Source organism: Salvelinus namaycush, chromosome 5 (genome assembly GCF_016432855.1).
Source record: "Salvelinus namaycush isolate Seneca chromosome 5, SaNama_1.0, whole genome shotgun sequence".
Lineage (NCBI taxonomy): Eukaryota > Metazoa > Chordata > Actinopteri > Salmoniformes > Salmonidae > Salvelinus > Salvelinus namaycush.
Window position 1 is genome coordinate 57,266,949 of NC_052311.1, and position 144,179 is coordinate 57,411,127.

General features: G+C 43.3%; 2 protein-coding genes and 1 pseudogene across 2 annotated transcripts in view; 2 read left to right on the forward strand and 1 right to left on the reverse strand.

The window, feature by feature from the left end:
* si:ch211-198c19.1 (uncharacterized protein LOC100151013 homolog) overlaps positions 1-630 on the forward strand; it is a 1,671-nt gene extending 1,041 nt beyond the window's left edge. Inside the window, exon 2 of the mRNA XM_038993234.1 lies at positions 1-630. This exon is cut by the window's left edge and continues 374 nt beyond it. Coding sequence (XP_038849162.1) covers positions 1-180 — 180 coding nt within the window. The 3' untranslated portion in view covers positions 181-630.
* A 31,703-nt stretch (positions 631-32,333) lies between these two features.
* Positions 32,334-62,944, forward strand: LOC120047205 (annotated as a pseudogene).
* Positions 62,945-74,186: 11,242 nt separating this feature from the next.
* LOC120048527 (cytochrome b5 reductase 4-like) lies at positions 74,187-107,204 on the reverse strand. The gene is made up of 16 exons (XM_038994590.1): positions 107,108-107,204; positions 106,734-106,855; positions 106,288-106,441; positions 102,253-102,353; positions 101,989-102,073; positions 101,851-101,889; positions 101,592-101,718; positions 101,404-101,461; positions 101,143-101,236; positions 90,969-91,001; positions 90,714-90,836; positions 90,267-90,407; positions 87,632-87,787; positions 81,865-82,015; positions 77,101-77,262; positions 74,187-76,648 (listed from the first exon to the last, which is right to left on the reverse strand). Exons 2-16 carry the CDS (start codon positions 106,815-106,817, stop codon positions 76,594-76,596), a joined length of 1,563 nt encoding a protein of 520 aa, XP_038850518.1. The 5' UTR covers positions 106,818-106,855; positions 107,108-107,204; the 3' UTR covers positions 74,187-76,593.
* Positions 107,205-144,179: the final 36,975 nt, after the last annotated feature.

Consider the following 144,179-nt stretch of genomic DNA (forward strand, 5'->3'; position numbering starts at 1 on the left):
TACGACAAGGACAACCTCCTCAGCAACCAGGACAGGGTGTTGGTGAAGTACAACCAGAACAACAATCACATCGAGAAGATCTACATCTCAGAGCACTACAAGCAACGCAAGACGTACATGATCGGGCCCAATCTTCTCTCCTCTCTCAGACAGCCCAGCAGGCTTGCAATGATACGATAGTATGAATATCAAATCTGTACATTATGCTATTCACTGTTGTTTTTCTTGACACAAACCTGATGGCATTACTAAACCTGTAATATGTCAACCTGATTTTATTGCTGCTGTGTTTACTGTAACGTTCTGTTTCCTTTACAGACACGCTAGAGAAGAAAAAAAATTACAGACAGAACATTGCGATTCTGAGTGCACTGAAATCAAGTTTATTTGTGTCTGCTATAACGCAGTCCTTGTTCAATCATTCCTACTGATGTTGATTCAACTGATGACTTACATGACTATAGAATGTGAATGTAATGCAAAAAAGGGTATATTTTTGTTGCTGTTTCCGATTGTTTCATGCTACTTCTTATACAATTTTAGAAGTGTTGATCACAGAGTGACAGTGATCTCTATGCCAGTGGCGGTCGGTGCCTTTTAAAATGAGGGAGGACGATCATTTTTTTTATGAGCAAGGCCTTATTTCTATTACAGCATATTGAATGACTGTCATTCATATTCCATTCACCCAGCTCAATGTAACATCGATAGGTTTAGGCTACTTACTACATGATACTCAAATTTTCCCTGTATCCATCATGAGGTTGCTACAACCTAGCCTATGAATGAAAGTTTACAACCTAGATGCACAGGTTCGAGAGAAATTTGAATATTCAAGGTGACAGACATTGACACATTCAATACCACCTTGCACACTCTTGCCTGCATCTAGCTGATCTAGGGTGTAATTATTAGTCCAACAGTTGCAAACGAGAGTTTCTATTGGACAAATTCAGGTATGTTTATACCCGTTGTGTTTCGTTTGCTTCCGTTTAAGAAATGTTTTCTACAGAATCGGCAGAATGAATAAACCCCTGATCACACGCAAAAGCAGTTGACTTTCATAGCAGACAGATCGTTGTATAAAGATTGTTCAATAATTCCTTCTCACATCTACGCGCTCTCCTCCTCTCACCTTTTCCCTTCTCTTGCATACTTCAGTGCACAACACATCAGCTGTCTGTGACCAGGCGAAAAAAACTTTCCAAGCCAAACCTTCATATTGTAAAAGCTAACCACTACACACAGCCTACATCGTTGTCACCATATTTGCTAACATCAAGTCAACACCATAGCTACAAGAACTAACGCATTAGTAAACCCACTACAATCATGAAGTACAGTGTTGCAAGCAGTTTAGCAGTTACACTGGTGGCAATAAATTAATACAACCAAAAGCTTACCTTGACTTGGAAAAGTTCCATAGCCAGCTAGGTAACATAGCATCCTTCTCTGTTTGAGCCGAGTGTTTGAGTAGGCTAACTAGTGTCGTGTCTTTACTATCATTAAATGAAGACTTTTAGTTTTTATCAAAGATTCTCTGTAATTAGTATTACGCGATTAAACTGATTAATCATGTAACTGTAATTAACTAGGAAGTCGGGGCACCAAGGAAAATATTCAGATTACAAAGTTATAATTTCCCAATATAACTTTTCAGATATTTTATATCTGATCAATTAGTCTTCGAATTAATGAATTATTTACTTTACCTCACGTTAGTCTCATTCCAAACGCCGTAAATTGTTGGTTATCTGCATGAACCCAGTCTTCACTATGAGTCATCCATACATCAATTGTCTTAAATCATTTATTTACTAAGTAATTCACAGAAATGCATAAACAAACAGTAGATAGTTACAAGGAAATGATAACGGCGTTTCCCTAGTGGGATAAACCGGTATCGCGGCTTGGTGGACAAAAAGGGAAGTGGGGGTCAACTGAGATGAGACACTACAAAGTTGATAATTATAACAATTGAAATGCTAATCCTTTGCACATGAACGCTCACTCATTCGGGAACAATTGCAATCAATATATATATTTACGCTCAGTGCGTCGTCGGGAACTTTGTTGAAAAGTTTGTTTCTGTTGGAGAGTTTTCGTCCTCTCTCTCTCTCTCTCTCTCTCTCTCTGTCGTGGTTAGAGTGGATGGTTCAGAGTGACATTCATTCATGTCGTTATGGATAGATGTTCCGGCGGTCTTCGTTCTTCGCGTTCAATGATACCGAATTCCTAGCTGCAGACTAGTAATTACAGTTTTTTTCAATTGTTTAAGCACAATTTTGAAAACAGGGCCCGGTTTGTCAAAACACTACAATTAGCACAACCCTACACCAAAGTAGCACAACACTTCAGATCATTTGCAAAATGGAACACTTGTCAAAACTATACACGACTTCATAAAAATAATATTTTGTTACCATACGAAACACACACATTTCATATGACTTCAATCTTTTTGAACCAGTTACACACTGCTGTTGCTAACCTAAAACACTTTTAGCAAGTCTAATTGTCAGTGATTAGAGTACTGTAAATGAAGTACACAGAGAAAGTGCAACTATACAAACACTACACAAGACCATGCTGCAGACTGAGGAAAATATAATTTATTTCTCTCCATATACCCAAATCAGTCAACATGTCAACATGGAGAATCACAACAAAACATGTCCCAGTTTTCATGCTACTACAGTAGTGTGCATAACACTGTTAGCTCAGCAAACAACAGACAAATGTAAAATACTGTATCCAGTACAGGTTACAATTACAGTAAATAACAACAACAACAAACATAAAAAATAATCTGAAAAAAACTGACAATATTGTACAGAAAATACTACAGTAAACATACTATACATTATCTCTTCGCCTAGCTGGATCTGGCCAGAGAATTTCATCAACATCACAAGCAATATCGTCATTAGCAAGACAACGCGGAAGAACCGTCTTGAATGTCGAATCCATCCTTGCACAGCTGTGGCGTCGACTTGGTCACAGGCGTCCTTCGTGGCCTGAATGAGGGGTACCTGAGCCTGGGGCTGGAGATCGTAAACCTTCCACCACCATGCAGAGAAAAACTCTTCGATAGGGTTTAGAAATGGAGAGTATGGTGGAAGGTATAGTACTGTCAACTGTGGATGGTGTTGAAACCAGTTCTGGACCAAAGCAGAGCGGTGGAATGACACATTGTCCCAGATGACCGTGTATTGCTTCTGGTGCATTTCATTACCTGCTGTGACGATGTGGTGCAATCGGTCCAAAAATGTGAGAATGTGAGGTGTATTGTAAGGGCCCATTTTGGCATGACGGAGGACAACCCCATGCTGTGAAATGGCAGCGCAAAGGGTGATGTTACCCCCACGTTGCTCTGGGACATTGATTATAGCCCTGTGGCCAATGATATTTCTGCCTCTCCTTCTTCCTTTTGTGAGGTTGAACCCTGCCTCATCAATATATATGAATTCATGCAGGATTTCCTCAGCATCCATCTGCAAAACTCCCTGAAATACAGTGAAAGACAAGATTGTGTAGTTCAGGATAGGTCTAGTATACAGTCAATGTAAAGAAGTCATGTGTGCAGTATGCAACATCACAGTGCTAAAGTGAACAATACAAACCTCCACATACTCATGCCGCAGCCGTTTGACCCTCTCTGAATTCCGCTCAAAAGGCACTCGATAAAGTTGTTTCATTTAAACCTGATGTCTTTTCAGGATGTGTGCCAGTGTTGACTGAGACCCCTGATGGACATTATTGAAAATGGCATGGTCACCGATAATGTTGGCTTGTAGTTCTCTGAGCCTGATAGCATTATTGGCCAAAACCATGTCTATTATCTCTCTCTCTTGTTCTTGCGTGAATATGGGCCCCCTTCCTCCTTGTCGTTCCCGACCCTCAATCCTATGTAGAGAATAATACATGTAACTTACTGTACAATGTCACAGGAAGGGGTATCACAAGTGCTGATATGGTGCATACAATAAGCGGCTGATTACTGTAACTGTAGACAGGTCTTCTTTTACCTGTTTTCCTGTCGAAAAGTCCTTATGACAGATGCCACTGTATATCTGCTAAGATTTGGCTAAACTCTCAGTCCAGCCTCCCTCAGCGTCAATCCGTGGTTCACAACATGGTCCACTAGTGTTGCACGAATGTCATTTGATAAGTTTGGTCCTCTTCTTCTCTTCTTTTGTGCACGTTCTCCTCCTGCTTCAGGTCTTCCTCGACCTTTGACTCGGCCTCTGCCTCTTCCTCTACCTTCTTCTCCTCCTCTGTGTACTCCTCCTCTGACCCTCACTCTTCTTCTGACTCCTTCCATTTTGGTTGAAGGCAGGTGAACCTACCTGCTGCATTTTTATAGTGCTTAAACCTGATTGGTGTGTCTACAATTTAGCAATCATGTGTTTGTGCACCTGATGGCTGTGTTTAACAGATTGGCTCATAGGTGTGGTAATTTGACAGTCAGTGCTTTGGAATTGCAAGGAAGTGACATCATGATATACTTCTGTGTCTGATGTATACAAGTGTGTTTAGTGTTTTGCAAATCACTGTGTGTAATGTTTTGCAAATAGTGTGAAGCTGACAATGTGCTTACAGTTGTGCAAATCTAGCCTTGTGTTTTGCTCCTTGAGTGTAAGGTTTTGCTAATTGTGGGAAAAGTTTAATTTTAGTGTGTAAGCAATCGTAAAAAACTGTAATATCAAAGACTTGTTCTTATTCTGTCGGTATCGATAGTCTAAGAGTTTAACCACGTGGGATGGTTAAAAAATTCAGCAGTCTGGTCTCAAACCTTGGCCCTCTCGTTATCGAGGTAAGCTGGTCTGCAACCTTTGTCCTCTCGTGATTGAGAGAAACATGGTCTGTTGAGAATTTCTCAAAGTTGGGGTTTTATTCAGGAGTTGCAGAAAAGGGCCTGTCCCAGGATTCCTGACCCTAACTGGGCTCATGGGAGGTCCTCTGATTTTGTTCAACTCAAAAGGGAATTGGAGTTTCCTTCATTAAACAGTCCAAAATCACATGACACAATTTTACAAACAGTATCATCCTCACTCATTCATCTTATACAACAATTAGATGTAAACCTCATATCTGAGGCTATTATATACACAGCGTTATGGTAATGTGGCCACACCGTCTCCCATGAGTTTTACCAAGTTGTAACAAACAGACCAGTTCGTAGCTGGATTCTTCACCGATCTTTAATACCTTCTCCGGAACATAAATGTTGTTCGGACCTCAAGTTCTGTGAGGTGGAAGAAATTCCTTTGTTCTCTATGAAACTTCACTCTGTCTCTATACTGTGTGGCCATGAGACGGGGTCTTCCCTAGGAATTTACGACCTCTCTGACCACAGCAGCCTGGTTGTAGGAGCCGAGAGAGGCAGGGAGAGGGGGATGGGGCTTGCTGTACCCAAAGAGGGCAACGTAATGACACTAGCTAGCTAGCTGCATTTTCTAGCTAACTAAGTGAAAGTGAAAGTCAAAAAATACAAAACATAGCTATCTCTTGCTTCTCCTTTCTTTTTGAAGGAATTAATTTGTTAAAAACTGTTCAACTACTGTCTTTCTCTCTCTTTGAGGTCAACTACTCACCACATTTTAAGCAGTGCAGTGCTAGCTAGCTGTAGCTTATGCTTTCATTCTCTCTCATTTTCATTCATTCTCTGATCCTTTGATTGGGTGGACAACATGTCAGTTTATGCTGAAAAAGCTCTGATAGGTTGGAGGATATAGTCCGGAAGTTGTCATAATTACTCTGTAAGTCTATGGAAGGGGATGAGAACCATGAGCCTACTAGATTTTGCATTGAAGTCAATGTATCCAGAGGAGGACGGAAACTAGCTGTCCTCCGGCTACACCATGGTGATACCCTACAGAGTGCTGTTGAGGCTACTGTAGTGTTTTAATCAATTATTTGGTGACGTGAATATATTTAGTATAGTTTTATCTAAAAAAAAAAAAGGATTACTTTTTTAATGTTTCACTGTTTTTATTTTTATGAAATTCACTAAGGACGGCTGTCCTCCCCTTCTTCCTCTGAGGAGCCTCCACTGCTCTGTGCTCAACCAAGCCTGACACCACCCTGAAGGGGAAGTTTTGGTGGTTTTGTTTCTACTGGGGCTTTTGCAGTGTAATACCAGGTCCTTTGACATATACCACTTAAGTTTCTGTTCATCGTTTAAAATGAACACTTCTCTATTCACCACTTTCTCCACTCACCCTGAGAGTAATGGTCTTTCCTCAACATAGCTTAGAAAATCATCTTAGTGTGGCATTAGTTTACCTGTAGTGCAGAGAGAGAGAGAGAGAGAGAGAGAGAGAGAGAGAGAGAGAGAGAGAGAGAGAGAGAGAGAGAGAGAGAGAGAGAGAGAGAGAGAGAGAGAGAGAGAGAGAGATTACAATGGACAGAGAGAGCTAAAGATATAAAAATGACTCTATGAGCAGCTCATAGAGGATGAGAAATAGCATGTTTACTGAAATGAATAAGGTTAGCAGGAGATACAACCATGAGTAATGGTTTTATTGTGAGACCACATGTCCATATGACTGTTTTAATGTCCCAGTACACAATATGTAGTGTAATAGTCTACTCAGGTCTGTGGATTGCCATCATTATCTCAGTACAGACCTTTGTGTGTGTGTGTGTGTGTGTGTGTGTGTGTGTGTGTGTGTGTGTGTGTGTGTGTGTGTGTGTGTGTGTGTGTGTGTGTGTGTGTGTGTGTGTGTGTGTGTGTGTGTGTGTGTGTGTGTGTGTGTGTGTGTGTGCTCCTATAAATGCATTATGAATTACATTAATTTGTGAGATGTAAGTGTACACACCATGAACACACCCGACAGAATTAAACACACACACACACGAGACAGATCAGTGATGTCCTACATATTATACTCTTCTCTCATCGTCCTTGTGCCTCTGTCTCCCTTTTTGTTCTCTCTAAATGAGAATTAAATCAAGTCAGATTAAAGGCAGCGCTTGGAGGAGCACATGGCTCTGATGTGTCTGTCCATGCTTAACAGGAGACAGGTTATTCTCTTTCTGCACTAGCTGCCTGGGCGGATGGGGGGAGTCCGTCTGACTCCGAGCAGCTCTTTGACAGAATTCTAAAGCGGCAGAATGAACAGATGTCTCCCAATGATTAATGTGCCTCTCTTCTTCTCCTCTGAAGAGCTGCATGCCTGTGCATCTCTTACCCTTCTCTCTCTCTCTCTCTCTCTCTCTCTCTCTCTCTCTCTCTCTCTCTCTCTCTCTCTCTCTCTCTCTCTTTCTCTCTATCTCTCTCTCCTCCTTCTTGTAGTCACTCTGTAAAGCTACTTTGTTCACTTACTTCTCTCTCTTTCTCTGCCCCCCTCTTGCTCTCTGTCTTTCCCCAAGTTCATCCTTCATATAACTCTTATGCCTCTCTTTCTCTTAATCTTGTCTCACAGATATGAGGCCTATCAGAGGTGGGGTTATAGGGCCATGGAGTGATATAAACGTTTTTTTAATGGACTAAATAATGGGTTAGAGTCTTGGGGAGATGTGTGGTAGGATGATATGAGGTGAGAATATAATATGGGCTGAGATGGCTGTGGATAGTCATGTACGGTGGGACTGCTTTGTTGAATAGAAATACACTGGGATGATGGTATGTCAGTTCCACATACATTTCCATGGGAAGGTGCAAATGAGGAAGTTTGATAACATAATGGTGAGCAAGCTATCACAAAGCTTCCAGAGAGAACAGCACTGGACTGCTTCATTTCATAGATGTAGTTACATGCATGTAGCGTATTGGGGATATGGGAGTAGACAGGCTGTGAAGGACAGAGGATGGGTGAGGGCTCTTGGAATAAGACTGGTTAGTGTGTACTGATGTTTATACACTACCTCCAAGAAACAGAAACAAAAAGAGGTACGTCAGGCACTTCTCTCCTTGGAAAATAAAGGGCAGAATAGCAGTGCAGGTAGGTTTGATGAGAGTCATAGTGTAACCCTGACCCCTATTGTTTCTAGAGCAGACCTCCTAGTCATTGGATCGCCTTCTTTAAGACACTTCCCTTTTTCATCTCTGTTTTTCACAAACCACATGACAACTGGAGCATTACTCCAACATGTTCCTTTTTTTAAGGGTTTCAGCCCCATTCAAATATTGTTATAATTTATGAGTGAAAAACACACATAGAGAGACACACACAGAGAGATGCACACGTTGTAGCCTATTCTACACTTTACGTCTCTCTTTCTCCCCTCAGTCTCAATCTCTCTATCCATCTCTTTTGAGGCAGGCCTCTCGCAGCAGACCTTTGTCTCCCCCTGCAGGTCAGTCTGAGTATGAGAATGTCTACTACACCGTCTCCTGGGGAAAAGAACATTAAAACCCATACTACTTGGTAATGAACACCAGCCTATGGTAAAGGGCTTGCATGAAATATTTACACTGCGGTTAATATTTTATATGGCAATTTTGTATTTAAATTGGATTTAATATTTAATATGAATACAGCGTTAAGTGGGGATGACTATTTTCTAAACATCAGTCCAGACATCCTACATATGGTTGCAGGAGTAAATAGAGGTATGACGGGCATACTGCACATGGACACAGGGGTGGAACAACACACACATGGACATACACACACACTCACAATGTGTAGGTGAGTGAATGTTTAGTTGCACAGTCCAATCCCTTTGAATGAAATGTGCCTAGGGACACCGACAGATACATAGCACCATAAAACAAAGCTCAGCGGTTCCTGAAATATTAAATATTAAAACAGAGTTTTCTGCTCACAGCTTTCTTCTGGCCCTGTAACAAACAGCAGGAGACAATTGCTAAATCCTTTGATAAGATTCCAAAGACAGTTTTCTTGGAAAATGTACAAATGAGGGTGATTCTAGATATACAGCATAGACTGTAAAGATTAGTACAGATTTATCTGGAGGAAAATGTCAGGAATTCAGAGAATGTCCTGTATTTGTGTGTGTGGTGATGGGGAGATGTGATGGAGTGAGTAATGTGAGGATCTCTCATCATTAATATGTGGGTTGTAGAGAACCTGAACTAACTCACCTGATTCACCTAGTCAAGGGCTTGATGATTAGTTGACTATTTGTTTCAGCAGTGCTAGCTGTGGAACAGGTCAAATATATGGAACAGCTGGGGGTAGATGTTTGAGAACCCCTGCAGTACTGTGCAGGGGCAGGGGACGCCTGCCCTGTAGATATACAGTAGGTATGTGTGTGGGCCCGGCCGTGTCTCTCCTACGTTTTGACCCTCTGTCATTACAAGGCTGGAGGGAGATCTCCATCTACTTATCACACTGGATCATCAGCCAGTCCTTTGTAATTTCCTATAACCATCTTCTTCACAGTGATAGCAGTAGGCAGATATTATGCAGTGTGCCCAGAGAGAAAATGATGAAGAGAATCCGCCAGGCTTGAGTGTTCTCTGCCAAAGTGGATGGGCAGAGAGAGCTAATCAATCATGGCTCGTTCAGTTAAAACGAGGATAAAGGAGGTGACGTCTGGAGGGACCGTTAGCCTTCTCACTCTGACGAGGCTCATTCCTCTACAGCTCTATGTACATTACAATGTGGATACTAAAATGCTGGCTAAATGGCTGCCTTCATTTACATTTAACTAGATTCCTTGACATTCTGTATAAACCCATCCTGGAGAGTTTGGTTCTAGTATTTTGCTGATGTGTTCTCTCTCATACTATGATAGGAGAGCAGATACAGACCTCACATATAGACGTTGTAATCATGATTGCATAACAACAGTCATTAGACCATTTATCATTGCAACGATGATATGATGGCTGCTATCAATTTATGAGGATTTTGGTTTGTTAGAAAACACAAAGGTGTGCTTGCATACCTTTGTGGGAGCGGTAGAAAGGAAATCCAATCTGCATCCCTCTTTCTGGGATAACCCATGCAAAGTCTCTCCCTCTCACTCTTTGCTCATAGGCGATTCTCACACTATTATTGTCTGGCCAACCTGGGGAAGTAACCCAAAGCCATCTCATTAATCCAATGTGCTCTGACCAGGGACAATCATGCAGGATTGAGGCATTGCAGTCTCTCAAACAGCAAAGTTCTGGGGAGCCTAATAGATTCTCTGTGTATTTTAATTCCATAAGTCAAAAACAGGAAGTGGGGGTACAGAAAAAAGACACTAGTCCCTTACAACGCCTCACACCCTCCACTTCCCCTGCTCTAAAGAATCAACAGATTATGTATGGATATGAATCAGAATGAATATGGGTGGGGGGCATAGGGTGGCATGGGAGGACAGTAGAAACAGTTGTCCAGTTAGTAGTGTGAGTCAGAGATAGAGAGAGCGATCCCAATGTCACCCAGTGACAGGAGAGGACAGCGCCTTCATTAGTGCGGTGAGTTGTCCTCGCATTTACATCAGAACCGGGGCAGACAAGAAGAGAGGAGAGCATCCTCAGTAGCATGCTAACCAGCATTCCTCCCCTAATCACTCACTCAGTTATCATGGTCAGACAGGTCCGGCGATTGTACTGAAGGCACTTGGGATGTCTATGTCTCTGCATTAAACATTAATTTAACTGATCAGGGGGAGAGTGATGAGTGTCACACACTCGCTCGCATGTTTGCTTTCCCCTAATTTCTGGTCTGTTCTCTTCTTACCCATCCCTCTCTGTATTTATCAAGGCTGTAATGCAGCAGAGATGGCATGGCTGACGAGCGGGCTGAGAGGGAGGGACATGCCATGCGTCTCTGATTGCCTCCGGGGTTGCTAAGGTCATGTGTTATTGCATTGTTACCATAATATCATCTCTAATGTGACTCCCGGCCCCAGCTTCTATAGTGAGACTCATCATTCAGGGCCACTTGATATTTCCACTCACGTCTATAGCCAAAGAGCAATATTATGACCTGATTCAAGTGCTGAAGCTTGAGTACCGTCCTGTAAATCTGTCATTTGAACTTCACAGGGCGTTTTGCATGCAACCATGTCACTTAAGAATTAATATGTCCCTTTAATAGGGAGAAAAATAACATAGCTTACATGCTATATAACTCTATTATACTAAATAAACCACTCCTAAGACTCTTTAGTTCTCTCCTCCTCAGAGTCCTCATATCGAGCACTGAGTAATCTCATTTACATGCAGAGACAGTCTCCCCATCCCCAAAACCTTGCAATTCAAAGGCCCCAACTGCACTTAGCAATTTTAATTAAAAGTTATTTAATCCAATCGGGACGTAATCACCTCAAATTAAGCTCTGCTTTTCTTTGTCTGAAATTGTCTTTGTCTCTATTGGGTTGAGCAGTGAGAATACTTTGCCTCAGTAGAAGTATGTGTCAGTGAACCGTGGTGGGAGGGGAGGTGGTCCTGCCTTGCTCTCAGAAGACGTGTGTGTTAAGCATGGAAATGTCACTGAAACTAGAACAGGGAACGTGAAGGTTAGTATTTGCTATGGAATGACACATGTCATCCTGAAGCACAACACCTGGTATACTTGACAAAAGCTGATGAATATGATGTGTGTGTGTGTGTGTGTGTGTGTGTGTGTGTGTGTGTGTGTGTGTGTGTGTGTGTGTGTGTGTGTGTGTGTGTGTGTGTGTGTGTGTGTGTGTGTGTGTGTGTGTGTGTGTGTGAGTGTTTGTGTCTGTGTGTGTGTGTGTGTGTGTGTGTGTGTGTCTGTGTCTGTGTCTGTGTCTGTGTGTGTGTGTGTGTGTGTGTGTGTGTGTGTGTGTGTGTGTGTGTGTGTGTGTGTGTGTGTGTGTGTGTGTGTGTGTGTGTGTGTGCATATGCGTGTGTGTGTGTGTGTGTGTGTGCTCGTGCATGTGTATGAGGGTGTATGAGTGTGTGTGACTGAGAGAGAGTGTGTGTGAGAGAGAAAGGACAGTGAGGAGAGTAGGAAGGTGAGAACAGAGTTTAAATGGATCTGTCCTGACCTCAGAGAGAAAGGACAGTGAGGAGAGGAGGAAGATGAGAACAGAGTTTAAATGGATCTGTCCTGACCTCAGAGAGAAAGGACAGTGAGGAGAGGAGGAAGATGAGAACAGAGTTTAAATGGATCTGTCCTGACCTCAGAGAGAAAGGACAGTGAGGAGAGGAGGAAGATGAGAACAGAGTTTAAATGGATCTGTCCTGACCTCTGAGAGAAAGGACAGTGAGGAGAGGAGGAAGATGAGAACAGAGTTTAAATGGATCTGTCCTGACCTCAGAGAGAAAGGACAGTGAGGAGAGGAGGAAGGTGAGAACAGAGTTTAAATGGATCTGTCCTGACCTCAGAGAGAAAGGACAGTGAGGAGAGGAGGAAGATGAGAACAGAGTTTAAATGGATCTGTCCTGACCTCAGAGAGAAAGGACAGTGAGGAGAGGAGGAAGATGAGAACAGAGTTTAAATGGATCTGTCCTGACCTCAGAGAGAAAGGACAGTGAGGAGAGGAGGAAGATGAGAACAGAGTTTAAATGGATCTGTCCTGACCTCAGAGAGAAAGGACAGTGAGGAGAGGAGGAAGATGAGAACAGAGTTTAAATGGATCTGTCCTGACCTCAGAGAGAAAGGATAGTGAGGAGAGGAGGAAGATGAGAACAGAGTTTAAATGGATCTGTCCTGACCTCAGAGAGAAAGGACAGTGAGGAGAGGAGGAAGGTGAGAACAGAGTTTAAATGGATCTGTCCTGACCTCAGAGAGAAAGGACAGTGAGGAGAGGAGGAAGATGAGAACAGAGTTTAAATGGATCTGTCCTGACCTCAGAGAGAAAGGACAGTGAGGAGAGGAGGAAGATGAGAACAGAGTTTAAATGGATCTGTCCTGACCTCAGAGAGAAAGGACAGTGAGGAGAGGAGGAAGATGAGAACAGAGTTTAAATGGATCTGTCCTGACCTCAGAGAGAAAGGACAGTGAGGAGAGGAGGAAGATGAGAACAGAGTTTAAATGGATCTGTCCTGACCTCAGAGAGAAAGGACAGTGAGGAGAGGAGGAAGATGAGAACAGAGTTTAAATGGATCTGTCCTGACCTCAGAGAGAAAGGACAGTGAGGAGAGGAGGAAGATGAGAACAGAGTTTAAATGGATCTGTCCTGACCTCTGAGAGAAAGGACAGTGAGGAGAGTAGGAAGGTGAGAACAGAGTTTAAATGGATCTGTCCTGACCTCAGAGAGAAAGGACAGTGAGGAGAGGAGGAAGATGAGAACAGAGTTTAAATGGATCTGTCCTGACCTCTGAGAGAAAGGACAGTGAGGAGAGTAGGAAGGTGAGAACAGAGTTTAAATGGATCTGTCCTGACCTCTGAGAGAAAGGACAGTGAGGAGAGGAGGAAGATGAGAACAGAGTTTAAATGGATCTGTCCTGACCTCAGAGAGAAAGGACAGTGAGGAGAGGAGGAAGGTGAGAACAGAGTTTAAATGGATCTGTCCTGACCTTTAAGGGAGTCTATTAGATTACCACTGATCTCTCATGGCGACAGCCCACAGATTCACAACTTTGGAGGACACACAGAGAAGTGTTCATAGCTCAACACTGCCCTCCACTGGAGTGAACTAAGATCAAATACTTGGAAACATAGTAGGCCTTTTTTCCCCACTGACAATTAGGCTGGACTGCAATTTAGTCATCACTTTTAATGTATGATGCCAAGGCAGGCCTATGTATTTACTGTTACAATAGGCCTACCAGAGATTTGATTAAAGAAGTTAAACTCTATCCGTTAGTGCCTTGTTTCCAGGACAAATTTAATTCAGAATAGTCATCAAATCTAATGTTTGTTGCTCCAACATACCTGTATCGATGAGTTGCCTTTCGTTGCTTTGGTTAATTGTTTGGCCAGTGTCTGTTTCGCCTTTGGTTCTTAAAGATTCAGACATGTTCTTAAATGCCACTGTTGAAATGAATGCTGTTTGCCGTTCATATTGTAACGACCTTAACCCAACACCTAGCAACCTCTTCAACGAATCAGACCACTTGCTGTAATGTTTAAGTTGTTGGCTTGACAGTTGTTGGACTAGGGTTCAAGTCCCAGTTGGGGCTACCTCTACATTTGTTAGTGAGACCATCAGAGAGGTGTGTACACGTGACGTGAGAGACTTGGTATAGAGAAGTGTGGGGACACGCTCTCCCGAAAGAAAGGGGGTAATGTAGCAACCTTAACCCAACACCTAACAACCTCGTCAAGGGGTTTGGACCTCATGGTGTAACGGTTAAGGTGTTGCATTGACAGTCGCTGGACCTGGGTTTTAGTCCCGGTTCACTACATTGGTGTCAGAGGTGGGATGACGCCAGTGAGGTCATCATAGAGGTGTGTATACTTGACAGACTTGATATAGAGAGAAATAGTAATGGCGTCTTTTTGTAGGCACTAACTCTGCCGTGGTTTGTTGCATAGCCACGGGAAGTCGTTTGTGGGTGGGGGCGCTGCAATTTGCCTGCGCTGAAAATGTCTATATCTGTCCGCTAATACAGGACTAGTAAAGGCCCAGTGTAGTACTTTTGTGAATTGTTTTTAACTAAATGTATTTGAGTGTTTACCAGCATTTGTAACTTGAGTCTGATAATTATCTGTATAAAACAGTTCATCTGATAATACTTCTGGAATAGAAAAATACTTGCTTGATATGTTTTTCAGTTTCTTGAAATATTTCATTCTATGTGAGAACTTAAAGGACAGAGGGCGCTGTTTTCACTTTGGGGGAAAAACGTGCCCAATTTAAACGGCCTCGTACTCAATTCTTGCTCGTACAATATGCATATTATTATTACTATTGGATAGAAAACACTCTCTAGTTTCTAAAACCGTTTGAATTATATCTGTGAGTAAAACAGAACTCATTTGGCACAAACTTCCTGACCAGGAAGTGGAAAATCTGAAATCGATGCTCTCTTCTAGGTCCTGCCTATAAATGGGCATGATACGTATTAGTATACATGCACGTCATACACCTTCCCCTGGATGTCAAGAGGCGGTGAGAGAAGAAATGGAGTGTTTATCTTGGTCTGAGATGGAATAAGTCCTCTTGGAATGACGTGTCACCCATTTCCTGTTTTCAGGAAGGCGCGAGGTTGGACCTGGAATTGCCTTCTGAAAAGCTTTCGTTATGGACGACTAATATCTCCGGCTTTGATTTTATTTGATACATGTGACCATATCATCGTAAAGTATGTTTTTTCAATATAGTTTAATCAGATTATTGAATTTTTTCCGGGAGTTTTGCCGTGTTCCGTTCTCTTCCGTTTGTTGACATGGAGAGATTCGTGCCACTTGGCTAGTGTGCTTGCTAAATCGAGAGGGAAAGAGGCCGTTCTAATTCCAAACAACGATTGTTCTTGACAAAGGACCCCTTGTCCAACATTCTGATGAAAGATCAGCAAAAGTAGGAAACATTTTATGATGCTATTTCATATATCTGTCGTACATGTGAACTAGTCGTTGGCGCCCAGCTTTTGGGTACTCTCTAGCTATACCGAAGCTGTATGTCGTAATGAAGTTATTTTTAGAATTCTAACACGGCGATTTCATTAAGAACTAATGGATCTATCATTTCCTATACAACATGTATTTTTTAGTTATGTTTATGAATAGCTATTTGGTCAGAATATGTCTGTCAGAAAAAGTGTCAGAAAAAAATCCGGACGTTGTGGGAAAAAGTAGCTACGTTAGCACAATGTATAACCACTGATTTCAGCTCTAAATATGCACATTTTCGAACAAAACATAAGTGTATGCATAACCTGATGTTATAGGACTGTCATCTGATGAACCTTATCAAGGTTAGTCAAAGATGATATATATTTTACTGGTTTGTTACGATCGCTAACTTTTGCTGCTGGGAAATGGCTTGTGTTTCTGGCTATTGTGGTAAGCTAATATAACGCTATATTGTGTTTTCGCTGTAAAACACTTAATAAATCGGAAATATTGGCTGGAATCACAAGATGCCTGTCTTTCATTTGCTGTACACTATGTATTTTTCAGAAATGTTTTATGATGAGTATTTAGGTATTTGGCGTTGGTGTCTGTAATTATTCTGTCTGCTTTCGGTGCAATTTCTGATTGTAGCTGCAATGTAAACTATGATTTATACCTGAAATATGCAAATTTTTCGAACAAAACATAGATTTATTGAATAACATGTTATAAGACTGTCATCTGATGAAGTTGTTTGTTGGTTAGTTTGGTTGGTTCTTGGTTAGTTAGGTTGGCTTTGTGCATGCTACCTGTGCTGTGAAAAATGTCTGTCCTTTTTTGTATTTGGTGGTGAGCTAACATAAATATACGTGCTGTTTTCGCTGTAAAACATTTTAAAAATCGGACATGTTGGCTGGATTCACAAGATGTGTACCTTTCATTTGCTGTATTGGACTTGTTAATGTGTGAAAGTTAAATATTTCTAAAAAATATATTTTGAATTTCGCGCTCTGCCTTTTCAGTGGAATGTGGGAGGAGTTCCGCTGGCGGAACGCCAGAGCAGTACAGGTTAATGGTCTATTTGTTCCTTTCCCACACACTCATCTAGAGCAACTTACAGTAATGCGTGCATCAATGTTGATAGGTTTTCATACTGGTCCCCCATGCAAATTGACCCCACAACTCTAGCATTGCTGAGGCACTTCATCACATCATCGTAAATCACTTGTCGTCCTTTACATCTTCATGGTGATGTAAAGTCCACAGGTACAAACCTAGATGACCAGCTTATGTACAATGTACAAAACTATTGAGTCCTGCAAGATACTTTTCTTAATTATACAACTACCTTTTTTGCCAAAGCAGAGATGCTGTGAAAAGGTTTTGGCCCATTCTACAGGTGTCTATATTGGTTCGCTAATACAAGCAAAAAAAATTAAATCATTAAAAAATGATTGTATTATTTTTATTCTTCTGATTTTTCAGGGGGTGCTACAGCACCCTCAGTAACCCCTACTTCCCGCGGGTATGGTTCGTTGGACAAAGCCTATGGGGAAAATTAATGGCATTTTCGAAGGGTTTTTGGATAAAGGCTAAAAATAAGGTCTGTGGTAAACACAGGCTTAGAAGATTTTATGTTTTGAAGAATTTATGTAATGATAAAACAACACAAAGCACATAAAGGATTCATAATTCATAAAGGTCATGTTAACTGACTGCTATTATCTCATAGAACAAAACTTAAGCCTGTGTTTTAACCTCAGACCTTATTTTGCAGTTTATTCTAAAACTCTATTAATTCCCAATTTCATTTTTCACATAGGGATGGCTGAACGAAAAACAGAGGTAACTTATTTCCGGGTTTTAGGACTACTGGCAAGCTCTATAGAGAAGCGTGGGGACCCGCTCTCCTGAAGAGAGGGGGTAATGTAGCGAGCAGTCTTAACCCAACACCAAGCAACCTCATCAAGGGGTTCAGACCTCTTGGCATAATGGTTAAGTAGTTTCCTTGACAGTCGCTGGACCCACGTTTGAGAATCCAGATCTGGGCTACCCCCCAAATCCGCTATAATGTTTTGAGTGTTATTAAGTACATTTTAGGAGTTTAACCAGGTGGAAGAATTGGCAGCGACCAAACAAACTGCCGGCCAAAATTTACTGCAGCCATACCGGAAGTAAAATATTTTAAAAAATAGCCCAGAGACTGTAAAATAGCCATGCATCCAAAAGACAGCCTACCAAATAAACAACAACAATGTGGGTTTTAACCAATTGTCACGTTCCTGACCTGTTTTCTCTTGTTTTTGTATGTGTTTAGTTGGTCAGGGCGTGAGTTGGGGTGGGCATTCTATGTTTTGTGTTTCTATGTTTAGGTCGTTGGTAATTAGCCTTATATGGTTCTCAATCAGGGACAGGTGTTTGACGTTTCCTCTGATTGAGAACCATATAAAGGTAGGCTGTTCACACTGTTTGTTTGTGGGTGGTTGTCTTCCGTGTCTGTATGTCTACCACACGGGACTGTTTCGTTTGTCGTTTCGTATATGTAGTCTGTTCCTGTTCGTGCGTTCTTCATAGTTTGTAAGTTCTCAAGTCAGGTCTGTCTACATCGTTTATTTGTTTTGTAGTTTGTTGTAGTGTTTTCGTGTTTCGTCTTTTCTTTAATAAATATCATTATGTCAAACTATCACGCTGCGCTTTGGTCCAATCCCTACTCCTCCTCTTCGGACGAAGAGGAGGAGGACAACCGTTACACCAATGATGTGTATAAACCGTGGATAACTGACAGGGGGCGCTGTATTGAAGCCGCTGGCATTCCTCCTCAGTCATCCACAGTTTATGCTCCTCAACTGAATCTCCTCAACTGAATCTCGCTCAATTAATTAATGCGACTACAAGACCGAATCATAGAACACCTAACAAATCAGCGCTATTGGACATTATTCTAACGAAGACCCCTCACATATACACATGGACTGGGATATTCTGTAATGATGTCAGTGATCACTGTGCAATAGCTTGTGTTAGATATATGAAAATGACCAAGCCAAACCCTGTTATATTTAAAATACATTTTAGACAGTATGATGAGCAAGCGTTCTTACATGATCTGTACCATAATATTGACAGAGTAAGTCTGATTCCTGATGTTGACACTGCCTGGGACTATTTTTCTATTAAATTTGTTTCGATTTATGATCGAAATTTAGAATCAGTGGAAGGGCCAATCCCTGTTTTTCAGATAACTTGGCAGAATTAATTAGAAAGAGAAATATCTCTTGGGCTCAAGCTAGACATACAAATGTTCCTATTGACTGGGCCTCCTTCAGAGAGCAAAGAAACAAATGCACAGGATTGATCAGGATGTCCAAATCAGATTACTATTTAAATGCAGTCACAGAGAACCTAAACTACCCTACCAAGTTCTGGAAGCTAATCAATGTATCCTGGTTCTAATGTATCCTCTGGCGTTCCTGACCATTTAACGATGGATTCTAATGACGTGACGGATACAGCCAATATTGTAGGGTTTTTTAAAACGTCTTAGGGATAGGGGGCAGTACTCGGACGTTTGGATGACTGAGGTGCCCAAAGTAAACTGCCTGTTACTCAGGCCCAGAAGCTAGGATATGCATATAATTGGTAGTATTGGATAGAAATTGTTACAATAATGTCTGTGAGTATAACAGAACTGATATGGAAGGCAGAAACTGAAATGGCTGTCTATGGGAAAATAAATGGAATACCTCCCAGACTGCAGTTCCTAGGGCTTCCAGTAGATGTCAACAGTCATTAGAAAGAGTTTCAGGCTTGTTTTTTGAAGAATTAGCTAGAATTTGTCGTTTTTCTAGGTGGCTCCCATTTTGGCTCTAGTATTGTGTCGCGCGTGGATGAGGGCGCTCACTTCGTTATTTATCTCCGGTAATGAACATACTATTCTCCTTCTTAAATTGTATCGATTATTTACATATTAGGGTACCTGAGGATTGATTAGAAATGTTGTTTGACTTGTTTGGACGAAGTTTATTGGTAACTTTTGGGATTCATTTGTATGCATTTTGAACAAAGGAAACCGGTGGATTACTGAATCAAGCGCGCCAACTAAACTGACTTTTTGGGATATAAAGGAGGACTTTATCGAACAAAACGACCATTTGTTATGTAGCTGGGACCCTTGGGATTGCAAAAAGAGGAAGATCTTCAAAGGTAAGTGATTTATTTTATCGCTATTTCTGACTTCTGACAACGCCTCTGTTGTTTGGAAAATGTTTGTAATGCTTTTGTACGCGGGGCGCTGTCCTCAGATAATCGCATGGTATGCTTTCGCCGTAAAGCCTTTTTGAAATCTGACAAAGCGGCTGGATTAACAAGAAGTTAAGCTTTTAAACGATGTAAGACACTTGTATTTTTATGAATGTTTAATATTACAAATTTTGTATTTTGAATTTCGCGCTCTGCAATTTCACCGGATGTTGTCGAGGTGGGGCGCTAGCGGCACGCCTAGCCCAAAGTTAACAAGCACTTCATATCTGCTGGTTCAGTCTTTGATAATGGTTGGGCCCAGGCCTCTAATGTAAGCTCTGTTTCAGTCAACTATGATATAGGCCCTCGTGAACTATTTTAACTTTGATCCTGTTTCTTATGCTGAGGTCTATAAAGCACTAAAGGCAATAGACAATAAAAAGTCTGCAGGTCCAGACAACCTGGACCCCTAACTCTTAAAGATAGCAGCTGGTATTATTACTATACCTGTGGCTCACATTTTCAACTTGAGTTGGATGACAAGTTGTCCTTTAAAGTTTATGCGGATAATCTTGTGACAAAGCTTAAATTGAAATTGGGTTTTTATTTTCATAATAAGGCTTGCTTCCCGCGCATGGCTAGAAAGAAGCTTGTTGAGGACACTTTTCTCTCTGTAATTGATTATGGTGACTTGTTGTATATGCATGCAACCTCGTCAGTCTTACAGAGACTGGACTCTGTTAATCATGCATCCTTGCGCTTTATTACAAATACCAAGTCACTCACCCACCATTGCACATTGTACCAAATGCTAGGTTGGACCTCACTTTATATGCGCAGAAAGATACATTTGTATGTGTTCATCTACATAGCCCTTTTGGGGAAACTCTCTTTACCTCTGTAGTCTGGTCTCCTTCACCACCCGCAGTTACCATACCTGGTCTGCTAGGTGGTTACTACTTAAAGTCCCCAGGACATTCACAGATTTAGGCAAGACTTCCTTCTCTTCTTCTGCACCAGACGCATGGAATAATCTACAATCCATGCTTCATCTAGATATGTTAGTGCCACTGAATGAATTTAAAATATTGATGAGATATTGATGGGAGACTATTGATGGGAGACTCTGTTATGGAGGAGTGCTTTTTTTAGGTTGGATAATGTTGTGGAATTGTATTTTTGTATGTTTTAATTCTGTCATGGATTGATCGTTGCTGCCTTCTTGGCCAGGTCTCCCTTGAAAAAGAGACCCTGGGTCTCAATGGGCTTTTCCTGGTTGAATAAAGGTTATATAAATAAATAAAATATTGAATTGTTTTACTTGGGAAGCTATAGAAATGCATGTATTAATGTCTACAGTTGTTCTTGTCATGTTTATTCTATTACAGACACCTTAATGCATACTTTTACATTATAACATATGAGCTTCAAATAAAGAAAATACAAATTATAAATATATATACAGTATATACAGGACCAGTCAAAGGTTTGGACAAACCTACTCATTCAAGGGTTTTTCTTAATTTGTACTATTTTCTATTATGTAGAAAAATAGTGAAGACATCAAAACTATGAAATAACACATATGGAAACATGTAGTAACCAAAAAAGTGTTAAACAAATCGAATATATTTTATATTTGAGATTCTTAAAAGTAGCCACCCTTCGCCTTGATGACAGCTTTGCACACTCTTGGCATTCTCTCAACTAGCTTCACCTGGAATGCTTTTCCAACAGTCTTGAAGGAGTTCCCACATACCCTGAGCACTTGTTGGCTGCTTTTTCTTCATTCTGCAGTCCAATTCATCTCAAACCATCTCAATTGGGTTGAGGTCGGATGATTGTGGAGGCCAGGTCATCTGATACAGGATTTTAAAAGGGAAATAGATATACGAGCAATCAGAAGCAGAAGGATAACGGTGATTGGTCCGTTATCCGGTGATTAGTTCCGTTATCGTGTCTCTGAATAGCCAACCAATGGGCTTAAAGGTCTCACCTGTTTGTTGTCGCGGGAACTTTATGGAGCTATGACCACAAAACGCAGCTGCTACTGTAGCTAACGTTTGCAAACCACTAGCCATACATGTGTAGCTAGTTATACATGCACCACACTGATTGAATATTTTGGTGGAGTTCAAATATGTTTGCAAATAAGATAGATAGCTAGAAGACACTGTGGCCAGCTATAGCTCGGTGGCTAACTAAAGCCAGCTAGCTAGTTAGGTGACTAACGCTAACTAAAGCCAGTTAGCCAATCAGCTTAGCTAGCTAGTTACCATGCCAGCTAGCTACAACCAAATCTTTGTAATAACTGCTACAGCTGTCAAGGCTAGCTACCTAGCAAAATGCACTAGTTAAAAAAGCAAGCTCGACAACATTGTGAAAAGCTACGTCCACGTTGGTTGCTTAGGTAACTAGCTAGTTAGGAAGTTAAAGGGGTGCTTGAGTCTTGTTGGATCGCAAACGTTTCACTATTGTTATTCTGCCATTGTTTTCGGCAAGATACAGGTAGCTACCCTAGCTACTTACATGTAGCTAGCTAGTTACCTATCATCTTTGACTGGAATCATGGCTTGTCGACTGACGGAAGATGAGCTTGATGAACAGTTCGAGCAATTTTTGAAAGAGGAGTTTAACGTTACTGCAGACACGATAGTGGCACTATGTCTTTAATTCTGGGTGTTCATAGCTATAGCTGAAGTTACTCACTAATTACTCTGCCCTTCTTTATATCCACACCAAAGATACTGATAACCAGCCTTTTCCTCTGTGTCCATACTACTATGCATTCACTCAACCAACTAGCTAGATGGATACTTTAACCTAATCACCATTGAATTGTATTTAGTCTGTTTCAGATGACTCGGTGGATTTGGGTGGCAGTGCTAAGCGCTCCAGTGTTCTGGACAGCCTGGGCAGAGCCTCTCAGAAACCACCACCAAAGAAGACATCAGCTGTCCCTGTGGCGTGGTGGCAGGAGGAGGAGGACAGCGAAGAGACACCTGGCAGAGGTAAGCAAAGCCAGGGATGTGTAGGTTGATGTGCTTCAGTTCAGTTAGGATTCTCTCTCTCTCTCTGTGTTTGTGTGTGTGTGCGTGCTTGTCATTTTGGTTCATTCTCCGTGTATGTGTCTTTGTGCTTGCGTGTTTCATGACATGCTGTCAGGTTATAATGTCTTTAGAGGGACACTGTGACTCTGTGCTGATTTCTCATCTGCTTTGTTATTCCTGGAACATCTGTTGCATTTCATTTCACCATCATAACATGTCCATCATAACCTGTTCCCTGCTGCTACTCCCCTGATAATTATGGTTTGACTCATTTCATGAGTTCATCTTTGATTGGTTTACATTCATGACGCATTTGTATATCAGTCTTGTTCTCTAGCTGTCTGGCCCCCACCTTCTTTTCTCCTTTCTCTTCCATCTCCTCTTTCCTTCCACCTGTCCCCAGCAGAGGCTGCCAAACGCAGGTTCACTAAACCCAAAAAGCCCCAGCAGCAGGCTGTGGTGAAAACTCAGGAGGATGAGAGTGAGAGTAGCCCAATAAAAAGCACCCCTCAGGGTATAGGAATCACTACTGTAACCCATAGTTCCTTAGGGCCACCCAATGGCACATTGTCTCTCCATCATTGGTGTAAGGACAGTGACATGCTGCCAACCTTCACCTTCTCTCATTAGCTTTAGTTCTGCCCTCTCCTTTGCTATATTTGTGTTGGTTTTTTTGCCTTAGATCTTCTCTTCCTCCAAGCTAACCCTTAAATATGTCTAGCTCACAATTAGTAGTTCTCTCCTTTTGCCCACCTAACCATGCATGTACTCTTTGAGGGTGTCCCTTTCCCTGAGATACTTTTATTTGTGTGTACAGAACATGATTCCTTTCTCATCTTTATCTACCCTCTTATCTTCCTACTTCATGCTGCTCATTGGTTAGCTGTCACAGTGGAAGCACCCACAAGGCCCACCCCCAAACCTTGCAGCAAAGCTCTGGATAGGCTCAGTCAGCTGCACAAGATCCATGGAACCAATCAGGATGCTTCTTCTCACATTGCTGCAGGGCCGGAAAATAACAGCCCAGAACACGACTCCTCCCACTCTGCCAGGCAGTTACCCCTCCCACGAATGAGAGCAACCATAATGCATCAGGAGAGAGGAGTCCTGAGGGGAGTGCCTCCGTCCGTGACACACCAGTGGACAGTCACAGCAGCGATAGTGACTCACAGGATCTTGAAGATGGTAAAGTCGTAGTAGCTAGACTAGAGACAAATCTCCAAAACCCTGGTAGACTAGTAGTTAGACTAGTATGGCATAATGATAGTAGCAAGAGACAGATCCAAACCTGGTAGACTAGTAGTTCGACTAGTATGGTATAATGATACTAGCTACAGACAGATCCAAACCTGATAGACTAGTAAGGCTGTACAGTCGTGGCCAAAAGTTTTGAGAATGACACAAATATACATTTTCACAAAGTCTGCTGCCTCAGTTTGTATGATGGCAATTTGCATATACTCCAGAATGTTATGAAGAGTGATCAGATGAATTGCAATTAATTGCAAAGTCACTCTTTGCCATGCAAATTAACTGAATCATTTCAGTTGCATTTCAGCCCTGCCACAAAAGGACCAGCTGACATCATGTCAGTGTTTATCTCGTTAACACAGGTGTGAGTGTTGACGAGGACAAGGCGGAGATCATTGGAGATCACTGTCATGCTGATTGAGTTCGAATAACAGACTGGAAGCTTCAAAAGGAGGGTGGTGCTTGGAATCATTGTTCTTCCTCTGTCAATCATGGTTACCTGCAAGGAAACACGTGCCGTCATCATTGCTTTGCACAAAAAGGGCTTTCACAGGCAAGGATATTGCTGCCAGTAAGATTGCACCTAAAACAACCATTTATCGGATCATCAAGATCTTCAAGGAGAGCTGTTCAATTGTTGTGAAGAAGGCTTCAGGGCGCCCAAGAAAGTCCAGCAAGCGCCAGGACTGTCTCCTAAAGTTGATTCAGCTGCGGCATCGGGGCACCACCAGTACAGAGCTTGCTCAGGAATGGCAGCAGGCAGGTGTGAGTACATCTGCACGCACAGTGAGGCGAAGACTTTTGGAGGATGGCCCGGTGTCAAGAAGGGCAGCAAAGAAGCCACTTCTCTCCAGGAAAAACATCAGAGACAGACTGATATTCTGCGAAAGGTACAGGGATTGGACTGGGGTAAAGTCATTTTCTCTGATGAATCCCCTTTCCGATTGTTTGGGGCATCCGGAAAAAAGCTTGTCCGGAGAAGACAAGGTGAGCGCTACCATCAGTCCTGTGTCATGCCAACAGTAAAGCATCCTGAGACCATTCATGTGTGGGGTTGCTTCTCAGCCAAGGGAGTGGGCTCACTCACAATTTTGCCTAAGAACAAAGCCATGAATATAGAATGGTACCAACACATCCTCTGAGAGCAACTTCTCCCAACCATCCAGTAACAGTTGGTGACGAACAGTGCCTTTTTCAGCATGATGAAGCACCTTGCCATAAGGCAAAAGTGATAACTAAGTGGCTCAGGGAACAAAACATTGATATTTTGGGTCCATGGCCAGGAAACTCCCCAGACCTTAATCCCACTGAGAACTTGTGGTCAATCCTCAAGTGGCGGGTGGACAAACAAAACCCCACATATTCTGACAAACTCCAAGCATTGATTATGCAAGAATGGGCTGCCATCAGTCAGGATGTGGCCCAGAAGTTAATTGACAGCATGCCAGGGCGGATTGCAGAGGTCTTGAAAAAGAAGTGCCAGGGCCTCCCGGGTGGCGCAGTGGTCTAAGGCACTGTTATGGGATTTTTATGAATAATGACTAAATTATGTATAGATTTAACGTAGAACTATAACTAACAGAATTATATCCTGTCTGATGAAGAATGTTTGTCCATAAGAAAGAGGGACTGTTAGCAGGCAAGGAACTGTGGCAGACAACTTGTGACCACTGTGGAACTGATAACAGGGAAGGAAGTCTCCCCACCCAGGGAGGGGAGAAACCTTGGGCTTGTAGTAGATTGTATAACAGGTGGCAGGCTATGTATGAGAAGGAGAAGACTTGTGAACTATATTGTCATTGTAATAGAGGAGGAGGGACAGTTATAACGAAATGTGAGGTATATAAACCAATGTACAGGAAATGATCCGCAAAGCGCTCTCGTAAATAGATTTTCTGACTATTGTGGCTGGGCCTCCGTCTGATTCATTTCAACCAGTTTCTTACAAATTCTGGGTTTCAGGCTGAGTAATTAATTAAATTGAGTATTATGAACACTGAGAACAAAATTCTCGTGACAGGCACTGCATCGCAGTGCTAGCTGTGCCACCAGAGACTCTTGGTTCGAGCCCAGGCTCTGTCGCAGCCGGCCGCAACCGGGAGGTCCATGGGGCGACGCAAAATTGGCCTAGCGTCGTCCGGGTTAGGGAGGGTTTGGCCGGTAGGGATATCCTTGTCTCATCGCGCACTAGCGACTCCTGTGGCGGGCCGGGCGCAGTGCGCGCTGACCAGGTCGCTAGGTGTACGGTGTTTCGTCCGACACATTGGTGCGGCTGGCTTCCGGGTTGGATGCGCACTGTGTTAAGAAGCAGTGCGGCTTGGTTGGGTTGTGTTTCGGAGGACGCATGGCTCTCGACCTTCGTCTCTCCCGAGCCCGTACGGGAATTGTAGCGATGAGACAAGACAGTAACTACTAACAATTGGATACCACGAAATTGGGGAGAAAACGGGGTTAAAAAAATAAATGTTTAAAGGGTCAACACTGCAAATATTGACTCTGCATCAGCTTCACGTAATTGTCAATAAAAGCCTTTGACACTTTTGAAATGCTTGTAATTATACTTCAGTAATCCATAGTAACATCTGACAAAAATATCTAAAGACACTGAAGCAGCAAACTTTGTGACACAAATATTAATTTTCATTCTCCAAACTTTTGGCCACGACTGTAGTCTCGTGCTGCCACACTTCCCAGACCTGTATCCACATTACAAAGGTGGAAATCAAGGTTTTTATAACTGAAACCATGATGAACCATGATTTTAGTGAAACCTGGATTTAAAACATACTGTTTACTGTCTTTGTCTCCTTGTCACTTCATTTCGTATTTTTTTGTTTTCCTCTGCTAATGGAGCGGTGTAAATAAGCAGTGACCTTAAAAGCATAGCATTGGAAAAAATAAAGAACTTTCTGGACCTCAAGGGCAGTTGTTATGGTTACTGGTGCTAAATCCGGTCATGTTCTTTCACCGCCAGACAGTTCAGTTTGTCAATGCGAGCTGTGATTCTGTGCTTCTAGCAAACTATCTTGCCATTAGTTTTAGCACTTTATTTGGGCAAAAATTACTCCCAACTGCTTTTACTAGTCTAACTCTGGAGAGGCTGATAGATTGGCTCTTGTTTTTTTTACTGTAACCAGTGCTTATTTTCCATTCTGTAAATATCACAATGATCATTCAGTGCTGAAATGGAAAAGTTAGTCTCACCATGGCAAAACAGGCCTAACTTAGGTAAAAAATGTTCTACCTTTTTATCTTGACAGCTATTCGTATTGCAAGACCATTTGAATATTTATGAGGATATGGAGCTTTTCTACAGTACCCTCCCTCCAGTAGACTGACAGCAAGTGGTTGTGGAGCTGAGATCAAAGTTAGCTCTACTGCTCTGTCTTCTCTCTTCTGTGTGTGCTGTTCCCCTCTTAAATGGACCGCATGGCCTTTGAGGGGCTCTGCAGGCCTGTATACCCCAGGAAGTCAATCTCTTGTGAATGATAAAACACAGAGCTAATGAGCCACTTTACCATAGTGGGGTTTCAAACACGGTCTGGAATATTGACAGCTTGGTGTCCTCATGGATGGACTCCTTTTTAGCTCTTTAAAAAAAATCTCATTACATCAAGTCCTGTGCTGAGCTGTCTGACCACAGTACGGCCTATACAACAACCACAGGTCCTCTTTCGATTCAGGAAGTAGCCTGAAGCAAGAGCAATTTCTGTTTCCTGTAATTACCTGAATTGAACGGTCCAATATTTTCTTTCTCAGGATTGCTGGGATCTGAGAAGACGTTCCGTAAGTCTCTGAGAAGATCCCAGCCCATCCAGGAGGAGGAAGAGGAGCTGCAGCATCAGGGAGTAGAGAGGGGTTCAGAGGAGGAGGAGGGGGGGAGGGGGGGGGCAGAGCCTGTCATCTTCAGCAGAGACAGTCTGGAGCCTGAGGGTGTCTGCTCTGGTGAGATGGATAGATACTCTATATGATGTCACCAGATCTAGCTCAATCCATTGCTAACCTGACATCAGGGTAGTGACATGAAAGCAGCTGTACGTGCCAGATTTAAACTATTTTACTTTAAACTCTTTGAAAAAAGCAATGGTTGAAACATGTCTGTCTGTGTCTGTCTGTGATTGTGTCTACCCAGACTCTGTGATGGCGTCCGGACCAGGTCAGACCGCTGCAGTTGGTCTTGGTCTGGGCATGGACAGCCTGGAGGAGGAAGAGAAGAAGGCCACCTGGAGGGAGGTGCGTCCTCCACCATAGACTACTCCAGACTCAACAAAAATCTGGATTCCACCAGCGCCTCCACCACAGCTACCACCCTTGGGTATCTATGACACTCGGCGGAGCTAAGGGGGATGTTGTCTCTACACAATGGTCTCAGGTCGGTTTTGCATTTCCACTTTCGAGTGGTTAAGGTTAGGATTTTGTGACGACAAGCTGATCCTAGATTTGTAACTAGGGGCATCTTCATTCTGGAGCATGACACTCCGAGTCGCCCCAGGCCTAGCTGTAGCTGCCTTTTGAAGCCACTGCTAGGATTGTCCCAAGGAGACCCTCAGTGTTGCAGACAGTGGCTGGGTAAGGTCATTACTATCACTCCCAGCGTGTGATCTGTGAATGACACTTGTTCTGCTGTTTCTCCAGGAAGGCAGAGGCGGCTGTGGCGGGGGTCGATCAGAGAGAGGAGGAGAAAGCTATGGAGTCTGACAGACTCTCCCCAGGTAGGACAGATGATGCAATTATAGAATTAGGAATTATAATATAATTTAATAGGATGTCTATGCTCACACTACTCCAGACCCTGCTTGGTTCAATAGGTTTTGTTTTCTTTCAAATACTTTGAAGTTGGGAGTGGTTTGCGCATTAGCTGATGATGCCTGTTGCAACTGAACCAACGGAAAGCTCAATCAATTGCCGTTAAGGTATTTGAAAGGAAACAAATCCTATTTGAACCGATGTCTGTTGTCATTTACAGTGGCACTCTGTTAGACAAGTACTTGCACATACCTCATCTGTATGATTGTAGCTCATCAGTGAATCTGTCATTCTGTCTGTGCCTGCTGCAGCCTCCAACCACTAAAGCGAGGATGAGCACTTCAAAGATGAGGTCATTGAGGAGCTGAGAAATTGGGTGAGACTAAGTTTTATGCGAGTCTGGTTTGAAAATGTAGTCATTTAGTTCTAATAACGCTTTGTAAGGAAGTGATTTGAACCAGAGGTTTAAACCGAAAGTTGATTGTAATTGCGTCATGTAGAATGATGAGTTGTAAGCAGGAGTTGTTCGTGCTGCTCACGTGCTAATCAATCTGGGTTTAAAAAGCCACAGTTTATAAAGGCAATAAGGCATTCAGCAGTTATCCCAGCTCTCTCAAGAGGTAGAGTGAGAAGAAGGGATCTTTAATGGTCTTGTCTGTGATTGGCTGAATATGTGGTGGGCGACGGACTGCATGGCTCTTTTGTTTTGCTCATCTCGTTATGTTCTCTCTATTTCTTTCAGAAGCCTAAAAGGCCTGCCATGCTCACCAAAGGTATTATAAACCAATATCCATTTTTCTTTTCTGGGTCAGAGTGGGTTTTTAAGTCAGCACGAGTATGTGTTTTCAAGTTTTATTAGCCCTATGTACTGCATATACATGGTTTACACCATCCAACAAAATGTTTACTTGCAGTTACCTTCTCGACAATGCAACAACAATAATAAAATGAATGAATACGAACCTAAAGTAACTTAGTAGAATAGAATTAACATTTTAGAATAAGTATAATACAGGAAGGCACAATATTTACATGTGTTTTGGGGAAAGGGGGATTGGGAGGTCTTTAGTGTTTGTGTTAGTGCTGCACGATATACGAAACGTCGGTACTCTTTCGACACTAGAACATAGAAAAGCGTTTCAGTACTAGAATTCTTGTTACTATCGGTACTTCTGTCAAATGTGTGTCACGTCATCTACTGATAGATACAGACTTGATCCTCTTTCAATCAGCCGATGTTCCCTTGTAGCGCGAGGGCACTTTGCCTGCTACTCTTACTCATTGCTAGCCTGTCCTGAGGAATCGCTGCACAGAAGTTAACACTTAATATTGACATGCTTTGTTGCATTATTTAACTGTTAATTACTGTTAGCAAAACAATGTCTATTACAGGCTAGAACACTTTACAATGCAAGAAGATACCGTTTGTAGGCTAACTTGCCTTGCTAGCTTACAGCTGAAGCTAACATCAATTCACTACCCTAGTACCTTGTTTGTGATATGAAGATATTGCTGGCTTCAAAGCTGGTTCTCCCCAAAAACGTTATTCATTCACGTCGTCTCTCCCACCCCTCCGTCTCTCTCAGTCAGTTAAGATAATTTTTGCTCGAGCATTATGGAAAGCCCCTTGGGTCTTTGCGTGTCGAAAAGATACACGTCAACTTTTTTGACACGCAAAGACCCAAATGCCGTTCCATAGAGCCTCGAACAGCCCACACTTTTCTAAAAGAAATGCAAATGTTGATCAGTACAATAAAATAAATCTCAAATGGAATGGAAACTGATTGTTTTTCATCTGTAGCCCCATGAAATCAGCCCAAACAAGCTCAATAACTCAATACATGCACACACTCTTTTGCTTCATCTTATTGCTTATCCAGTTCAGTTTTCTGTGACTGGCTAATACGCCTTCTTTTTTTGCTGTGGTATCATTTTGGTATTGACTATCTGATAAGGGAGTTATATGCTTAAAGGTAATGATTAAAGAATCCCACCCTGAAACATAACTAATTAGTGATTATTAGTTTATGCAGCATGTATAATGAATGATTAAAGTACTAAACGTAAGTCCAATAATGTTTGTTAGAGGTGTGTGTGTGTGTGTGTGTCTAAGAAAATATCGAGAACAATTCAACTGTGTTTGACCCAACCTGGCTAGAACTCTGAGAAACTTATGATAGGACAGGGAGTCCTTTTCAAGGTTCCTCTAATCTCGGGGGAATGGAACTGTCGGCTTGGTAGTGATAAACAGTGGTGAGAACTCACCTACTGTTCGTGTGTATGTATGTGCGTAGGATATCTACTGTTTGTGTGGAAGTATGTGCGTAAGTAGGGAGTCAGTTATAAAATGGATGTCTTTGTATTATGGACTTCAGAACGTTCTCGTGAATAAACTGTACGAACCTTTTGTATTATGGACTTCAGAACGTTCTCGTGAATAAACTGTACGAACCTTTTGTATTATGGACTTCAGAACGTTCTCGTGAATAAACTGTACGAACCTTTTGCATAAGCTGAGTCTTTGCCTAATTATTATTAAACCCATAGTCTTACAAACACTTGTGTGGGTTGTGGACACAGTATGTATATACAGTGTCTCTGGTTCCTCCCTGTTTCAAAGGCATGTGATTTATCCTGATGAATAATTTTGTGCTTTTATGATACCATCTTCTATTGATACAGTATTGAAACTGACCTACCCCTAAAATCAATATTCTATTTGTCCTGATCACATAATTTCCTGGTGTAAGTCTCCCTCCATGATTCTCTGGACTCGACCGTTGAACTCCTGCCCCCTGGAGCGGACAGTGACACCAGGGAGGAACCAGGGATGAACTAGGGAGCGAAGGAGTCCATAGAGAAGGCACTAGCAGGTGAGACCAGACTAGACAGGCTGTCAGTCAGGTTCTACTGGATGTAGCTATCTAAACATAGTGAAAACAGAGATGACTTTGGACCATCTGTGTCAGTTTGGTGGTGGCGGATGATGGTGAACCTGGTGGTGTTCCTGTGTCGGCTGTGTAGCCCAGTCGTATGGCCAGAGTGGGGCCAGTGAGATGTGGCTTTCTGGAGGACTCAGACCATCATCACCACCCTTCATCACCGGTCAGGAGGAAGAGCAGTCCTGTTCCTGTCTCTCCCTCTGTACCTGAGCTCTCCAGAGGAACACTACTAGCACCAGTCTCCACCACAGAGTCAGGTTGGTCAGTCTCCACCACTGATATGTCTGTGGTGAACCTGTCAAGTAAATAGACTATGGTTTTCAATCAAAACTAACTGCAGATCCACACATGTCCATCCTTATTCTGACAAGATGGTACATTTGAAGTTGTAAGATTGTGTTGAGGTGTTACAAATGGACTTGAACTTCTGATTGATTCATGACTGATTGATTGACTTCGATGTGTTTTCTCAGAGCTGCCCACTGCAGAGGAGCTGATGCGTCCCATCCGACCAGACAGCATGGACGACACCAGAGGCTCCACTCTGCAGCCTGCTAGGTGAGTCTACAGCTGTCTGTCACATGACTGTAGTAGGGATGAACAACAGACACTGTCTGGAATGTACAGAATGGAGTGGGAAAACGTTAACATGAGCTGTATGTTCACAGTGGGACCCAGCTCAGCCCAGAGAAGACTGGCCAGTCCTTAAGCCATAGATCCCATGAGTCATGCCCAAGACGCTCAGCAGAGCCAGACACTCCTCTGGCCTCCCCAGGCCCCGTCCCAGAAGCATCGGAGAGGAGGTACAGAAGCTGATGACACAGGATCAGGACAGCTCCTCCCCTGAACTGACCTCCACTCAACTCAGCAACAAGAAAAGCCAGCAGGTAAGGGATGGGAATGGAGCCCTTGTTAATAAGCACTAAACCCTACCATAAATAACCACACTGATTCAGGCTTTCACGCCTACCTGAACTGTTTCCACATTACATAGCCATTGCTCCGACATGGCTCATTCTAATATTTATATATTTCTTAATTCCATTATTTTACCTTTAGATGTGTCACGTTCCTGACCTGTTTTCTGTTAATTTTGTATGTGTTTAGTTGGTCAGGGCGTGAGTTGGGGTGGGCATTCTATGTTTTGTGTTTCTATGTTTAGGTCAGGTGTAATTAGCCTTATATGGTTCTCAATCAGGGACAGGTGTTTGACGTTTCCTCTGATTGAGAACCATATAAAGGTAGGCTGTTCACACTGTTTGTTTGTGGGTGATTGTCTTCTGTGTCTGTGTATGTTGCACTACACGGGACTGTTTCGGTTTGTTCGATCGTTTGTTTGTAGTCTGTTCCTGTTCGTGAGTTCTTCGTGTATTTATGTAAGTTCCATGTTCAGGTCTGTCTACGTCGTTTTGTTATTTTGTAGTTTGTTGAAGTGTTTTCGGTTTTCGTCTTTACTTTAATAAACTTCGTTATGTCAAATCATCACGCTGCGCTTTGGTCCAATCCCTACTCCTCCTCTTCTTCCGAAGAGGAGGAGGACAGCCGTTACAAGATGTGTGTATTGTTGTGAATTGTTGGTTACTACTGCACTGTTAGGAACACAATAATTTCACTAGACTCGCAATAACATCTGCTAAATGTGTGTATGTGACCAATAACATTTGATTTGATTTGCATCAAAGGTGATTATCATTTACAATGTAGACGGTGACATGGCAATGATTTGTATATTGACAATATCATATTTCGCAGAGGTTCCTGGACACTCTACGGTAGCTGGTCCCTTCACATCCTCTTTGAGGAAGACTTATGTTACCCCTGGCAGAGGTAGACTTGGAGAGTAAACCGTCAGCCGTGGCCACCAGGACCTCGGAAGCTAGGAAATCTTGTCCTACCAGACCTGGAGCTGCAGCCAAGTTCCCCTCCTCTAACCCAGAGGAAGCATCTTAGCCAGACAACATACCAGAGCCTCAGCCCCCTCCTCTCAGAGAGAGAGATAAAGGTAGGAGAAAAAGAACTCCTCACACATTGACAACCAAAGCTAGTAAGTGTAGTGTAAGTGTGCTTAAAAAAATATCTGTTGTATCTAGAGGTCGACCGAGTATGACTTTTCAACGCCGATACCGATTATTGGAGGAACAAAAAAAGCCGATAACAGTTAATCGGACAATTTTCTTATATATATTTTATTTATTTATTTTTGTATTTATTTATTATTGTCATTTTTTTATTTTTTATTTTTTATCATTTTTTGTAGTATTATTTTTATTTTATTTATTATTATTTTTATTTATTTTTATTTATTTGTAATAATGACAATTACAACAATACTGAATGAACACTTTTATTTTAACTTAATATAATACATCAATAAAATCAATTTAGCCTCAAATAAATAATGAAACATGTTCAATTTGGTTTAAATAATGCAAAAACCAAGTGTTGGAGAAGAAAGTAAAAGTGCAATATGTGCCATGTAAAAAAGCTAACGTTTAAGTTCCTTGCTCTGAACATGAGAACATATGAAAGCTGGTGGTTCCTTTTAACATGAGTCTTCAATATTCCCAGGTAAGAAGATTTAGGTTGTAGTTATTATAGGAATTATAGGACTATTTCTCTCTATACCATTTGTATTTCATATACCTTTGACTATTGGATGTTCTTATAGGCACTTTAGTATTGCCAGTGTAACAGTATAGCTTCCATCCCTCTCCTCGACCCTACCTGGGCTCGAACCAGGGACACATCGACAACAGTCACCCTCGAAGCATCGTTACCCATCGCTCCACAAAAGCCGCTGTCCTTGCAGAACAAGGGGAACAACTATTTCAAGGTCTCAGAGCAAGTGACGTCACCGATTGAAACGCTATTACCGCGCACCCCGCTATCTACCTAGCCATTTCACATCAGTTACACCAGCCTAATCTCGGGAGTTGATAGGCTTGAAGTCATAAACAGCTCAATGCTTGAAGCACAGCGAAGAGCTGCTGGCAAACGCACGAAAGTGCTGTTTGAATGAATGCTTACGAGCCTGCTGCTGCCTACCACCGCTCAGTCAGACTGCTCTATCAAATATCAAATCATAGACTTAATTATAACATAATAACACACAGAAATACAAGTCTTCGGTCATTAATATGGTCAAATCCGGAAACTATCATTTAGAAAACAAAACGTTCATTCTTTCATTGAAATACGGAACCGTTCCTAAATATTCCTGTTACATTGCACAACTTTCAATGTTATGTCATAATTACGTAAAGTTCTGGCAAATTAGTTCGCAACGAGCCAGGCGGCCCAAACTGGTGCATATACCCTGACTCTGTGTGCAATGAACGCAAGAGAAGTGACACAATTTCCCTAGTTTAATATTGCCTGCTCACCTGGATTTCTTTTAACTAAATATGCACGTTTAAAAAAATATACTTCTGTGTATTGATTTTAAGAAAGGCATTGATGTTTATGGTTAGGTACATTCGTTCAACGATTGGGCTTTTTTCGCAAATGCGCTTTTGTTAAATCATCCCCCGTTTGGCGAAGTTGGCTGTCTTTGTTAGGAAGAAATAGTCTTCACACAGTTCGCAACGAGCCAGGCGGCCCAAACTGCTGCATATACCGTGACTCTGTTGCACAGAACACAAGAAAAGTGACACAATTTCCCTAGTTAAAATAAATTCATGTTAGCAGGCAATATTAACTAAATATGCAGGTTTAAAAATATATACTTGTGTATTGATTTTAAGAAAGGTGTTGATGTTTATGGTTAGGTACACATTGGTGCAACGACAGTGCTTTTTTTGCGAATGCGCTTGTTAAATCACCCGTTTGGCGAAGTAGGCTATGATTCAATGATAAATTAACAGGCAATCATGTGTAGTTAACTAGTGATTATGTTAAGATTGATTGTTTTTTTATAAGATAAGTTTAATGCTAGCTAGCACCTTACCTTGGCTCCTTGCTGCACTCGCATAACAGGTAGTCAGCCTGCCACGCAGTCTCCTTGTGGAGTGCAATGTAATCGGCCATGATCGGTGTCCAAAAATGCAGATTACCGATTGTTTTGAAAACTTGAAATCAGCCCTAATTAATCGGCCATTCCGATTAATCGGTCGACCTCTAGTTGTATCAGAGTTAGAACTATATCTAAGTAGTATAGCACATAACAGTACTACAGTATAATTCATAACACTAACATTTACCACATGTTGCTGTGTGGTTGTACTCCTGATTCAGACTAATGTTGCTATGTGGTTGTACTCCTACCAGGTCCAGCCTGTGGTGGTCTGATGGTGGGTGTCAGTCCTTCGCTGCCTTAATGTTGGCTAAATGTTGATGTTTGGATGTTCTTTAGGTCCAGACTGTAGTCTGATGGTGGGTGTCAGTCCTTCGCTGCCTTAATGTTGGCTACATGTTGATGTGTGGATGTTCTTTAGGTCCAGACTGTGGTCTGAGGGTGAGCAGTGAGCTGGTGGCGGGGGTTCAGTCCTTCGCTGCCTTCCTCCAGCAGCAACATCATATGAAGACGAGAGGTCGCCAGGATACCAGTCACACGGTCTCCTGGGAAACCAAAGGTCAACAGGAAGCCAGCCAGACTCAGGAAACTGAGTGTCCATCAGAGAGGAAAGTAAGTCAACATACTGGAGTAGTTTTTCAGTCTGTGGTGCGTCAAGTTCGTTCATCAGTGTGCTGCAATTTCTTTTCAGATAAGTATGACTTTTTCTCCATTCACCTGGTCATATGATAGGGGTGTGACTTCTACTTTGTTGAGTTGTCCAACCCAGCTGATTGCTCCTTGCTCTATCATAAGTCTGATGGACTGATTTTAGTTTGGATCTTATGTAGTCTCAGGGATGCGAATTAGTCACCTTTCGGCGAAATTCGCCCTTTTGTCCAAATTAAGTGACCTACATGATTCGTGTAGATCCGATGAACGATATCGAAGAGGTAAGCTTTAGGTGAGAAGCCTGACCATGGAGACAGGGGTGAGAAGGTGATGAAGCGTACTTCATGAGCTGTAACCGAAAAACGACTGATATTTTGAAAGTTTGAGGCAAGGGAGAAAGTGTGGTGGAACAAGTATTAGCATTGTTAAGTATCTTGTTAGCTGGATCGAATTCTTCGTTAGCTAGACAGAGAAATATTGAGCAACATTAGCCAACTTATCTGATCAAATAATTTAGTTTATGGTGTGACAATTAGCTTGCTAATAAAGTCAGACAGCTAACGTTAGCTAGCTAACGATACAACATCAGATGAGCTAACATTAGTAACCTAACCAATTCACTATACTATTAACTGGTATACCGCTCCTTGCCGTTCAAGTTATAACGCATTAGTTGCTTACTGGACCCTGGCAATCTGTGCAAAATGTTAACTAGCTAACGAACTAACCACTATCTGTTAACTAATGTTTTCCCTCTACAGTATGTTGTACATTTTTAGAATGAGAAAATTAGGTGAAAATGAGGCGTTGCTTGTTAAACAAGTGGATTCAGGGATCAAGTGTAGCTGGAGCTGGGCCTGGCTTAAACTGGATGCCACTATAGAGGTGAAAGGAACACCACATACTTTCCCTCTTTCTCACTTTACTGGCACATTGTAGAACAGATGTCCACAGGCAGAACGTGTACAATGTAATAATGTGCAGTGTAGCCCAAAGATATTGTTTTTGTTGTGTTTAACTTGACAGTAACACGTGTGTGTGTGTGTGTGTGTGTGTGTGTGTGTGTGTGTGTGTGTGTGTGTGTGTGTGTGTGTGTGTGTGGTGTGTGTGGTGTGTGTGTGTGTGTGTGTGTGTGTGTGTGTGTGTGTGTGTGTGTGTGTGTGTGTGTGTGTGTGTGTGTGTGTGTGTGTGTGTGTGTGAGGGGGGATTATATATTTTTTTACTCTGAACGTTATTTTTGCACACATGTAGCCTTGTGCACTTGATCGATGTCTGTAGTGGCCACTATAATAGAGCAAAAATAGAATGGCTGTTTGTTTCATTCTATTTCTACTTTAAGATGTTTTTTTTCCAAGTGCAATATTTATGTGTGTGGTCACAAGCATTCTATTATAAAGGCTGTCATGGCTAACTGCAATATTAGTGTATTGTTTATTTCTCAAGACTTGAGTGTCATTTGCAGTAAAGTCTAGGCAACAAATAACATTGGGTTGCTTTCTTTACATTTTTTAGCTGTGTTAGGTTCACATTAACCACTTTATATATACACACACAGTTACATTCACAGGGACAGTCATGTCTCTAAAGAGTATAGATCCAAATGTTTGACCACCTGAGTCTTCCTACATCCTTCTATTGTAACAGAAAATAACATGTTCTCCATGACTGTCGGAACAGTTTACAACCCCTACGTCAGCACTCCTGTTGCTATGGCACTGCTCATTTTATTTAGCTGCTTTGTGTGTCTGAATTTTGTAATACTGTTATTCAAGCTATTGAATAAAGCAGTTGTGAAGGACCCAGCTGACACAGGAGCAAAATAAAATATTCCATTAAACAATAGCATGTTATCTAAGATATCTCTGCCATTCACTGAAGGCCAGTTAAATTAGCTCAAACTGTATTTTGTGAACTCAAAACTGTAGTAGATGCATACATCACTTGTGTGTTATTTGTGATGTGTACTTGTGAGTCTTGTCCCTTGTGTTTCAGCTGCACAGTACAGAGGAGGCCAACAGCAGGAAGAAGGGCCGGTTGGGTCGCGGTCTGGACGGGCCCTTGGACCCCCTCACTGAGGACAAACTCAGACTGCTAGAGAAAGAGGTGAAGGAACAGGAGACCATCGTCCAGGGATACCAGCAGGTCCGTACACATGTCTATTTGTCTCTGTCTACTCTGTGATTGTTTGGCCGTCTCTCTTGGTCTTTTCTCTTCCAGTCTGTGTTTTAAGGAAACAAGACTTAATTGTACTGCATTTGTTCAGCGCCAGGCTGGCGGTGACTCATTGGCTTTGAATCCATCCCAATTACCCGGAGTCTCTGCGACTGCGGAGGTTATATATACAGGCCACTGTTCAGGGTAATGGAATTCCTCTGTTCACTGACTTAATTCCAGGAGGGGGTGTGGGTTTGTTGCAGGCAGCACAGTTAGCCTTTTTTCCTCCAGATTGTGAGGAGCTTAGCAACACTGTCAGAACCTTTCATAATTACAGAGCCTACAGCCGAGCTCCTAGAATCAGTGGCTACAGTACACACACCACCAAGGTGGAACTGTAGCAGTTCTTATTTAGGCATGCTGAATGCATTCCCTCGTCTCACAGCTTCTAGTCCTTTCTAGTTTGATTTGATGTAGGTTAAATGCGTAGAACAGGTATTTCTGATCAAACTAATTTACCCAGATGGCCTATAGTTGAGACAATGTGATTCTCTCTCTCTCCTTGCGGTGTGTGTGTGTGGGTAACAGGAGAATGAGAAGTTGTACCTGCAGATGAAGGCTCTTCAGGCTCAGAGTAAACTCAATGAAGAGGCCATGTTCATAGAGAACCAGAGGCTGCTAAACGAACTGGCCCTTACCAAGTGAGTTGACTCATACATATGCACAGACGCGTACCTATCCACGTCATTGAATGTTAACACTGACGCTTATTTATGCCTAGGGAGCAGATGAGCAACTCGCCGAGGACTGTGGGTAATGTAGGCTGTGTTGGCCCATATTCAGCGCATCACACAGCTGCTGGGCCAGATGCAGGCAGCACAGGTGAGTGTTCAGAGTCATGTCACACAACCATCTCTAAAAGGAAGGCCTAGATGTTGCTTTGTAGATGAAACAATCAACTCAGGGAACTGAATCCTCCCCCATTTTTTTAACATATAACTCTCAATATGAGAGTAATGTATAAAACAAAACTACTCCTGGTACAAAAGATAAAACACAATTTCAAATAACCTAATCAAAATAAAATCACTACTCTGAAAAACTCCACAAAGAAAAATGATGGTCATAGGAAAATAGAATTAAAACCAGCCTTAGTTAATATGGCTAAGAACTATATTTTTCAATTACACAAATTACCTTGAAATCCATATTACAAAATGACCATAAAATCAATATTCAAATGTCTTTCCAATGAGGGTGATCAATCCACAACGGAAAGTCATGATAAAGGTCATAAATCATACAAACCCTTCTAAGAAGTTATTATTCTTATTTTTGTTACTATATTAGACAAATTTCAAAAATAGCCAAACCTTTCCTACATGTTGTATTCCAGAACATTCCTTCATCAAAATAAATCACATGTTTAATTAAAACTCAGAAAATAAAAAACTCATAAAAATTCCATGTGCGTGCGTGCCCCTTTAAGATACTTTAGCACTAACACAAATTAACCACTCACCAAACCCAAAGGAAATGTTTTAAAACAAATCAAACATAGTATTTTTTTTAATCACCAACAAATAGTCATAACAAATGTTTTGTGCGTGTGCAATTTGCAAACCTTAAGGTAAAAACGCACAAAAACTTCCAGGCCCTTTTCAATTTGGTAGTTTACGGCCTTTCTCACTCACTCTCCCCAAGATTATAGTCCCATGAAACATTTCAAAGAGACAATGACACCCCCATTTTCCCAGAAAAAACACAAAACACTTCGTTAGCATTCATTATACTATACCGATACAGAAACCCAAAAGTTAACTATAAACAAAACCTAATAATAATAATAATTCCACTGTACCTCAAATCATTAATCATACATTTTAATCTACACCAATGTATATGTATGCTTACGTAAACATGCTATCCTTAGATACAATTATCCTGATATCATTACTATCTAAATGCAATAATTTTTCCTCTGTCGCAAATGTAGTACATTTCTCAGCGTAAGGAATCAGTGATATTTAATCCCAGGCATTTAATAAAAATGTAGACGTGTTCTCCCATGTCTCCTTTAACTTACATACTTTAGGTAACTTCCATCTGTCCCGGAAGAAAGAATCCTACTCAAACACATCAGATAATACAATGTTTAATTAAGTACAATCAACTCCTAAAATAAACAATAAACAGTAAACAAATAAACAAACCCATAACCCCTTTAATCAGCAATCTAATCATTTCAACCTGCTGATATGTTTAGTAAAAACTATCCTGATCTTTTTAACAAATCTAAAATCTATCAAAAGTTGGCGCTGTCTCATCAGCGTAAAACTCAAAACTAACTTTTTCCCACTCATATCCACAAGGTCATTCCCCAAAGGTCAATACTGTTCAGCTCCTACATCAATGATCTTCCTTCTGTCTAAACAGGGTCTGAAGTTCCAAAGTATGCAGATAATACAGTGATAAATTCATGCAAATAACAAACAACAAACTACACAAGAACTCACTACTATTATGGTTCAGATGACAAACTTTTCCAGAGACTCATGTTTACATCTCAATAAAACAATTAAAAAACACAGTCTGCTTGTTCCTCAAAAAACAACAACTTATTCCTTTGACAGATGTCTATGTATCAGGGAAAAAGCTCCCAGTGGTATCTGATTTAAGTACCAAGGCATCATACTTGATTCCAACCTCTCTTTAAAAAAATAACTCAAACAACCAAATTCAATCTAGCTAATTTTCCAAAACATATGAAATTGCTTTGACTATAGAGGTAACAAAACTATAATTAAAATATATAATACTCCCCCACTTAACATACTACTTTACTAGTATGGCCCAAGCTTGCTATTTCAACATTAATACCCATTCAGTCTTCTGCAACAGGCTCTCAAACTTGATAGAAAACCCAATAGCTATAGAAAGCATAAGCTCCTGTGTTGGAAAAAATCTTATGCAATACACTGACGCCTAAGATTCTAAATGTCCAGGCTTCCTCTCTCTCAGTATGTTATTAAACAGAAAACCCAAACCTTATTGCAACAGATCCACAAGATCCGCCATGAGAAATGACTGTATAGTTCCCTTAAGGAAAAGTACCTTTTTAGTCAATCTACTTTCAGTGTGAGAGCTTCCCATGTCTGGATTACCCTGCCATTAGACACACACAACTGTGAATAATGATGCACTGTCCCTTTAAAATAAAAACTACTCAACATGCAATCCCCTTTACCGATTGTACCTGGTTCCACATAATGGAAACAGATTATAATGTTAGAATACATGAACTTTCCTGCTCAAATTCACTGGTGTTAACTAAACAATCAAACCAATAATCAATAACCATCAGAATACATTATCACAATGTTTCAATACTCACACCTAAATGACTTTCAGCTTAACATATCCTATTTTTCTTTCTTTCTGTTGGGCAAAAATATACCCCTCTGCCAACAACGTTTTTCTCTTACCTCTTATCGTAAGATTAAAACCAGACTTTATCACTTTCTCTTCTCCTTCCACTTATCACTTATGAAATGTCCAAGACTTTAACAATAACACATACCGCTAAATTTATAACATATGTCAGTCAATTCATAAGAATGAAAAACATTTCGGTGGGCATTTCTCTATCGCCATTATCTCTCCGCTATTATTTAGAATTACTTAGTCTATCAATTTAACCTTAACAATCTATTAAAAACTTCAATTTATCCCTTCTTCCAATTTGAACCAAACAAGCTATTAAAACATTCAGTTTATATCTTATACAAAGGGAAGGACCAGTCTCATCTTCGACCGTGTGCATGTGTGTGTGTGTGCGTGTGTGCAGAGGACTGAAGCGAGACTGGTGGAGGAGACCCACAGGCTGAAGCAGGAGAAACAGGCCCTGGAGGTGGACCTTCAAATGATGAGGAAAGAGAGAGACCTGGCCAAAGCGCAGGTCGTCTACACCTCAGGTTAGTGTGTTAGAGACATGGAGGCTTGACTGTGGAATCAAACCTCTTGTTTCTACTCCCAAAGGACAATGTTCCCTGTTTCAAATCCAGTGACTTTTACAGACGTGTGTTTTAAACCTCCGTTAAAACATCCCATTGTTGTGGTTGACAGTCAAGTGGAGCTCTGACATGCTGTGGTCTGTATTATCCTTGTCTCTGCCAGGGGATAAGAGCTTTGAGCTGCAGGTGGCAGAGGACAGGCATAAGGAGGAGGTGTGTGTTCTGAAGAAGAGGCTCCAGTGGTATGCTGAGAACCAGGAGCTGCTGGACAGAGACTCTGCCAGACTGAGGGCTGCCACCGCAGACACACACAAACTCACAGAGCAGGTAGGACCCAAAGCACAGAGCAGGTAGGACCCAAACGCACAGAGCAGATAGGACCCAAACGCACAGAGCAGGTAGGACCCAAAGCACAGAGTAGGTAGGACCCAAACTCACAGAGCAGGTAGGACCCAAACGCACAGAGCAGGTAGGACCCAAAGCACAGAGTAGGTAGGACCAACTCAACCTTATTTGAGAGTGTGTATTGTATTACTGAGATTTGTCATTTCCTGTAGGTCAGTATTTAGAATCTAACGTTTGTTGCTCCAATCAGGTGGAAAAGCTGAAGATGGAGGTGGGGAAGAGAGCCAATCAGAGTAAGACTAAAGAGCGAGCTGGAGACGCTAAGAGGATACAGGACCTAGAACGACAGGTGAGTCAGTTGAGAAATATTTCCTGTGCATGTGTGCGCGCATGTATCCCTGAATAGCGGCATACCTCTCCTTTCTCTCATGACTCATGCCATATTTCTGTTCCCTTTCTCTCCCAGGTGAAGGAGATGGAGAAGATTCTCAGACAGAGGAACCCTAACTCCCTCCCAGCGCTCATCTACGCTGCAGCCAACGCACCTGCAGTGGATGAGGATGGAGGGGCCACGAGCTCCCCGCCCACTCAGACCAGGGCCCTATTGGAGCGGCACATCCAGAGGCTGGAGGCGGAGCTAGAGAGCCGTGACGACGAGGCCAAACGCAGCCTCCGAGCCATGGAACAGCAGTACCAATCAAGTTTATTTTTTTTATATAGCCCTTCGTACATCAGCTAATATCTCGAAGTGCTGTACAGAAACCCAGCCTAAAACCCCAAACAGCAAGCAATGCAGGTGTAGAAGCACGGTGGCTAGGAAAAACTCCCTAGAAAGGCCAAAACCTAGGAAGAAACCTAGAGAGGAACCAGGCTATGAGGGGTGGCCAGTCCTCTTCTGGCTGTGCCGGGTGGAGATTATAACAGAACTATGCCAAGATGTTCAAAAATGTTCATAAGTGACAAGCATGGTCAAATAATAATCATGAATAATTTTCAGTTGGCTTTTCATAGCCGATCATTAAGAGTTGAAAAACAACAGGTCTGGGACAGGTGGCGGTTCCATAACCGCAGGCAGAACAGTTGAAACTGGAATAGCAGCAAGGCCAGACGGACTGGGGACAGCAAGGAGTCATCATGCCCGGTAGTCCTGACGTATGGTCCTAGGGCTCAGGTCCTCCGAGAGAAAGAAAGAGAGAAGGAGAAAATTAGAGAGAGCCAAGATTTTCAAAATGTTCATAAATGACAAGCATGGTCAAATAATAATCAGGAATAAATGTCAGTTGGCTTTTCATAGCCGATCATTAAGAGTTGAAAACAGCAGGTCTGGGACAGGTAGGGGTTCCGTAACCGCAGGCAGAACAGTTGAAACTGGAATAGCAGCAAGGCCAGGCGGACTGGGGACAGCAAGGAGTCATCATGCCCGGTAGTCCTGACGTATGGTCCTAGGGCTCAGGTTCTCAGAGAGAGAGAAAGAAAGAGAGAACGAGAGAATTAGAGAGAGCATACTTAAATTCACACAGGACACTGGATAAGACAGGAGAAGTACTCCAGGTATAACCAACTGACCCTAGCCCCCCGACACATAAACTACTGCAGCATAAATACTGGAGGCTGAGACAGGAGCGGTCAGGAGACACTGTGGCCCCATCTGAAGATACCCCCGGACAGGGCCAAACAGGAAGGATATAAACCCACCCACTTTGCCAAAGCACAGCCCCCGCACCACTAGAGGGATATCTTCAACCACCAACTTACAATCCTGAGACAAGGCCGAGTATAGCCCACAAAGATCTCCACCACAGCACAAACCAAGGGGGGGCGCCAACCCAGACAGGAAGATCACGTCAGTAACTCAACCCACTCAAGTGACGCACCCCACCTAGGGACGGCATGAAAGAGCACCAGTAAGCCAGTGACTCAGCCCCTGTAATAGGGTTAGAGGCAGAGAATCCCAGTGGAGAGAGGGGAACCGGCCAGGCAGAGACAGCAAGGGCGGTTCGTTGCTCCAGAGCCTTTCGGTTCACCTTCACACTCCTGGGCCAGACTACACTCAATCATATGACCTACTGAAGAGATAAGTCTTCAGTAAAGACTTAAAGGTTGAGACCGAGTCTGCGTCTCTCACATGGGTAGGCAGACTGTTCCATAAAAATGGAGATCTATAGGAGAAAGCCCTGCCTCCCGCTGTTTGCTTAGAAATTCTAGGGACAATTAGGAGGCCTGCGTCTTGTGACCGTAGCGTACGTATAGGTATGTACGGCAGGACCAACTCGGAAAGATAGGTAGGAGCAAGCCCATGTAACGCTTTATAGGTTAACAGTAAAACCTTGAAATCAGCCCTTGCCTTAACAGGAAGCCAGTGTAGGGAAGCTAGCACTGGAGTAATATGATCAAATTTCTTGGTTATAGTCAGGATTCTAGCAGCCGTATTTAGCACTAACTGAAGTTTATTTAGTGCTTTATCCGGGTAGCCGGAAAGTAGAGCATTGCAGTAGTCTAACCTAGAAGTAACAAATGCATGGATTAATTTTTCTGCATCATTTTTGGACAGAAAATTTCTGATTTTTGCAATGTTACGTAGATGGAAAAAAGCTGTCCTTGAAACAGTCTTGATATGTTCGTCAAAAGAGAGATCAGGGTCAAGAGTAACGCCGAGGTCCTTCACAGTTTTATTTGAGACGACTTTACAACCATCAAGATGAATTGTCAGATTTAACAGAAGATCTCTTTGTTTCTTGGGACCTAGAACAAGCATCTCTGTTTTGTCCGAGTTTAAAAGTAGAAAGTTTTCAGCCATCCACTTCCTTATGTCTGAAACACAGGCTTCTAGCGAGGGCAATTTTGGGGCTTCACCATGTTTCATTGAAATGTACAGCTGTGTGTCATCCGCATAGCAGTGAAAGTTAACATTATGTTTTCGAATAACATCCCCAAGAGGTAAAATATATAGTGAAAACAATAGTGGTCCTAAAATGGAACCTTGAGGAACACCGAAATGTACAGTTGATTTGTCAGAGGACAAACCATTCACAGAGACAAACTGATATCTTTCCGACAGGTAAGATCTAAACCAGGCCAGAACTTGTCCGTGTAGACCAATTTGGGTTTCCAGTCTCTCCAAAAGAATGTGGTGATCGATGGTGTCAAAGGCAGCACTAAGGTCTAGTAGCACGAGGACAGATGCAGAGCCTCGGTCTGACGCCATTAAAAGGTCATTTACCACCTTCACAAGTGCAGTCTCAGTGCTATGATGGGGTCTAAAACCAGACTGAAGCATTTCGTATACATTGTTTGTCTTCAGGAAGGCAGTGAGTTGCTGCGCAACAGCTTTTTCTAAAATTTTTGAGAGGAATGGAAGATTCGATATAGGCCGATAGTTTTTTTATATTTTCCGGGTCAAGGTTTGGCTTTTTCAAGAGAGGCTTTATTACTGCCACTTTTAGTGAGTTTGGTACACATCCGGTGGATAGAGAGCTGTTTATTATGTTCAACATAGGAGGGCCAAGCACAGGAAGCAGCTCTTTCAGTAGTTTAGTAGAAATAGGATCCAGTATGCAGCTTGAAGGTTTAGAGGCCATGATTATTTTCATCATTGTGTCAAGAGATATAGTACTAAAACACTTAAGTGTCTCTCCCGATCCCAGGCCCTGGCAGAGCTGTGCAGATCCAGGACAGCTAAGCCCTGGAGGGATACGCAGATTCAAAGAGGAGTCCGTAATTTGCTTTCTAATGGTCATGATCTTTTCCTCAAAGAAGTTCATGAATTTATTACTGCTGAAGTGAAAGCCATCCTCTCTTGGGGAATGCTGCTTTTTAGTTAGCTTTGCAACAGTATCAAAAATAAATTTTGGATTGTTCTTATTTTCCTCGATTAAGTTGGAAAAGTAGGATGATCGAGCAGCAGTGAGGGCTCTTCGGTACTGCACGGTACTGTCTTTCCAAGCTAGTCGGAAGACTTCCAGTTTGGTGTGGCGCCATTTCCGTTCCAATTTTCTGGAAGCTTGCTTCAAAGCTCGGGTATTTTCTGTATACCAGGGAGCTAGTTTCTTATGACAAATGTTTTTCGTTTTTAGGGGTGCAACTGCATCTAGGGTATTGCGCAAGGTTAAATTGAGTTCCTCAGTTAAGTGGTTAACTGATTTTTGTCCTCTGACGTCCTTGGGTAGGCAGAAGGAGTCTGGAAGGGCATCAAGGAATTTTTGTGTTGTCTGAGAATTTATAGCACGACTTTTGATGCTCCTTGGTTGGGGTCTGAGCAGATTATTTGTTGCGATTGCAAACGTAATAAAATGGTGGTCCGATAGTCCAGGATTATGTGGAAAAACATTAAGATCTACAACATTTATTCCATGGGACAAAACTAGGTCCAGAGTATGACTGTGGCAGTGAGTAGGTCCAGAGACATGTTGGACAAAACCCACTGAGTCGATGATGGCTCCGAAAGACTTTTGGAGTGGGTCTGTGGACTTCTCCATATGAATATTAAAATCACCAAAAATTAGAATATGATCTGCTATGACTACAAGGTCTGATAGGAATTCAGGGAACTCAGAGAGGAACGCTGTATATGGCCCAGGAGGCCTGTAAACAGTAGCTATAAAAAGTGCTTGAGTAGGCTGCATAGATTTCATGACTAGAAGCTCAAAAGACGAAAACGTAATTTTTTTTTTTGTAAATTGAAATTTGCTATCGTAAATGTTAGCAACACCTCCGCCTTTGCGGGATGCACGGGGGATATGGTCACTAGTGTAACCAGGAGGTGAGGCCTCATTTAACTTTTACCGCCTCAGAAACCCGGATCCGGGATCACCCCCCACCCCCCCCACACTGATTAGCATCACTAGCATAGCGTCACATTTAAATAGTAGCATCTAAATATCATTAAATCACAAGTCCAAGACACCAAATGAAAGATACAGATCTTGTGAATAAAGTCACCATTTCAGATTTTTAAAATGTTTTACAGGGAAGACAAAATATGTAAATCTATTAGCTAACCATGTTAGCAAAAGACACCCTTTTTCTTTGTCCACCATTTTTTCTCAACACCAGTAGCTATCACCAATTCGGCTAAACTAAGATATTGATAGCCACTAACCAAGAAAAAACCTCATCAGATGACAGTCTGATAACATATTTATGGTATAGGATAGGTTTTGTTAGAAAAATGTGCATATTTCAGGTATAAATCATAGTTTGCCATTGCAGCCAGCATCACAAATCTCACCAAAGCTCCTAGAATTACTACAGACAGCAACGTGTATTACCAATTTACTCATCATAAAACATTTCTTAAAAATACACAGCACATAGCAATGGAAAGACACAGATCTTGTGAATTCAGACAACATTTCAGATTTTCTAAGTGTTTTACGGCGAAAACACAATGAATCGTTATATTAGCATACCACATATGCAAACGTTACCAGAGCATTGATTCTAGCCAAAGAGAGCGATAACTCAACATCGCCAAAATATATTAATTTTTTCACTAAACTTCTCAGAATTCTTCAGATGACACTCCTGTAACATCATATTACACAATCCATATAGAGTTTGATCGAAAATGTGCATATTTAGCGGCACAAATCGTGCTTACACAATGGAAATAGTGTTCAACTACTCAAGCAATCTGCCCGGCGCCATTTTGAAAATACAAATATTTTTATCAAAAACTATTCATAAACTTGACTAAAAAAATACAGGTTGGACATGAAATGAAAGATGTATTAGTTATTAATGCAACCGCAGAGTTAGATTTTTAAAATGAACGTTACTAGACATACAGTGTGCGTTACAGCCAGACTAGTGCCGCAATAACGGCGTCACTATTCACCATTATTGAGTTTACATTTTTCCACATAAAAACGGAATAACATCATAAATAGCTCTTACTTTTCGACGAGCTTCCATCAGAATCTTGCCATGGTGGTTCTTTGTCCAAAAGAATCGTTGCTTGGTTGTAAAACGTTGCATTCAACTTCTGATATAGCAGCTAACACTAGCTAGCCATAGCTATTTTGCCCCAACGTGTCCAAATCCTCAAGGCGCAATACTGAGGAAATTCCGAAAAATAGCAATATACTCGCATAATCTGATATAACTCGGTTTAAAATAGCTTCGTTATGATGCTTCTAACACCTATGTCTAATTAAATTACAGATGGATACATCTAACGTTTAAAATTGAGCGTTTGAAAATGGCATCCTGAGGTCCACTTCGCGCAATGTTCAGCGTCGAAAGGAAGGCTCCTCTCGCTCCTTGGCCTTTTATAACCTCTGAGAGCTACGCAGCAAGCCCATTCCACTTCTCATTGGTTACTGACATCCAGGGGAAGGCGGGTGCAGTTCATGTCGTTCCATAGGATATACACAGACTTTCAAAACTGATCTGAAATCAGAGCTTCGCTCTCAGACCATCGCAGTACCTGTCATGGATTTCGCTGTAGAAAGAGTTCTGGGTCACCCACAGACAAAATTCCAACGGCTATAGAAACTAGAGAGTGTTTTCTATCCAATAGAATTAATAATATGCATATTGTACGATCAAGAATTGAGCACGAGGCAGTTTAATTTGGCGACACCCAGAAATAAAAAATGCTAATTGCGCCACCTATTGACAAAAGGTTAACACAGTAAATTCATCAGGCTTAAGCCATGTTTCAGTCAGGCCAATCACATCAAGATTATGATCAGTGATTAGTTCATTGACTATGACTGCCTTTGAAGTGAGGGATCTAACATTAAGTAACCCTATTTTGAGATGTGAGGTATCACGATCTCTTTCAATAATGGCAGGAATGGAGGAGGTCTTTATCCTAGTAAGATTGCTAAGGCGAACACCAGCGGATTAAGGTCTGTTCATACTCTGAGTGGCACTGTTATGTACTCATACAACCCTGTGTTACCATTCCCTGTCACTAGGCCTCACAGTCCTGTACCAATTAGCACTCTACACATACTTACAGCGACTTACTCCGACATACATGGCCTTGCTGTAAACACAACCGCTTCAAACTGCCACTTAGAACTACCTGAAGATGTTCATCCTCAACACAAAACACTCTGAATGTCCTCTCTCACACAAAGGAAAGATAAGAACAGGGTGATGAGTCCTCGCTGTTCCCCCAGTTCTCTTCATGTCTTTTTAGAGAGGGGTCAGAGGGCAAGTTCCAACAGCCTTGTACAACACAACACTTGAATTGACAGTTCTGTCCGACACTCACGGTGGAGACCTTGGGGATGTCAGTGATTCATCCTCTGTATAATATTTGTTATCCTTTCCAAATGTGTGATGTCATTAGTCTTAATGTAATGTTTCATTAGACCAACACTGCACATGGGGGGAAAAAATAAGCTTTTTCTCAGGAAATGTGTTGTGAGATCAATAAATTCAATGGATTCAATGGAAATGGAAATACATCCCCTAAATATAAAAGTAGACTAGTTTACAGTGTGTGTGTGTGGTTGTAGCTCCAGTATGAGCAGCAGATCAGTGATCTGGAGCAGCTCCTGAAGGAGAACCATCAGAGTAGAGAGAGAACCCTACAGGCTGAGGTCCACTCCCCACAGGAGCAGCTCACACAACAGGCACAGGTAGGCCTACCTCTCTCTTGTCTACCTGCCTTCTTGTCTACTTAGCCCACCTAAGAGGAAATAAGTCTTAATAATTAATCCTGAATAATTGTTTTAAATGTATGTAATGTTATCTGGACAGTGGTGGGCCGTCAGGGCCTGCAAGGCCTTCTCTGCTGGCCTAAACATCATCAGAATATAATTTTTTTTTAAATATATTTTCCCACAAATATGTATTAAATTATTCCCCAGAGTAAGAGTTATACTCTTCATTTCATAGCTTTCCTCTTGGTTGCACTGCTTCCAGCCCCAGGTTGAGATTTTGAGGGCCGGTCTTTATGTTAGATCTTTTATCCAATCATATTCAGCCATCATGTGTTGCCAGGGGTCTAAAATCTGCCCTCAGGCCTTCAGAATCAACAGTGCGGGCGCTTGTAGCTTATAGTGAATGGAAATGAAAATTTAGTGTCAACCAATCAGCTTTAGAGTTGGCTATTGTACGCCTTCTGGCTGGCTCCAGTGTTACACAGGAGCCAGCTAGCAGGCGTAGTGCGTGCACGTCTTTTGATTGGATTACCAATATTGAGAGGCAGGTCCTATGGAGATCTAGGAAACTGAATTTGATAAACGAATTAATTTGCGTACTACTAAGCTGTTTTTTCAACCCACAATGGCGGAAGGAGGAGAAGATATCGATTTGGTCGAGGATATAATTATAACGCCATTCTCAAGACAAACTTTTCAAGAAAAGTTAGACATTGTAAGGAGAGGTCGCCCGACGCCACAAAGCCTGTCACAGGCGGGAAAGTGCTTCGTTCGCTCGCCACTTTCAAAGTTTCAACTACGAGCGCTGTCAATGGCTCACAGGCTCCTTGGCTCCGAGAAGCACTGCAAACTGTACTGCTGGGAATGCCTATTATTTGCAAGTGATCGATTTGGTGTTTGGAGCCACACTGGCTTTGCAAACTTGAGTTGTCTAACCAAGGCAGCAACGAGACACCAAAGTACGGCTGGGCACTAACAAGCAATGGTGCTTTTGAAAACTTTTGGGGACACCGGAGTGGATCTACAGCTCAAAGAACAAACGCGCAGGGCAACGGAGCTGCACAATGAAAAGGTGAAGGGAAATATTGAAAAGACTCATTGATTGTGTCATGTTTTTGGGTAAACACTGTTTACCCAAAAATGTCAATTTGTCAATTTCAAGGTGACGCAACGCCTGGTTATACTGCGTTTCTGTCTAAATGTATAGTGTCTAGAGCCATGGCATCATAATGAGGTGGATTAATTCGGGTGGGACTGTGTAGTACCTCACTGAAGGCCCAGGCCCACGGCACGCCACTGTATCTGGAGCATGTGTATTTTATTTAAATAAATTAAATCAGTCTACCACCGAGCCAGAGAGAGCCCCCCAACACAGCTCGTCCCACCACCAGCACCAAGCAGAGACGGCCCTGGGGGTCTGGATAGAGAGACTCAACCAGGAGCTGTCAGCCAAGACCCACAGCGTCCAGGAACTGAGCCGCACCGTGGAGAGACTCCAGATGGAGAGGAAGACCATGCTGTGTTGGGCCTGGGGAGGCCAGACGGCAGGCGGCCGGATCCAAAGGACCCATGGTGGTGGTGGCTACCCCAGGGGAGAGGGGAGGCACGGTGGGAGAGACCGCAACCTTCCCTCCCACTCAGGATGAGAAGGACTACCAGCCCACAGCGTTCTCTGGGAGCCACATCTCAGAGGTGCTGCAGGGGAGCGAGGGGTTAAGGCTGCGTCTGGAGCAGCTTGAGCTGCAGAGGACAAGGAGAGAGTGGTACTGCAGGCTGCAGCCGCACAGGCCCAGGCCGAGCTGCGCAGGCATGTAGACACACACACACAGCTCACACACACACTTATTTTGAATGCTTTATTTAGTCCCACAATAAAACCTTTCAGTACAAAGGACTCCAGTAGTTCAGTGGTTATAGAGGTGCCTGACTCATTGGTAGAACATTGTTCATTGATAGAACTTCTATAAGTCTTTGTTTACAAACACAGTTTCCTCCATACAGACATACTGGAATATTCCTACGTAGATTATTGTTGTGTTTATAATATGAAGAAATTAAACGTTATCAACGTTTTAAGCTAAACGGTCTGATCTGTTTCATCAACCTCATTGCTTTTTAAATTGTATGTGCAGCTGTTGTATTTATTTTGGATCTATTGTCCCAGAGTCTTCTTTGAAGACATTTTTTTTCGTCCCAGGGACGATGGGACGCCCTTAATTTCGAGACCTGAAGGGCCTTATTTTATAAATACATTAAAATAATTTGGTTGTAATTGTAATGTTGCAATATTTTATAGACTACCAAGAGTGGCCAACTGTCCTCCAAATCACTTACACATGGTTAGCAGATGTCATTGGTCACTTACACATGGTTAGCAGATGCCATTGGTCACTTACACATGGTTAGCAGATATCATTGGTCACTTACACATGGTTAGCAGATGTCATTGGTCACTTACACATGGTTAGCAGATGCCATTGGTCACTTACACATGGTTAGCAGATGTCATTGGTCACTTACACATGGTTAGCAGATGTCATTGGTCACTTACACATGGTTAGCAGATGCCATTGGTCACTTACACATGGTTAACAGATGCCATTGGTCACTTACACATGGTTAGCAGATGTTATGGGTCACATACACATGGTTAGCAGATGTCATTGGTCACTTACACATGGTTAGCAGATGTCATTAGTCACTTACACATGGTTAGCAGATGCCATTGGTCACTTACACATGGTTAGCAGATGTCATTGGTCACATACACATGGTTAGCAGATGTCATTGGTCACTTACACATGGTTAGCAGATGTCATTGGTCACTTACACATGGTTAGCAGATGTCATTGGTCACATACACATGGTTAGCAGATGTCTTTGGTCACATACACATGGTTAGCAGATGTCATTGGTCACTTACACATGGTTAGCAGATGTCATTGGTCACATACACATGGTTAGCAGATGTCATTGGTCACATACACATGATTAGCAGATGTCATTGGTCACATACACATGGTTAGCAGATGTCATTGGTCACTTACACATGGTTAGCAGATGTCATTGGTCACATACACATGGTTAGCAGATGTCATTGGTCACATACACATGGTTAGCAGATGTCATTGGTCACATACACATGGTTAGCAGATGTCATTGGTCACATACACATGGTTAGCAGATGTCATTGGTCACATACACATGGTTAGCAGATGTCATTGGTCACATACACATGGTTAGCAGATGTCATTGGTCACATACACATGGTTAGCAGATGTCATTGGTCACATACACATGGTTAGCAGATGTCATTGGTCACTTACACATGGTTAGCAGATGTCATTGGTCACTTACACATGGTTAGCAGATGCCATTGGTCACTTACACATGGTTAGCAGATGTCATTGGTCACTTACACATGGTTAGCAGATGTCATTGGTCACTTACACATGGTTAGCAGATGCCATTGGTCACTTACACATGGTTAACAGATGCCATTGGTCACTTACACATGGTTAGCAGATGTTATGGGTCACATACACATGGTTAGCAGATGTCATTGGTCACTTACACATGGTTAGCAGATGTCATTAGTCACTTACACATGGTTAGCAGATGCCATTGGTCACTTACACATGGTTAGCAGATGTCATTGGTCACATACACATGGTTAGCAGATGTCATTGGTCACTTACACATGGTTAGCAGATGTCATTGGTCACTTACACATGGTTAGCAGATGTCATTGGTCACATACACATGGTTAGCAGATGTCTTTGGTCACATACACATGGTTAGCAGATGTCATTGGTCACTTACACATGGTTAGCAGATGTCATTGGTCACATACACATGGTTAGCAGATGTCATTGGTCACATACACATGATTAGCAGATGTCATTGGTCACATACACATGGTTAGCAGATGTCATTGGTCACTTACACATGGTTAGCAGATGTCATTGGTCACATACACATGGTTAGCAGATGTCATTGGTCACATACACATGGTTAGCAGATGTCATTGGTCACATACACATGGTTAGCAGATGTCATTGGTCACATACACATGGTTAGCAGATGTCATTGGTCACATACACATGGTTAGCAGATGTCATTGGTCACATACACATGGTTAGCAGATGTCATTGGTCACATACACATGGTTAGCAGATGTCATTGGTCACATACACATGGTTAGCAGATGTCATTGGTCACATACACATGGTTAGCAGATGTCATTGGTCACATACACATGGTTAGCAGATGTCATTGGTCACATACACATGGTTAGCAGATGTCATTGGTCACATACACATGGTTAGCAGATGTCATTGGTCACATACACATGGTTAGCAGATGTCATTGGTCACATACACATGGTTAGCAGATGTCATTGGTCACATACACATGGTTAGCAGATGCCATTGGTCACATACACATGGTTAGCAGATGTCATTGGTCACATACACATGGTTAGCAGATGTCATTGGTCACATACACATGGTTAGCAGATGTCATTGGTCACATACACATGGTTAGCAGATGTCATTGGTCACATACACATGGTTAGCAGATGTCATTGGTCACATACACATGGTTAGCAGATGTCATTGGTCACATACACATGGTTAGCAGATGTCATTGGTCACATACACATGGTTAGCAGATGTCATTGGTCACATACACATGGTTAGCAGATGTCATTGGTCACATACACATGATTAGCAAATTTTGTAACATTTATTTTACCTTTATTTAACTAGACAAGTCAGTTAAGAACAAATTTTTATTTTCAATGACGGCCTAGGAACAGTGGGTGAACCGCCTTGTTCAGGGGCAGAACAACAGATTTTTACCTTGTCAGCTCGGGGATTCGATCTTGCAACCTTTCGGTTACTAGTCCAACGTTCTAACCACCAGGCTACCTGCTGAAATTCTTGTGCTTCTAGTTCCGACAGTGTCGCAATATAAACAAGTAATCTAACAATTCCACAACATCTACCTAATACACACAAATCTAAAGGGATGGAATAAGAATATATACATATAAATATATGGATGAGCAATGACCGAGCGGCATAGGCAAGATGCAATAGATGGTATAAAAATACAGTATATACATATGAGAAGAGTAATGCAAGATATGTAAACATTATTATTAAAGTGACTAGTGTTCCATTTATTAAAGTGGCCAATGATTTCAAGTCTGTATGTAGGCAGCAGCCTCTCTGTGTTAGTGACGGCTGTTTAATTAACAGTCTGGTTGCCTTGAAATAGAAGCTGTTTTTCAGTCTCTCGGTCCCAGCTTTGATGCACCTGTACTGTCCTCGCCTTCTGGATGGTAGCGGGGTGAACAGGCAGTGGCTCAGGTGGTTGATGTCCTTGATGATCTTTTTGGCCTTCCTGTGACATCGGGTACTGTAGGTGTCCTGCCCCCGGTGATGCGTCCAGGAGAGCCTTAAAGGGGCAGTGTTGTATTTTGAGACGGGCTTGAACATGCAAAGAAGCCCGTTTTATCAATAGGAGTGGGGGAAAGGTGCTCATGCATTGATAAGCACACCAAAGTCTGCATTAATGATAAATAATAAAATAAAGAAGACACTTCTAAAAGGGTCCTACTAATCACCCCAAAAGTACCCAAAACAATCCAAAAGTGCCTAAAACAGCTCTGGTCAAAAGCAGTGCACATTAAAGGGAATAGGTTGCTCTTCGGAACACAGACAGCGTCCCTGGCCATCTGGTGTTGGCAGCACCTTGTACCAACATCTGTATGCGTCAACAGACAGGACACACTGATCTACATACTAATCACAGGTCATCTCATTGAAGGAGGATAATTGTTTCCGTGGATCGCGAAATTAGCATTACACAAGCTGAATTAAAAGGCTTTGAAAATAAAAAACTTGGTATCTGCTCTGTTGACATTTTAGAGAGATGCTTGTTTTTGTGCAAAATCTTCTGAGAAGAACAGGATTTTCAAATTAATATGAAAAGCCTATACTAAAATATGAAAATACTACATGTCATGTCTCAATCTATATCCATCTTACCTCCTATGTTTTTTTTTATGTCCTGTGGATTTGAGAAAAAGATGAGTTCAACGGGAAAGTGAGTGCGTGTTACTGTTTGTAGGTCATAGTGAATATGAAACCAGTTGTCTCATGCTGTATTGTTTTAAATGGGGAAGGGCAGCAGAGGTTTAGTAGCAGCTTGGCCTGGCTGTTTCATGACATCACCATATGAAATCTAATCAGCGTCACTAAAATACACAGTCGACCAAGCCATTATTGACACCAAAACGTGAACCTAAACTGATCATTTGGGTGGTTTTGTGTTGTTTTGGCTGCCAGTTTGTGGTGGTTTTGTGTACTTTTGGGTTGTTTTGGGTACCTGTTTGGGGTAATTAGTAGCACCCTTCTGAAACCCTGTTTTACACCATATCTTGATGAATTTGTAAGAACCTTTCTTTCATTTTGATCTCTGCGTAAATGAAAAATGTGGCACTGACTCGCCCATGGATTGATGTTTCAGCATTGTCTCAATGAAGAGTTCAGCGTTTGGCTAGCCACGTGCGATATGCACACAGTTACAAGCCTGCTAGAGTTGGCGGCAGGCGGACAAGCAATATCCACCGCCATGGATGAAGCCTGAACTAGAATGTGAAGCTAGCTGAAGCTGGCTAGCTTTAGAAAACCCTGAGTAAATCTAGCTAATATCGTAGTCACCCCTCTGGAGCGCTGGGTTAGAGGATGCTAGATGATTCATGGTGGTGTATCTACCTGTCCTGCAGGGTACAGCAGCATTCAGCAGAGCAGGTGTCCTCTCTCAGGGCTGACCATCAGAGGGAGCTGGAGCGCCTGCTTACCGGCCACGCCCTCGCCCACTCCTCCTCTAAAGTGGCCGAACTGACCAATCAGGTAACCACGCAGGAGGTAAAGGCTCACAATGGACCAATCACATGTGAACTGAAAGTTATTGGTGGTGGTGGTGTTCCAGGTATAACGTATCAACAGGTTTGTGTGTTTTTATGAACCATCAGATCATGGTGCAGCATTTGCGTGACCAGGTGAAGGAACTGCAGGGGACCAAGGATGCTCTGGCTGTGTCCATGCTGAGGGAGGACACCCTACAGAACCAGGTACTTGTGACTCCGATAACATTTATTGTCCTGTCACACATTCACAACTTCATCAACACACTAGTACTTGAAGTGTCATAGCAAGGAAACAACACAAGGTATTTTGTATTTATTACGGATCCCCGTTAGATTCTGCCAAAGCAGCAGCTACTATTCCTGGTGTTCAGCAAAATTAAGGCAGTTAATACAATTTTCAAACAATACAATATATTCACAGATTTCACAACACACTGTGTGCCCTCAGGCCCCTACTCCACCACTACCACATATCTACAGTACTAAATCCATGTGTATGTTATCATGTGTGTGTGTGTATGCATGTCTGCCAATGTGTGTGTTGCTTCACAGTCCCCACTGTTCCATAAGGTGTTTTATTTATCTGTTTTTTAAATCTAATTTTACTGCTTGCGTCAGTTACTTGATGTGGAATAGAGTTCCATGCAGTCATGGCTCTATGTAGTACTGTGTGCCTCCCATAGTCTGTTCTGGACTTGGGGACTGTGAAGACACCTCTTGTGGCATGTCTTGTGGGGTATGCATGGGTGTCTGAGCTGTGTGCCAGTAGTTTAGACATACAGCTCGGTGCATTCAACATGTCAATACCTCTCATAAATACAAGCAGTGATGAAGTCAATCTCTCCTCCACTTTGAGCCAGGAGAGATTGACATGCATATTATTAATATTAGCTCTCTGTGTACATCCAAGGGCCAGCCGTGCTGCCCTGTTCTGAACCAATTGCAATTTTCCTAAGTCCTTTTTGGTTGCACCTGACCACACGACTGAACAGTAGTCAAGGTGCGACAAAACTAGGGCCTGTAGGATCTGCCTTGTTGATACTGTTGTTAAGAAGGCAGAGCATTGCTTTATTATTCAGACCGGACTGTATTTCCTGGGGAAAGCTCAACATTAATGCTTGCTTCATCTCTTTAACGCTCTGTTTAGCTGACAAGGCTGTTGGAGGAGCTGAAGCAGGCCAAGGAGTGCCACAGCCCAGAGCTCCGACACTTCACTAGCCTGGAGAGAAAGATCCACAGCATGGAGCTACGACACACTCAGAGGGAGAAAGAGCTCCAGCAGTTGAACGCACACACACACAGAGAGGAAGAAAGAGCTGCTGCAGGTAAATACACACACCCACAGAAAGAACACTGAATAACACATATGCCCACGGTGCCATCCTGCAGGTGATAGGTCAGACTCGGCTGGTGGTGGAGGCTGAGCAGCAGTCTGAGGTGGAGCGTTGGAGGAGGCTGGCTCAGGGGAAGACCCGGGAGCTGGAGGTCTCCTGGACGTCTTGAGAGAACTTCAGAGACAGGGAGTGGTCATCCCTGCTCCGGACCGGGCTTCTGCTGTACCCTTCAGCTGGAGGACCTGAAACATGGGACATAGGCTTTTTCTAATTACTTACACATCTGTCCTCACCATGACCAGGCCAAAGCCAGCCTAATGATGAGCTTCCACTATTTCAGTTAAGAATTTTTTATTCAGTGCAGATAAAGGGGAGAAGACAAGGAGAGGGCAGATTTGGAAGCAATTCACACAACCTTTAGGAGAACCCATCATTGTGCTGAACAATCAGGTTATTTATTTTTGTAGATTTGTATTTTTATACTTGATCATTGGAATTTATTTTAAGTTATTTAATGCATGTTAGAAAAATAAAGGACCTTTTTGTATATTTTTTTCCTGTGTGTGTTTTGAATTTGTAACGTGTGTTCAGTAAAGCACACAGATGAAACATCTCAAAGGTGACTAACTAATTATTAAAATTCATACATTTTGAAATTGGCCTATTGTTATCCCCAAGATGATTGTTGCTGTTGACCCCAGTTGTGGGTTGTTGCTACACATTAGCATATCATCAAATATGTATTATTAACATGTATAACTTTTTTATTTCACCAGGCAAGTCGGTTAAGAAAAAATTCTTATTTACAATGACGGCCTACCGGGGAACAATGGGTTAACTGCCTTGTTCAGGGACAGAACGACAGATTTTTACCTTCTCAGCTCGGGGATTCGATCCAGCAACCTTTCGGTTACTGGCCCAACTCTCTAACCACTAGGCTACCTGCCGCCGTATTAGCATAACATATTGACAAGAAATAAGTGGCTGTAGTTATTCATGGCAGTGAAGCATTTTGTAAACCCAGCCCAGATGTCTCCTGTAAACGCAGCCCAGGTGTCTCCTGTAAACCCAGCCCAGGTGTCTCCGGTAAACCCAGCCCAGGTGTCTCCGGTAAACCCAGCCCAGGTGTCTCCGGTAAACCCAGCCCAGGTGTCTCCTGTAAACCCAGCCCAGGTGTCTCCGGTAAACCCAGCCCAGGTGTCTCCGGTTAACCCAGCCCAGGTGTCCCAATAATAATATTAGGTTTATTCTTCCCGATTGTAAAGGAAACTGCATCAAACACAGCAGGGATTTTAAAGTTCTACTCAAGTCTCCTTTTCAACTCATTTACTTAACAAAAGGCACATCTCAATAGGTGGTCCAGGTAAGTCATTATATAGCACAAATGGGGGGGGGTTGGCCTTTCCTCTTTTGTTCTCTATTGCTACTACATTTTTTCTCAAGCAAGGGGAGGCTGATGACATCACATCAAACCAACTCCTTGAATGCAATACTACTGTCTAAAAAACAGCATTTTGCTCAATGTATTTTACTGTATTTATACTTGGGATATCACTTTTCAAAAGGGAAAATTAAAAACAAATTGCTGGAGGATGTCTTAAAATCCTGTAAAAACGATAATAGTGAAACAATCCATCACTTGTTATCTTCAGAATTAGAGAACTTTACTCTATTTCGTGGTTCCAAGGTACTTTGAAATGGTTATATGATGAACACAATCAGCTGGCGTTTAAATGGTTTTATTAGTCACAACCTTCTATAGACTTGGCAGACGAGACCTTGATATGACATGTAGGTAAAGCATTGACAGGAGCAACACATGGTATATAAAAAGTAAGGTATATAACAGTTCTCGTGATTAACAGGTGTGCTACAATTAGTACAGAACAAGGACAACATTCAGACGACTGTTGAATTGAAAACCCAAGAGAAGTGTCTTGCCTTTCTGGTACATTTTGGTTGTTGTATCAAATTCTCCTTGCCTCTTCTGTTGTCTCCATCCCCTTAACTGATTCCTGCAAGGCCTCCACCACTATACGGGGGGACCGAGTGGCGCAGCATCACTACAGACCCAGGTTCGATTCTGGGATGTATCGCAACAGGCCGTTATCGGGGGTCCCATAGGGTGGCGCACAATTGGCCCAGCATCGTCCGGGTTAGGGGAGGATTTGGCTGTGGTAGGCCGTCATTGTAAATTAGAATTTGTTCTTAACTGACTTGCCTAGTTAAATAAATAAAAACATTCGAATCAACTTGATGAAGCTGGACTTCCAGTTTAGCGTCGAGATGTGACGTCACAAGTTCTGGCTCTGCGTAGGCAACCTTGTTGACATAAAGATTAGAAAAGTAGCTCATGTCACATATGTATATTTAAATCTATTGTTAATTAACGTTTATATATTTTGACTGTACAGTATTTTAGCCTGAACCAAATCTGAACAGAATGAAAATGTCAGGAGGTACAGTTACTGTAGGAGGATCCAGAATAATCCAGAATGTCCTCACAATGGAGGTGGTGTGAGAAGCTGGAACCACAGCCTAATTAGGAGAGCTTGCACTGTACATGACTGGCACAACACAGAATGTTAAATTAGGACCTTGACACAACTCTCTCTATATAAGGCTGAGGAGTCCTGTGATGTCCTCATAATTATCTATAATGTCCTAACGGAGGTGGGTGTGGGAAGTAAGCAGGACCCTAGTCTATTGTGTGATGGGCAGGACAGTCCGTCTTCTGAAGGGCACTAAGTGGCCGATGACACTGCCCCTCTAGGATGATTGATGGTTCCCCCAGTCAATCGTGTGAAGGACCCCATGGGAACGACACTACCCCTCCAGGATGATTGGCGGCACCCCAGGAAGTAGAGGACCTTAGTCCATCATGTGATGTGCACTGTGGGGCCAATGACACACCCCCTCCATGATGATTGGCGGCTCCCCCAGCAGCAGATCATCCGCCCCCAGGGCGGAGCAGTGCTCAGAGTTCACAACGTTAGGGATGTTGAAGTGGGACAGGGACATTGCCTCTCTGTGGTCAGTCCGGTTCCCCCCCAACATGGCAGCCCCTTGCAGGGCACGGCTGACACCTACTTCCATCCCCACCACCACCCCCTCCTCTGGGCTGCCTGACCTGCCTCGCCCCGGCCCCTGGACAAGCCCTCCTCTGGGTGCTCCCACAACTCGTGCCCCAGCTCTAGGCCTCGACCCCTCCTGGGCCTGTTCCTCATTGATGTAGCAGTGGAAGAGTGAGCGGCTGAGAGAGGAGTCCAGTAAGGGGCGATGGAGGCAGGGCCGGTTGTCAGGGTCTGCAGGGGGGCGGAAGTCCTCCACACAGCTGGTCAGACGAACACGCTTCTTACAGGGCTCAGCTCCTCTAGATGGGGGACAGTTGAGGACCAGGAGTGTATTAGAAGAGAAATAGGTGTGACTACCTCACAATTAAAAGTGAAAAACATAAACTGCCTTAATCAGAATCAGGGAGGACAGGGAGGGGGAAGAAAGAGACATGGATGGTAGGTAAAGGAGGGTATCATGTATTCCCTTTTGGGGAGTATGACTCTTCATTCATGCTCAAACAAACAAGTCTTTGGATTGAATAATCAATGCATGTTTAGAAAGAGCTGTGTGTTGCGTGTCCGTGAGCTAATTCTGTGTATATTGGCACTCGTGTATATTGGCTCAACACCATATTTCTATCCTCTTAGCAGGTGTCTTTGTTTTTTGGCTTTAGCTCAGCTCAGTATATAGCTGCATTAAAGCAGGCAGAGAGCGAGAGGAAGAGAGAAAGCTGAGTAAATGGATGTCATGGCGTTGGACTAGAGCAGTGGAGCGCTGTGATCAGCAGACCTGGGAGGTTAACAGGCTTAGCCCTGTTGGGGCCCCTTGAGGCCCCCTGACCTCCATTACTGAACACAGCAAGACAATTTGCTCCTCTACTCAGCAGCCAGCACTCATCAGCTTTCACATTCACTTAGGGCCTAATAGGCTGTGTTTAGACAGGCTGTCCAATTATTATTTTTTGGCCTGTTATTGGCCTTTTGACCAATCCTATCAGATCTTTTCACATCAGATCTTATTCAGAGCTGATCTAAATGATAAAATGACCAATTAGTGAAAATCAGAATTGGGATGCCTGTCTAAATGTAGCCATAAAGAAGAGAAGCCTGATGTGTTCTCAGCACACCCATGCAAGCATGCACGCACGCACACACACACACACACACACACACACTGGGCTACAATTGAAAATGCAAGACTTTGAGGGAGACTGATGGTTATCATTTAGTCTTTCATTTGTTGTTATAGTCACACACACAGAGACAGATTTCAATCCTGCTTGCTGTGCTGTGGTCCTGCAATAGATAGAGCCTGGGACGTATCAAGGTAGAGCAGCATGCAGATCAGTCACTGATCCCTGCAGGCTGTTTGTTTTCATCAGCAAGCCAATGAGGTCTGTCTGGAAGGCAGTGAGGTCTGTCTGGAAGGCAGTGAGGTTTGTCTGCAAGGGATCCCAGAGCTGAGCCTCAGCTGAGCCTGGCAGAGATCCACTCCAGAGGAACAGATACATACAGACTCAGGGGCTCAGCTCTCTGGCAGCTAATGAGAGAGCCGTGGCAGCTGCCACACACACAGGGATGAGGGTGGTTCAGAGAGCAACATAAAACATTCACAGGGGAAAACTGAGCTTAAAGAAAGAGTCAGCTTAGAGAGAGTTGAGAAAAGGGAGAGTGGTAGAGAGAGAGGGGATGAAGCTCCAAGAGAAATAGAACTCAGACACCGCATGCAAACAGACTGCATCATCACATTGCCGTACGATAATTTCTATGCAATTGTTGCAATCTATGCATGGCATCACCACAATCAGAATCACACAACATGGAAGTTTTATGAATGATCTTCCAGCCACATGCCAGGTGTGTGTAACAACAGGCTACACCCCCACAACTTTATTATAAACAAAATCACCAATAGCAATATATGATACATAAAACATAATTGGTAACACTTTACTTGACACGCAGCGTCATTACAGGTTATGACACGGTCATAACCATGTCATAATATGTAATAGCAGCTGACATAACTTGTCAGAACCTATTATAATATGATCATAACACTGTCATGACACATATATATAGACCTGTTGTGATGTATATTGTGTTATTTTATGGCTGGTTATGACACCTACATAAGAGTGTCAAAACCCACAAAACCTACCACACAAAGCAAAACATTCCATTACACCATATCCTACTTGTCAACAGTGTCAATGATATGTATACAGTACAGTACCAGTCAAACGTTTGGACAGATGTACTCATTCAAGGGATTACTCATGCCAAGAGTGTGCAAAGCTGTCATCAAGGCATAGGGTGGCTACTTTGAAGAATCTCAAATATTTAATATATGTGGGTTTGTTTAAGACTTTTTTGGTTACTACATGATTCCATGTGTTATTTCATAGTTGTGATGTCTTCACTATTATTCTACAATGTAGAAAACATTAAAAAAAATAAAGAGAAACTCTTGAATGTGTAGATGTGTCCAAACTGTTGACTGGTACCGTATATATATTTCTTTATTTATGTTGTTAAAGTATCATTGTAATTGCACACACATTGATGTCAGACATGCACCTACCCCAATGCTCTGTTGATGACGAGGATGAAGTCAAGAGCAGATTTCAGGAGCAAGACCAGACCCCCTCTTTTTGACTGATGACTGATATAAGGGCATGTACGTGATAGTCTTATCTGGCTTATATGATTATGATCATAATGCTTCTTGACTTTGTCATGACATTTATTTGCTACAAGTTATTTAAAATGATGAAAAAAATATGACTGTAAAGAATTAATTTCAACAAAAACAAAGGATTTAAGAAAAACTTTCAAATGAAAGGAAACTTTTTGGCATGGAAAAAAACTAATTTGAATAAATGTAGGTTTTCACACTCTTATGAACAGTTGAAGTTGGAAGTTTACATACACTTAGGTTGGAGTCATTAAAACTCATTTTTCAACCACTCCACACATTTCTTGCTAAACAATAGTTTTGGCAAGTCGGTTAGGACATCTACTTGTGCATGACGCAAGTCATTTTTCCAATTGTTTACAGACAGATTATTTCACTTAGAATTCACTGTATCACAATTCCAGTGGGTCAGAAGTTTACATACACTAAGTTGACTGTGCCCTTAAACAGCTTGGACAATTCCAGAAAATTATGTCATGGCTTTAGAAGTTCTGATAGGCTAATTGACATCATTTGAGCCAATTGGAGGTGTACCTGTGGATGTATTTCGAGGCCTACCTTCAAACTCAGTGCCTCTTTGCTTGACCTCATGGGAAAATCTAAATAAATCAGCCAAGACGACAGAAAAAAAATTGTAGACCTCCACAAGTCTGGTTCATATTTGGGAGCAATGTCTAAACGCCTGAAGGTACCACGTTCATCTGTAAAAACAATAGTATGCAGGTATAAACACAATGGGACCACGCAGCCGTCATACTGCTCAGGAAGGAGATGTGTTCTGTCTCCTAGAGATGAAAGTACTTGCGAAAAGTGTAAATCATCCCAGAACAACAGCAAAGGACCTTGTGAAGATGCTGGAGGAAACGGGTACAAAAGTATCTATATCCACAGTAAAACGAGTCCTATATCGACATAACCTGAAAGGCCGCTCAGCAAGGAAGAAGCCACTGCTCCAAAACTGCCATAAAAAAAGCCAGACTACGGTTTGCAACTGCACATGGGGACAAAGATCGTACTTGTTGGAGAAATGTCCTCTGGTCTAATGAAACAAAAACAGAACTGTTTGGCCATAATGATCATCGTTATGTTTGGAGGAAAAAGGGGGAGGCTTGCAAGCCGAAGAACACCATCCCAACCGTGAAGCACGGGGGTGGCAGCATCATGTTGTGGGGGTGTTTTGCTGCAGGAAGGACTGGTGCACTTCACAAAATAGATGGCATGATGAAGAAGAAAAAGTATGTGTATATATTGAAGCAACATCTCAAGACATCAGTCAGGAAGTTAAAGCTTGATCGCAATCTTCCAAATGGACAATGACCCCAAGCATACTTCCAAAGTTGTGGAAAAATGGCTTAAGGACAACAAAGTCAAGGTATTGGAGTGGCCATCACAAAGCCCTGACCTCAATCCTATAGAAAATTTGTGGGCAGAACTGAAAAAGCGTGTGCGAGCAAGGAGGCCTACAAACCTGACTCAGTTACACCAGCTCTGTCAGGAGGAATGGGCCAAAATTCACCCACTTTATTGTGGGAAGCTTGTGGAATGCTACCCGAAACATTTGACCCAAGTTAAACAATTTAAAGGCAATGCTACTAAATACTAATTGAGTGTATGTAAACTTCTGACCCACTGGGAACGTGATGAAAGAAATAAAAGCTGAAATAAATCATTCTCTCTACTATTATTCTGACATTTCAAATTCTTAAAATAAAGTGGTGATCCTAACTAACCTAAGCCAGGGAATTTTTACTAGGATTAAATGTCAGGAATTGTGAAAAACTGAGTTTAAATGTATTTGGCTAAGGTGTATGTAAACTTCCGACTTCAACTGTAGGTGTCATAACCAGCCATAAAAAAACACAATATATGTCACAACAGGTGTAAATATATGTGTCATGACAGTGCTATGACCATATTATGACAGGTTATGAGAAGTTATGTCAGCTCTTTTGACATGACATGGTTATGACCGTGTAATAACACTGGGTGTTAAGTGAAGTGTTACCACATAATTGCAGAAAATTATAAACATCATAAACTTCGATCTTGTACTTTTTCAAGTAAATGTATTGACCTGTCAAAAAATGTCTTGATGCTATCCCATAAACACATAGTTGAAAGCTACAGATTTGCACTGTCTTCTGTGGTTAATCTGCTTCCATTCCTGAGATCGCACAGCAAAGCAATGCACAAGTTGGATCCAAAGTATGTGGCACACTGCACACACCGACCGCAGGCTAGTTCGACAGATGAGCTGCAGCGGTGCGGCTTGCCTACCATTGAAATGAATGGACTTCCGCCGGAACGCATACAGATTACCGCAGTTTGTTTGCACAAGGCTAGAGAGAGAGATGAGGGGAGTGGGAGAGAGACAGGGCACGGAGGGAGGCAGAAGAGAGGGACCACCAAGGGAGAGATCTCTGACTGAAAAGGAGAGAAAGAAGGATCGAAGCAGAGCTAATAGTAAGAAAAAAGAGGGAGCTGACGGAGAGCGAGAGAGAGAGCACAGTGTGCAAATGAGACATATGCTACAACCATGGATACAAGGGAAGAGGGCTGCTAATAATTAGAATCCTTTACTAAGATGGCATCGAACATCAGAGTGCACTGAGACTGGGAGGGAGAATTGTCTCATTTACAGAGAGGACAACCAAGAGACACTCTGAACCAGGCGCTCTCTGTGGTGCTGAAGCAGAACTAACCACAGCCTGTGTAAGGCTCTGCCACTAACACGACTGGTGCTGTCCATGGTGCTGGAAAGAAAGTACCACAAAACTTGGAATATAAACAGCCACACTGCCAATGTTATTTACTTGGTGTGATAAATAATTGGGCATACTAAGAAACTGTCTGTGCTGCTGAACCACCACTAATAAGCATGGTGCTATCCATGGACCTGAAAAGCACTATGAAACTTGGAACATGAACCAGTCACACTGTCTGCCATTTACCTACCGTGGTAAATAATTGTGCACATGTTAAGAGGCACTGGAAGTTGGTGGATTGCTAAGTAATTCACTTGATTGACATGTGATGGCTGGTTGATAAGGAGACTCACTCTGGATGTGGAGCTCCTGTCTTGGTGAGAAGCGTCAGGACAAAGAACATGAATATGACAAAGACAGCCAGGCCCACCCAGAAGCCTATCACGATGGAGTCTGCAACACAACAAGACTTGATTGACAGGTCAAATACATGTTTTAGTTCCAATGTATAGTAGGTCATTATATCTATAGAATTACAAAAACAACAGTATTTTAAGCACAATGAGATGGAGAGGACTATGAAAATGTATTATGATCCAAGTGTCTAGACTGAGGTGACATTGATTGGTGCATGTTATCCTAGAGGAAAAAGAAATGTATTGATTGTGTGTGTCTGATGTTAAAAGGCTGACACACATACAGGCCTAAACAAGGAACCCCTTTACTCAGCATTGACTTGCTTATATTTCTCTGCAGGGTTTACACTCTAAGGCGGTTCCCCCTCCTCTCTCTCTATAGCTCTCATAAACTACACACATACCCTCTACCTATTTGTCATTATGAAGACTATCGGCTATACTTAACTTTAACTTCTAGCCACAAATATGATTGTGATGCAATGAGCCATGGCAATTCTCACGCATAAATATATGCACACGATTTAATCCCAGTTCACTTCTACAATAAAGTCATGCATGCGTAACGCAGAGAAGATGGGTGAAAGGGGTGGAGGGGCAGCACAGGACTGACTGTAACCTGAGATCCTGTACTTACATCGGTGCGCTTTGAGTCCCTCGAACGAAACAGGCTCATCATCGTCGTAATATTCATACGTCCACTTGTAGTCCGGGTCCGGAGCGTTTCCGCCTGATAGATTTGAGTGGTTAAACTCAGACATCTCCAAAAAGATCCAAGAGCGCAGGCGGACTAAAAACAACAAAAAAGGCGAACGTTAAATACAACACCGCATTGTGCCAAACAATTTCAAGTAATGGTCATCAGTAGATGCGCAAAATTCAGTCATTGGACAATGTTGGTGCCGTGCGTGCGCAGTGAGACAGGTTTATTCCCCCACACCAATCTTTTTTTTTTTAATCTAGCGAAGTAGGCGAGGATTTCTGAGGTATACTAAACTTCACCACACGCAGCTGTGCGCTTACACTGCGCGCTCTCTCGCTCCGTCTCTGGATTCGGAACGAGGGTGTGCCTCTCCATTGACATCATCTTGAATTGCTTTCGGACTCGCGCGCTTGGCTAGGATGCGCAGAGCAATAAAGAGTTGGAGGGCGGTTAAATGGAGGGCGGTAGCTAGGATACGTAGCCTACACTTTTAGAAGAGAGGGACTGCGACGTGGAGTGATCTTATCACTATCCATCAATGAAAATATTTATGCAAAGGCACTAGTGGCTTTTAAGACGTTGTGGATCTGTGTTTTGGAATACTGTCAATAATCCATTATGTTCAAAGGTCAAGCATACTCTATTTTATTGTCACGAAAACAGAGTGAAATTAAAGCAGCAGAATTATTCATCTAAGGTTAAACACTTAATTAATCAGTGAATGTTTGAAAAGGGATGAAGAGACATTTAATTATTCTCTCTTTGTTCACCATTGTCTTATTTAATGATTCAATATTCCGCAGGCAGTGAAGATTAACTGAATTTATGCACAAGACACTATACAAGCAAGGGCTTTTGAATATATTAATTCAGGATCGGTGTTCCGTCCACGTAACAAGAACATTTCCCAGGACATAGACATATCTGATATTGGCAGAAAGCTTCAATTCGTGTTAATCTAACTGCACTGTCCAATTTACACTAGCTATTAGTGAAATAATACCATGCTATTGTTTGAGGAGTGTGCATAGTTTTGAACTTGAAAAGTTATTAATAAACCAATTAGGCACATTTGGGTAGTCGTGATACAACGTTTTGAATAGAAATGCAATGGTTTATTGGAGCAGTCTAAAACTTTGCACAGCCACTGCTGCCATCTCCTCTCCCCTGTAACTATTCCCCAGGTCGTTGCTGTAAATGAGAACGTGTTCTCAGTCAACTTACCTGGTAAAATAACGGATAAATAAATTTAGTGGACAAAATTTAAATTGCAACTGGGCTGGAATAATATATTATGGCCTTTCTCTTGCATTTCAAAGATGGTACAATTATTTTTTTTTAAATGGTTGGTTTTTTCTTTGTATTATCTTTTACCAGATCAAATGTGTTATCTTCTCCTACATTCCTTTCACATTTCCACAAACTTCAAAGTGTTTCATTTGAAATGGTATTAAGAATATGCATATCCTTGCTTTAGGGCCTGAGCTACAGGCAGTTAAATTTGGGTATGTCATTTTAGGCGATTTTTTTTTAAAAGGGGCGGAACTTTAAGCTGAATATTTTGAGCTGAAAATGGAACAATCACTTTACAATTGGTGTAGGGCTATCATTGTAGTGCATGTAAAAGATGCACAAAATATGACAATTTGAAAAAGATCAATCTAGAAAAAATTATGTTTACACTGGGTGAACTCACATTGCAGTTACAGTAAGATAGCAATTTTCACTTTGGATGGCCTCGGGCTGATCATTATAGTACACATTCTTATCCCTGAGGCATCATGTCCATGCCTCTAATTGATCACCCAGAGGGTCAAGACTAAAGAGAAATCCCTATGTCTGAAATGATCAATAGCCTACCTAAGCAACTTCTCAAAGTTAATGAGACATTTATCAAAGCAGCCACGTATTTAAAAAAAAACACAATTACTGTAGGCAATATGAAAGATACAATTAGTAAATGCTCTGGTCCCCTTTTACAGTTAAATTATGCCAGCAGATTATTGACTATATCTGGCCAACATGGCTATACTGCATGTGTGTAACCCTGTGTGATCTGCTGTGTGAATGGCAGGTCAGGTGTGCTGTTCTATTGAGTCATCCTTCCAGACCTGCAGGCCAGTGTTTTAGCTCTTATTAACCAGAGCTCAGGGAACACAACACACACACTCTGCTACAGCGAATTGGACCACAGGACAACAGTACCATATAATTGTACAATGCACCAGGGATATAGATCTGGTAGGTACGCCCTGAGCTGAATATTTAATTAGATTCACAAAAAAAATGGTGTCATATAAACTAGTTATAGACTACCATGCTTGTTAAATATGACCTTCAGGAGAACACATGTGGATCAGGGTTTTCAGTGCCGTTCTGATACTCTTTCATGACCGATAGCACAGAGAATGATTGCACTTTTCCTTTGTTGATTCCTCAAGGATCATGGCCAGTTCCCTCAAAACTTGGTCATGCCTCCATCTGAATTTGCCAAGGGAGAGGACAACAGTGCACCATGTTAAAACATTCTCCATGGTACCAGGTTTGTTGCAGAGAGGGGTGTTTGGGTTTTCAGTGAGGCCCCACCTGTGTAAGTTAGTGAGGGATGGGAGCACATCATAGACAGATCTTAAAGGGAACTGGATTCTGGCAGGTTCCATCCTCCACAGCTCATCCCAAGAGACTCCAGGCTCCCAACCTCACTGCTTTGGCCCTTCTCTGTTCCTCCATTTGCCTGACTTCCTGCTGCACCAGGTGCCTCATTTCAGGGGTGTTGGCTTTGGCCCAGCATGTGGTTTGTGTTGCTTCAAGGCCCTGTCTTTATTGGCAGATGTTCCCCATTTTTTGCTAGCAGCATACCACCCTGCATCCCACTGCTGGCTTGCCTCTGAAGCTCAGCAGGGTTGGTCCTGGCTGCTCTTTGGATGGAAGACCAGATGCTGCTGGACGGCCAGTACGAGGCACTCTTTCCTCTTATCTAAAAAAAAATATCCCAATGCCCCTGCCCTGTGTAGGGTGCCATCTTTCGGATGGGACGTTAAACAAGTGTCCTGACTAACTGAGGTCACTAAAGATCCCATGGCACTTATTGTAAGAGTAGGGGTGTTAACCCTGGTGTCCTGACTATATTCCCAATCTGGCCCTCATACCATCATGGCCACCTAATCATCCCCAGCTTCCAATTGGCTCATTCATCCCCCCTCCTCTCCCCAGGTCGTTGCTGTGAATGAGAATGTGTGCTCAATCAACATACCTGGTAAAATAAGGGTTAAAAAAATAAAAACGTTACCATGCTACAGCCTGTTTTGACGGCTGAAGCACCACTTTCTTTGTGTCCTGAACTCAATAATGGCACCTTGTATCTTCAGGTCTTGGAGTCCCTGAGGATCATCACCAGCCTGGCCTTTACCACTTTGAATTCTACCAGTGATGAGATTGGTAGTTGTAGCTTTGCTATTCTACTGTACAGACCCACACATGAGAAGCTCAGGGGCACGCCAAGCCATCTGCGTAGGTCTCGGTTCACAATTCTCTCTAGTGCCTGTTGTTGATGAGGTGACCTCATACAGGGTTAGTGGCCAGGTTATTCGGGGGAGGACACTGTGCTGGTACATCCAGCACAGTGTACATGTGGATTTTCTGTCCAGTAGGGTCTAGTCAAATAACTTTCCCAGGCACTTGATGGGTTATTGACGATTGATGGAATTTCTTCTTTCTGGATCGTCACGCTGAACCTGTCTTTGTCACCTTTCCTTATCACCATGCTTCTCCATTTGCAAGGTTTATTAATCAAAAGTAAAACATTTAATTTAGTAAAAATGTTCAAGCATTCAGCATAGTTGAACATAATTACTGTCAGTTATTGTGAATCATTCTTTGCAACACGATACATTCAATAAACTGTTGAAATTAGATTATTTTTAGTTCCTGTTTCTCTGTACAGAAAGAACAAGAAAACCTGCTTTAGCTATAGACCCATCATTTTAAGTGTTTCAGCAAAGCCTCTCTCCCTCTCCCGCTGGTCACAACTGCACTAAGCCAGACGGGGGGGTTGTGTCATCAAAGACCTAACTCAGTGGGAGGAGGCCTCAGGAGGAGTAAACCTTTCTTGTCTCCTGATAAAAGCTGCTGTTGTGTGGAACTCACACAGTGAGGGGATCACAATTAGATAACAAATGAAGCAGGGATCAAGCTCCACATCGCTGGGGAGTGGTGGTCGTGCACTTCAAAATGATGAATAATTCTGTGTGTAATAGTTCACATGAACTCATGTCCAAAGTGGATCAGACATCTCATTAAAGGAAGCAGCTCAATAAAACATACATCTGTTCTAATGGATTCTCTCTAAAGATACTCTTCTCTTCTCCACTATGTCACATCAGCTGTACGTTGGAGTGGACGGATCTGGGGAGCACTAAGCTGAATGTTAAGGGGCCAGTATTGATTGATTGATTTGCTCAAGAACAAACTTCTCTCCAACCCAGAAAAACAGATATAATTCACCATTGAAGTACCGGCCATACCATAAGCTATATTTACATGTTCTTTGCTACATTGTTTCCACATTGCAGCAGAGAGAATGAGCCTACAAGGTTGACGCCTGGAGCAGTGATAAAAACTAATGACATTTAAATGAGTTCTAATTAAATAAAAAGGATGTGAAGCACAAACTAAAAAGTTAGGATATTGATGGGATATATAGGATATATATGATATTGCTAGAATATAAAGGATATTGATGGGATATATAGGATATTGATAGATATAGGATATTGCTGGGATATATAGGATATTGATAGATATAGGATATTGCTGGGATATATAGGATATTGATAGATATAGGATATTGCTGGGCTATATAGGATATTGATAGATATAGGATATATTGATATGAATCAACACACTCATTTGTATTTTCTTTCAGCTACACTACAGTGAATGGAGGCTTGTAATGCCCAACCAAGATCAATATATGCAGCAGCAGTTATTGGAGGTGGTGACAGTGAGTAATGTTAGTGGTGGTGGCAGACGACAGATAGTGAGTGCCACTCCAGTCTCAAGCACCAGTCTATGTGTCAAGTACTGGTATTCTCCTCACCTCCTACACAATTCCCCTCAGCTTTCAGTCAATCATAGAGCTGCTGCTGCTGGACTGGATGGGGGCTTTCTCGCCTGTCTGGAACAACATGCTATTTGCACTACATATGTCATATCAGTAAAACCAAATTCACTGAATTGCATCTGTAATGCCATGACAACAGATGCAGATATCAATGTGACCTCACCTCTCCATTATTTCCCTTGAAAGTACCCCATGTACAACTTAGAACATGCCCTCGCCCTGCGAAGCCACCTCCCCCTCCAATGATGCTAACCACTTAGAATTCCTAATGCCAAAGCTATTACACTCCCGTTGACAGACTCGCTCTCTACACCCCCTCCTGAAGGTAGATACCGTAAAGCTCATTGAGAATCAGAGCCACACACAGTGTTTTTCATCTATGGAGACCTTTGATTTTCATCTGCCAAGACATGCACTTTCATCATATTGCCTAGTGGGTGGGGAACCTATACTCCTATACCTACAGGGAAGGGCTGGCCACCAACATGATGCCATTTACTAAGATAACACTGTGTGTGTGTATAGACGGTCCGGAGGGCAGATGGGGGCGAAGAGAAACAGACAGACACAGAGAGTGAAGCGAGAGAGACTGCAGGGTGTATTTTTCCTTGGATAATTGCAGCTTTACATATGTGTCTTTCAGTGTAAGTCTTTAAAATCCTCTACTTCCTGGTGTGGTTGGGATATCATTCCCCTGCACATTTGAAATGCCTCTTCCCTGAGGTGAAGGACTTAATTAATGAATTTACTGTAGTACATTTCAGCCAGAAGCTACCGAACACAATACAACCAGGGCTCTGAATGTTTAGTGCATGTTTTAATTTGCTTCAGGACAGCTCATATGACTGACATGCTTGTTATAATGTGCATGATGTACAAAACTGGATATGTATTAAAAAAGATGTGGTTAGATCAACATTAGATGAGCTACAAAACCAATCGAAATAATCAGCTTGTGTATTTCTTTAAAAACCAGAACCCAACACATTTCAGTCATTGTTTCGCATGACAAAAACAAAGTGGTACTTTCATCAAGTTCTTTTCATCCATAGAAGCTTGACTTATTGTATTGCACGTACCATGGCCTTGTGTGTTACGTTGACAGGTGTGATCTTTGAAACTGTTATGTTCAGTGGCAAGAAATGCTGCAATTCATTTTGTGTGAAAAAGGAAGAAAATTACCATGAGATTATGTACTTTGATGTTATTAAAAAGTAAATGCCACGCAGGGTAAGGTTTTTAAATGGCACCTTCCATACGTTCTACAGAGTATAAATTCGATTTTTTTTAAATGTGAAAAGGCCAAGATCACATTCATTCATGGACATCCTTAATAGATACCAATGTCCAATATAAAAGTTTCTTCCTTCAAAACGACATCTACGAGATTTCATGAAAATACACCTTCAATTTCATGGACATTTTGTTCCATTTCCACCCAGATTGACTCAGTAATGACACCTGAAAGGATACATCTAAAGAGGCAGCTGGCAGCTGGAAACGGCCAGATAAGAGCCCCTCTGGTAAGATGTAGCTCCGCTATTAACCTAATAAGAGGGAGCACTCTTAGCATAGAACAACTCTGCAGGATTGACATAGTTCGGTCTGGCAGTTTGATGTTCCAGGAGAAATCACGATAGTTGGTTCCTTACCAACCTCATGTATTTCACAAGAGTGAGAAAGAGTAAAGGACGCATGGTCAGGATTCCCGGACGCATTTTAGAATCATTTAACTGCATCAAACATCAAGCACTTAATCAGATCACTGTGGGCTCGAGGTATTAATGAATTAAATACATATAATAAAAATATTATTTAATTATTTAAATACATTTACGTAGGTGTGTAATGTATTGCGTAATGTATTCCCATTGGTATGTATCACCTACTGTGAGTACTACAACAACCTGTGAGAGAGAAAGAGAGAGGGGAGGGAGAGAGATAAAAGAGCGAGAGATCAAGAAGAGGGGGAGAGAGTAAAAGTACTGATTCTGAAGACTGGTCTGCTTAACCATCAGTCTCTCTCAAACAGAACCACAGGCTGCAGAACAGACGAACAGCAGCAGCACAGCCTAAACAACTATCTGAATAATAATAACTCTCTGTAGGAGGGTATATGCCAACAACAGGCTGGAAATGCTCATTACTTCTTCAACAAAAGGAAGATTTAATGATCAGAACTCCTCATAAACAACCCCAGACCTCTCTCTCTGTGGTCATGTTAGTGATCTCTCATAAACAACACCAGACCTCTCTCTCTGTGGTCATGCTAGTGACCTCTCATAAACAACCCCAGACCTCTCTCTCTGTGGTCATGGTAGTGACCTCTCTCTCTCTCTGTGGTCATGTTAGTGATCTCTCATAAACAACACCAGACCTCTCTCTCTGTGGTCATGTTAGTGATCTCTCATAAACAACCCCAGAGCTCTCTCTCTGTGGTCATGTTAGTGATCTCTCATAAACAACCCCAGAGCTCTCTCTCTGTGGTCATGTTAGTGATCTCTCATAAACAACCCCAGAGCTCTCTCTCTGTGGTCATGTTAGTGATCTCTCATAAACAACACCAGAGCTCTCTCTCTGTGGTCATGTTAGTGACCTCTCATAAACAACCCCAGACCTCTCTCTCTGTGGTCAGAGCAGAGGAGTGTACAAGAACAGGATGGTTCAAAAAGCTCTGGTACAGACATAGACAGACAGTGAGCTGATGATGTTGACCTGAGGGTTCAGTGCTGCTGGGTAATTGGCCATTCATCCTTTGTGTGTGATTCACCAGCTCAGAGAGCCCAGCGGTCACGTCCTAAGCGACCAGAGAGAATGACTGTCCATCCGTGTTTCAAAGCACCAGAGAAAGAGAGACAAAGACACACACAGAGAAGGAGCGAGAGAGAGAGACAGACAGAGCTGCTTTCCTTCCAGATTCAAAGAGCCTCTGTGGGTCTCTGGCATCGCTGCTAACCACAGGAGTCAGGTCCATCAGTTCAGTCTACAGTGCATAGAAAGACATTGTGCCAAAAAACACATTGGCCGGCAGCCTAACAACATATCTTCTCTCCCAGACACTCTCTCACAAATTGTGTCTTCTTTCACACACACACACACACACACACACACACACACACACACACACACACACACACACACACACACACACACACACACACACACACACACACACACCTCAGGCTGTAAGGTTGAGATATGTCAGGTCTGAGACTGACGCTCAGCCCTGGAACACATAAATCTCCTCTTCACTGAAACATTGCTGTCTCACCAACCTGAGAAAGAGAGGAGGGAGATTGAGAGAAGTGAGAGGGGGAGTTAGAAAGCCTAAAGGTGGGAAAAGTTATGAAAAGTTATCCAATGTTATACAAGTTAACTTCCTTGCACTTCATAGCCTGAAATAGCTTGAATCTACTAAATCAACATTAACATAAAAACATACAGCATGGCCTCTATATTTAGACATTTTTATTTGTATTTTTTATTTAACCTTTATTTAACTAGTCAAGTCAGTTAAGAACAAATTCTTATTTTCAATGACGGCCTAGGAACAGTGCCTTGTTAACTGCCTTGTTCAGGGGCAGAACGACAGATTTTTACCATGCCAGCTCGGGGATTCCATCTTGCAACCTTTCAGTTACTAGTCCAACGCTCTAACCACTAGGCTACTTGCCGCCCAGCTAAATGCCTAACTGGAGTGTGTAGAGGGGTGTGGAGTGTCACTCACCCCACAGTCAGCTCGGTGAAGTCTGAGGGGCCACACACACACACAAAGACCTTTGAGTCTTCAGGCCTAACCAGGAAGTCAGTCAGCATGGAGGCCTCAACCCGCCCCTTCCTGCCTGTCCACCCATCACATGGCTCTGACAGAATATACTCCACCTGGAACCTGGAACCATAGAATAGAGCAGAATAGAACCTATCACATGGCTCTGACAGAATATACTCCACCTGGAACATGGAACCATAGAATAGAGCAGAATAGAACCTATCACATGGCTCTGACAGATCATACTCCACCTGGAACCTGGAATCATAGAATAAAGCAGAATAGAACCTATCACATGGCTCTGACAGAACATACTCCACCTGGAACCTGGAATCATAGAATAGAGCAGAATAGAACCTATCACATTGCTCTGACAGATCATACTCCACCTGGAATCATAGAATAGAGCAGAATAGAACCTATCACACGGCTCTGACAGAACATACTCCACCTGGAACCTGGAGCCATAGAATAGAGCAGAATAGAACCTATCACAAGGCTCTGACAGAACATACTCCACCTGGAACCTGGAACCATAGAATAGAGCAGAATAGAACCTATCACACGGCTCTGACAGAACATACTCCACCTGGAACCTGGAACCATAGAATAGAGCAGAATAGAACCTATCACACGGCTCTGACAGAACATACTCCACTTGGAACCTGGAACCATAGAATAGAGCAGAATAGAACCTATCACACGGCTCTGACAGAACATACTCCACCTGGAACCTGGAACCATAGAATAGAGCAGAATAGAACCTATCACACGGCTCTGACAGAACATACTCCACTTGGAACCTGGAACCATAGAATAGAGCAGAATAGAACCTATCACACGGCTCTGACAGAACATACTCCACCTGGAACCTGGAACCATAGAATAGAGCAGAATAGAACCTATCACACGGCTCTGACAGAACATACTCCACCTGGAACCATAGAATGTAAGAAACAAATGTATCTTCTGCCTTACCAATTGACAGACAGATCATCAGAACATACTGTACACTGACAGAGATCACGAGAGAACATTCTCTGCCTAGCAGCAAGACTACATGTACAGTAACATGTATGTGTTAATGCTGCTTCACATAAGAATCTAGTCAAGATGGTAATGATGGGGAGTATTCACACACCATGAAGACATGCAATCATAGACATCTGGAGCGGGGCAAGAACACACACACACACACACACACACACACACACACACACACACACACACACACACACACACACACATACACATACACATACACATACACACACACACACACACACTAATGATTAGATTCACCAGAGGGTCAGTCTTGCTGACATCTAACGCAGCCAACCTCAGAATGACCACACACACCTCTCATCTTCAGCTGCGAGGCCATCAAGTTCAGAGTGCCACAGGATGTCTCTTTCCTGTCTGTTGAAGAACATCAGCTTGGTTTTCCTAGAACACACAAAGATCTAATGCCATCAGAACAGCCGTGTTCTTCACAATGTATACACATCCTCAGAAAGAGAACAATGACAGCCTTGTCCTTCACAATGTATACACATCCTCAGAAAGAGAACAATGACAGCCTTGTCATTCACAATGTATACACATCCTCAGAAAGAGAACAATGACAGCCTTGTCCTTCACAATGTATACACATCCTCAGAAAGAGAACAATGACAGCCTTGTCCTTCACAATGTATACACATCCTCAGAAAGAGAACAATGACAGCCTTGTCCTTCACAATGTATACACATCTTCAGAAAGAGAACAACGACAGCCTTGTCCTTCACAATGTATACACATCCTCAGAAAGAGAACAATGACAGCCTTGTCCTTCACAATGTATACACATCTTCAGAAAGAGAACAATGACAGCCTTGTCCTTCACAATGTATACACATCTTCAGAAAGAGAACAACGACAGCCTTGTCCTTCACAATGTATACACATCCTCAGAAAGAGAACAATGACAGCCTTGTCCTTCACAATGTATACACATCCTCAGAAAGAGAACAACGACAGCCTTGTCCTTCACAATGTATACACATCCTCAGAAAGAGAACAATGACAGCCGTGTCCTTCACAATGTATACACATCTTCAGAAAGAGAACAATGACAGCCGTGTCCTTCACAATGTATACACATCCTCAGAAAGAGAACAACGACAGCCTTGTCCTTCACAATGTATACACATCCTCAGAAAGAGAACAACGACAGCCTTGTCCTTCACAATGTATACACATCCTCAGAAAGAGAACAACGACAGCCTTGTCCTTCACAATGTATACACATCCTCAGAAAGAGAACAACGACAGCCTTGTCCTTCACAATGTATACACATCCTCAGAAAGAGAACAACGACAGCCTTGTCCTTCACAATGTATACACATCTTCAGAAAGAGAACAATGACAGCCTTGTCCTTCACAATGTATACACATCTTCAGAAAGAGAACAATGACAGCCTTGTCCTTCACAATGTATACACATCTTCAGAAAGAGAACAATGACAGCCTTGTCCTTCACAATGTATACACATCTTCAGAAAGAGAACAATGACAGCCTTGTCCTTCACAATGTATACACATCTTCAGAAAGAGAACAATGACAGCCTTGTCCTTCACAATGTATACACATCTTCAGAAAGAGAACAATGACAGCCTTGTCATTCACAATGTATACACATCTTCAGAAAGAGAACAATGACAGCCTTGTCCTTCACAATGTATACACATCCTCAGAAAGAGAACAACGACAGCCTTGTCTTTCACAATGTATACACATCCTCAGAAAGAGAACAATGACAGCCTTGTCCTTCACAATGTATACACATCCTCAGAAAGAGAACAATGACAGCCTTGTCCTTCACAATGTATACACATCCTCAGAAAGAGAACAATGGCAGCCTTGTCTTTCACAATGTATACACATCTTCAGAAAGAGAACAATGACAGCCTTGTCTTTCACAATGTATACACATCCTCAGAAAGAGAACAATGACAGCCTTGTCTTTCACAATGTATACACATCTTCAGAAAGAGAACAATGACAGCCTTGTCTTTCACAATGTATACACATCCTCAGAAAGAGAACAATGATAGCCTTGTCCTTCACAATGTATACACATCCTCAGAAAGAGAACAACGACAGCCTTGTCCTTCACAATGTATACACATCCTCAGAAAGAGAACAATGACAGCCTTGTCATTCACAATGTATACACATCCTCAGAAAGAGAACAACGACAGCCTTGTCCTTCACAATGTATACACATCCTCAGAAAGAGAACAACGACAGCCGTGTCCTTCACAATGTATACACATCCTCAGAAAGAGAACAACGACAGCCGTGTCCTTCACAATGTATACACATCCTCAGAAAGAGAACAATGATAGCCTTGTCCTTCACAATGTATACACATCCTCAGAAAGAGAACAACGACAGCCGTGTCCTTCACAATGTATACACATCCTCAGAAAGAGAACAACGACAGCCTTGTCCTTCACAATGTATACACATCCTCAGAAAGAGAACAATGACAGCCTTGTCCTTCACAATGTATACAAATCCTCAGAAAGAGAACAACGACAGCCTTGTCCTTCACAATGTATACACATCCTCAGAAAGAGAACAATGACAGCCTTGTCATTCACAATGTATACACATCCTCAGAAAGAGAACAACGACAGCCGTGTCCTTCACAATGTATACACATCCTCAGAAAGAGAACAACGACAGCCTTGTCCTTCACAATGTATACACATCCTCAGAAAGAGAACAATGACAGCCTTGTCCTTCACAATGTATACACATCCTCAGAAAGAGAACAACGACAGCCTTGTCTTTCACAATGTATACACATCCTCAGAAAGAGAACAATGACAGCCTTGTCCTTCACAATGTATACAAATCCTCAGAAAGAGAACAACGACAGCCTTGTCCTTCACAATGTATACACATCCTCAGAAAGAGAACAATGACAGCCTTGTCATTCACAATGTATACACATCCTCAGAAAGAGAACAACGACAGCCGTGTCCTTCACAATGTATACACATCCTCAGAAAGAGAACAACGACAGCCGTGTCCTTCACAATGTATACACATCCTCAGAAAGAGAACAACGACAGCCTTGTCCTTCACAATGTATACACATCCTCAGAAAGAGAACAATGACAGCCTTGTCCTTCACAATGTATACACATCCTCAGAAAGAGAACAACGACAGCCTTGTCCTTCACAATGTATACACATCCTCAGAAAGAGAACAATGACAGCCTTGTCCTTCACAATGTATACACATCCTCAGAAAGAGAACAACGACAGCCGTGTCCTTCACAATGTATACACATCCTCAGAAAGAGAACAACGACAGCCTTGTCCTTCACAATGTATACACATCTTCAGAAAGAGAACAATGACAGCCTTGTCCTTCACAATGTATACACATCTTCAGAAAGAGAACAACGACAGCCTTGCAATAGCACAGCAGTCAGAGTACAGCCTCCTTCAGTTTCTATTCAGTCACAAGTAGAAATGAAATACTCTGCATAACATATCTGAAAGAACAGGATCAACACTGCAGCAGTATATTTGACAGGATAGGCAGAACATTTTCCATACTGCTTATACCTTTCCAAGTCGTTCATATCTACATGAAGTGCTTAGGGGGAAGGGGCTATACTAGGGGTTGTTTCTGGGTGGAGCCATGACAGTGTATTTCACCTGAGTGCGCCCAGCTCCTGGAGGGCCAATCGTATCACTCGAGCCATGGGCGTGAACCCCGTGCCGGCTGCTAACAGGTAGAGTTGAGTGACCTCACGCAGGAGGCGGAGACTGAACGGACCATCCGGACTGCTGACAGACAGGTGGTCACCTAGGCAACCAGGGAAGAGGAGAGAAGGAAACCCATTAAGCTGAGAAACCACACAAACACAAGAATAAGCAAAAACAGATAACACATAAATATTTTTTTTAAAGGAGTACAAATCAGGATAGCTTTAATAATGAATACAGAACACAGTGTCTGTTCATTCCCTACCATCAGCTATCCATTTCCTCTTTCATGAGGTTCCTGTTTGTACTGTACAGCTAGTCTTTGTTATTAGGTGTTATCTAGATGTACTGTATATCAGTGAAAGGCACATGGTACCGTTGTAATGGAGAATGTTTTTCTTCTTTAACTGACTGACTGGGAAATAAACATCCTCCATCTGTCCCAATGTTGCAGCTGGGCCTGCATCGCCAGGCAACCACACACGCACACACATCACTCAACACTAGGATATATTCAGGTAATGGGGGCCAGATTAGGACAATTACATAGCCTGAAGCCATGTCACTGAGCGTAGTTAACACAGAAAGATAAAGAAACATCTATTTTCCTGTCCACTTCTGTGCAGATGAACTGGTAGGACAATTACTTTTACAGTAAGGAGAAGGTCATGGATTTAGATTGTATTGATTCCACTGTTAAGAGGACAAGATAAAAGACAAAGGCCAGGAAATCTGATTCATTGTGTGTGGAAAGGAAAGACGGGTTATATTCTGGCACCCTGACTATGTAGAAGGCTGGATTCTGAGAAAGGGTCGGGATGATAGATGAGATAAAACAACCTGTTTATGAGTTTTTAAATAGAAACTAATTACACCATCAATCCTGTTTGGGAGCTGAGCAATCTCTCCCCCCCCCCGTAATTGATTTATCTGAATAGTGCCTACTTCTGCTGATGTATGAATAAGAGAGGAGAGAGGAGAGAGAGGAGAGAGGAGAGAGGAGAGAGGAGAGAGAGAGCGAGAGAGAGAGAGAGTGGTGACAAAAGGATACAGGATGAAAGATAGAAACGAGAGAAAAAGATAGGGTCTAACTAGGGCTGTGACGATTATAGAATTTTAGGTAACGATAAATTGTCTTGCAAATGACCACAGTCATTGCCATAATTGTCTTCTTTGAATATTAGCTATGACATACTAAATACAACAGCATTGGTGACATCCCTATCTCAAAAACGAATGGTTTGGACTAGAGGTCGACCGATTATGATTTTTCAACGCCGATACCGATTATTGGAGGACAAAAAAGCCGATACCGATTAATAGGACGATTTATAATAATAAAAGAAATGTGTTTATATATATATATATATCATACACACACACACACATTTTTGTAATAATGACAATTGCAACAATACTGAATGAACAATGAACACTTATTTTAACTTAAAATAATACATAAATACACACACACAGCTCTGAAGTGACAATGATACTGAAGATCTGCTTAGGAGACAAATACTCTCAACTGTTTGAATAGAAATGGAGTTTAAGTTACCTGTGATGAATGTTGAAAACAAAAACTGTCATTTCTATATGCAGGAAATCCTATTTTAATAATGGGCATGGTAAGAATTGACGACCAAAGTGTGAGTCATAATTCCCATGACACCTTCTAGCAAAATCTGAAAAGCGGTTCCTTCATTTATTCCATAGGATATTTTTAGATTCACTTAAAATAAGGTCTGTGTTTCGTGTAGGCTTACATCACCGTGCCAATTTTATAACTGTGTAGATATCCATAGGACAAGGTAACTCTGATCAATATTGGCTAAATATAAGCGAAGATACATTTTTTTTGTAGAGTGGATTTATGAAAATATGTTGACAAACGTTACCTTATCCTAGTGAGATTTACACGGGTATCAAAACGTCGAGGCGGTTTAAGCCTGCACGAAACACAGACCTTATTTGAAGTAGATCAAGACATTCTCTATGGAAGACATGAACGGTAAAATAACGAAGGAACCCCTTTCAAGTTCAGCCGCAAGTTATTACAGGAATTATAACGCATAGACTATTTCTCTCTAAACCATATACCTTTGACTAATCCGGAAACTATCACCTCGAAAACAAAACGTTTATTCCGTTCCGTATTTTATCTAACGGGTGGCATCCATGAGTCTAAATATTCCTGTTACATTGCACAACCTTCAATATTCCTGTTACATTGCACAATATTCCTGTTACATTGCACAATATTCCTGTTACATTGCACAATATTCCTGTTACATTGCACAATATTCCTGTTACATTGCACAATATTCCTGTTACATTGCACAATATTCCTGTTACATTGCACAATATTCCTGTTACATTGCACAACCTAGTTATGTCATAATTACGTAAAATTCTGGCAAATTAGTTCGCAAAGAGCCAGGCGGCCCAAACTGTTGCATATACCCTGACTCTGCGTGCAATGAACGCAAGAGAAATGACACAATTTCACCTGGTTAATATTGCCTGCTAACCTGGATTTCTTTTAGCTAAATATGCAGGTTTAAAAATATATACTTGTGTATTGATTTTAAGAAAGGCATTGATGTTTATGGTTAAGTACACATTGGAGCAATGACAGTCATTGATTGATTGTTTTTTATAAGATAAGTTTAATGCTAGCTAGCAATTTACCTTAGCTTACTGCATTCGCGGCACAGGCAGGCTCCTCGTAGAGGGCAATGTAATCAGTGTTAGAGCATTGGACTAGTTAACTGTAAGGTTGCAAGATTGGATCCCCCGAGCTGACAAGGTTAAAAATCTGAGGCAGAACGTTCCTAGGCCGTCATTGAAAATAAGAATGTGTTCTTAACTGACTTGCCTAGTTAAATAAAGATTAAATAAAGGTGTAAAAAAATAAAAATAATAATAATAATTTAAAAAATAATAATAATAATAAAATCGGCAAATCAGTGCCCAAAAAAAGCGATTTCTGATTGTTATGAAAACTTGAAATCGACCCCGATTAATCGGCCATTCCGATTAATCGGTCGACCTCTAGTTTGGACCGCTTCAAACGTTTGGAAATGAAGCTTCTCCTCCCGACCGTGCCGTTCTGCTCGTAAAATGACTACCAAATGTACCCATTTCATATAAAAATACAATTATCTACTTGAATATAAAAGTTGATAATTGTCCATAATTGTTGGTTACAAGATTATACGATAATTGTGCCAGCCCTAACTAACAAATGACATTTAATACTCAAAATACATAATGAGAATAGAATTGGAAAGTGCTACTATTAATCATAAGTATATCCCTAATCACAATGGTAATAGTATAGTCCTCCCTGTGAATGTTAACGTCATAATCATGTTATTACTAACGGTCATGTAAATGCAGTACCCTATCATAATCACAATCAATGCTTGTGTAATGCATTTTAAATACTAAATGTGGTTAAAGAGTTTTTTTATTTTAATCGACACACAGGAGTCAAGAACTTCTGTCACCTAGTCTACTTGTGCACGCAGCAGGCAAACATGTAAATGACTTTATGGTAAACAAAAGGTTATCTAATCAATCCTGGTTGGAAGAAAAATAAACTTCCCTCCGGTTTCTGACGTGCTATCTTTTATTTCATGTTGTTGTTGTTGCCAACCTTGCTCACTTCTCTGAAACATTAGTATTCCACAGCGTGGCTAAACCACCTGCAGATTGATGTACACTTGACCTCAATGACTATTCCACTTACATATGAACACACAGCACATGAACACACACAGAAACAAATGCACGCACGCACACACAAACAAAACTCACACAACCTACTCACTAACAATCATATATTTCTTTACTTTACTCGTATTATTATCTATCGGGTGCCTTTACCTTGCCTTCATGTATATATCAACCTCAAGTAGCTCGTACCTCTGTACATTGATCTGGTACTCCCTGTATATAGCTCCCCATTGATCTGGTACTCCCTGTATATAGCTCCACATTGATCTGGTACTCCCTGTATATAGCTCCACATTGATCTGGTACTCCCTGTATATAGCTCCCCATTGATCTGGCACTCCCTGTATATAGCTCCCCGTTGATCTGGTACTCCCTGTATATAGCTCCCCATTGATCTGGTACTCCCTGTATATAGCTCCACATTGATCTGGTACTCCCTGTATATAGCTCCCCATTGATCTGGTACTCCCTGTATATAGCTCTCCGTTGATCTGGTACTCCCTGTATATAGCTCCCCGTTGATCTGGTACTCCCTGTATAAAGCTCCCCGTTGATCTGGCACTCCCTGTATATAGCTCCCCGTTGATCTGGCACTCCCTGTATATAGCTCCCCATTGATCTGGTACTCCCTGTATATAGCTCCCCATTGATCTGGTACTTCCTGTATATAGCTCCCCATTGATCTGGTACTCCCTGTATATAGCTCCCCATTGATCTGGTACTCCCTGTATATAGCTCCCCATTGATCTGGTACTTCCTGTATATAGCTCCCCATTGATCTGGTACTCCCTGTATATAGCTCCACATTGATCTGGTACTCCCTGTATATAGCTCCCCATTGATCTGGCACTCCCTGTATATAGCTCCCCATTGATCTGGTACTCCCTGTATATAGCTCCCCATTGATCTGGTACTCCCTGTATATAGCTCCCCATTGATCTGGCACTCCCTGTATATAGCTCCCCATTGATCTGGTACTCCCTGTATATAGCTCCCCATTGATCTGGTAGTCCCTGTATATAGCTCCCCATTGATCTGGTAGTCCCTGTATATAGCTCCCCATTGATCTGGTAGTCCCTGTATATAGCTCCCCATTGATCTGGTACTCCCTGTATATAGCTCCCCATTGATCTGGTACTCCCTGTATATAGCTCCCCATTGATCTGGTACTTCCTGTATATAGCTCCACATTGATCTGGTACTCCCTGTATATAGCTCCACATTGATCTGGTACTCCCTGTATATAGCTCCACATTGATCTGGTACTCCCTGTATATAGCTCCCCATTGATCTGGTACTCCCTGTATATAGCTCCCCATTGATCTGGTACTCCCTGTATATAGCTCCCCATTGATCTGGTACTCCCTGTATATAGCCCCCCATTGATCTGGTACTCCCTGTATATAGCTCCCCATTGATCTGGTACTCCCTGTATATAGCTCCCCATTGATCTGGTACTCCCTGTATATAGCTCCCCATTGATCTGGTACTCCCTGTATATAGCTCCCCATTGATCTGGTACTCCCTGTATATAGCTCCCCATTGATCTGGTACTCCCTGTATAAAGCTCCCCATTGATCTGGTACTCCCTGTATATAGCTCCCCATTGATCTGGTACTCCCTGTATATAGCTCCCCATTGATCTGGTACTCCCTGTATATAGCTCCACATTGATCTGGTACTCCCTGTATATAGCTCCCTATTGATCTGGTACTCCCTGTATATAGCTCCCCATTGATCTGGTACTCCCTGTATAAAGCTCCCCATTGATCTGGTACTCCCTGTATATAGCTCCCCATTGATCTGGTACTCCCTGTATATAGCTCCCCATTGATCTGGTACTCCCTGTATATAGCTCCATTATTGGGTATTCAATGTAAAGTCTACACCAGTTGTATTCGGTGTATGTGATAAATAACATTTGAACAACCCACTTAGCTGTAACAGTGAGGTTTACTGGGGGCCTCAGACTTACCGATGTTGAGGTTGTTTAGGTGTGGAGTCAACACTCCATCTGGGTAGACTTTGATCATGAGGAAAATGTCAGTGGCTGCAGTCCCCTGTGTGGAGTCCAGTGTAGCTGGTACCAGTGTTTCCTCGACTGGCGTGTAGGGCTTCACCACCTCACTGTCTACACATATAGCATTAACATTAGCAATGAATTACATGTGATGCTATGGGATTAGCGGTAGCCCAGATATAGCGTTAGCCAACTGTCTACACATTTCATAAGGCTTGTTTTTCTCTGGAGGCCAGGAAGGAGCTGGTACGATGTACATTACTGGTGGTTTTAGATTTTAGTGATGTTATATATACAGTATATATATATATATATACTGCTCAAAACAATAAAGGGAACACTAAAATAACACATCCTAGATCTGAATGAATGAAATATTCTTATTAAATACTTTTTTCTTTACATAGTTGAATGTGCTGACAACAAAATCACACAAAAATGATCAATGTAAATCAAATTTATCAACCCATGGAGGTCTGGATTTGGAGTCACACTCAAAATTAAAGTGGAAAACCACACTACAGGCTGATCCAACTTTGATGTAATGTCCTTAAAACAAGTCAAAATGAGGCTCAGTAGTGTGTGTGGCCTCCACGTGCCTGTATGACCTCCCTACAACGCCTGGGCATGCTCCTGATGAGGTGGCGGATGGTCTCCTGAGGGATCTCCTCCCAGACCTGGACTAAAGCATCCGCCAACTCCTGGACAGTCTGTGGTGCAACGTGGCGTTGGTGGATGGAGCGAGACATGTTGTCCCAGATGTGCTCAATTGGATTCAGATCTGGGGAACGGGCGGGCCAGTCCATAGCATCAATGCCTTCCTCTTGCAGGAACTGCTGACACACTCCAGCCACATGAGGTCTAGCATTGTCTTGCATTAGGAGGAACCCAGGGCCAACCGCACCAGCATATGGTCTCACAAGGGGTCTGAGGATCTCATCTCGGTACCTAATGGCAGTCAAGCTACCTCAGGCGAGCACATGGAGGGCTGTGCGGCCCCCCAAAGAAATGCCACCCCACACCATGACTGACCCAGCGCCAAACCGGTCATGCTGGAGGATGTTGCAGGCAGCAGAACGTTCTCCACGGCGTCTCCAGACTCTGTCACGTCTGTCACATGTGCTCAGTGTGAACCTGCTTTCATCTGTGAAGAGCACAGGGCGCCAGTGGCGAATTTGCCAATCTTGGTGTTCTCTGGCAAATGCCAAACGTCCTGCACGGTGTTGGGCTGTAAGCACAACCCCCACCTGTGGACGTCGGGCCCTCATACCACCCTCATGGAGTCTGTTTCTGACCGTTTGAGCAGACACATGCACATTTGTGGCCTGCTGGAGGTCATTTTGCAGGGCTCTGGCAGTGCTCCACCTGCTCCTCCTTGCACAAAGGCGGAGGTAGCGGTCCTGCTGCTGGGTTGTTGCCCTCCTACGGCCTCCTCCACGTCTCCTGATGTACTGGCCTGTCTCCTGGTAGCGCCTCCATGCTCTGGACACTACGCTGACAGAAACAGCAAACCTTCTTGCCACAGCTCGCATTGATGTGTCATCCTGGATGAGCTGCACTACCTGAGCCACTTGTGTGGGTTGTAGACTCCGTCTCATGCTACCACTAGAGTGAAAGCACCGCCAGCATTCAAAAGTGATCAAAACATCAGCCAGGAAGCATAGGAACTGAGAAGTGGTCTGTGGTCACCACCTGCAGAACCACTCCTTTATTGGGGGTGTCTTGCTAATTGCCTATAATTTCCACCTTTTGTCTATTCCATTTGCACAACAGCATGTGACATTTATTGTCAATCAGTGTTGCTTCCTAAGTGGACAGTTTGATTTCACAGAAGTGTGATTGACTTGGAGTTACATTGTGTTGTTTAAGTGTTCCCTTTATTTTTTTGAGCTGTGTATATATATATATATATATATATATGCTTCAACCACTACCCTGGCTACCTTGGCTGGTCGTCATTGACCTTGCGTAGGCTTAAACACAGGTATAAACTGATTTATAAGGCCATATCGGGTAAAATGCCACTTTATCTGCTTAAAAAAAAAATCTGATCAGTAAATATATATAAACGGTCACATTCTCATTTGCTTTTAACAGTACCAAGAATTAGAATAGGTCATGGTGGAAATAGTTAAAGTTACTCAACTCAGTGGTCCTGGAATTCTCTCCTGAACATTTAAAAATTTGATAATCTAGTCATGTTGGTGGAGTTTAAACACTTGGTCGACGTAAATATCATAGAAGCGTGTAATTGTCTTTAGGACAGCTGTTTTTTATTTTGTTATGACATTTGTGTTTCTTTATGTAATAGTTGTACTGTATGTGTGTCTATAGTTTTATTCAATGTTGTGTTAGTGTATCTAAGTTGTTTTGTCTGAAACGTTGTTCCCCCTGCTGCTGTTGGACCAGGTCTCGCTTGAAAAAGAGATTTTATCTCAATGAGAAAAGCATGTATAAATAAAGGTTAAATAAAATGTAAAACATGTAGCATAGCACAAGCACTAGCAATGGACCGCATGGGCTGCTATGGGATTAGCTCTAGCCTAGATGTAGCTTTAGCATTAGCATGGATCTATAGGCTAGGCTTTACCTTGGATGAGGGCCTTGAGGTAGATGTGTTTCCCAACTGGCACGTGCATGAGTGTCCCTAGAGGGAGTTGTAACCGGAACACCCAGGTGTCGTGTGTGACCTCCGTCTTAGAAACTAACATACACTCCCTGTAGAAGATCGCTGAGAGAGAGAGTGAATAACTAACATGTGATTTTGGTTAATAGGGGAATGTAATAAAATCAATTCAGAAGACCGATTGATAAACATCTCTTTGGATGTGTCTGAAATGGCATTCTGGCTCTTTCTTTCGTCTTTCTCGATTCCTCACTTCCTCTCTCCTTGCCTCCTCCTCAAAACGCATTAGAGGAGAAAGTACAAGGTCCCTCCCCTCTTACATTCTCCTCCAAAGCGTTTTGAGAAGAAGGTGAGGAGTGAGGCCGTGAGGAATCAAGGAAAGACATATTGGAAAAGAGCCCCTATTCATACCTCGATCTTTCTTCCTGAAAAGAGAATCATGGAATTCCAGTGGTTCACCAAGCTCCTCCCACTTTCCTTTGGCCGCTTTACGCATGCTGACCTGAATCTTCCCCACAACACACACTGTGTGGACTGTACCAGCATAGCGAGAGAGCGAGAAGGAGAAAGATGGGGAGGGAGGGATCGAGAGGGAGTTGGTAAACGTTAACAGTTAGTCAGCTTTAGCTTATGAAAAGACATCAGACCATAAAATGTTCTCCTTACCAGCAACGCTTCCATCTACTTCTTGGGCTAGACCTGAAAAAGAGAGACTCCTAGTGAGTTGTTTACCAGAAATGAATATAAATCAAATTCATCACCCCATTTACAGAGAGATAGAGAAGGAAAGAGAGAGAGTAAGAGAGGGACAGACAGAGGGTGATAGAGATAGAGAAGGTAAGAGAGGGACAGACAGAGGGTGATAGAGATAGAGAAGGAAAGAGAGAGAGTAAGAGAGGGACAGACAGAGGGTGATAGAGATAGAGAAGGAAAGAGAGAGAGTAAGAGAGGGACAGACAGAGGGGGATAGAGATAGAGAAGTAAAGAGAGAGAGTAAGAGAGGGACAGACAGAGGGGGATAGAGAAGTAAAGAGAGAGAGTAAGAGAGGGACAGACAGAGGGGGATAGAGATAAAGAAGGAAAGAGAGAGAGTAAGAGAGGGACAGAGAGGGGGATAGAGATAGAGAAGTAAAGAGAGAGAGTAAGAGAGGGACAGACAGAGGGGGATAGAGATAGAGAAGTAAAGAGAGAGAGTAAGAGAGGGACAGACAGAGGGGGATAGAGATAGAGAAGGAAAGAGAGAGAGTAAGAGAGGGACAGACAGAGGGGGATAGAGATAGAGAAGGAAAGAGAGAGAGTAAGAGAGGGACAGACAGAGGGTGATAGAGATAAAGAAGGAAAGAGAGAGAGTAAGAGAGAGACAGACAGAGGGTGATAGAGATAGAGAAGGAAAGAGAGAGAGTAAGAGAGGGACAGACAGAGGGGGATAGAGATAGAGAAGGAAAGAGAGAGAGTAAGAGAGGGACAGACAGAGGGGGATAGAGAAGTAAAGAGAGAGAGTAAGAGAGGGACAGACAGAGGGTGATAGAGAAGTAAAGAGAGAGAGTAAGAGAGGGACAGACAGAGGGGGATAGAGATAGAGAAGGAAAGAGAGAGAGTAAGAGAGGGACAGACAGAGGGTGATAGAGACAGAGAAGGAAAGAGAGCGAGTAAGAGAGGGACAGACAGAGGGTGATAGAGATAGAGAAGGAAAGAGAGAGAGTAAGAGAGAGACAGACAGAGGGAGATAGAGAAGGAAAGAGAGAGAGTAAGAGAGAGACAGACAGAGGGAGATAGAGAAGGAAAGAGAGAGAGTAAGAGAGGGACAGACAGAGGGTGATAGAGATAGAGAAGTAAAGAGAGAGAGTAAGAGAGGGACAGACAGAGGGTGATAGAGATAGAGAAGTAAAGAGAGAGAGTAAGAGAGGGACAGACAGAGGGTGATAGAGATAGAGAAGGAAAGAGAGAGAGTAAGAGAGGGACAGACAGAGGGTGATAGAGATAGAGAAGTAAAGAGAGAGAGTAAGAGAGGGACAGACAGAGGGTGATAGAGATAGAGAAGGAAAGAGAGAGAGTAAGAGAGGGACAGAGGGTGATAGAGATAGAGAAGGAAAGAGAGAGAGTAAGAGAGGGACAGACAGAGGGTGATAGAGAAGGAAAGAGAGAGAGTAAGAGAGGGACAGACAGAGGGTGATAGAGATAGAGAAGGAAAGAGAGAGAGTAAGAGAGGGACAGACAGAGGGGGATAGAGAAGGAAAGAGAGAGAGTAAGAGAGGGACAGACAGAGGGTGATAGAGAAGGAAAGAGAGAGAGTAAGAGAGGGACAGACAGAGGGTGATAGAGATAAAGAAGGAAAGAGAGAGAGTAAGAGAGGGACAGAGAGGGGGATAGAGATAGAGAAGTAAAGAGAGAGAGTAAGAGAGGGACAGACAGAGGGGGATAGAGATAGAGAAGGAAAGAGAGAGAGTAAGAGAGGGACAGACAGAGGGTGATAGAGATAGAGAAGGAAAGAGAGAGAGTAAGAGAGGGACAGACAGAGGGGGATAGAGATAGAGAAGGAAAGAGAGAGAGTAAGAGAGGGACAGACAGAGGGGGATAGAGATAGAGAAGTAAAGAGAGAGAGTAAGAGAGGGACAGACAGAGGGGGATAGAGATAGAGAAGTAAAGAGAGAGAGTAAGAGAGGGACAGACAGAGGGGGATAGAGATAGAGAAGGAAAGAGAGAGAGTAAGAGAGGGACAGAGAGGGGGATAGAGATAGAGAAGGAAAGAGAGAGAGTAAGAGAGGGACAGACAGAGGGGGATAGAGATAGAGAAGTAAAGAGAGAGAGTAAGAGAGGGACAGACAGAGGGGGATAGAGATAGAGAAGGAAAGAGAGAGAGTAAGAGAGGGACAGACAGAGGGGGATAGAGAAGTAAAGAGAGAGAGTAAGAGAGGGACAGACAGAGGGGGATAGAGAAGTAAAGAGAGAGAGTAAGAGAGGGACAGACAGAGGGGGATAGAGATAGAGAAGGAAAGAGAGAGAGTAAGAGAGGGACAGACAGAGGGGGATAGAGAAGTAAAGAGAGAGAGTAAGAGAGGGACAGACAGAGGGGGATAGAGAAGTAAAGAGAGAGAGTAAGATAGGGACAGACAGAGGGTGATAGAGATAGAGAAGGAAAGAGAGAGAGTAAGAGAGGGACAGACAGAGGGGGATAGAGACAGAGAAGGAAAGAGAGAGAGTAAGAGAGGGACAGACAGAGGGTGATAGAGATAGAGAAGGAAAGAGAGAGAGTAAGAGAGGGACAGACAGAGGGGGATAGAGATAGAGAAGGAAAGAGAGAGAGTAAGAGAGGGACAGACAGAGGGTGATAGAGATAGAAAAGGAAAGAGAGAGAGTAAGAGAGGGACAGACAGAGGGTGATAGAGATAGAAAAGGAAAGAGAGAGAGTAAGAGAGGGACAGACAGAGGGTGATAGAGATAGAGAAGGAAAGAGAGAGAGTAAGAGAGGGACAGACAGAGGGAGATAGAGATAGACCGATAGAGGGTTTAGTGGAAATGGCCACCGTGTTTATTTCCTCTGGTTGACACAGTCAATATTTCCCTTCAACATTAATAAGCCAGTGATAAACACTGGACACTAATTGTGTCAAGTCCTCCAGGCTGGAACACAGATGGAGAAATAAGCCTTGAGAGCAATCAATAATATAATTACAGCTGATAATGGACGAGGCCTGTGATGGTCATGGAATTTTAAATGACGATAATTAGCCAGCTAAAATAACAACCGTTCGAATAGCAAACATATGAAGAATTAGAAGATAAAAAACAGATTTTTTGACGCACATTTTCTCTCCCTCCTCTTTGCTCCTGACTGCATGCGCTGTGTAGTGCTGCGGGGGGGGGGGGGGGGGGGGGGGTCATTGCCTAGGCAACCAAAGACTCATTTGTTACAACACCTTGCTTGTTTCAGCAAGGAGCAACAACACCACAAAAAAAGGGGGTATTCATCAGTTAAAGGGTAAAGGTAATTGTGCCAGCCCTAACTAGGGTACAGGATAGCGTTGTAACAAATGTAAAATATTTCTTAATGTTAAAACTGCAATATTTATTGTTTAAACAATAAGAAAAAAAATAAGAAAACTATTCACATTGCAGATATGATGCTGCGTATGACCGCCAGCGTGCAATGCAGTTAAAACTACCGCAGTCATGGCAACCCATAGACTGTAAAAGATATGGACGAAGCCATCGATGACATCACCCCATTGTTTCCTATGAGAATGCTCAGTGGCGCATTTGAAGATCAGAAAGTGTATTTTCAGGAAGTCACCATCTTGCTTCGTGGAGGACTTTTTGGAAACATTGCACGTGTAGTTAGAGCTAGTCTAAGAAGTGACGTTGCAGGCTAGCTCAGTGCTGCCTCCTCTCATTAAGTATCTCAAATTGAAGGCCGACCGAGGAACTGCAGGAACTACAGTTGAAGTCGGAAGTTTACATATGCTTAGGTTGGAGTCATTAAAACTAGTTTTTCAACCAATCCACAAATTTCTTGTTAACAAACTATAGTTTTGGCAAGTCGGTTAGGACATCTACTTTGTGCATGACACAAGTCATTTTTCCAACAATTGTTTACAGAGATTATTCCACTTATCATTCACTGTATCACAATTCCAGTAGGTCAGAAGTTTACATACACTAAGGTGACTCTGCTTTTAAACAGCTTGGACAATTCCAGAAAATTATGTCATGGCTTTAGAAGTTCTGATAGGCTAATTGACATCATTTGAGTCAATTGGAGGTGTACCTGTGGATGTATTTCAAGGCCTACCTTCAAACTCAGTGCCTCTTTGCTTAACATCATGGGAAAATCAAAAGAAATCAGCAAAGACCTCAGAAAAAAAAATTGGAGACCTCCACAAGTCTGGTTCATCCTTTGGAGCAATTTCCAAATGCCTGAAGGTACCACGTTCATCTGTACAAACAAAAGTACGCAAGTATAAACACCATGGGACCATGCAGCCGTCATACCGCTCAGGAAGGAGACGTCTCCTAGAGACGAACGTACTTTTGTGCGAAAAATGCAAATCAATCCCAGAACAACAGCAAAGGACCTTGTGAAGATGCTGGAGGAAACAGGTACAAAAGTATCTATATCCACAGTAAAATGAGTCCTATATCAACATAACCTGAAAGGCCGCTCAGCAAGGAAGAAGCCACTGCTCCAAAACCGCCATAAAAAAATCCAGACTACGGTTTGCAACTGCACATGGGGACAAAGATTGTACTATTTGGAGAAATGTCCTCTGGTCTGATGAAACAAAAATAGAACTGTTTGGCCATAATGACCATCGTTATGTTTGGAGGAAAAAGGGGAGGCTTGTAAGCCGAAGAACACCATCCCAACCGTGAAGCACGGGGGTGGCAGCATCATGTTGTGGGGTGCTTTGCTGCAGGAAGGACTGGTGCACTTCACAAAATAGATGGCATGATGAGGGAGAAAAAGTATGTGAATATATTGAAGCAACATCTCAAGACATCAGTCAGGAAGTTAAAGCTTGGTCACAAATGGGTCTTCCAAATGGACAATGACCCCAAGCATACTTTCAAAGTTGTGACAAAATGGCTTAAGGAAAACAAAGTCAAGGTATTGGAGTGGGCATCACAAAGCCCTGACCTTAATCACATAGAAGATTTGTGGGCAGAACTGAAAAAGCGTGTGCGAGCAAGGAGGCCTACAAACCTGACTCAGTTACACCAGCTTTGTCAGGAGAAATGGGCCAAAATTCACCCAACTTATTGTGGGAAGCTTGTGGAAGGCTACCCAAAACGTTTGACCCATGTTAAACAATTTAAAGAAAATGCTACCAAATACTAATTGAGTGTATGTAAACTTCTGACCCTCTGGGAATGTGATGAAAGAAATAAAAGCTGAAATAAATCATTCTCTCTACTATTATTCTGACATTTCACATTCTTAAAATAAAGTGGTGACCCTAACTGTCCTAAGACAGGGAATTTTTACTAGGATAAAATGTCAGAAATTGTGAAAAACTGAGCTTAAATGTATTTGGCTAAGATGTATGTAAACTTCTGACTTCAACTGTAAATGATCCTTCTAACTCGTCTGTGTGCGATTTTAAAGTAATCGGTTCAAGGACATATATCTGGTGAAATAGGATAAATTATTGGTACCATGGTCGTGTTCAGTTATTTTTTAATATAACCATGAATATTGAGATCGCCATTTCCCCATTCGCTATAATGGGGGATCCTGTTTTCTGGAAACAATGCCTACAGTATCACGGTTGGCCTTTAACTTGAAATCCTCAATGCGAGGTGGCAGTTGTTCTCCTCTGTAGCTACCATACAGCCCTCACCATACTGCGGCACCCACTCAGCAACAATGGTAGTTCATGCCATTTTTAGGATCTTTGCTGTGTGCCTCCATGTTCTCAGTGGTCAGTACATGGGACTTCCTTTCAGGGCTGGGCGATATGGCCAAAATATCATATCACATTTTTGACGGTATGAAGGTATTTTATATTTTTTAATAATAAAAGTTCTAAATATGCTTTAAGAGTAGCGAGTGATCCTAGGGTGGCAACACAAATTATAAGGGATTTCAATGGGGCTTTCTCCATTCTGATTATTTTATACTATTCAATCCAACTTCAAACAAAAATAATGTTGAGCATTTTCATACCTTTCCTACACTTTTGTTATAATTTCCACACTGTGCCATGCAAGGCTGCATAATATGGTCAAAATGCACAATGCAGATAGCCCGGTTAGCCAACGTGCGGGAGCACTGGTTGGTCAGCCAAATTGAGGTAGTATGTACATTAATGTATTGTTAAAGTGACTATGCATATATGATAAACAGAGAGTAGCAGCAGCGTAAAAAGAGGGTTTGGGGCTGGGGGGGCACACAACGCAAATAGTCCGGGTAGCCATTTGATTACCTGTTCAGGAGTCTTATGGCTTGGGGGTAAAAACTGTTGAGAAGCCTTTTTGTCCTAGACTTGGCACTCCCGTACCGCTTGCCATGCGGTAGCAGAGAGAACAGTCTATGACTGGGGTGGCTGGGGTCTTGACAATTTTTAGGGCCTTCCTCTGACACCGCCTGGTGTAGAGGTCCTGGAAGGCAGGCAGCTTAGACCCAGTGATGTACTGGGCCGTATGCACTACCCTCTGTAGTGCCTTGTGGTCAGAGGCCGAGCAATCTTTTTTTATTTGTTTTATTTATCCGTTATTTTACCAGGTAAATTGACTGAGAACACATTCTCATTTACAGCAACGACCTGGGGAATAGTTACAGGGGAGAGGAGGGGGATGAATGAGCCAATTGTAAACTGGGGATTATTAGGTGACTGTGATGGTTTGAGGGCCAGATTGGGAATTTAGCCAGGACACCAGGGTTAACACCCCTACTCTTACAATAAGTGTCATGGGATCTTTAATGACCTCAGTCAGGACACCCGTTTAACGTCCCATCCGAAAGACAGCACCCTACACAGGGCAGGGGCAATGGGGTATTGGGATATTTTTTTAGACCAGAGAAAAGAGTGCCTCCTACTGGCCCTCCAACACCACTTCCAGCAGCACCTGGTCTCCCATCCAGGGACTGACAAGGACCAACCCTGCTTAGCTTCAGAAGCAAGCCAGCAGTGGTATGCAGGGTGGTATGCTGCTGGCTCAGGTGGTATGCTGCTGGCCGAGCAATTGCCGTACCAGGCAGTGATGCAACCAGTCAGGATGCTCTCGATGTTGCAGCTGTGGAACCTTTGGAGGATCTCAGGACCCATGCCAAATCTTTTTAGTTTCCTGAGTTACCTGATGGGGGAACATGCTTTGTCATGTCCTCTTCACGAGAAACACCCTTTTCATGCCACCTCGATACATCTACGACCAGAAGTTACTTTTCGCAGCAGGTTAGGAGAACTTACGCAGCAGGTTAGGAGAACTTACGCAGCAGGTTAGGAGAACTTACGCAGCAGGTTAGGAGAACTTACGCAGCAGGTTAGGAGAACTTACGCAGCAGGTTAGGAGAACTTACGCAGCAGGTTAGGAGAACTTACGCAGCAGGTTAGGAGAACTTACGCAGCAGGTTAGGAGAACTTACGCAGCAGATTAGGAGAACTTACGCAGCAGGTTAGGAGAACTTACGCAGCAGGTTAGGAGAACTTACGCAGCAGGTTAGGAGAACTTACGCAGCAGGTTAGGAGAACTTACGCAGCAGGTTAGGAGAACTTACGCAGCAGGTTAGGAGAACTTACGCAGCAGGTTAGGAGAACTTACGCAGCAGGTTAGGAGAACTTACGCAGCAGGTTAGGAGAACTTACGCAGCAGGTTAGGAGAACTTACGCAGCAGGTTAGGAGAACTTACGCAGCAGGTTAGGAGAACTTACGCAGCAGGTTAGGAGAACTTACGCAGCAGGTTAGGAGAACTTACGCAGCAGATTAGGAGAACTTACGCAGCAGGTTAGGAGAACTTACGCAGCAGGTTAGGAGAACTTACGCAGCAGGTTAGGAGAACTTACGCAGCAGGTTAGGAGAACTTACGCAGCAGGTTAGGAGAACTTACGCAGCAGGTTAGGAGAACTTACGCAGCAGGTTAGGAGAACTTACGCAGCAGGTTAGGAGAACTTACGCAGCAGGTTAGGAGAACTTACGCAGCAGGTTAGGAGAACTTACGCAGCAGGTTAGGAGAACTTACGCAGCAGGTTAGGAGAACTTACGCAGCAGGTTAGGAGAACTTACGCAGCAGGTTAGGAGAACTTACGCAGCAGGTTAGGAGAACTTACGCAGCAGGTTAGGAGAACTTACGCAGCAGGTTAGGAGAACTTACGCAGCAGGTTAGGAGAACTTACGCAGCAGGTTAGGAGAACTTACGCAGCAGGTTAGGAGAACTTACGCAGCAGGTTAGGAGAACTTACGCAGCAGATTAGGATAATTCATGCAGCCGCTTAGGAGACTGAGGTTAAGGTTAGGAAAAGGGTTAGGAAAAACACTCTCCTAACCTGCAAACCTAACCTGCAAAGAAAATCACATCTGGCCGTAGCTGTATCGAAGTGGCGTGAAAAGAGTGCGTCACAGTTGTTTTACCTAATGTAGCTAGCTAACATATTCATGCTTCACCTATTCATCTCTGAGTTAGAAGATACTGTTGCACAAACAACATGCTTATCTAGGCCTACACCAGCACTGGTACCTAGTGATGGGGAAACAAAGCTAATTCCAGTAAATGACTTCCTAGTACACTGCTTAGTGATTTCAACGCATGCCTTGGAGCTCCAGCATCAAACGTTATTTTTACTACTGGTACCAGGCTGTATAGCGTTTGCTCTGACTCTTAGTAAATTGAGCAAGCTAGATAACGTTTGCAATTAGCATTAGCGGTTAACACAATTTATTTTAGTCAAAGCTTGCTAAGAAAAGACAAACTAGCAGACAGTAGTTTGCAGACAGTAAGATACACAAACTAATTGTGTAATTATAGAATGCTTGTGAAAAGCAGCATCGTTTTCACCAATATCTTGTTACATCCATCTGACCATGCAGACAGCAGAGTGAATGGCAAGAAAGTTCTCATGACTCACGTGGTCGAGCAACTGCTCTCTCCTTGAGTGACAGGGGTCAGGGCTTGGTGTGGGAAGCGGTATGCATCAGGAGGAGAGGGAGAAAGATGACTCAAGTAGAAAACTACCAAAACTGACATTACACACGCCGGAGTTTCCAATTACATTTAACAAACCAAACATTGAAATATCGTTATAGAAGGTAAAGTAAAAATTCAAACCGTTCGTGCATCAATACCGGTATTTGGTCAAATATGGCATACCGCCCATCCCTACCTTATGTCCCACTTCTCATCAATGTGATGTTTCGTTGCAGTGATGATGTAAGACCGCGTGTTCATAGATGTCCAACAATGTATTTCGCTGCATCTGTGATAACATCTGCAAATCTGTGGACGCGACCAATACACTTTGATTTGATGTTGTTAACGCAACGTATGAGGTGTTTGACTTTGAGAGCTCGCGTTTTGTACTTGCAGAGCAATCATTGTACAATTTCTCCATCTGGGCCATCACGGTTGTTTGATATGGCATCTTGTAGTCTGGTTCTAGATATGCCATTAGGGTATTGAAGCCGACATCCTCTACCATTGAAAATGGCTGCATATCAACTGCAATCATTTCTGTAATCAGAGCTGTGACTTTCTCACTCCGTCCCTTATCGCACTTCTTTCGTGTGAAGACTGAAGAGCCTGTCTAATGTCTGTTGTTGGGGGCCTGCGCTGCTGCTGCCAGCAACGGTTTGGGTGTCAAGGTGCCTCCCTTTCAGATTGCATTGCACCTGTACTGCCACTGTAGCTCAATTCTACCTCGCAAAGTTTGCGTTTCATCACCTTCTCATTTAACTTCTCAAAGTATTGCCATACAGGACTTCGCTGCTGTCACGTCCCTGTCATTTTCCCAACTGTTAACGACGAAGTTCAGAGCGCTTTATATCTGTGGCAAATCATTTGAAAGATGCATATCTCCTCCTACTAACATTACAGCATTGTTGCGTTAGGCATGTTCCCTTTATGATGATGATGATCGGGACCTGTTAGTGCTAGTTGTGATAACTGCACTGTGATTTACATTTTATGGGAGGAAATAAGAAAAATATATAATAGTAAACAGTTTTTCGGTTAACAATGCCAATTTGGTTTAAACGTTCACACCCCTAGTACAGGAAAGTTAGGGAGAAAGAGAGAGTATGGCTGTAATAGATGGATAAAAGAAAGGGGATTGAAAGAGGCAGCTATGACAACTCATGTCAGAAAACAGCTCCCTGGCATAGTGGACAGTCAAAGGAAGCTGCGACTTACGTTGACGCAGCATGTAGGACATTTTCCCCAGAAGAACTTCCACCCGTAGAACACCATCTTGCAGGTCAACTATGGTACAGCCAGAGCTGGGGAGCTGAGATAGGAGGGGGTAAAAGAGAGGAGAGAAAATAAGGGAGAAGAAGTAAAGAGGGGAGAGAAAAGAGGGGTGGGGGGGTGAGGTTAAAGAACAATTACTGCACGTTCTGGCTCACATTTCACTCAAATCTTGCCATTTAAAAAATGCAAAGTGGGGATGTTTACCTTCCGTTTAGTGTAAACCACAATATCGACTGTGACATCAGTTTGAAACCAGTCATACCTAAAAAAAAACAATGTACAGATACAGTATGTTCATTACCTTCTCACATCTATCTATCACACCTCACATCATCCAGTCTGTCACCATTCTCAATATCATAGCAGTTGTTCTTGTTGTTTTGTGAGCGTACCTGGGCCGGGCGTCTTTGGGTTGGGTTGGTGGCGGGGCGGCTGAGGGTTGCAGTGATGAGGAGGGTGAGGGAGGGGTGAGGAAAGCAGGAGGGAGCATGGAGGTGGGCGGAGAAGGGGGGGCTAGACCTGAGGAGAGAGAGAGACAAGAGTAAGGACTATGATTTCAGCCACACAGAATATAGAACACCCACACACAAACAGTACAGAACAATCACAGGGTTTTTAGTGCATTATTCTTATTGTTATTTTGTACCTTACCATTTAAATGAGTGATGCTGTCCTTTATCACACACTGAGCTGTGGAGACGAATTAGAAAGGGTCAAAAAACATCCTGCATGAAAGAGAGAATACGGTGCATTAAAGTCCTGGGAGAGAGGGATTGTGTGTTACTGTACCTTTGAGAGCAGTGCTGGCCTTCACAGCCATCCTCCCTACCAGACACTCCTTTAACATGGACTCATAGTTCACCCACCGGTGGACCTGCTCATATGGCCACAGATTCAGGGACAAAGGCAGACAGGGAGAAAGTGAGCAAGAGAGCTTAGACACGCACGGCATCATAACACACATTATGTGCATTAATGTTTTGAACTTGTGTGTTTTAACATGTGAACTTCCAAGGTAGTCCTTTAACTCGGGAAAGTCCAATGAGAGCTGACCTGGTCAAAAAGGTCTGTTCCGTCTATCCCAGCTGCCTTCATCAGTTCCTCTTCTCCTCCAGGGTGGAAATCCATGTAGGGGCTCACATTATAAACCATGCCTGAGACACACACAGGAAATAATAGTATTTATTCACAAAATACTCACAAAATTCACAATACATTTTTTATTGTGAATTGCTAAATAAGCAATTCACAATAAAACATGTATTAAATATCTGTATATTAGGGCTAACTTGTGTATGTGGGCCCACTCACACCGACAAATATAACAGTGAATTCAGCAAATACATTCAAAGAAATGGTTATGAATGATTAAACTATGATGGAACTATACACATTGTAATGTATGGTGTTGAGGGGGAGTTGAAAGCTGTGCCCAGCCTCCAATGCTTTCTATAGAAAGCCTTCTCAGAACATAAAGACACATGCCCTACTCAAAGATATTATCCCAACAAACACAACATTTTCCTCCCAACATAAGGACATGGCCACGCTGTAGCCAGGTGAGTTTCTGACCCTGAAAACAGACACAGTCTCAAGGAAAACACTGTGTATGAGAGGAGAAGGTATGGACACCACAGGGAACCTTCATTTGTGTATATAATCGCCAATTACTGTCTTATAGCCTACTGATATTAAATTGGTTGGCTAATGCCTTCATCACACATCCCTATGGGAGTGCTGATCAGAGTGCGATCAACAAATCTGAAAACATGAATAACAATGAGACATGATGATAATGTTATCAGCATACGGTTGTGTAATTCCACATTTCTTCTCTACAACCTAATGCTGCTGCTGGGTGCTGTTATTTGTTGTTTTAAGGACTGGTTATCAAATAAGTCATAAAAAATGATTGCTGTATGCCAAGCATATGTGAGTGTATGAGTTTGGGTAAGAGAGAGAGGTATAGGGAGGGAAGAGAGAAAGAGAGGCATACAGCGGGAGGGAGGGTGCCTCTGTTCTGCTCTGAATCAGAAGAAGTGGACAGAGTCCTAGTCACTAAAGCCTGCATAATCTTCCTTCACAGCAAATTCAATTAAGCTTTATTACTCAATGTCCTTTGATAAATGAACCCACTCCATGACTACCAATGAGTGCATTTAATCTCAATGACGCACATGTGGAAATGAGAGGATGAAATGTGTTAGATTCCTTCCGAAAGTGATTCCTCACGAAACCGAGACAAAAAAAGACCATGATTTTGGGGGTTTTCACTCTATTTAATCCATATACAGTGCCTTCGGAAAGTATTCAGACCCCTTGACTTTTTCCACATTTTGTTACGTTACAGCCTTATTCTAAAATTGATTACATATTTTTTTTCCTAATCAATCTACACACATTACCAGATAATTACAAAGCAAAAACAGGTTTGTAGAAATGTTTGCAAATGTATTAGAAATACAAAACTGAAATATCATATTTACATAAGTATTCAGACCCTTTACTCAATACTTTGTTGAAGCGCCTTGAGTCTTCTTGGGTATGACGCTACAAGCTTGGCACACCTGTATTTGGGGAGATTCTCCCATTCTTCTCTGCAGGTTGGATTCTCAAGCTCTGTAAGGTTGGATGGGGAGCGCCGCTGCACAGCTATTTTCAGGTCTCTCCAGAGATGTTCGATCGAGTTCAAGTCCGGGCTATGGCTGGGCTACTCAAGGACATTCAGAGACTTGTCCCGAAGCCATTCCTGCGTTGTCTTGGCTGTGTGCTTAGGGTCTTTGTCCTGTTGGAAGGTCAACCTTCGCCCCAGTCTGAAGTCCTGAGCGCTCTGGAGCAGGTTTTCCTCAAGGATCTCTCTTTGCTCCATTCATCTTTTCCTTGATCCTGACTAGCCTCCCAGTCCCTGCCGCTGAAAAACATCCCCACAGCATGATGCTGCCACCACCATGCTTCACCGTAGGGATGGTGTCAGGTTTCCTCCAGAACTCCAAAGAGTTCAATCTTGGTTTCATCAGACCAGAGAATCTTGTTTCTCATGGTCAGAGTCCTTTAGGTGCCTTTTGGCAAACACCAAGTGGCCTGTCATGTGCTTTTTACTGAGGAGTGGCTTCCGTCTGGCCACTCTACAATAATTGCCTGATTGGTGGAGTGCTGATGAGATGGTTGTCCTTCTGGAAGGTTCTCCCATCTCCACTGAGGAACTCTGGAGCTCTGTCAGAGTGACCATCAGGTTCTTGGTGAGGGAGGTGACCAAGGCCCTTCCCCCCCGATTGCTTAGTTTGGCCAGACGATCAGCTGTAGGTAGAGTCTTGGTGGTTCCAAACTTCTTCCGTTTAAGAATGATGGAGGCCACTGTGTTCTTGGGGACATTCAATGCAGCAGACTTTTTGGGGGTACCAATCCCCAGATCTGTGCCTCGACACAATCCTGTCTCGGAGTTCCACAGACAATTTCTTTCGACCTCATGGCTTGGTTTCGTCTCTGACATGCATTGTCAACTGTGGGACCTTATATAGACAGGTGTGTGCCTTTCCAAATCATGTCCAATCAATTGAATTTACCACAGGTTGACTACAATCAAATTGTAGAAACATCTCAAGGATGATCAATGGAAACAGGATGCACCCGAGCTCAATTGTGAGCCTCATAGGAAAGGGTCTGAATACTTATTTAAATAAGATATCTGTTATATATTTGTTATACATTTGCAAACATTTCTTCAAACCTATTTCACTGTCATTATGAGGCATTGTGTGTAGATTGATGAGGGGAAAAAACAATGTAATCCATTTTAGAATAAGGCTGTAACGTAACAAAATGCACTGTAATAGTCCTTTGGAGGAAGGATTGTTGACATAGACTTGACATTTGTATTTAAAACCATAATTGAGAAATGATTTATCAAAGTAGGCATATTATGACATTTTGTCCTAACTTAGGCCTCCTTTAAGATTAGTGGTTAATCTGTAGGTGCTACAAAACAAACATTGGTGTCATATGAAGCTATACTGCCTTCTCTGTAATATGAGTAGTATTTTTATTTCAATAACTTCTTCTTTTCATTAACTTATGAATATTGAAAAATATAAACATGATATTGAAATTGGCAAATGTTTTAATATATGGTTGAACATAATATACTCTACAGGCTTAGCTAAATTCAAGAGTGGGATCTCTGCTACAATGTTTAAGCATTAACAAAAGAGTGAATGTGAAAATTGATTAAAAATTGTGATTTGCAGGATGTGCAATGATACAAGTAAAAGGAGGGCTGTGATTGGTTACAATGCTGAACTAAGGCAAAAAAAAGTTTTTAAAGGGCCATAACTTTAAAACTAGCAGAGATCCCAGTCTGGAACTTTGATATGCCTGTAGAGTATATAATGTTCAACAATATATTGCATTTTTAAACATATTTTCTATATTCATGTTGTATGATTAAATAATAATTAATATAAGACTTTTTTTTGTGAAATCAAAATACTACTCATATTACAGAGCAAGTGGTAAAGCTTCATATGAAACACATTTTTGCTTTGTATTGCAGCATCGACAGGTTAAACATTATTGGCTATTAAAGGAGGCCTGGGCAAGGCAAAATGTAATAAATATGCCACCTTTGATTAACTATTTCTCAATCATGCTTTTAGATACAAATATCAAATACAATCTTTCCTTGAAAGGACTATTCTATGGATTACATTTCGTAGAAATCCCCCAAATCATGGCATTTGTTTTGTCTGGGTTTCGTGAGGAATCACTCAAATAGGACTACGGAAGGTGGAGAGAAGAATTATGTACAGATAGTATGCGGCTACTGTGTGTGTGTATGTGTACTTTTCACATTTATTTTCCTGAACAATTTAAGTAATACCCCAGTTTCTCCAACTCTAGCCCCGGAGAGGCATTGAGCTCTTGATTAGTTAAATCTAGTGTGTTACTACTGGGCTTAAACAAAAACCTGCAAAACGCCAGGACCAGTGTTGTGTGTGTGTGTGTGTGTGTGTGTGTGTGTGTGTGTGTGTGTGTGTGTGTGTGTGTGTGTGTGTGTGTGTGTGTGTAAAGTATAGGGCTAGCTTGTGTAACCTCGTATGCAGGTCCAACAGTCGTCCCGTGTGCTGTGTTTTTGCAGCTCCTCATCTGTGACGTCTATGAGTCTACCTCTCAGCCCTGTCAGGTCCCGGCCACTCTTAGCCACACGGATCCAGTCCATCAGACTGTGACCAGGCTTCAATGCTACCTGAAACAACATGGAAGAATACCCCTCCCAGTCAGAAAAGGTGGTATCATGATAACACAGCCTTACACTTACACTTCAGTAAAGAGTAAAGTGGTGTGGTATGATGTCAATCAATTTAAGGTTGACTTTGTAGACAGGGTCTTCTAACTCAATATAAAATTGGACTACAGCACAGAACATTCACATAGTAGGACCACAATAGTCTAGCCCATTGATGGGTCATCAACATTATGTATGATATAAAGGCATGACTCTCACACAACAATCATGTCGTCAACTACCGGTACAGTACCTTGTTCCTGCCGGACTGACCGGCCGGAGCAACACGCTGCTGAGAGCTGGCTGCAGGGAACGACTGGGATGGGACGTTCAGCATCGCGACTCTTCGAATGCAGGCCAAATTCTGAAGGAATCCTGTATAAGACGGGCCTTCGATTAACAGGACAATAAAGGACAAACTCTTGGGGTTGTGAACCACTGAGAAATTATGTTTCCGTTGTGTCACAAGAAACACATTTCCCTGAAGTGACACTAGTTGAGTAATTTAGCTGACTGGCTAGCACCCCGGAAAAGCAATTTCACAACAAAACGCCCAAATATGTCCATAATATCAGACATATGAAATAACCGGTGCGATGGATCTCGACCGAACAAAATGACACTTACAATTCATTGTTCGTACAAAAATATTTGACTATGTAAACAACACCTATTTGGCGTTGTCACTGTTAAAAACTACATTCCCGCGGTAGCTGCAGATGATGTCGCAATATGATGATGAAATGGTCAAACCACTTAAAGTAAAACTGTATCCAAAATACCTAGAGCGCCATCTAGTGTAAAGATAAATCTCAACAGTCGCCCTGATACAGTACAAAGCGCCCCGAAAAATTCAGAAGACGATGTAAATAAATGTAAAATAGGACTCATATTTATCTTTTTATAGCGTATTTTTTTGGCAATATAAATATGAGTATTTGGAAATGCTAAATGATAACTTAGAACACATAGCCTACCTGGTATGAAACCAGAGAAAAAAATTGTCACAATAGAAACATATTTCGCTCTTCCTCCATCTCTCTCCCTCCTCCTCCGAATCTTCGTTGGAGTGATTTAACATCCCAATATGTTAATAATTGCCATAGGCCTACAGTTATTTTGTCACAATTCAGAAATGTGATTATCCAATGTATCACATGAGCCTTGTACGTACAATGGCCTATTGCAAAACGATATAAAAAGACGGCTTGAGTTTATTTACATGACCAACCAGCGTCAGTGCAGGGATAGTTCTACGTGCCTACGTAATCAGTTTAAACAAATCTCACTAAAAGGATTCCTAGGTGGGAATAGTTTCGTCTTGACACGCGACTTCAAAATCAAAGCCCAAAGTACATGGACTCTATTTCACCTGTATTTTAAACTCATTATTTAATAATGTATGTTATTTTTGGGGAATGGCTGAAACAGCTCCCTTTTTTCATTCACACACACACACACACACACACACACACACACACACACACACACACACACACACACACACACACACACACACACACACACACACACACACACACACACACACAGTCTTGTACAGCTAACCTTGTGGGGACATACAATTCAGTCCCATTCAAAATCCTATTTTCCCTAACCCCTAACCCTAACCCTAAACCTAACCCTAATCCTAACCCGTACTCTACCCTAACCCTAACCCTAACCTTAACCCTAACCCTAACCCTAACCCAAAAACCTAAACTTTATCCTAACCCAAAACCTAAGCCTAGCTCCTAACCCTAACCCTACAACTAACCCTAGCTCCTAACCTTAATATTTAACTTAATTCTAACCCTAACACTAATTCTAACCTTAACCCTAAACCCCCTAGAAATAGCATTTGACCTTGTGGGGACTAACAAAATGTCCCCAGCTGGTCAACTTTTTGTTTTTTTTACTATTCTTGTAGGGACTTCTGGTCCCCACAAGAATAGTTAAACACGTCCACACACACACACACACACACACACACACACACACACACACACACACACACACACACACACACACACACACACACACACACACACACACACACACACAGACACACAGACACACACACAGACTTACACAAACACACACACACACATCCGGTAGATGCGTGAGAGAGCTGCTGAATGGTAACAGGCAGACTCGGCCAGGCCAATCGAAACCAGTTTCTCTCTCTCTCACACACACACACACGCACGCACGCACACACATGCAAGCTTGCTGTACCTTTTGTCAAGTTTTATATAGTTAATACACTTTAGTAAATAGTTAATAGACTGTTCATTTTGGGTAAGAAGTGGAGCAAATAGTTACGCTATGCATACTTTTTTATTAGTGGAATGGTAGTTGGCTAATATTAAAAGTATGGCCATAGTAATCCAAAAGGTGGCAGTGCAACCATGAGCCTGAGTATCTCTGCCGGTACACTGTTCTGTAAGGTGTTCTGTAGGTGGCAGTGTAACCATGAGCCTGAGTCTCTCTGCTGGTACACTGTTCTGTAAGGTGTTCTGTAGGTGGCAGTGTAACCATGAGCCTGAGTCTCTCTGCTGGTACACTGTTCTGTAAGGTGTTCTGTAGGTGGCAGTGTAACCATGAGCCTGAGTCTCTCTGCTGGTACACTGTTCTGTAAGGTGTTCTGTAGGTGGCAGTGTAACCATGAGCCTGAGTCTCTCTGCTGGTACACTGTTCTGTAAGGTGTTCTGTAGGTGGCAGTGTAACCATGAGCCTGAGTCTCTCTGCTGGTACACTGTTCTGTAAGGTGTTCTGTAGGTGGCAGTGTAACCATGAGCCTGAGTCTCTCTGCTGGTACACTGTTCTGTAAGGTGTTCTGTAGGTGGCAGTGTAACCATGAGCCTGAGTATCTCTGCTGGTACACTGTTCTGTAAGGTGTTCTGTAGGTGGCAGTAGATACTCACAGTGACAGGACACTATGGTTGACCGGTACACTGTTCTGTAAGGTGTTCTGTAGGTGGCAGTGTAACCATGAGCCTGAGTCTCTCTGCTGGTACACTGTTCTGTAAGGTGTTCTGTAGGTGGCAGTGTAACCATGAGCCTGAGTCTCTCTGCTGGTACACTGTTCTGTAAGGTGTTCTGTAGGTGGCAGTGTAACCATGAGCCTGAGTCTCTCTGCTGGTACACTGTTCTGTAAGGTGTTCTGTAGGTGGCAGTGTAACCATGAGCCTGAGTCTCTCTGCTGGTACACTGTTCTGTAAGGTGTTCTGTAGGTGGCAGTGCAACCATGAGCCTGAGTCTCTCTGCTGGTACACTGTTCTGTAAGGTGTTCTGTAGGTGGCAGTGTAACCATGAGCCTGAGTCTCTCTGCTGGTACACTGTTCTGTAAGGTGTTCTGTAGGTGGCAGTGTAACCATGAGCCTGAGTCTCTCTGCTGGTACACTGTTCTGTAAGGTGTTCTGTAGGTGGCAGTGTAACCATGAGCCTGAGTATCTCTGCTGGTACACTGTTCTGTAAGGTGTTCTGTAGGTGGCAGTGTAACCATGAGCCTGAGTCTCTCTGCTGGTACACTGTTCTGTAAAGTGTTCTGTAGGTGGCAGTGTAACCATGAGCCTGAGTCTCTCTGCTGGTACACTGTTCTGTAAGGTGTTCTGTAGGTGGCAGTGTAACCATGAGCCTGAGTCTCTCTGCTGGTACACTGTTCTGTAAAGTGTTCTGTAGGTGGCAGTGTAACCATGAGCCTGAGTCTCTCTGCCGGTACACTGTTCTGTAAGGTGTTCTGTAGGTGGCAGTGTAACCATGAGCCTGAGTCTCTCTGCTGGTACACTGTTCTGTAAGGTGTTCTGTAGGTGGCAGTGTAACCATGAGCCTGAGTCTCTCTGCTGGTACACTGTTCTGTAAGGTGTTCTGTAGGTGGCAGTAGATACTCACAGTGACAGGACACTATGGTTGACCGGTACACTGTTCTGTAAGGTGTTCTGTAGGTGGCAGTAGATACTCACAGTGACAGGACACTATGGTTGACCGGTACACTGTTCTGTAAGGTGTTCTGTAGGTGGCAGTAGATACTCACAGTGACAGGACACTATGGTTGACCGGTACACTGTTCTGTAAGGTGTTCTGTAGGTGGCAGTAGATACTCACAGTGACAGGACACTATGGTTGACCGGTACACTGTTCTGTAAGGTGTTCTGTAGGTGGCAGTAGATACTCACAGTGACAGGACACTATGGTTGACCGGTACACTGTTCTGTAAGGTGTTCTGTAGGTGGCAGTAGATACTCACAGTGACAGGACACTATGGTTGACCGGTACACTGTTCTGTAAGGTGTTCTGTAGGTGGCAGTAGATACTCACAGTGACAGGACACTATGGTTGACCGGTACACTGTTCTGTAAGGTGTTCTGTAGGTGGCAGTAGATACTCACAGTGACAGGACACTATGGTTGACCGGTACACTGTTCTGTAAGGTGTTCTGTAGGTGGCAGTAGATACTCACAGTGACAGGACACTATGGTTGACCGGTACACTGTTCTGTAAGGTGTTCTGTAGGTGGCAGTAGATACTCACAGTGACAGGACACTATGATTGACCGGTACACTGTTCTGTAAGGTGTTCTGTAGGTGGCAGTAGATACTCACAGTGACAGGACACTATGGTTGACCGGTACACTGTTCTGTAAGGTGTTCTGTAGGTGGCAGTAGATACTCACAGTGACAGGACACTATGGTTGACCGGTACACTGTTCTGTAAGGTGTTCTGTAGGTGGCAGTAGATACTCACAGTGACAGGACACTATGGTTGACCGGTACACTGTTCTGTAAGGTGTTCTGTAGGTGGCAGTAGATACTCACAGTGACAGGACACTATGGTTGACCGGTACACTGTTCTGTAAGGTGTTCTGTAGGTGGCAGTAGATACTCACAGTGACAGGACACTATGGTTGACCGGTACACTGTTCTGTAAGGTGTTCTGTAGGTGGCAGTAGATACTCACAGTGACAGGACACTATGGTTGACCGGTACACTGTTCTGTAAGGTGTTCTGTAGGTGGCAGTAGATACTCACAGTGACAGGACACTATGGTTGACCGGTACACTGTTCTGTAAGGTGTTCTGTAGGTGGCAGTAGATACTCACAGTGACAGGACACTATGGTTGACCGGTACACTGTTCTGTAAGGTGTTCTGTAGGTGGCAGTAGATACTCACAGTGACAGGACACTATGGTTGACCGGTACACTGTTCTGTAAGGTGTTCTGTAGGTGGCAGTAGATACTCACAGTGACAGGACACTATGGTTGACCGGTACACTGTTCTGTAAGGTGTTCTGTAGGTGGCAGTAGATACTCACAGTGACAGGACACTATGGTTGACCGGTACACTGTTCTGTAAGGTGTTCTGTAGGTGGCAGTAGATACTCACAGTGACAGGACACTATGGTTGACCGGTACACTGTTCTGTAAGGTGTTCTGTAGGTGGCAGTAGATACTCACAGTGACAGGACACTATGGTTGACCGGTACACTGTTCTGTAAGGTGTTCTGTAGGTGGCAGTAGATACTCACAGTGACAGGACACTATGGTTGACCGGTACACTGTTCTGTAAGGTGTTCTGTAGGTGGCAGTAGATACTCACAGTGACAGGACACTATGGTTGACCGGTACACTGTTCTGTAAGGTGTTCTGTAGGTGGCAGTAGATACTCACAGTGACAGGACACTATGGTTGACTAGTTGTTATGAAATCCTTTTCCTTTTTGTCATGAACATCTTGTTCTGAACATTCTGACAATATTCAGTCAGGCTTAGCTAAAGCAGATTACTTGATTTGGTGTAGGCCTAAAGAAGCAGTTGAGTTCTGTTTTTAGGTATTTTCCCAGGTAACGCCTATAGCATAAGACATTGTTGCTTAAAGAGAATGTGGTTTAAGAGGGTTTCATCAGATATTATAATCTCCGATTAGGACAAATGTCCATGTTTGCACCATGAATACACTTTTTATCCAACCAGTGCAATATCTTTACCCATGATCCTCTCCTAAATTACACAATGCTCTTGGACTGCAAATGCTCTTGATTGGACAAAAAAAACTCCCCACTAGAGACGACAGACGGAGAGACACCTGAGAGTATAAGTGCAAAGTAGCAGTGATTGTAATAGGTATTTATTTGTCTGCTTCAAATGTGTCACTTTTTTTATATTCCACCCCTTCTCTCTCTCTCTCTCTCTCTCTCTCTCTCTCTCTTTCTCTCTCCCACCCCATCCCCCACTCCCCCCTCTCTCTCCTCTCTGTCTCTACCACCCAGATCCGACACAAGCGTAGCAGCACAGGGCAGATAATTACAATTTCAAAACCATTAGCCAGATCATTACCAGCTAATCCCCTGTTTGGTCTGATGAGTCACGCGTTCCATTTCCAGCCGTGCAGGCCGGACAGACAGCTTAGGGTCTCTCTCTCCCCAACACGGCCCTCCGCGTGCCTGTCTGTCTTTCGGGCCCTTTGCTAAGAGGCCAAAGGTCCAAGGGTCCTCAGAGACACAGACAGGGAACCTAGAGCTAGATCTACAATAATTAACATTCAAAGTGTGAAAACACCACCATACAAAATTATGTTTTCCTCTTCATTGGCTCATTCTCCTCTATTAAACATGTTGTTGAGCAGCAAAAACATGCCATGCCATATGGTAGAATATATAGCAGCAGGCTGTTAGCAGAAAGCCTAGCGATGCACCCATCAGATCATGTGGTGCCATCATCAGCAACGGGATCCAGCTAGCTAGTGTCGAGACTAGGGTTTCCATGGCAACGCTGCCAAGTGACTGAGGTGGATTTCCAAGATTGGAGGCTGCTTTGCGCCAGTGTCCAAATATGGATAAACATACTGTCACTCATTGCTTCATTGTCTTTGTCTGGTGAAAGTTGAAAAACAGATCACTTTTTTCCCCCTACGTGTTCTGACTGTACAATGTCATTCTCAATCTAAAGCTGTCATTGATATTTGCAAACTATCGTAAGCATTGACGGTGACGTGTGAAGTGTGCATTTCTTTTTTTTTTTTTCTTTTATCCCATTTTCTCCCCAATTTTCGTGGTATCCAATCGCTAGTAATTACTATCTTGTCTCATCGCTACAACTCCCGTACGGGCTCGGGAGAGACGAAGGTTGAAAGCCATGCGTCCTCCGAAGCACAACCCAACCAAGCCGCACTGCTTCTTAACACAGCGCGCCTCCAACCCGGAAGCCAGCCGCACCAATGCGCCCGGCCCGCCACAGGAGTCGCTGGAGCGCGATGAGACAAGGATATCCCTACCGGCCAAACCCTCCCTAACCCGGACGACGCTATGCCAATTGTGCGTCGCCCCACGGACCTCCCGGTCGCGGCCGGCTGCGACAGAGCCTGGGCGCGAACCCAGAGACTCTGGTGGCGCAGTTAGCACTGCGATGCAGTGCCCTAGACCACTGCGCCACCCGGGAGGCCCTGTGAAGTGTGCATTTCAGTGTAGGGAAAGATGTGGCTGTGTGAGAAGACAGCACTGTTTCTTTAGATGGGTAAACAGAGGATTGCTGTCATATAATTACATATAGAATCCTGGGATTTCTATGATTGCAGTTCACTGATTTTGATTAGCAATGTCTCCTTTCTGATGGTGGTGTAGGGAGGGGTGATAGCAGTGGAGGGGTGATAGCAGAATCCTCATTTGATATTACCTGTTCTACCTGTAAATCTGGGTAAATCTACATAAAATGTATTTATATAGACAACTGGGTAGCACTTTTTTAATAGTACAGAAATTCACAAGAACTAAAAAAAATACCTGTCAAAATGTTAATGACATTTCCCAACTGGAACAATCAGAAACAAATATAATATACGACCTAGAGCAGTGGTTCCCAAACTTTTTATAGTCCCGTACCCCTTCAAACATTCAACCTCCCGCTGCGTACCCCCTCTAGCACCAGGGTCAGCACACTCTCAAATGTTGTTTTTTGCCAGCATTGTAAGCCTGCTACACACACACTATACGATACATTCATTAAACATAAGAATGAGTGTGAGTTTTTGTCACAACCCGGCTTGTGAGAAGTGACAAAGAGCTCTTATAGGACCAGGGCACAAATAATAATATTATATTAATTAATCATTTAGCTTTTTATTTAACCATCTTACATATAAAACTGTATTTGTTCATCAAAAATTATAAATCACTCACCACAGGTTAATGAGAAGGGTGTGCTGGAAAGGATGCACATAACTCTGCAATGTTGGGTTGTATTGGAGAGAGTCTCAGTCTTAAATAATGTTCTACACACAGTCTGTGCCTGTATTTAGTTTTCATGCCAGTGAGGGCCGAGAATCCACTCTCACAGAGGTACATGGTTGCAAAGGGCATCAGTGTCTTAACAGCGTGATTTGCCAAGGCAGGATACTCTGAGCACAGCCCAATCCAGAAATCTAGCAGTGGCTTCTGATTAAATTACATTTTCACAAAACCGCAATTTCGATGAGGCTCTCTTGTTCAGGTATCGGTAAGTGGACTGGAGGCATGGCATGAAAGGGATAAAGAGGGCCTCCCGAGTGGTGCAGTGGTCTAAGGCACTGCTAGTTGTGCTAGTTGTGCCACTAGAGATTCTGGGTTTGAGTCCAGGCTCTGTCGCAGCTAGCCATGACCAGGAGACCCATGTGGTGGTGCACAATTGGCCCAGTGTCGTCTGGGTTAGGAGAGGGTTTGGCCGGCAGGGATGTCCTTGTCCCATCGTGCACTAGTGACTCCTGTGGTGGGCAGTGCACGCTGACATGGTCGCCAGGTGTACGGTGTTTCCTCCAACACATTGGTGCAGCTGGCTTCCGGGTTAAGTGGGCATTGTGTCAAGAAGCAGTGCGGCTTGTGTTTCGGAGGACACATGACTCTCGACCTTCGCCTCTCTCGAGTCCGTGCGGGAGATGCAGCGATGAGACAAGACTGTAACTACCAATTGGATACCATGAAATTGTGGAGAAAATGGGTAAAAAAAACAAAAAAAGAGAGGGATATTGAATGCAGTTGTTTGTGTCATCCGTTTCGGGAAAGTAATTGCGCACCCAACTCACTCAGGTGCTTCGCTATATCACATTTGACATCGTCCGTAAGCATCAGTTCATTTGCACACAAAAAATCACACAATGATGGAAAGACCTGTGTGTTGTCCTTGTTAATGCAGACAGAGAAGAGCTCCAACTTCTTAATCATAGCCTCAATTTTGTCCTGCACATTGAATATAGTTGCGGCGAGTCCCTGTAATCCTAGATTCAGATCATTCAGGCGAGAAAAAACATCACCTAGATAGGCCAGTCGTGTGAGAAACTCGTCATCATGCAAGCGTGAAAATTATGGTCAGTAAAGAAAACGTTAAGCTTGGCTCTCAATTAAAAAAAAACCTGTCAATACTTTGCCCCTACCAGCACACAGTATGTTGTAAAAGCGTTACATGGTAGCTGCCCATATCATTGCATAGTACAGAAAATACACGAGAGTTCAGGGGCCTTGCTTTAACAAAGTTAACCATTTTCACTGTGTCCAAAACGTCTTTCAAGCTGTCAGGCATTCCTTTGGCAGCAAAAGCCTCTCAGTAGATGCTGCAGTGTACCCAAGTGGCGTCGGGAGCAACTGCTTGCACGCGCATTACTACTCCACTATGTCTCCCTGTCATTGCCTTTGCGCCATCAATACAGATACCAAAACATCTTGACCACCAAAATCCATTTAAAATCAAACCAAGTTTATTTGTCACGTGCGCCGATTACAACAAGTGAAATGCTTACATACAGGCCCTAACCAACAGTGAAATTTAAGTAAAAAATAGGTATTAGGTGAACAATAGATAAGTAAAAAAAAAAAAAAAAAAAACAGTAAAAAGACAGTGAAAATAACAGTAGCGAGGCTATATACAGTAGCGAGGCTGTAACAGTAGCGAGGCTATATACAGGCACCGGTTAGTCGAGGTACTATGTACATGTAGGTATGATTAAAATGACTATGCATATATGATAAACAGAGAGTAGCAGTAGCGTAAAAGAGGGGTTGGTGGGTGGTGGGTGGCAGGACACAATGAAGATAGTCCGGGTAGCCAATGTGCGGGGGCACCGGTTAGTCTGGCTAATTGAGGTAGTATGTACATGACTGTATAGTTAAAGTGACTATGCATATATGATAAACAGAGAGTAGCAGCAGCATAAAAGAGGGGTTGGAGGGGTGGGGGGGAACACAATGCAAATAGTCCGGATAGCCATTTGGTTACCTGTTCAGAAGTCTTATGGCTTGGGAGTAAAAGCTGTTGAGAAGCCTTTTGGTCCTGGATTTGGCGCTCCGGTACCGCTTGCCATGCGGTAGTAGAGAGAACAGTCTATGACTGGGGTGGCTGGGGTCTTTGACAATTTTTAGGGCCTTCCTCTGACACCGCCTGGTGTAGAGGTTCTGGATGGCAGGCAGCTTAGCCCCAGTGATGTACTGGGCCGTACGCACTACCCTCTGTAGTGCCTTGCGGTCGGAGGCCGAGCAGTTGACGTACCAGGTAGTGATGCAACCAGTCAGGATGCTCTCGATGTTGCAGCTGTAGAACTTTTTGAGGATCTCTGGACCCATGCCAAATCTTTTTAGTTTCCTGAGGGGGAATAGGCTTTGTCGTGCCCTCTTCATGACTGTCTTGGTGTGTTTGGACCATTCTAGTTTGTTGTTGATGTGGACACCAAGGAACTTGAAGCTCTCAACCTGCTCCACTACAGCCCCATCGATGAGAATGGGGGCCTGCTTGGTCCTCCTTTTCCTGTAGTCCACAATCATCTCTTTAGTCTTGGTTTTGTTGAGGGATAGGTTGCTATTCTGGCACCACCCGGCCAGGTCTCTGACCTCCTCCCTATAGGCTGTCTCATCATTGTCGTGTCATCTGCAAACTTAATGATGGTGTTGGAGTTGTGCCTGGCCACGCAGTTGTGGGTGAACAGGGAGTACAGGAGGGGACTGAGCACGCACCCCTGAGGGGCTCCACTGTTGAGGATCAGCGTGGCAGATGTGTTGCTACTTACCCTCACCACCTGGGGCGGACCGTCAGGAAGTCCAGGATCCAGTTGCAAAGGGAGGTGTTTAGTCCCAGGATCCTTAGCTTAGAGATGAGCTTTGAGGGTGCTATGGTGTTGAACGCTGAGCTGTAGTCAATGAATAGCATTCTCACGTAGGTGTTCCTTTTGTCCAGGTGGGAAAGGGCAGTGTGGAGTGCAATAGATATTGCATCATCTGTGGATCTGTTTGGGGGTATTCAAATTGGAGAGTGTCTAGGGTTTCTGGGATCATGGTGTTTGTGTGAGCCATGACCAGCCTTTCAAATCACTTCATGGCTACGGACGTGAGTGCTACGGGTCTGTAGTCATTTAGGCAGGTTACCTTAGTGTTCTTTGGCACAGGGACTATGGTGGTCTGCTTAAAACATGTTGGTATTACAGATTCAATCAGGGAGATATTGAAAATGTCAGTGAAGACACCTGCCAGTTGGTCAGCACATGCCCGGAGCACACGTCCTGGTAATCCGTCTGGCCCAGCAGCCTTGTGAATGTTGACCTGTTTAAAGGTCTTACTCATGTCGGCTATGGAGAGCGTGATCATACAGTCGTCCGGAACAGCTGATGCTCTCATGCATGCCTCAGTGTTGCTTGCCTCGAAGCAAGCATAGAAGTGATTTAGCTCGTCTGGTAGGCTCGTGTCACTGGGCAGCTCACGGCTGTGCTTCCTTTTGTAGTCTGTAATAGTTTGCAAGCCCTGCCACATAAGATGAGCGTCGGAGCCGGTGTAGTACGATTCAATCTTAGCCCTGTATTGGCGCTATGCCTGTTTGATGGTTCGTCGGAGGGCATAGCAGGATTTCTTATAATGTTCCGGGTTAGAGTCCCGCACCTTGAAAGCGGCAGCTCTACCCTTTAGCTCAGTGCGAATGTTGACTGTAATCCATGGCTTCTGGTTGGGGTATGTACGTACAGTCACTGTGGGGACGACGTCCTCGATGCACTTATTGATAAAGCCAGTGACTGACGTGGTGTACTCCTCCCGGAACATGTTCCAGTCTGTGATAGCAAAACAGTTCTGTAGTTCAGCATCTGCTTCATCTGACCACTTTATTGTAGACCGAGTCACTGGTGCTTCCTGCTATAATTTTAGCTTGTAAGCAGGAATCAGTTAGGGTAGAATTGTGGTCAGATTTACCAAATGGAGGGTGAGGGATAGCTTTATACGCGTCTCTGTGTCTGGAGTACAGGTGATCTAGAATTTTTTTCCCCTCTGGTTGCGCATTTAACATGTTGATAGAGATTAGGTTAAACTGAATTAAGTTTCCCTGCATTAAAGTCTCCGGCCACTAGGAGCACCACCTCTGGGTGAGCGGTTTCCTGTTTGATTATTTCCTTATACAGCTGACTGAGTGCGGTCTTAGTGCCAGCATCTGTTTGTGGTGGTAAATAAGCTGTTCTATCTAGCCAGTGCAGCATATATCCCTATAGCTGAATATCCATCTCATCTTTCAGCCACGATTCCGCGAAACATAAGATGTTACAGTTTTTGATGTCCCATTGGTAGGATATTCGTGATCGTATCTTGCCTAATTTATTGTCCAATGATTGTACTTTGGTGAGTAATATTGACGGCAGCTTTCCCACTCGGCTTCTGCGGATCCTTACGAGGCACCCCGATCTGTGTCCTCTGTACCTGCATCTCTTTCTCTTGCCAATAACGGGGATGTTGGCATTGTCGGGTGTTAGCAGTATATCCCGGGTGTCCTGCTCGTTGAAGAAAAAATCTTTGTCTTATCCAAGGTGAGTGATCGCTGTCTTGATATCCAGAAGCTCTTTTTTGCCGTAAGATACGGTTGCAGAAACATTATGTACAAAATAAGTCACAAATAATGCGAGAAAAAAAACACATAATAGCACAATTGGTTAGGCGCCCGTAAAACTGCTGCCATGTCTTCCAGCGCCATTTTACTTTTTACATTTGATGTCACAAAGCTGTCCAGTACTTTAAAAATATCCTCTCCTGTTGTCCTGGTTTCCAGTGGTTAGCAGAAGAGTATGTATTCCTTAACAGACCCCCCATAAACATAATGGACATATACCAGCAGCTGTGCCAAGCCGCCACATCTGTTGACTCCTCCATCTATAACGCATAGAAATCACTGGCTTATATGCGAAGCAGTAATTGTTTCAAAACATCTCCTGCCATGTCACTGATGCGTTGTGAAACAGTGTTGTTTGATGAAGGCATTGTCTATATAGTTTTTTTTTACTTTTCCCCCAGCATTGTCCCAGCCATATCCTGAGCAGCAGGAAGAATTAAGTCATCCACAATAGTATGGGGCCTGCCTGTCCTAGCCACTCGGTAGCTCACCATATAAGACGCTTCTAGCCCCTTCTTATTAATGGTATCTGTTGCTTTTATACATGTCTTACTACTCAAACGTTGTGTTAATTCTCACTCAAAAAACTCCCGTGGCTTATTTTTTCAAATTGGCATGTTTTGTTTCTAAATGTCTGCCCAAATTGAAGGTTTCATCTTTTGCACATATAACACACTGTGGCTGAGGAAAGGCACTACTCCCAATATAAGTGAACCCTAAATAAATGTAGTTCTCATCATATTTGCACCTCTTCGATGGTCCAACATCCCTGTCTGTTGTTCGGTGCTTTCCCGGGTAAGGGTGCAGTAGCTCTTCGGCTGCATCAGATTCACAACTGTCAGTGACCATATTAGCTGGGCTAACAACAAATGTAGAATTACTGATGCTAGCATTGGATGTGTTCGTTGAAGCAGAACATCTTGTGTTGTCGACAGGTGCAGGTGTAGTACTGCTGGTAGTAGAAGTACTACCAGTAGAGCTGGTGTGTGTCTCTATGGACGCATTTATCCATGTTCGAGCAAACGGAATGAGCAGCAGCTAAGTTTGGCTACATTAAGTACGGGCCGTTAGTGGAATTCCCGCGAGAGAGTAACTGTTAATGTGATTGGATGTTAATTATTTGACTAGGGTACCTGTATTTGACATTGTGTTGTTATTTCTCTGAACACTAGATGGTTTAATTTTATTTTTGGCAGTGAAACGAGGCTACTCAGGCGAGAAAAAAAACTCACCCAAATGTATAGCCTGTTGGAAAATATAAATTGACTGTTTGAATTATTATTATTTTTATTTTTTAAAATGTGAATCATGTTTTTATTTGGCGTACTAGAACCTTTGAAGTGAATGTGTTCAGTATGATTGGCCGATTGGCCGTGTCCAACATGGATTCATGGTTACACCAGGTCAACTCTCCATGACTCATCTCACAGTCGAGACCTATGACCTTCCACTGCCTAGCCAATGGCTTTGACCACAACCCACTTAATCAGTTGCCATTCATTCATACATACATTTCTATTCATCCGATATGTGTGTTTTATGTGTGGATAAATCATGTCTTTGGTTATTTGTGTTGTTTGGCAGTGTTATAATGAATAGATGTCAATGGAAATTAAGTTTCACTTTGTTAATAAACCATACTTGTCACATATGAATGTTCATGTTTCTAAAAAAAAAAAAAAAAAAAAAAACATGAATATTCATATGTTCACGTTCCATTTACCAGTCAAACATAATCCCAAGGCCAGGAAGGAATGCATCTCATCATGGCTCCAGGGACCCAGTGATGTCACGGTGTCCTAATTGGCTTGACAATGAGTGGGGGAGGGAGAGAGAGAGAGAGAGAGAGAGAGAGAGAGAGGGGGGAAGAAAGAAAGAAAGAAAGAAAGAAAGAAAGAAAGAAAGAAAGAAAGAAAGAAAGAAAGAAAGAAAGAAAGAAAGAAAAGGAATGTCCCATGTCAGGATCCAGGGCTGACAGAACAGAAACACCCCCCTGAGAAAGACTCGGTTTTACTAAACCAACTGAGACCCCCATACCTACTCCATTCCACATCTAATGTTTGGTGTCTACCAGTGGGAGGGCAAGGGCCTGTCAGTCAAAACACTGAGGGCATGCCTCTATTTCAAAACATGTGCTTAAAGGATGTGAAGTTTAACTGAAGTGGGGCTGGAAGCGGCAGTAAAGGTGTCCTTAAGAGACAGACATGCATCTAGCACTCTCTCCTCTCTGGCACTGCAAGGGGCTGGATGCTTCTAAGAGACAGACATGCATCAAGCCCTCTCTCCTCTCTGGTACTGCAAGGGGCTGGATGTTTCTAAGAGACAGACATGCATCAAGCCCTCTCTCCTCTCTGGTACTGCAGGGGGCTGGATGTTTCTAAGAGACAGACATGCATCTAGCCCTCTCTCCTCTCTAGTACTGCAAGGGGCTGGATGTTTCTAAGAGACAGACATGCATCAAGCCCTCTCTCCTCTCTGGTACTGCAAGGGGCTGGATGTTTCTAAGAGACAGACATGCATCAAGCCCTCTCTCCTCTCTGGTACTGCAAGGGGCTGGATGTTTCTAAGAGACAGACATGCATCAAGCACTCTCTCCTCTCTGGTACTGCAAGGGGCTGGATGTTTCTAAGAGACAGACATGCATCAAGCCCTCTCTCCTCTCTGGTACTGCAAGGGGCTGGATGTTTCTAAGAGACAGACATGCATCTAGCCCTCTCTCCTCTCTGGTACTGCAGGGGGCTGGATGCTTCTAAGAGACAGACATGCATCTAGCACTCTCTCCTCTCTGGCACTGCAAGGGGCTGGATGTTTCTAAGAGACAGACATGCATCTAGCCCTCTCTCCTCTCTGGCACTGCAAGGGGCTGGATGCTTCTAAGAGACAGACATGCATCTAGCACTCTCTCCTCTCTGGTACTGCAGGGGGCTGGATGTTTCTAAGAGACAGACATGCATCTAGCCCTCTCTCCTCTCTGGTACTGCAAGGGGCTGGATGTTTCTAAGAGACAGACATGCATCTAGCCCTCTCTCCTCTCTGGTACTGCAGGGGGCTGGATGCTTCTAAGAGACAGACATGCATCTAGCACTCTCTCCTCTCTGGCACTGCAAGGGGCTGGATGTTTCTAAGAGACAGACATGCATCTAGCCCTCTCTCCTCTCTGGCACTGCAAGGGGCTGGATGCTTCTAAGAGACAGACATGCATCTAGCACTCTCTCCTCTCTGGTACTGCAGGGGGCTGGATGTTTCTAAGAGACAGACATGCATCTAGCCCTCTCTCCTCTCTAGTACTGCAAGGGGCTGGATGTTTCTAAGAGACAGACATGCATCAAGCCCTCTCTCCTCTCTGGTACTGCAAGGGGCTGGATGTTTCTAAGAGACAGACATGCATCAAGCCCTCTCTCCTCTCTGGTACTGCAAGGGGCTGGATGTTTCTAAGAGACAGACATGCATCAAGCACTCTCTCCTCTCTGGTACTGCAAGGGGCTGGATGTTTCTAAGAGACAGACATGCATCAAGCCCTCTCTCCTCTCTGGTACTGCAAGGGGCTGGATGTTTAACCCTAAGCTAAGAGACAGACATGCATCTAGCCTCTCTCCTCTCTGGCACTGCAAGGGGCTGGATGTTTCTAAGAGACAGACATGCATCTAGCCCTCTCTCCTCTCTGGCACTGCAAGGGGCTGGATGCTTCTAAGAGACAGACATGCATCTAGCACTCTCTCCTCTCTGGTACTGCAAGGGGCTGGATGTTTCTAAGAGACAGACATGCATCTAGCCCTCTCTCCTCTCTGGTACTGCAAGGGGGCTGGATGCTTTCTAAGAGACAGACATGCATCTAGCACTCTCTCCTCTCTGGTACTGCAAGGGGGCTGGATGTTTCTAAGAGACAGACATGCATCTAGCCCTCTCTCCTCTCTGGTACTGCAGGGGGCTGGATGTTTCTAAGAGACAGACATGCATCTAGCACTCTCTCCTCTCTGGTACTGCAGGGGGCTGGATGTTTCTAAGAGACAGACATGCATCTAGCCCTCTCTCCTCTCTGGTACTGCAGGGGGCTGGATGTTTCTAAGAGACAGACATGCATCTAGCACTCTCTCCTCTCTGGTACTGCAAGGGGCTGGATGTTTCTAAGAGACAGACATGCATCTAGCACTCTCTCCGCTCTGGTACTGCAGGGGGCTGGATGTTTCTAAGAGACAGACATGCATCTAGCCCTCTCTCCTCTCTGGTACTGCAGGGGGCTGGATGTTTCTAAGAGACAGACATGCATCTAGCCCTCTCTCCTCTCTGGTACTGCAAGGGGCTGGATGTTTCTAAGAGACAGACATGCATCTAGCCCTCTCTCCTCTCTGGTACTGCAGGGGGCTGGGTGTTTCTAAGAGACAGACATGCATCAAGCCCTCTCTCCTCTCTGGTACTGCAAGGGGCTGGATGCTTCTAAGAGACAGACATGCATCTAGCCCTCTCTCCTCTCTAGTACTGCAAGGGGCTGGATGTTTCTAAGAGACAGACATGCATCTAGCCCTCTCTCCTCTCTGGTACTGCAAGGGGCTGGATGCTTCTAAGAGACAGACATGCATCAAGCACTCTCTCCTCTCTGGCACTGCAAGGGGCTGGATGTTTCTAAGAGACAGACATGCATCTAGCCCTCTCTCCTCTCTGGTACTGCAGGGGGCTGGATGTTTCTAAGAGACAGACATGCATCTAGCCCTCTCTCCTCTCTGGTACTGCAAGGGGCTGGATGTTTCTAAGAGACAGACATGCATCTAGCCCTCTCTCCTCTCTGGTACTGCAGGGGGCTGGGTGTTTCTAAGAGACAGACATGCATCAAGCCCTCTCTCCTCTCTGGTACTGCAAGGGGGCTGGATGTTTCTAAGAGACAGACATGCATCTAGCCCTCTCTCCTCTCTGGTACTGCAGGGGGCTGGATGTTTCTAAGAGACAGACATGCATCTAGCCCTCTCTCCTCTCTGGTACTGCAAGGGGCTGGATGTTTCTAAGAGACAGACATGCATCTAGCCCTCTCTCCTCTCTGGTACTGCAGGGGGCTGGATGTTTCTAAGAGACAGACATGCATCTAGCCCTCTCTCCTCTCTGGTACTGCAGGGGGCTGGATGTTTCTAAGAGACAGACATGCATCAAGCCCTCTCTCCTCTCTGGCACTGCAGGGGGCTGGATGTTTCTAAGAGACAGACATGCATCTAGCCCTCTCTCCTCTCTGGTACTGCAAGGGGCTGGATGTTTCTAAGAGACAGACATGCATCTAGCCCTCTCTCCTCTCTGGTACTGCAGGGGGCTGGATGTTTCTAAGAGACAGACATGCATCTAGCCCTCTCTCCTCTCTGGTACTGCAAGGGGCTGGATGTTTCTAAGAGACAGACATGCATCTAGCCCTCTCTCCTCTCTGGTACTGCAGGGGGCTGGATGTTTCTAAGAGACAGACATGCATCTAGCCCTCTCTCCTCTCTGGCACTGCAAGGGGCTGGATGTTTCTAAGAGACAGACATGCATCAAGCCCTCTCTCCTCTCTGGCACTGCAGGGGGCTGGATGTTTCTAAGAGACAGACATGCATCAAGCCCTCTCTCCTCTCTGGCACTGCAAGGGGCTGGATGTTTCTAAGAGACAGACATGCATCTAGCACTCTCTCCTCTCTGGCACTGCAAGGGGCTGGATGTTTCTAAGAGACAGACATGCATCTAGCACTGTCTCCCCTCTGGTACTGCAAGGGGCTGGATGTTTCTGCTGTCCTGTGTCACATCACATCAGCCTCACCATGTGACGGTTACGAGTGCTGCAATCTAGTGCACCAGAAAGTAGTTTTGGATGGTCTTCTGCTGTGTTACATTAATCATTGTATTAAGCCCTCTCTCCTCTCTGGCACTGCAGGGGGCTGGATATTTCTAAGAGACAGACATGCATCTAGCCCTCTCTCCTCTCTGGTACTGCAAGGGGCTGGATGTTTCTAAGAGACAGACATGCGTCTAGCCCTCTCTCCTCTCTGGTACTGCAAGGGGCTGGATGTTTCTAAGAGACAGACATGCATCTAGCACTCTGTCCTCTCTGGTACTGCAGGGGGCTGGATGCTTCTAAGAGACAGACATGCATCTAGCCCTCTCTCCTCTCTGGTACTGCAAGGGGCTGGATGTTTCTAAGAGACAGACATGCATCTAGCCCTCTCTCCTCTCTAGTACTGCAGGGGGCTGGATGCTTCTAAGAGACAGACATGCATCAAGCCCTCTCTCCTCTCTGGTACTGCAAGGGGCTGGATGTTTCTAAGAGACAGACATGCATCTAGCCCTCTCTCCTCTCTGGCACTGCAAGGGGCTGGATGCTTCTAAGAGACAGACATGCATCTAGCCCTCTCTCCTCTCTGGTACTACAGGGGGCTGGATGTTTCTAAGAGACAGACATGCATCAAGCCCTCTCTCCTCTCTGGTACTGCAAGGGGCTGGATGTTTCTAAGAGACAGACATGCATCTAGCCCTCTCTCCTCTCTGGTACTGCAGGGGGCTGGATGTTTCTAAGAGACAGACATGCATCAAGCCCTCTCTCCTCTCTGGCACTGCAAGGGGCTGGATGTTTCTAAGAGACAGACATGCATCAAGCCCTCTCTCCTCTCTGGCACTGCAAGGGGCTGGATGTTTCTAAGAGACAGACATGCATCAAGCCCTCTCTCCTCTCTGGCACTGCAAGGGGCTGGATGTTTCTAAGAGACAGACATGCATCAAGCCCTCTCTCCTCTCTGGTACTGCAAGGGGCTGGATGTTTCTAAGAGACAGACATGCATCTAGCACTCTCTCCTCTCTGGTACTGCAAGGGGCTGGATGTTTCTAAGAGACAGACATGCATCAAGCCCTCTCTCCTCTCTGGCACTGCAAGGGGCTGGATGTTTCTAAGAGACAGACATGCATCAAGCCCTCTCTCCTCTCTGGCACTGCAAGGGGCTGGATGTTTCTAAGAGACAGACATGCATCAAGCCCTCTCTCCTCTCTGGCACTGCAAGGGGCTGGATGTTTCTAAGAGACAGACATGCATCAAGCCCTCTCTCCTCTCTGGCACTGCAAGGGGCTGGATGTTTCTAAGAGACAGACATGCATCAAGCCCTCTCTCCTCTCTGGTACTGCAAGGGGCTGGATGTTTCTAAGAGACAGACATGCATCAAGCCCTCTCTCCTCTCTGGTACTGCAAGGGGCTGGATGTTTCTAAGAGACAGACATGCATCTAGCACTCTCTCCTCTCTGGCACTGCAAGGGGCTGGATGCTTCTAAGAGACAGACATGCATCTAGCACTCTCTCCTCTCTAGTACTGCAAGGGGCTGGATGCTTCTAAGAGACAGACATGCATCTAGCACTCTCTCCTCTCTGGTACTGCAAGGGGCTGGATGCTTCTAAGAGACAGACATGCATCTAGCACTGTCTCCCCTCTGGTACTGCAGGGGGCTGGATGTTTCTGCTGTCCTTTGTCACATCACATCAGCCTCACCATGTGACGGTTACGAGTGCTGCAATCTAGTGCACCAGAAAGTAGTTTTGGATGGTCTTCTGCTGTGTTACATTAATCATTGTATTACTGCATGAGATTGTTTTTGCCTAATAGACCAGATTGACAGATAAAAAGGGTGAACACACACACACACATTTACACATGCATACACACACACACACAAACACAAACACACATACACACACAGTCTGTAGCCTTTAGGATGTGTGTGATGGGTTGAATAAACTGTTTTGTTTTGTCCTAATCCCTATAACCCAGGCTTGTGTCTGCTGGCTCTGTGGAGATGAGAGATGTCACTCACTGCTGTAAGCTTCCTCTATCCTCTGACGCCACATGATCCTATCTTTAATGTACCTTATTTGTGTGTGTGTGTTTGTGTGTGTGTGCACTTGCATGTGTATGTGGCTATGTCTGTGTTCACATAGCGAGTGTTTTTTTGGCTGTACAATGTCTTTGGTGAGATTGAAATGAGTATTGAACACCAGTTATGCACGTTGGTCATGTCTAACAGCCTTTTAAAGGTGCTGGGATATACTCAGCTCTGCTATTTGGTGCAGTTAGCAGCTACAATAACTAACTGGGTGAAGGAACTGGATGATAAGGCACATACTGTGAGACACACACAAACACATGTACGCACATGCACACACACACACACACACACACACACACACAAAAGCACAAATGCACGCACACACATACACACTGTGAAACTGCAGATTGTCTGACGAGTATTTTTCTCCGCTCATACAGGAGTAATAAAGGCCTAGTGAGCTAATTTGGTGGGAATTTATCAGGGGTGCTGCAGCACCCTCAGCACCCCTACTACCCACTGTTATGTCTTCATTAGTCTTAGATGTGGTGTAGACAATTAGAGGCTATTAAAATATCCAACATGACAAGTGAGAGTTTTATGTTCATGTTTCTTTCATTTGCAGCATAAATACTTTATTTTTACCTTTTATTATTTATTATTTTATTTTACCTTAATTATCCTTTTGTTTCAAGGACTTGGTCTAAAATTACACCATCAGTTATTTTTCCTTGACAGTGTTCTCCTCATTAATGACCAACAACAAGTGATTAAAAATATTATTTACATGAAATAGTGGACACTAATAATCACTCCAGTAGGATAGCAGATAGGCTTAACCTTTTAATATTTTTCTTAAATTCAACACTTTCGGCTAATTAATGTATTTGGATCAGACCCAGTTGTGTGAAGGGGATCGTGCCTGGGCTCTGATATCCCTCATAAAGACCATATGACCTAATAATTACCCTGCTAACGATATCATCATCCATCCCCCGCTCCACTCCCTCTGCCACGCACCGCTAGTCTCCTTCAAAAACAGAGAGAGATACCATGTACTGTGTCAAATCACCTCAGGTAAATGATGTCTCGTTAAAATAACTCAGGGTCGAGGGTAGAACTAAGTGGACCAAAACCAGTAAAGACAATTGTTTGACCTCAGTAGTTTTCTAATTGGATTCCTGTAGGGAAAAAAATGAAACTTTGGTTTCAACTTTTGTTTGTTTAACTGGAAACGTTGTGAAGCCTTTTGTTTTTGTAACTCCTTTGACTTGAAGCTCTGTGCGGCCTGCTGTACTTGGCTAAAGCCTAGCTAATTAAGCTTCATGAGTTAGTTGGGAGTAGCTGTTCCAGCTGTGATGGTTCACCGCATTACAGAGCCCCACGGACCTATTCTGCTGTGATTAATTACTAAAATAATGATTCACTTAGTAGCCTCTGCTCCCACTCAGCTCAAATGATTCCCCACTGGAGCTATTCCCCACATAACGTTCGGTCACAAGTTTGGGTCAAATGTAAAAATCATTTGCATGTAAATGCATCAAATGTCTGCAGCTGGAAGTGCTTGCATGTGTTGTTCAACCAGCTCAGATGCTCTAGACTAGGTCACCAGTTTGGATCTTCTTTTACAATATTTGTAAAAGTGTGTGTGCGTATGTGTGTGTGTGTGTGTGAGTACGTGTGTGTGTGTGCGTACGTGTGTGTGTGTGTGTGTGCGTTTGTGTGTGTGTGCGTACGTGTGGCATCATAGTTTCTCCTACCTCTCCTTGGCACAGTGAGTAAGATGACCACTCAGGTATGTCTGATTCTCACCTTCGTGTTTAATCTTAGCAAACACATCCTAAATAGATCTCTACTATCCCTAAAGACACCCTCTCTTCTCACAGCCCATCACCTCTCCCCTCTCTTAAAGAAGACAGTTGTATTATGTCAGCCAGTAATAAAGTCTCTGATAAGTACATGGCTTGTGTTTACTAACAAGTAAAGGTGAAATCTAACACCTATCTCTAAAGTAAATATGCACACTCCTGCTCCCACACATCGCATACCGTATCTCAGAGAGAGAAAGGGGGGACTGATAGAGAGTGGTAGGGAGAGAGAGAGAGAGGGGGGACTGATGGAGGGAGGGAGAGCGAGAGAGTTGGGGGATTGATAGAGAGTGGGCGAGAGAGAGAGTTTTATTGTTTATTTCACTTTTGTATATTATCTACTTCACTTGCTTTGACAATGTTAACATATGTTTCCCATGCCAATAAAGCCCTTGAATTGAATTTAATTGAATTGAGAGTGAGAGAGAGAGAGGGGGGACTGATAGAGAGTGGGAGGGAGGGAGAGAGAGAGAGATGTGGCCAGGCTCAGGGTGTGAATGCGGGGTAAACATGCTGACAGTGTGAGCACAGCTGAGAGTGCTTAACTCACACTACCTCCCTGCATAGAGCCCTGCATTGTTCCACAGGTGCCTCTGGCTCTTTTCCTCCTGATAATTACACCTTATTTCACTTAAAACAAGCCTCCAACAAACCAACACAAAAACACTTGCATTTTTTCTCTCTTCTTGCCCGTTACATTCCCTTCATTTTCTGTCCTCTGCCTCTCCCTCTCTATAAATGTATGCAAGAGAAGTGCTTAATTTATTGTATTGTATGTTCATGAGCTAACATGTCCGAACCCAGGTATGCTGTGCCACAAGACTATGTTAACCGGCTGAGCTAAAGCCTTTGTATTAGCTCTGGGTGCAAATGCAAGGTTACTCATCACACACAGCTTCGATTTTTTTAACTAGGCAAGTCAGTTAAGAACAAATGCTTATTTACAATGACAGCCTAGGAACAGAACAACAGATCTTTACCTTGTCAGCTCGGGGATTTGATCTAGCAACCTTTACGGTTACTGGCCCAACGCTCTAACCACTAGGCTACCTGCCGCCCCACATGTATTTGATACCATTCCACTAATTCCGCTCCATCCTCCCTAATTAAACAGGCACCAACTTCCTGTGTCACACAGGCATGGCTCCCAACCATCTATGCTACACTTATACCCCTTCCCCCGCCTATAGATACATACAACACTAAATATATCTTACACATCACCTTCAGTAGACTATCACTGTCTCATAGTTTGGAACTAGCAACAAAGCAGCACGACTCCATCAATGTCCAGACAGAGTGAATGAATAGTTGAATCCCCCATAGAGACAACCTGTTGTCCCTCTCATAACCACAACACACACATGGCCTCGGCTCACAGGTCACCAAATTGGATGACATAGCTTAAATCAGCTCATCAAACTGAGGGAAATGAGGACAGTCTCCATGGTATCATATATTGACTGAATGAGACCATCAGTGCTTAAAATGTCTTCACTCTTTACTCAAGACATCATTCCACCACCACCGGTGAGCTTAAGAGAAGTGGGAGGAGGTACAGTATTTTGAAAGAGATGATTATGATTGCAAGCCAATATCAGTCAGGCGTCCGTATTGCTTATTATGCATATATCATGTAACCAGAGTTAAAGAGGAGACCCAGGTGTTGACGGAAAGACACCTGTATTTTAAAATGGGTTGATTGACACCAGTGTGCCAGGCTGGCACAGAGCCAACATGCCAATGCATCTGTCTTTTCTTCTTCTTCCCTCTCTTCCTCATCCTCCTCTCCAATCATCTCCTGGCCAATAAATGTCAATATGAGACAGGCGGACAGATGAATCCGATACACACACACACACACACACACACACACCTCAGATCAACAGAAAACACATGCTTTGCTAATCAACTTAGCATTTAAAACTGACTCTCTCTTTCTCCTTTCCCCCACCCCCTTCTTTCTCCATCTCGCTCTCTCTCTCTCTTCCTCTCTTCCCACTCCTTCTCTCCCTCTTTCCCTTTCTCCCCTTTCTCCCATATCTATCAGCCCCCCTTCGACTACACTCTCTCTCTCTTTCTATCCCCTTCTCCCCCATTCTCTCTCAGCCCTCCCTCCTCCCCTTCCCTTGGAGGAGGATTGATATCTAATTATGTCAGGTCACTCGTCCAGATGGACCCATCGCCCGTCCCTTTGTATCCCTCCTCACCACTCCCACAGGCCCTCTGACCTCCTACAGCATCACCCTGGAAACCAACCTGTCTGAGTGGGAGGAGGGAGGGGGGATGAGACCCTTGGGTTTACTCAGGGAAGAGATGCAGCGAAGGGTGTATAGGGGGAGAGGAGGAGAGGAATACTTGTATTCCAGGTCGCATACTTGGTATTCCAGGCCGATCTCACGGCTGGTTAAGCTGCATGAATAGATGTAGCTGGCAGAGAGGGTGGCCATGGATGTGTCTCTCTCTCTATCTCTCTCTTGATCTCTCTCTCTCTTGCTCGATCTCTATCTCTCTCTCTCTCTCTCTCTCTCTCTCTTTATCGTCATCTCTTTCTCTTTATGTCTCTCTGTATTTCTCTCTCTTTCTCTTTATCTCTCTTTTCTCTGCTCTGGTGCCAGACAGATGGTTCAGTACACAGACAACAAGCATTTGCTTGAAGAGCTTCAATAACTCCACTAATGTGGAAGAGAATAAAGTGATAGTAAGTAGGACATTATATAGGACATCATAGTGCAGGGTTGGGATTATGTCTGTCTCTGTGGTGATGTTTTAAACAACCGCCCCCAACCAAGAAACATATAATACAGTGAAAACAGTTATATATTTGATTTGTTGATAGTATAACCTTGCTGCTTTGATTTTATTGAAACGGGTAGATGTATGATTTTCTTTATGGTTTTCAGATGGTGGGTAATTTCTTCCAAAGGTCTAAGACTTTGAAACTAATAGCGACTCTCCACTAATTGTGTATTCCCCTCAGACACTGAAACACAGCAATCTATTTTAGGGCAGTAACCACTTGTCATATGCATTCAATTACCCCTTAAAGAATTGAGTATTGAAGTTGGAATTTGTAGGGCAGCATACCCTGACTGATCTCCCACACTGCACTGGGCTAATCATACCCTTGGCTGATCTCCCAGGGTGCATTTGTGCTAATGTTTAGCTGTTCATGCCAGTCCAGACTGCCAGCTATAGTTGGGAACCGTTATGTACCAACAAACTACATTTACAGCAGCCAACTTTCCAAGTTTCAGAGTTTCAGTCTAACTACCTAAGGTTTGGAGATTGGTGGTTTTGTCATTGATGTTATTGTACAGTAAGCTACATTTTGGCCTTGATGTTTAGTTAAAGCACACATTTCAGAAAGATTAATTATCTGACATGAAAAATGAAATGTCTTTACTATTGGGATTCTATACGTATTTACAGCACACTTCAGCTGTTGGTTTGTTTTTCAAGCCCTTCATGGATCATCGTTGATTTGTTTATCAGTCTGGGTAAGAGATATGCCAGTCACAAATCAAAGCCCACCAACAATCTCAGAGCCAGGAAGCAGGGCAGAAATAGCACCTGAAATCAGAGAGCAAAACATTACCCAACTCATCACAGCACTTAGTGTGTCCGCTCTGATGCAATCACATCTACTACATATCTCAATACTTTTATACACATTGATAAGTATTTATAAAAGCTTCATGAAAGTTGTTATACATTTTTAGCAATGTGTAGTGTACTGAATAATCTCAGATTCTCAATATATTCCCAACAACCAATATATAAACCAGGTATACTGTACAGCTGGGCAATGCGACTTTGATTTTAAACACAGGCTTTTCCTGAAGCATCATGAGGACAGACTTATTTACTGTCTGAGAGGAAAGAACAGACAAATAAATAACAGCAAACAGAAGTCTGGATGAAGAGATGAAAACCGTCATTATGGTTTGTTGTGTTTCTTTCGCTTCGCATCCGTCCGTTGCACTCATTTCCAAATGTCAAAACACCCGCTTTTCTAAGACCCTCGAAGAAAATAACAAAAAGGGCAGATTTCTAAACCAACGGTGTATTATGTACAGCCTCTTGGATGGTGGATGGAATTTCCTGCCATGGTTGAAATTTCCATTGCTAATATGAACTTTACATAAGTGCTTATAAGTTAGCTAGCATCGCTTCCTCAGCCTCTCGTTATTGTTTTACCACTAAAGTAAAGCAAAGCCGCGAAAATTCCTTGGCAAATATAAACTTTGCTTAAGTACTTATATGGCTGTTTTCTCTCTCCCATATGGCGGCCAAAGGCACAAAGCCTCAGAGAGAATACAAAGCCGTCCCTGCTCCGCTAAGCCCACCCCCACCCACGGACAAAAGACACAGGGCCTTCAAAGGATCTGGGAGCCTTTAACCAGTTAACAGGAGTCGGACGAGTTGGACCATCTTAAACATGACAGTGTTTGAGAATGCTTTGCTTCACAAAACCTCTCAGAGATCATTCAGCTTCTCCTGCTGACTCCCACTCCAATGAAGGGAGAAAATTGACAAGATGAACTCCCTGCAAATATACTGTGCCCATTTTGATTTGTTCTCTACTCATTCTCTCTCCCTCTCTTCCCTTCATTCTGTCTCTCTTGTAGCTTCCCTTGGAGGGTAAGTAATTATCACTTTGTGAGATTGAAATGACACAAACTGAAATTAATCTTAAACCTGTTGTTGTTGGCAAGAGCTTGAAAACCAACTGAAGTGCGACTAAACCCCATGCTGATACAGTGAAATGTCATTTTCAGATGGAAATGTATTTCTCTCGTAATCGTCTACATACAGTGTGCGTATACTACAAGCTACACATACTAGGCTACACACACACACACACACACACACACACACACACACACACACACACACACACACACACACACACACACACACACACACACACACACACACACACACACACACACACACACACACACACACACACACACATACAGCAGTGTGGCTGAACATTGAGTAATTGCCGGGGAGAGATTTAAGATGTAAAGCCTGACTGCTGCATACGTCTTTATGACAAGAATGTGAAGTGTTATCATTAGTAATGTGATTAACACCTCCTCAACAGGGGGTGGGCTGGGTGGGCCGGGCTTGGGTAGGGTATGGTTGGGGGAAAAGGGTGTGTACGTGTGTGTGTGTGTGTGTGTGTGTGTGTGTGCGTGCGTGCGTGCGTGCGTGCGTGCGTGCGTGTGTGTGTGTGTGTGTGTGTGTGTGTGTGACCACGTGTGCTTTCTCAGCTGCAGCTCTCCTTCTCTTTTCTTCTCTTTCTACTCTTTATCTCTCTCTCTCTCCAAGACAATGCCTTGTTGGCAGAGGACGCGTTCAGTCAATATTTAGTCAATATCTATGGTCTATGGGCAAATCTCTCAATGTGTATTTGCTTCTCTCGATTATTAATTTATCTGTCCTCAAATAATGTTTCAACCTCCTATTTCTTTCCCTTCCTCTTTCCCTCAGTCTGTGTCTGTGTCTCTCTCCGTCTCTCTGTCTTTCCCGTCCCTTGTAATAAATAATGTGGAAATTGAGCAAGTTGAGGTGACTAAACTGCTTGAAGTTACCCTGGATTGTAAAGTGTCATGGTCAAAATATATTGATACAACAGTAGCTAAGATGGGGAGAAGTACGTCCAATGATAAGGAGCTGCTCTACCTTCTTGACAGCATTGTCAACAAGGCAGGTCCTACAGGCCCTAGTTTTGTTACACCTGGACTACTGTTCAGTCATGTGGTCAGGTGCCACATAAAAGGACTTAGGAAAATTGCAATTGGTTCAGAACAGGGCAGCACGGCTGGCCCTTGGATGTACACAGAGAGCTAATATTAATAATCTGCATGTCAAATTCTCCTGGCTCAAAGTGGAGGAGAGATTGACTTCATCACTGCTTGTATTTATGAGAGGTATTGACATGTTGAATGCCCTGAGCTGTCTGTTTGAACTACTGGCGCACAGCTCGGACACCCATGCATACCCCACAAGACATGCCACAAGAGGTCTCTTCACAGTCCCCAAGTCCAGAACAGACTATGGAAGGCGCACAGTACTACATAGAGCCATGACTACATCGAACTCTATTCCACATCAAATAACTCATGCAAGCAGTAAAATTAGATTTAAAAAACAGATAAAAAACACCTTATGGAACGGCGGGGGACTGTGAAGTAACACAAACATAGGCACAGGCACATGCATACACGCACACACACACGATAGCATATGCACAATACACACACGATAGCATATGCACAATACACACACGTACACATGGATTTTGTACCGTATCTACACTACCTTTCAAAAGTTTGGGGTCACTTAGAAATGTCCTTGTTTTTGAAAGAAAAGCACATTTTTTGTCCATTAAAATAACATCAAAATGATCAGAAATACAGTGTAGACATTGTTAATTTTGTAAATTACTATTGTAGCTGGAAACGGCAGATTTTTTATGGCTATCACTCCATTTTGCAACGTCATTCCATACCCTGTGGACGGCACTTAATTGGAGCCAATTTCCTCCTACAACAGGACAATGACCCAAAGCACAGCTCCAAACTATGCAAGAACTATTTAGGGAAGAAGCAGTCAGCTGGTATTCTGTCTATAATGGAGTGGCCAGCACAGTCACCGGATCTCAACCCTATTGAGCTGTTGTGGGAGCAGCTTGACCGTAAGTAAGAAGTGACCATCAAGCCAATCCAACTTGTGGGAGGTGCTTCAGGAAGCATGGGGTGAAATCTCTTCAGATTACCTCAACAAATTGACAACTAGAATGCCAAAGGTTTGCAAGGCTGTAATTGCTGCAAATGGAGGATTCTTTGACGAAAAGAATGAAGCAACGTTTGAAGGACACAATTATTATTTAAATAAAAAATTATTATTTATAACCTTGTCAACGTCTTCACTATATTTCCTATTAATTTTGCAACTCATTTCATGGAAAACAATGGAAAACAAGGACATTTCTAAGTGACCCCAAACGTTTGAACGGTAGTGTTTGTGGGAGTGGTGGAGAAGGGGCCTGAGGGCACACAGTCTGTGAATGTATTGTCATGTTTTTAAAATTATATAAACTGCCTTTCTTTTGCTGGACCCCAGCAAATGGGGATCCATAATAAATGTAAATACAAAAGTACTGTAACTTGCAGTGTAACTTCTGTATAGCATAGAATTACAATAAGTATTCCCCCTCCCTCCATCCTTACCTCCCTGTGAGTGTTTATAATTACCCTGTTAATATATTACTGCACAGCATCGATTACCTGGCTAATCTGATCCCAAGCCTGCCATTGATTCTTGAGCTGCCGAGCGGCCCGACAATAAGCACTTTGAGCTGAGGGCCGCTCAATAGCGCTCCCACAATGGGCTCTCTCCCTCAGCTAATAGGCTAAATCAAGCCAAACATTTTGGTTTCCTTCTCAACACTTGGATCAATGAAGAGTATGGGAGCTGAATTCAGATGACTTTCTTAACAAGCAGTTTTTTTCTCTCCCTCCTCGGTCCCTCTCTCTCCACCGCTCCTTTTCACTCATCTCCTCTTCTCGTGCTTCTCTAGTTCCTTTTCTCTCCCTTTCCATTTCTCTCCTTCCCTCTCTCTTTCTCTCCTTCCCTCTCTCTTTCTCTCAATCTTTCTCTTTTCATCCATCTCTCCTTATCCTCTCTTTCTCCATCTCTCCCTCCCTCTTTATCTGTCTGTTTCTCTCTCTCCCTCTCTCTCTCTCACTCTCTCTCTCTCACTTTCCCTCTCCGTACACGTTTAGAAATAAAGGTGCTATCTAGAACCTAAAAGGGTTCTTCAGCTGTCCCCATAGGAGAACCCTTTGAAGAATCATTATTGGTTCAAGATAAAACCCTTTTGGGTTATATGCAGAACCCTTTCCACAGATGGTTCTACATGGAACCCAAAGGGGTTCTACCTAGAACCAAAAAGGATTCTACCTGGATCCAAAAAGGGTTCTCCAATGGGGACAGCTGAAGAACCCTTTTGGAACCCTTTTTCTAAGAGTGTATCTCTCTTTCCCTCTCACTCCTTCTCTCCCTCTCTATCTATCTTTCTCTCTATCCCTCCCTCTTTTTCCCTCTGCCCCTCTCTCCTTCCTTCTCTCTCTCCCTCCTTCAGTCCGAGGCCCATCTGAGGGCCAGCTGGCTTCAAACAGCTGAAGCTCATAAATCACAGCAGAGAGGCAGAATTCCATACGCCACGTTGGCATGCGCTCTGTCAGCCATGAAATAAAGATGTAGAGGAGCAGGTCAAAGGATATTACCCCACCACCATCTTATACCCCCTACTTCCACCTGCACGATGACATCCTCTCCCCAGGAAGTCTGTCTGAGTCTCACATCCCTGTGGTTAGGTTTGTGTGGTCCCCACTAGCCTTACATAATTCACAGCTTGTAACACCTCAGTCCAGGCTGGGCCCTGCCGCTCCACTCTCCCAGAAAAGCAGACAGGTCACCCTGCGGCTGACAGAAACCTGACACTCAGACAGAGTGTCTGTTATGATGTCAAACACACCAGGGATATGTGGCCTCTGCCAGGAGCATATCAGTCACAAGCAGGAACACTACCTGCCAGTACTAACACACACACACACCAACATTATGTATTTTTACCCTTCATCCTACCGGGGAACGTTCTGCCCCTTGTTCAGGAGCAGAATGACAGATTTTACCTTGTCAGCTCAGAGATTCGATCCAGCACCGTTTCGGTTACTGGCCCAACGCTCTAACCACTAGGCTACCTGCCACCCCAATGTGTCATACTGTATGTGTTGACATGTTTATCCCATGTCAGGCCTCTTCCCTCCCCCTGAACACAACTCTCCAGCATGCCATCATGACATACACACTAATTCAGGAACAAGCAGGACATGGAATATCCAGAAATCCTCCATGTGATTCCCATGTGCTCCAGTAGCCCAGGCAGCCATGATGAAGTCTGGGCAGCTGGTCAGCCAGCCACAACAATAAAGCCTTTCACATAGTTACACTACACTACATTAACACACACTTTCCTTTTAGTTTTCCTTATTTCTTCCTTTTACTCTCTTCCTTTAACGTCCGCAAACTTCTTTTATAAAACGTTGACTAAAAACAACGCCATATGGCCATGAATTGATAGATCTCCATCAATACACACACCAGACTCATTTGTGTTGGTGTACACATTAATTAACGTATTAACCTGGATATTACACTTCCTACGTCTTGATGTGTTCATGTTTTTTGCATCACTTTTTCAACAACTGCTCCAATGAACCCTTCCATGGTGTAGAAATAATACTAATTATAAACTGATGGTTCAAGCCCTGAATGCTGATTGGTTGATTACTAAATAAACACTGATGTATTTCTTAACTTCAATTCAAATTTCTCCCAACCCTCTCTCTTTTACCCCTCCTCCATCTCCCTTTCCCATCCTCTCTCTCTCCCTCTCTGAATTAAATTCAATATAAAGGGCTTTATTGGCAAACATATGTTTACATCTCTCTCTCTCTGCGTGTCTCTGTATTTTTCAATTTAAGGGGCTTTATAGGCAAAAGTGAAATAAACAATAAAAAATGAACAGTAAACATTACACTCCCAAAAGTTCAAAAATAATAAAAACATTTCAAATGTCATATTAAGTCTATATACAGTGTTGTAATGATGTGCTAATAGTTCAAGTACAAAAGCAAAAATTAACATAAATGTAGGTTGTATTTACAACGGTGTTCTTCACTGGTTGCCCTTTTCTTGTAGCAACAGGGGGACAAATCTTGCTGCTGTGATGGCACACTGGTATTTCACCCAATAGATATGGGAGTTTATCAAAATTGGATTTGTTTTCAAATTCTTTGTGGGTCTGTGTAATCTGAGGGAAATGTGTCTCTAATATGGTCATACATTAGGCAGGAGGTTGGGAAGTTATCATGGCTCAGGCTAAGACCCAGACACAGGAGGTAGACAGTACGTGTCTCGGAGTTTATTATAGTACAAGAGGCAGGCAAAAGATAGGTCAAGGCAGGCAAAGAGTCCTAATCCAAATCAGAGTCAGGCAGGTATAGGACAGCAGGCAGGATCAGGACAGGCAGGATCAGGACAGGCAGGATCAGGACAGGCAGGATCAGGACAGGCAGGATCAGGACAGGGAAAAAGGTCAGAACTGGGCAGACTAGGGAAAAACTAGAGTGCAGGAACCACAGGAACAGGCTGGTAGAACTTGACAGGGCAAGACGAACTAGCAACAGACAAACAGAAAACGCAGGTATAAATACACAGGGCATAATGAGGGGAGATGGGAGACACCTGGTGGGGGGTGTAGACAAGCACAAAGGCAGGTGAAACAGATCAGGGTGTGACAGAAGTGCAGCTCAGTTTCCACCTCATTTTGTGGGCAGTGTGCACATAGCCTGTCTTCTCTTGAGAGCCCGGTCTCCTTTGGCAGCCTTTCTCAATAGCAAGGCTATGCTCACTGAGTCTGTACATAGTCAAAGCTTTCCTTAAGTTTGTATCAGTCACAGTGGTCAGGTATTCTGCCACTGTGTACTCTCTGTTTAGGGTCAAATAGCATTCTAGTTTGCTCTGTTTTTTGTACATTCTTTTCAATGTATAAAGTAATTATCTTTTTGTTTTCTCATGATTTGATTGGGTCTAATTGTGTTGCTGTCGTGGAGCTTTGTGGGGTCTGTTTGTGTTTGTGAACAGAGCCCCAGGACCAGCTTGCTTAGGGGGCTCTTCCCCAGGTTCATTTCTCTGTGGGTGATGGCTTTGTTATGGAAGGGTTGGTAATCGCTTCCTTTTAGGTGGTTGTAGAATTTAACAGCTCTTTTCTGGATTTTGATCATTAGCGGGTATCGGCCTAATTCTGCTCTGCATGCAATATTTGGTGTTTCCCGTTGTACATGAGGGATATTTTTTCCGAATTCTGCATGCAGAGTCTCAATATGGTGTTTGTCCCATTTTGTGAATTCTTGGTTGGTGAGCGCACCCCAGACCTCACAACCATAAAGGGCAATGGGTTCTATAACTGATTCCAGTATTTTTTTTGCCAGATCCTAATTGGTATGTTGAATTTTATGTACCTTTTGATGGCATAGAATGCCCTTCTTGCCTTGTCTCTCAGATCGTTCACAGCTTTGAGGAAGTTACCTGTGGTGCTGATGTTTAGGCCGAGGTATGTATAGTTGTTTTGTGTGCTCTTGGGCAACGGTGTCTAGTTGGAATTTGTATTTGTGGTCCTGGCGACTGGACCTTTTTTTGGAACACCATTATTTTTGTCTTACTGAGATTTACTGTCAGGGCCCAGGTCTGGCAGAATCTGTGCAGAAGATCTAGGTGCTGCTGTAGGCCCTCCTTGGTTGGGGACAGAAGCACCAGATCATCAGCAAACAGTAGACATTTGACTTCAGATTCTAGTAGGGTGAGGCCGGGTGCTGCAGACTGTTCTAGTGCCCTCGCCAATTTGTTGATACAGTAGGTAGCACACATGAGGACATTTTTCTCTGTTGAAATCCTTTCTAGCCAGATGTAAAATTTTCCTGTTTTGACTAATTGAATAGAGTGGGTTACGTCTGCCCTATACCAAATTAGCATACCACCTGAGTCTCTTCCCTGTTTCACACCTGGTCGTTTGATAGATGGGACTACCCGCTCTCTGTAACCTAGAGGGCAACCAGTGGGCCCGTCTCCTTTATACCATGTTTCTTGTAGGGTGACTATGTCTGTATTTCCAATTTCTTTGAAGAAGTCTGGGTTCCTGTTCTTTAAGCCAATGGCAGATGACCTCAGACCTTGTATATTCCAGGCTGTCTTCTTCTCTGTCTGTCATTGTTTGTCCTCCTGACCCTGGTCAGTGAGGGGTCAAAGGTGAAAAGGATAGGTCCATGTTGTATTGTCTCTGCTGGCCTTGGTCTGTCTGACCTAAACGTTCTGTCTACAGACTTACTCACAGGATGTGCTGCCAGGGTCACAGCCCAAACACTCTATCGCTGTGTGTGTGTGTGTGTGTGTTATGTGTAAAGTCGGAAATGTGTACAACTCACGTATTTAGTACACAAACTTTCTTTTCGGGTTTTCCTTTTTACTCCCTCACACACACTTCACACTCATACCCCACAACTGTTCTGCTTCCCCTGTCTAATCTGTAGAGCAGAAACATCAATGGGCTAGGAACAGCACAATGGCTCCAAACACATCAGGCCTCTCTGTGTTTTAATGGACTATGGCTATTGGTCTCCAGTGGAGGAGCTGTCTGTCTGTGTTCTGTTTTGTCTGAGAGGTTAACTCCACACTGTAAAACCTGAGGTGGATTTCTCTGACCTAAGACCCGTTGACGAGGAACAAAAGAAAGCCTCGTCGTGGAGATTATTCCATTAGGACATGACCCGCCTTGCCCACCCAGGACGTAACACACACACATACACACTCATACACACACAGACACAAACACATATACACACACTGTAACCGTCATATCAGTGAGGACGTCAATGTTAAACCAGCCCAGCAGGCAGTGGACGTGACCACATAATTACCGGTTAGATACTGAACACTGTTGGCCAGGTGTTACGTTTCACCCAGATTAGTAAGGGTATTATTTTACCAGAAATAATATCTCTTTGGGGGGGATGAGACAGTGATAGATGTGAAGAGAGCTTGAGACCAAATGTGAGAGAGACTAAGGGAGAGATACAGTAAAATACTGACAATTTAGAAAAATAATCACACTTTAATCAGATAGAGGGAAAAGGAATGAGAGATTTACATTTCAAAGAGAAAGACAAAAGGAGATTGACACTTTTGTTTATTATCTAGTTCACTTGCTTTGGCAATGATTTGGCAATTTAATTGAATTGAGAGAGAAACACTGTGAGACAGCAAGAAGAGGAGACTGTCTACACCTTGTTGGCTCTTGCTTGTTGGCTCTAGCCTTGCAACTCGTTTCATGGAATTTAGGACGTGTGGAAATATACCCAACAAGGAACAGCCATGATAAAATGCTGTGTGACAGTTTCATTTTGACTGGTGCATCCCTCAACATGAATTTCACTCGCTCAGACACACAGCTGTTATTTAGACGGCAATTAACAATCTCTGCATCGCCACGGCGATTTGATACGACTCAGCAGCGAGGAGGGGAAGGGGGTGGTGTGATGAATGTAAATAACAGAGTTTAATGAGACCTTCTGATTTTGATAACGGCAGAAACATAAAACATATTCCCTACATCTGTGCAGTCAATCACAGCCCATGTAGGCAGAGTGGAACAATGCAGCTTCTTTACAGGTGACATTACAGGAGGACAGCCTTGTGTGACAGCCTTACAGAGCCTGATAGAGTGTCTGGGACACAAAGGCATGTAGGACACACCTGTAGAACAGCGATGCTATCATTGGGAGCCCTGCCAACTCTCTGACCCTTCAAGCCCATGTGTTTGGAAGAGATGCAATCATACTACTCTTAGAATGGCAGCCATTGGCATCAACTCATCCCCCCTCCACCACCTCCGCCACCTCCACTTCACACACCCAGAGTGTTTCTCTCTATACCACAGGCATCCACCTGCCCCCCATCACCTTACGACAAGCTGCTGGTATCTAACTAAGGTTACATCTGCCACTCCAAGTGTAGGAGCATGAAAAATAAAGAGGTATTTGCCCACAGCAGCAGACCAAAGAAGACCAATCCATCTGAAACAGTAGCCTGTGCTGGGAGCCAGTGGACCAATGGGAAGAGTTTGCGTTTGAGACATGGTGAAAGGAACAGGACTGGAATGGAGCTTAAATTAGAAATGTGTGTGTGTGTGTGTGTGTGTGTGTGTGTGTGTGTGTGTGTGTGTGTGTGTGTGTGTGTGTGTGTGTGTGTGTGTGTGTGTGTGTGTGTGTGTGTGTGTGTGTGTGCGCGTGCGAGAGAGAGTGAGAGACGGAGGAGTCGGGTTAGATGGCAAATAGAGAGGTCAGTGACAGCGAGATGGGGCTGGGAGTGTGGAGAGACGAGAGTGAGAGATGGACAAATAGAGCATAGGATCGGGGTGTGCTCTACAAAGGAGGAGGAGATAGGAGGTAGAAATAGGCAGATAGCGTAGAGTCAGGGGTGGATGGGTTGTGTGTCTGTGTGTCTGGCAGACAGGTGGGGTGAGTGATAGTCTTATGTCTCTATCCACGACTGGCCGAGAATCTGTCAGGTTTGTCGCCCAGGGAGTACGCAGAGTCGAGGCTTGTGGCTGGCTGCTGTATCAATGTCACTCAGAAGCGGGGAGGAAGGGAGAGGAGGGAGAGGGGGAGTGGGAGGTGGGAGTTGGTGTGAGGAGGGAAAGGGGGAAAGGGATAGAGGGCCACAGGGGTAGCGAGGTGGGGCCACAAGTCTTCACCCCGGACTCACAGCTGCCCACTCACTTACGCCAGGAGAGGAGAGGGGATGGGGGTGGGAGGGGTCAAGGAAGCAAGGGAAGGAAGCAAGAGAGGGTGGGAATGGATAAGGGAGCCACCTCTCCTGTGTCCTTGCATGTTACATTAAACACATTACCTACTACAATCACAATCTCAGTGGTACTTATATATAAGGATATGAATATTTGTGTATGTATGTGACTAGGATGAACATGAACATGTCAACAGCTGTACGATTGTAGTCATGCAAACATGTGTGTGTGTGTGTGTTTGCGTGTGTTTGCGTGTGTTGTGTGTGTGTGTGTGTGTTGTGTACTGTAAGTGTAGAGTTCGAGGAGGTCACCCTGCGTGACACTAGGCTCCTCCCCCCTCAGTCCTCTCAGTAATGCAGACTGCCAGTCTGGCCTGGGGCATGTGGGATCTGTTCTGGGGTCAGCTTCTCCTGCTGACCTTTTTAACACCTCACAGCCCCCAGAAAGCATCGGGACAAAAGTGACTTTTGAAAGAGTCCCAGAGCGCAGTGGAGCGTGTTCTGTGGGACTAACACACAGTCGAGATCTACAGCATGCTGGGAATCCACCAGCAGTTAGACTCCCAGTTTCACCCAGCAGGCTCCCCCTGCTGCCACTGACTATTCCTCTGTCCCAGTGTCTTACACCTCCATCTCCACGTAGCTCAGTCTCAATGCTGCCGTTAGCTCAGTCTCAATGCTGCCGTTAGCTCAGTCTCAATGCTGT

What these genes read in the sequence shown, in the direction of transcription:
- LOC120048527 (XM_038994590.1), bottom strand. Translation starts at nt 106,817, where the DNA reads ATGCTGAACGTCCCATCCCAGTCGTTCCCTGCAGCCAGCTCTCAGCAG. An exon ending in GAACAGACCTTTTTGACCAG is followed by an intron (nt 102,074 to 102,252) that starts GTCAGCTCTCAT and finishes CCATATGAGCAG; the next exon opens with GTCCACCGGTGGGTGAACTA. An exon ending in CCTCAAGGCCCTCATCCAAG is followed by an intron (nt 87,788 to 90,266) that starts GTAAAGCCTAGC and finishes CTATATGTGTAG; the next exon opens with ACAGTGAGGTGGTGAAGCCC.